Consider the following 121896-nt stretch of genomic DNA (forward strand, 5'->3'; position numbering starts at 1 on the left):
TCCCTCTGGACTGGCCAGTCTTTATTTCTCACTGTGCCCCCTGGAACTGGCGTTTGCCAGTTTGGTCAGAAGCTGAGCCACAGATCAGTCTGCTGTGATGACAGGAGGGAATAAAGCAGTTGGCCTGGGAGTGACGGGACATCCACGTGGAACAGGTTCAGCAACATCTAAGTGCAAACGTAGGGAAAGATACCTGGAAGGCGTAGCTTTCCTTCATTGAACTACCTCCCAGAGGAAAGGCAGGAGGAGAAGACAGCGACAAGGCAGGCTTGGACCCTAACCGATGTTTCCTCCGGCCAGATGCATGCATCCCTGTTTCCACTGTCCTACTAATTGGTAGGTCTCTGCTGTCATGGACTTGCGGGCATTGGAGCCTGGTCTGGTCTTGATTTAAGACAAGGAAGTAAGTCACAAATCTTTATGGGCAAAGATAATTGCAATGGGACATGTTTTTCCAAACCAGAGTCTTTTCCTCGGTGCCACTGGATTTAAGAGGTCTCCCTCTGGCCAGCCTCTTCCGCAGTTGTCTCCCCACACTGGGCATCTGTGTCCTCATCCTCTTGGTTTTTAATGCAGCCATCAGCTAGTCTTTGAGTTCCTTCTCTTCCACCTTCGGCTGGGTATTTCCTGAGGCTTGAAAGTTTTCCTGGAGTTCCCATTGTGGCTCAGCAGTAACGAACCTGACTGGTATCCGTGAGGACACAGGTTCGATCCCTGGCCCCGCTCAGTGGGTTAAGGATCCAGCATTGCCATGAGCTGTGGTGTAGGTTGCAGGCGTGGCTTGGATCTGGCATTGCTGTGACTGTGGTATAGGCCGATAGCTGTAGCTCTGATTCGACCCTAACCTGGGAACTTCCATAGGCCGTGAGTGTGGCCCTAAAAAGCGGGGGAAAAAAAAAAAAAAAAAGGAAGTTTTCCTTTAGAGCAACTCTCAAGTGTGTCCAGCTAAAAGATTTTGTACTTGTCCATCAAAGTCTAATTTTTCCAGTTCATACACTGATGAATGAAACAGGCTGTTGTTTCTACATATACTCACGTTGTGAACTGGCCTAAGGGTTCATGCATTACTTCTAAGTTCTTTTGATAGGTAATGGCAGCAGCTAAAGAAATTTAGAGTGGGAGGGAAATTTTAGGACGCTTTAGCTATTGTCTTATACCTCCCTGCCAGGTTATAAGGAGAGAGCATCTCAGACCGAATTCTTCCCATTACATGGACATTTATTCAACAAACGTTTATTGGCAAGAAGACACAAAACAGTTCGTGTAATCAGTTCTGTAGACGCAAATGAAGTCACAAGTCTGTCTCTGGGGACCACTGAACACTTCCTTTACTAGAAAGGTTTGGTCAAGACAGACATGACAGCTCCAGAAGCAGGATTCAGTTCTCGCGTTTGGACTCAAGACAGACACGACAGCTCCAGAAGCAGGATTCAGTTCTCGCATTTGGACTCAGGCCACTGGAAATATTCCAGGATCAGAGACTGAACATTAAGAGCAGTCAGTCTAAGAGTACAGGCTACAGCTTTGCAAGATTTTCATACCCTGGTCACGGAAGGGAAGGGCTGTCTCCAAGACGCTTTAGCCCACGCAAAACCCGAATGCTTTCCTTTTTCCGATGAGAGTTCTTTATTAAGGGCCATCGTACTAGTTAACAATCTACTATTTTCACCAGTAAAAGCAAGTCTACTATTACTATGTTATCCAGCAATTTCTGCTCTCTTTAGCCACCAGCCTGTACTGGCCTTAGGAAAATAATACAACATCAAAGGGGAGACATTGAATTGTTGGCTGGCTCCATCGATCTGGAGCTTAGGAGACTAGCATGGGGGCTTCAAGTTACCAACAAAAGAGGAAAAGGATGGAGCATGTGGGGAAAGCGGGCAGCCTGAGAAAAGAAAGTGTTGAACAGAGCTGCAAAGAAGCCCAATCTCTCTGGTCAGAGGAAGAGCAGTCTGCAAAGGACAAGGCATTTGGAAAAAAGTCAAGAGAGAGGAATGACGCTTCTAAAGCTTGTGGGACTGGCTCCAGGAAGGAAACTATGTTCGGAAACCTTGCCAAGTGGAAATGAGAATGTGGATGGGGGTGCACTTCTCAAAGTAGGGGAAGTGAAGACTGGGGTTGCGACTGGGAAGCTCAAGCAAGCAAATGAAGAGAATTGAGATCGGGGTCTGGGTGGGGTGGGGTGGGGCGAGGGGCAACGGGAGAAATAACTCAGAGGAGGCACCTGTGCAGCAGCAAAGGGGGTGCACGTGCTGCCTGGAGGAACAGAAGACCGGGCTGACCGTCAGACAGCACAGTAGCGCCCTCTTAGGATGTGTGCAGTCACAGCAAGCCGACAGCCGCGGTACAAGGTCTTGAAGAGCAAATCAGAGCCTGGGGCTTCCGTAAGAGTCTTCCCCCACGTCCCCCAGGGGAGACTTTAACCTCAAGGAGGTGAATGAGGGCCTAGAAGCAAAACTATGTATGGATTTGAAGGAAAGACCCCTAAATCTGATTTCCCCCTTCTTCTTTTCAAAATGGAATTTCTGGAGTTCCTGTGGTGGCACAGCAGAAATAAATCCAACTGGGAACCATGAGGTTGAGGGTTCAATCCCTGGTCTTGCTCAGTGGGTTAAGGATCCGGTGTTGCTATGAGCTGCAGTGTAGGTCACAGACGCAGCTTGGATCCTGCATTGCTGTGGCTGTGGCTGGAGTCTACAGCTCCAATTGGACCCCTACCCTGGGAACTTCCATAAAAATAAATTTAAAAAAAAGAAAAAAAGAAATATCTTTGAATTGACTAAATTTGACTCCCCCACCCCCACCCCAAATCATCTGTATTAACAAGCCCACACAGATTTAGCTTTCCTTTATGCTAGTACAGCCTATAAAAGGCCCTAAAATTTCTTTTAAAAAAGTGGAATTTCTTTGACTTGACTAAATTTGATTCCCCCACCCCCACCCTGAGTCATCTGTATTAACAAGCCCACACAGATTTAGGAGTTTTCCTTTATGCTAGTACAGCCTATAAAAGGCTAAGGAACAGTCTCCTAGCGACTTTCGAAAAAAAAAATAGAAAGAAAAAAAATTCTGTTGCAAACAATCCTCCTTGAATTTTGATGGCAACCCTAAAACTTTTCCTCTGGTAGCCAAAAATAATTACACTCAGTTACACTCAGGGGCGAAGAAATCCTTTTGTCTTCTGATTATAGAACAGATGTTTTACAGAAGCAGTTACCCCCATGCCACCAATAAAAAAAAAATAATAATAATCAGAATAATCTAACTGACTGATCTTTGATTTCAGAAAACAGCTGTGGGATTCTGTCAGAAAAAAAAAAATCTTATAAGGAAAAAAAAATAAGTTGTCATTTATATGAACCGAATGTATTTCAGAGCAGCTTTTCTGGATTTCCCAGGATTCTGAGATTCCAGGAGTTGGGAACAAGTGTCTGTCACTGCTGGTTTTGTAGAAGCAGGTATGGATGGGGGGACAACACAGGTTATTTTAACAGAAGAGGCATTTCATGAACACGCTTCTGCTGGATCTCAGGATCAATCTCAAGTGAGATCTGCCCTGTAAAGGTATTGACGGCTTTCAACAGGATCATTCTGACCCATCGTTCACTTAATACTCAACTCGGTTGAGCATCTGCATCCTTAGGCGTGGACCACTGCCCTGCTCAGAAATGTTCAGCGCTCTCCCTACTGCCTATGAACCAAGCATCAGTGCTTCGCCTGGGAGGTGGAATCTCTCCATGGATGCTCCTAAAATCCTTCTCCAGCCCCATATTCCTCTCCTCTGTGTTCCCATCAAGCTAGACCACTCGCCATTTCATCATCACCCTCAGCTTTCCCATGTCCACTCCCACCCACCTCAAGTGGACTTTCCCAGCTAGAGGTGGTCCCATTTTATACAAGGAATGAGTTTCTTTGACGGACACCTCTCAGGAGCTATTACCCTGTAGTAACACATCTACAATTTGGAGTATATATGCCCTGACCATATAAAGCTAGAAAGCAAATCTGTTCTTACCGATGTGCAGCCATCAGTTTTTCCAATTGCCCCATCATTTTGTCCAAGATACAGAATTTTTGTGAACCTAGGGTGTACGGTGCTGCCAGAAAGCACTCTGTTTTGTTTTTTCTCAACATTAGCGCTAATGTTTTGCAGAGGGCGTTTTTCTAAATTACGTGACAGTGTATCACAACCACCACTTATCGCCTTCAGAGCACTTCACCACCTCTAACGCCATTCCAAAGCTGCTGATTTTTTTCTCTATCAGGCTTAGCACCAGCAAATAACAGAAGTTTAGACGACATGGTTAGGTAACATATAAATGCTTTAAATTACTAATAATTGTGAACATTCGAATAAAAGCATAATCATTGCCACTGTCATTTATGCGTTTCTCAGACCAGTAAACAACAGTCTGATTTTTGGAATAATAACAATGACATGGATAGTGAGTATTTTATGTTACTAGCAAAAGAGGCATCGACATTTGCTAATCATTTAAACCCAGCTTCCTATCCACTCAGCTCACCATCTTAAAAATTATATAAGGAATTGTGGTTTTAATTGGGGAAATAAGAATAATTCCATATTTTGTGCAGTCCATGAGATTTTATTAAACATCTCTACATGCCACATTTTCAAATTCGTATAATTCAGGAATGGAATAACCATGCAGTTTTCTCCCACTAATTTCCTCCCTCCTTCTCCCAACAATTTCTACTGTCAAATCCTACTAAGGTTTAAGACCTCGATCAAATACTACCACTTCTTTTAAAAAATCTTTTCCTAATCCTCCCAAAATAATTTGACCTGCTTTTTGCTTAAATCCAGGAGCATTTGGAGCTATATTATAGTACTTTTTTTTTCTTGTCTTTTTAGGGCCACACCTGCAGCATATGGAGATTCCCAGGCTAGGGGTCCAATTGGAGCTGTAGCTTTTGGCAACAAGGGATCTTTAACCCACTGAGCGAGGTCAGAGATCGAACCAGAGTCCTCATGGATGCTAGTTGGGTTTGTTAACCACTGAGCCACGACGGCAATTCCTATAGTATTACTTTTGAGGAGATGTCTGCTTTTTATCTTTTTTTTCTTTTGTCTTTTTAGGGCCACATCCATGGCATATGGAAGTTTTCAGGCTAGGGGTTGAATCAATACAGCTGCCGCCCTACACCACAGCCACAGCAATGTCAGATCCGAGATGCATCTCTGACCTACACCATAGCTTGTGGCAACACCAGATCCTTAGCCCACTGAGTAGGCCAGGGATCAAACCCACATCCTCATGGATACTTTTGATAAAGACATCAGTCATACAGGAGCAAGGCCCTCCTCCAATGTGACCTCACCTTAGCTAATTACATCTTCATGGATCCTATTTCCAAATAATGTCACGTTCTGAGGTACAGGGGGGTTAGGACGTCAACCTAAGAATTGAGGGGGGTGGTGTCGGGGGAGAGACACAATTGAACTCATAAGAAGTACCCTTCCTTCCAGTTCAACTCATGAGAGGTACCCTTCCTTCCAGTTCAACTCATGAGAGGTACCCTCCCTTCCAGTTCAACTCATGAGAGGTATCCTTCCTTCCAGTTCAACTCATGAGAGGTACCCTTCCTTCCAGTTCAACTCATGAGAGGTACCCTTCCTTCCAATTCAACTCATGAGAGGTACCCTTCCCTGAAAGAGCCAAAGGAAAACACCTAGGACCATGTTCTGGGACTAAGGCCTGGTCCTGTGCATTAGCTGACCGTGACCCAGTCAAGAGACCAGGCTGGGTTCTTTAAGACTGGCCATGAAGGGGAGTTCCCTGGTGGTCTAGTGGTTAGGACTCAGTGCTTTCACTGCTGCAGGCTCGGGTTCGATCCCTGGTCTGGGAACCGAGATTCTACACCAAGCCACTGCACACTGCGGGCAATCAATCAGTAAAGAAGGACTCCTAGAACACGGGAACCAAGCATTTAAAAACAAAAAAAAGATTAGTCATTGAACCCCTGGGAGATTCTTCCCACCTTGGTCCCCTGGGTATAAGAACAAAACCTGCCCTGTCTTCCTCCAACATTTGTGTGGAGTAACACGTGGGTGTCACAATGTACGTTATGTTCAGGAGGAAATGATATACTCCTTGAAGAGAGAGGCTGTTGCATGAAGCTCTGCTCTCCTGTGCTCAGAGCCCAGCAAGGAATGCAGTTCAGTCCATCAGTGGAGTAAATTAATGAATAAAGAAAGTTTGTTATGAATTCAGAGAGGAATAGTGTAACTAGGTAATAAAGTACACCCGGAAAGACCATTATTTATGTAATTATTGCCCTGATAGAATATTTTGGGAGGTTTACACGACCACACCAGCCTTCAAGAAATAAACACGGCAGTCCAAGCAAAAGGGGAATAAACAATTACTCAACTTATCTCAGTTTTTAAAATACCATAGAATCCTACATTTCACACTTTTTTCCAGTGACTTAGCCAGCATCTATCATCTTCCCTCCTTTAAATTAGTTTAGGGCTTTTGTTAGCTACAAATATATTTTACAATGCATCCATTTGAAAGTGTTTATTTCCTTTTTGTTTGTTTGCTTGTTTGTTGTTGTTGTTTGGGGCCCGCACCCAAGGCATATGAAAGGTCCCTGGCCAGGGACTGAATCCAAGCCGCCGCTGTGACTTAGGCCACAGCTGCAGCAATGCCAGATCCTTACCCCACTGCCCTGGACCAGGGATCCCAGCCTGAGCCTCCATCGCGACCTGAGCTGCCACAGAGAAAATGTTGGATCCCTAAGCTGCTGTACCAGGAATTATTTGGGGAAATTATTTCCTTATCTACACATATAAAGTTACCTTTTCAGGTTTAACAGTTGTTTAGCATTTCAGTGAATGAATATCCCACAATTTAACAGATCCTCTACCAGCAGATGTTTGGGTGAGTTGATAGTTTGCATTATTTTCAACAGTGCTATCATCAATATCCTTGAACATTTTTCTTTGTGGTCTTAGATTATTTCTTCAGGTATAGCTTGGAAATGGAACTATGTGTGATCTGGGAGAGAAATGGTGGACCATATTTTATTACCAAATCCCCATTCATTCTTTCTTCCAATAAACATTGACTGAGCAACGGAGAGTTACTGAAATGTTTAAGTTCTGGAGATACAGTGGTGAACACGGCAGACGCTGACTTTGCCTTCATGGAGCACCCATGGGAACAGGGACAGATTCAAATGTATAAACAAGTAAGTGCGTAGATAAGAGAGATCATCTTAGCTAGGACTCAGTGCTTTTGAGGCAATAAATGAAGTTGTATAAAAAAGCAACTGGTAGGTGGGGGGAGAGGGTGGCGTGCATCAAGGTCAACCAGAGAAGCAGATACATATTACCAGATTTATTGCAAGGAACCAGCTTACGCGATGGTGGGGCCTGGCTAGGCAAGTCCAAAATCCATAGGGCGTTCTGTTGGGAGGAGCAGGGTAGGAACAGAAAGAGCTTTCCACAGGTGAGATTTCTTTTTCTTTATGGAGGCCTCAGCCCTGCCTTTGAGGCCTGTCAACCGATTGAATCAGATCCACCCACATTATCTAGGAAAGACTCCCTGTCTTTATATATCAACTGATTATGGGCTTTAATCACATCCACAGGATACTTTCCCAGCAAGGCCCAGATTAGTATCTGATTAAAGAACTAGAGATTGTAGCCTCGTTACATGAACACATCAAAAAGACCTTGGGAGATGCCACCGTGGCTCAGCGGTGACAAACCTGAGCAGTGACCATGGGGATGCGGGTTCCATCCCTGGCCTCGCTCAGTGGGTTAAAGATCCTGCACGGCTGTAGCTATGGTGTAGCCGGCAGCGCAGCTCTGACTCAACCCCCCCCCAGCCTGGGAACTTCCATATGCTGCCAATGTGACCCTAAAAAGCAAAAAAAAAAAAAAAAAAAAAGACCGCCACAGCATCCAGGATGAGATTCCGCAAAAGCAGCCTTTGAACGAAAACTTGCAGAAAGAGAGAGGCCCACAGGAGAAACAACAACGTAGGCTCTAATACTGGAAAGACCACAGCACACTTAAAGTACCACAGGGAGGCTCCTGGACCTGGACGATCATTAGGGAGGAGGAAGAAAGAGTAAAATTATACAGAGGATACCCAAGTACATGGCCTTTTAGGTCACGGAAAGATGTGTGGATGTTATTCTAACTGCAATAGGAAGCAGTAAAAGTTTTAACCAGCAGAGTAGCGCAAATGTACATAACTTAAAAAGATAATCGGTTGCTATGCAGCGAGTTCAATTAGAAGGGATCCAGGTGAGAGTGGATGATGGTACCACTGGATGGTAGGGGTGGAGATGGAAGAATGTGGATAGGTTAGGGAAATTTTTTTTTTTTTTGTCTTTTTGCTATTTCTTGGGCGGCTCCCACGGCATATGGAGGTTCCCAAGCTAGGGGTCCAGTCGGAGCTGCAGCCACCGGCCTACACCAGAGCCACAGCCACGCGGGATCCGAGCCGCGTCTGCAACCTACACCACAGCTCACGGCAACGCCGGATCGTGAACCCACTGAGCAAGGGCAGGGATCGAACCCACAACCTCATGGTTCCTAGTTGGATTTGTTAACCACTGCGCCACGACGGGAACTCCAAGGGAAATATTTTTGAGGTGTACCAAAACAGACATATGACTTAAGTATCAGGAGTCATACTCCCCTTTTCACTTACCAACAAAATCTTACTTTTTTTTTTTTTTCCAGGTAGGATTATGCCCTATAGCAACCTCATTGTCCCCAGCTATGCTAGAATTGACCAGGGACCTGTAAGATATTCTAGGAGAGCTCTTTGAAAGGACAGACTTGACTGCCTTGACTTTGTCATTCTGCCATCTTTCTGCCTTCTTCCTGCCTAAAACAGGAATGCAGTTTTAGGTACAGGTGCTATTTTGTAGTTAAACCAAGAAGACAAAAGCCACACACTCGGGGATGTGCGTTTGAGTGTATATCTGTACTGAGACCACAGTGCTTGTAGGCATATACACTGGCATTGAGAAATGGAATCTTTTATAAGTGAGCTAATTTGTTGAGTCTGGACTGGAGTTATCAGAAGTAAAAGTTTTAAGATGTCTCTTCTCCTCTCCTCTTGGCAAACAGAGCACCCACTAGTCTTTTTTTAGCAAGACCCAATTAAGCCTTGATGTAGAGACGGCAGGTTGAAGTATTATGATTCCATCCATCATGTTCATAATTCATGCATTTGCCTCTCTAAGGAATCAGATCAGAATCAACAAACTCCTGGCACTTTCTCAAATTTTGGTCTCTGTCAACTAGCTCTTAATGATTTCCAGAAGAAGCAGTGGAAAAAAGATGCAATGGTTCATTTGGGGTCAGCTTCCACAGCAGCAGACAGACTCTGGCATTGGACTCTTTCTTTAGAAGAGAGGGGAGTGGTGGGGGGGGGTGGGGGTGGGTAACGCATAACCTGGTTTATTCCGAAAAGATGCAAGAGACTCAACAGAGGTGTTTACCATCTAATGCTTTTGGATTTTCCTCTTTCTTTTTTAGCTTTGCTGGTTACCTTTGTTAGGAAGACACCTCTAGCTTGTTTCACTGAAGTAAATGTCAAAGTGGCCTTTGGAATAATAGGACTCAAGAGTTTGTGGCATCTCTTGTTAGGGAAGAAGGAAGAGTGGCCCCAGAGAATCATTTGCTGCACCAGATGTTTTGTTCTCACAGCTCTGGTGGCCCAAGGGTCATCAAATTTACAAATGAGAGATTAGCCTACAGGAACAACAAAGCCCTGGTTTTTTTTTTTAAAGGTGCAGATTCCAGGGCTAAACCTCAAACCAATAAACTTTAGGCGTGGGACCTAGAAACCTATATGTGATTCTGATAACCTCTGACCCCTTTCCACTCCTAAGAGTCCAGGATAATGTGTTTCTCCTGGAAGCAAACAAGACCAAGGTCGAAAGAAAAAGCCAAAGGCAAAGTCTGTTGAAAATGGCTAAAGTCAGAGCTCCGTGTAAAACCAAACAGTGTGGGGGAACTTGCAAGAGCAAAAGCTACCAGATTTGCCACCGGTTATTGGGGAAAGCAAGTCTATTCACGTGGTAACATTTCAGAGAGTGAGGTAAAGGAATCTTCCCATGGAGGAAAAACCAAAAAACAGCCATAAAGGCTGGAGTTATGAGTAGCAAAAGAAGAAATCAGAGTTAGAAGGGGACTCTTTCTTGCAAGAAAATTCATTTGATATTGGGGAAACCGCTCATCTGCATAAGAAATACTGACTTGGGCGTTCCTGTGGTGGCCTAGCAGTAATGAACCCGACTAGTATCCATGAGGATTCGGGTTCCATCTCTGGCCTCGCTCAGTGGGTTAAGGACTAGCACTACTGTGAGCTGTAGTGTAGGTTGAAGATGCTACTTGGATCCTGCAATGCTGTGGGCTGTGGCATAGGCTGGCAGCTGCAGATCCAATTTGACCCCTAGTCTGAGAACTTCCATATGTCTCAGGTGCAGCCTTAAAAAGACAAAAAGAAAAAAGAAATACTGACTTGGTGACAGCTGTATATCAGAATTAATTCTTTTTAGCCCAGACACAAAAGCATGAATATGTGGGCATGCTCACATACCTGGAATCAGAAATTCAATTTTGAAAAAAATCTATCCTCAGATAATACCAGAGCCAGTACTACAAAGATGCATGCAGAAAACCCAAAAAGTTCACTTCAGAATTGTTCGTAATGGCAGAAAAAAAAAAAAATGTATGCAACTACCAAGATATAGGAGCAACCTAAATATCCATCAACAGGTACATGGATAAAGACGATGTGGTGTACATATGTATGTATACAATGGAATACTACTCAGCCACTAAAAAGAATGAAATTTTGCCATTTGCAGCAACATGGATGGACTTGGAAGGTATTATGCTAAGTGAAATAAGTCAGACAGAAAAAGACAAGTACTGTATGATATCACTTATGTGTGGATTCTAAACAATACAAAAAAAAAACAGTGAACATAGCAAAAAAAGAAGCAGACTCATAAATAGAACAAACTAGTGGTTGCAGGGGGGGCACAATATAGGAATGGGAGGTACAAACCATTGGGTGTGAGTTAGGCTATATTGCACAACATGGGGAATATAATGAATATTTTGTAATAACTGTAAATGGAGTATAAGCTTTAAATATTGTACAAAAATTGAAAATCAAAAAATTCATCAAAAAATAATAATTTTTTATTATTAAAAAATTACTAAAATACTAAATTACTAAAATTACTAAATAATTTACAAAATTTAGAAATATCGGAAGGTAGAATTCTTGGTCTAAAGGCAAGAATATTTTTAAGTTCTTTATTTTTAAACAGACTATTTCCAAATACTCTGTACATTTTCTACACAGGCCTTAGCATAAAAATAATTAAACAACCCTATAATTATTCACGCAAGGATATTACCTTTCTGCTGCTGCTCTGTAAGCGACCCAATGGCAGCGCCCATGCCCTGCCTATGCCAGAAGGCCATCATGGAAGGAATGAATCTTCCCAAGCCTTGGTCAAACACCACATTCTAACGAAATAAATAACTTCAGCTATTTACCAAAGCGTGACACTCCTGAAAGGAGCCTGCTTCGTCTACTGAAGATGACATGAAACTAGGAATTAGATGACTTAGGTCGAAGTGCACCCATAACTCGTATCCTCTTCAGCAAGCCATTTCACGTCTCCGATCTCCAATTAGCACATTGCACCATGAGGATAATAACGTCTGTCCTTCAGAAGGACTCCTGGGAGGATAACCTAGAAGGTCCAGCTCAACGCAGACCTGCAGTATCCTCAAGACTGCGTGCTTTGTACAGTAAAGTGAAAATTGAAAGGTACTCGTGGCAGCTAATTGCTTCCTACAAGGCAGGGTTTCCTCAAGTTCTTAAACACACGGATTTACCCCGTGCCCGCACGGGTGTATCAGCAGAACCAGGAGTAACCTGAATGGGCAACTCATCCTGAGCTCTCCGGAAACAGGGTTGTGCTCCAGGTAAAGAACCAAATGCAAATCATGGACTTGGACAATAGACTTGTGGCTGCCTGGGGGTTGGGGCGGGGAGGGGGGGGGGGAGTGGGAGGGATCGGAGCTTGGCATTAAGGGATGCAAACTATTGCTCTTGGAATGGATTTACAATGAGATCCTGCTGCGTAGCATTGAGAACTATGTCTCGATACGTACATCACAACACAACAATGGGAGGAAAAAGTATGTCTATGTGTGTGTGACTTGGTCCCCGTGCTGTACAGTGGGAAAAAAAATAAAAATAAAAAAAAAGAACCAAAGGCTGGTGTTCTGTTTCAGTCTCAACCACGACGCTGGGGTTTTAACATACATCTCATCTTCGTGTCACTGCCTGAGGTTGTGTGGTGGATACTTTTAAGAGGGTAGGTCTAGAATCCTAAGATTCATCACTGTGTTCCTAAGGCAAAGTCGGGAACCCCTGGAATCCATTTCTATGCACCGTGACCTCACCCCCTGATCTAGAACTGGGGTGGCTTGCCCAGGCTGGTTTAACCAGAATATCTCTTCTGGAAACTTGCAAAAGGCCAGCCTTTCTGTTGACTGAAGCCCTTCCCTCTAACTCTGAAAGGATGGAGCAACTTTTCTCTTTACAGTGATTTAAAGAGGGATTGTTGCAATTCCACTAACCTCAGAGGGAAGACTGAAATCACAGCCTCTTATATATTTCTGGCTTTGGCTTTGATCTCTCTCTCTGTCTCTCACCCTCCCTCTCTCTCTCTCTTTCTGAGCAACCTCTTTGGAATCACACACACAAGAAAGGGGAGGGGTAGATAAATTCACAAAACATTCATACTTGTCATGAACAGTTTTCCCCCACTGCTGTGCAAGTTAAAAAAAAATAGCAGGCTTTTTCATCCACACTCCCCTCTCTTCCACCAGCTGTTGAAATTTTATAAGCCAATCAAACAAGCTTGTGGCTGGACCAAACAGCATGCAGAAGACACAGACAAATCGCATCCCAGGGCACAGTTCACGCGGATGCGGTAGAGATTGCGGTGTGGCTTTCTCTGTGCATGGAGGCAGGCTTTTTGTAGCAGCTAATGCAGGCAGCAGAAGCTGTGTGATCTGGGGCACTTCCGTCAATATGAGAAACAGTTTTGAAGACCTGTGACACCAATATGGAAAAGGCCTCAAACCACATTGAAAATAATGTCAAATACTGACTTTTACAGACAAGTTTATACAGGTATCTTCCCAAACTCCCCCTCTCCCCGTAAGTAGCTGAGAAGCCAGTCTGGAGGTTGGGGTGGGAGAATGAAAAAATCAGCAAGGGAAAAATAGAAGAGAAAGGAGAAATTAGTGTTCCTGGGTTTCTGGTGGCTTTCTTGCTCCTGGTTCCTTTTTTTTTTTTTTTTTCCTAAGTGACATGAAATACTGAAGCACCCTTAGGATAAATTCCCTGGTGTTTTGGAGGTTGTCTCTGGTGAGGTTCCAATATTTGTAACAAAAAAAGCCTAACTATCACTGAGAGATATTATTACACACACACACACACACACACACACACACACACACACACACCGCTTCTTGATGAGGAAAATAAGGGTTAATGAAAACAAGGTCAAAGACTTCTCCCAGGTTTATCTAACTCCAAAGCATGCATTCTTTCTTTCTGGAACTCTGTGTCTGAACCAACAGCAGCCTGAATCATCAGGGCATATTGGCTTGTTGCTTCCTTCTTCGTTCTGGGCAACAAGCTACTTATTGAGAGAATCTCAATCTTCCTTCCCTCCTATGCCTCCTAATCTCTTGGTCAGGACTAACATTCCATCCCCAGCCACAGCCCTGAAATCTCTAGGGCACAGTGGGTCAGGGAGACGGGAATCTGGGAAGGAAAGCTTTGTGTACATCTCTCAGATTCGAGGCTGGAAAGGATGCCTACTGTTTACTCCTGCATTATTTAAAGACTAGAAGGCAAGAGGCAAACTTAAGTCCTTCCAAAGGTCAACTCACTGACCTTCTCTCCCAATTTTCCCTATGCACAGGCTTGTCTGAAATCAAGGAAGTGAGCCCTGCCATTGAACAGAATCGATGCACTGGAATTTTCTTTACTTTTGCAAAAATTAGAGGAACAAAAATATGTGCCACCCAAAATCCTATCATCACAGCACTATCAGGGTTAAGAATTCGGTAGCATTTATCTTCCGTCCTTTTTCTTATGCTTCTGTTTCAAATAAAGCTGTTATGAAGAGCTCTATCTAATTTTGCAACATGCTTTAAAAAAAAAAATTAGTATTTTCCAGAGTTCTCTTGTAGAACAGGGGCTTAAGGATCCGGCATTGTCTCTGAAGCAGTTTTCGCATGCCTCAGGCGCAGCCAAAAAATTAAAATTAAAAAAAAAAATTTGAAAAGGCATTCCCGTGGTGGTTTTGTGGTTAATGAACCCGACTAGCATCCATGAGGACACGGGTTCCATCCCTGGCCTCCATCACTGGGTTGAGGATCCAGTGGCAGATGTGGCTCGGAACTGGTGTTGCTGTGGCTCTGGTGTAGGCCGGCAGGTGCAGCTCCAATTTGACCCCTTGCCTGGGAACCTCCATACGCCGTGGGTGCAGCCCTAAAAAGACAAAAAATGAAATGAAATAAAATAAAATAAACATCTTCCCTGTTGCTGCATATTTTTTACAGCCATGAATTTAAGAACAGACAAATGTGAATGATATGGCATAATTATGATGGGCATTTATAGGTTCTCTGCAAGCCTACCTTGTGGTTAGCCTTCTCTTCTCCAAGGTCAATATGCTTATTTGTAGAAGCTGAAGTGTTCCCTCTCCCCACTTCCAGGAAACCATTATAGGGAACAGGACACGGGTTCCATCCTTGGAACCTACGGTTCAGACACACGATGCTTACAGCCTTGGCTGGGGCAGGAGGAGAGGGAATGGAAAGAATTCCCGAGAATATATCAGGTGGCTGTTCTGACAGAGCTACAATCTCAGTGCGAGGTGTACAGAGGTTACAGCAAGCAGAGGTGACGCAGGCTTTCCAGCCTGGACTAGGGTTTATATATGGTTCAACCATGGGGAACCTTATAAGCACCTCTCCCCCACATCACTCTCAATTCTAATCAACCTTAACTGTAACAGTGATAATTTGGAAATAACCTTATTTCCTATTAAAATGTACCCTAAATCAGATTACCCTCCACAAAAAATAAAATAAAATAAAATAAAATGTACCCTAGAATTCCATGAGAAAGTAAATTCCATGTAAGCAGTGATTTTTAAAAAAAAAAAAAAAAAAGGATTCCTATCACTGTATTTCTATAGCCTGTTCTTGGTTTGTTTAGAAATGTATTTCTTAATAATTTTGTTGTTGATTTTCTTCTTTTAAAATCAATTTTATTTAGGTATGATTACAGGCAATAAAACCCACATGTTAATATATAGGAACTCAACAATGGAAAAGATTCTGAAAAAGAATATATTTGTATATGTATATAAACTGAATCCTGAATCACTTTGCTGTACACCTAAAACACTGTAAATCAATTATACTTTAATTTTGGTGTGTGTCTTTTTTAGGGCCTCACCCGTGGCATATGGAAGTTCCCAGGCTAGGGGTCGACTCAGAGCTGCAGCTGCCAGCCTAGGTCACAGCTACAGCAACACCAGATCCAAGCCACAGCTGCAACCTACACCACAGCTCACAGCAGTGCCAGATCCCCGACCCACCGAGCGAGGCCGGGGATCGAACCTGAGTCCTCATGGATACTAGTTGGGTTCATTACCCCTGAGCCACAACAGGAACTCCCTATACCTTAATTTTTTTTAAGGTAAATAAGGACTAAGGTTGTAATATGCAACTAGATGACCATAGCTGCCAATGCTGTATGCTGTAGAGGAAAGCTGTTGAGAGTACATATTAAGAGTTTTCATCACAAGGAGAAAATGTGGTTTTTTTTCTTCTTTCTTTCCCTTTTGTACTTCTATAAGATGATAGATGTTAGCTAAACTTGTTGTGGTCATCATTTCACAATATTTATAAATCAAACCATCATGCCATATGCTTTAAACGTACTCAGTGATGTGTGTCAATTATTTCTCAATAATTGGGGAAAAGTATATACAGTTAGTGAGTTTTGAAAAACATGCACACCTATGTAACCACCGCCAGGATTAAGATGTAAAACACTATTTTCACCCCAAAAAGTCCTCCGTCTCTACCTTCAGCCCTAGACAAGCACTAGGCTGTCACTATAGACTCGTTTTGCTTGCTGTGGAAGTTCATAGAGATAGAACCATGTACCATTTTCTCTACCTTCTTTCATTCATCCTAATGTTTTTGCAGCCATGTTATTCCATATATAAGTAGTGCTTGATTCTTTTTACTGCTGAGGCAGTTTTCCCCTGAACGGCCATCTCACAATTTCTCCATCACCTGATGAAGATCTGGCTTGTTTCCAGGTTTTTTGTGATTATAAATAAAATTGCAATAAACATTTGAAATACAATTCTTTTTGCTTGGAGTATGGTTTCATTTCTTTTGTGTACCTACCTATGAATGACATGTCTGGATCACAGGGTAAATGTATAAACTTTTTAAGAAATTGCCCAACTCTTTCCTAAAGTGTTTGTATGATTCTTCATTTTCAACAGTACTACATTAGGTCCTAGTTTCTCCACATCCTCACCAACACTTGCTGTTGTTAGCCTTTTGTTGTTGTTGTTGTTGCTGTTGTTGTTGTTGCTATTTCTTGGGCCGCTCCAGAGGCATATGGAGATTCCCAGGCTAGGGGTCGAATCGGAGCTGTAGCCACCGGCCTACGCCAGAGCCACAGCAACGCGGGATCCGAGCCGCGTCTGCAACCTACACCACAGCTCATGGCAACGCCGGATCGTGAACCCACTGAGCAAGGGCAGGGACCGAACCCTCAACCTCATGGTTCCTAGTCGGATTCGTTAACCACTGCACCATGACGGGAACTCCATGCCTTTTTAATTTTAGCTATCCTAGTGGTTTTAATTAGCATTTATCTTATGATGAATGATGCTCAACATCATGCCACTGCTTTTTTTTTTTTTTTTTGCCATTAAAACATCTTGCTTTGTGAAGTATCCATTCAAATCTTTTGCCTAATTTGTATTGGGCTATTGCTATTTTACTATTGATCTTTAAGAGTTCTTTATTCTTTTTTTTTTTTTTTGGCTTTTTGCCATTTCTTGGGCTGCACCCGCAGCATATGGAGGTTCCCAGGCTAGGGGTCTAATCGGAGCTGTAGCCACTGGCCTACGCCAGAGCCACAGCAACGCAGGGTCCGAGCCGAGTCTGCAACCTACACCACAGCTCACGGCAAGCCTGGGTTCTTAACCCACTGAGCAAGACCAGGGATCGAACCCGCAACCTCATGGTTCCTAGTCGGAGTCACTAACCACTGAGCCACGACGGGAACTCCAAGAGTTCTTTATTCTAGACACAAGTCATTTGTCATATTTTTTTGGCAAATATTTTCTCTGAGTCTATGGCTTGTCTTTTCATTTTCTTAACAGTGTTTTTTTAATTAAAAGTTTTTAATTTTGATGAAGTCCAGTATACTGATTTTTAGGATTAGAGTCTTTTTGTATCTTATCTAATAAATCTTTGCTTCCCCTGTGGCCACTAATTCTCCCAAAATTTTCTCCCACGAATTCTTCCAAAATTTTTATAGTTTTAGCTTTTATCTTTAGGTCTAAGATGCATTTTGGTTTTTTGTTTGTTTTGTTGTTGTTGTTGTTGTTGTTGTTGTTGCTTTTTAGGGCCACACCCATGTCATATGGAAGTTTGCAGGCTACGGATCAAATTGGAGCTACAGCTGCCAGCCTACGCCACAGCCAGCCACGTCTGCAACCTACACCACAGCTCGGGGCAATGCCAGATCCCTGACCCACTGAGTGAGGCCAGGGATCGAACGCACATCCTCATGAGTGATAGTGAGATTCATTTCCCCTGTACCACAATGGGAACTCTGCCTAAGATGTATTTTGAATGAATTTTTGTGTGTGACGTGAAGTACAAGTTGAAGTACACTTTTTGTATATGGATGTCTAGTTATTCCAGCACCATTTGTTGTCAGTTTTTAAAACTGAATTTTGTTTAGAAATCACTGATTTGCATTATTGAAATTTGATGATACTTGCTCTGTGTTCCCACATATAGACAATTGTTATCGTCTGCTTGAAATAAATGTGTATTTTTTAAGTTACTGGCTATAATATTCTCGACATGTCCTTAGATCAAAGCTGGTGGTTGTATTTTTCAAATTTTGTATATTGTTATTGGGTTTTTATCCACACATTTTATCAGTTACTGAGCCAAGTGTGATAAAAGACGTGTGATAAAAATCTTTCAATACAATTGTAGTTCTGTCAATTTTTGCCTTACACATTTTGATGCCATATTACTGAATGTAAACAAATTTATACATCTTATATTGTTTTTGTGAACCAAATTTTCTATCATTATGAAATGTCCACTTCATATCTACTAATATTCTTGCCATAAAATCAGCATCTTTTAATCTTTATATAGCTATGCTAAATTTCTTTTGGGTTAGAGTTTTCTTGGTACATTTTTTTTCATTCTTACTTTAATCTTTTCATATTCTTTTGTTTTTGATACAAAGAGATAATTAAGGTTAAATTAGGTCCCTTGTCACTAGCATATAGATGTGTTTCTTTGATTTTAAATTAACAATCTACGTACTTTCATTGAAGCAAGTAGTTCCATTTATATTGAATGTAAATATTGTTATATTTAAGGAGTTGCGTTGGGCTGCTAGGGCTACCCAAACAAAATACCACCATTATATTGGGTTATGTGCAACGTTAATAACCTCATTTAGCCTTAATTACCTCTGTAAAGGCCCTGTCTCCAAATACAGTCACATTCTTAGGTATTGGGGGGTTAGAATTTTTCTGAGAAACAATCTAGTCTGTCACATAGTAGATATACTATCAACTCGATATAATTACCATCTACCATGTACTTTCTCTCTGTTCCACCTAGTCTTTGTTCCTTTTTTGTCTTTTCTTACTTTGTTCCTGGTTAAACTTTTTCAAATTATTCTATCTTTCTTCTATTAGCATGGAAGTTGTACATGCGTTTCCCATTCTTTTAATGTTACTCAGAAATTAAAACATGCACCCTTGACTTATCAAAGCATGACGTTAATTGATGGCTTTACCCCCTTCCGGGCAATACAAAGACCTTAGAACATTTGAACCCCATTTACCCCTTTCCTATATATGTTCTTAATGTTCTTTATTTTAATTCTAACTATACTTTAATCTCCATAATATATTATTATTATTATTACTAATTGCCTATATAGTCAATATTAGTAAAAATATATTTACGTCCTCACCCAGATACAAAATTCCCTGGTTGATTATCCTCTTATGCTACTCTTGTGTGACTTATAGAACAGATGCATTCATCTTCCATTGAGACGGATGGAGACAGGACTAAAATTCCAAACTCTTCTTTGAAAAGAGGTAAAGCATTATGCTACTCCACAAGGATATAACTTGTGCCCTACCAAATGATACTGGTAATTTCTGCGATGTTTATGTTGTTGAAGAGTGGGCCAGGAAGATAAAAAAGCAAAGGTGGAGGAAAGGATGAGGGTACCATTACAGAAGAGAAAGAGAGCCATAGATGGGAACAGGGGCTCCATCAAGACATCCCAAGAGGATTAGCTGGGTGACATAAGAGCAACCAATCTGAGTTGGAACTCAGATATTGGCAGGTGGTTATCATTCTCAAGCTAAGGTCCCTGAATAAAAGGGATCCATAACATTGGAGCAGAGGCCCAGAAATCACATTTGTGACAGCAGATGGAGACTCTTCCATATTTATGAACTCTCCAGTGATAAGACTCAGAGCACAGTGAATTTTATCAGTCCCTGCTCATGGGCTTGTGAAAACCTGCCTCCAGCTTCGTAATTTGTGAATACCCAGCCTCAATTACTTAAAGGAACTGTGTGTTTAGGGTGAAAATACCCTCCCCTTTGCCGCCTCCAAACCATGTGTCTTGCTCTTTGGAAATGATGTCGACAGGTACAGCCTAACCTAGTCTTCCCACCACAACCGCTTGGGACTATGTTACAAGTGGCCACGCTTCAAATCTTGCATAAAAACCAGGGTCTTAGCTTGGCTAACTCTGCATGCTTCAAATAAAGTCTGTTAGAGCCATACTTTCCAGGGTAAAAGAAAGGACGGTAAGTGTACATCAGAGGCTTTGCCTGCTTTCAGACCTTACACATGGTTAAATAAAGGTCTTTGTGCCTCTTCGATTTTTGTCCAGCTTCATAAACAAGGCCCACACAAAGGACCTCCTTGATGATAACCAAAAGGGGGAAATATACAGAAATTTTTACAAAACCCAATTTGCATGAGATTATTACAAGGTAACTTTTATTCGGTGCTTGCCAAAGGCCAGGTATTCATTGTACGGAGGTCTTAGCATGCATTAGAGTACCTCATTCAAACATTTAAACAGTCCTACTTCAGACCATCATCCCTTAGCATCATGGGGGATGGGTTCCAGGAATCCCTGTGGGTACCAAAATTTGCGGATGCTCCGTCTCTCTCATAAAACACCACCCTACAGTGAGTACAGTTAGCCCGCCGGATCCGCAGGGTTTCGCATTCTCAGATTCATCCAACAGCAGATGGAAATCTCACAATTGAAAATCCTCGGATGGGTTGAATCTGCGGACATGAACCCGTGGATACAGAGCACCGACTGCACGTACGCCTATTATCCCCATTTTAAAAACGGGTGCAATGGAGTTCCATGCCGAGAGTCTACAGTGTGGGAAGTCCCAGAGCCAGGAGTTGAACACAGGCTTTCTCCCGCCAAAGCTGATGTCCCTAACTGCCACCCAGCCATAGTACATAGTAAAATGAACTCGCCACCAGTATTATCTCAATGAATTGAATTGAATTCACGAGTTTATCTTACCTTGCTACAAAGGCACATGGTTGGGCCATCAGTCGAAGCCCCTTTTTCAAAAGCATAGGCCAGCGAAGTTCTCAGGTGGGTTCTATTATTCTCCGTTCTTCTCCAGCTCTGTTTCTCCACCTCTCCAGACCCCACACTTCTTTGGTAGACAGGCAGAGAAGGGGACCTGGATCAAGAAAGACAAACATGAAAAGGAGCTTTTAGGAGAACTATAGTATCATGACAATGCCTACGTGGTGGAAAAAGTCAAAACACATTTAGATCTATGCAAATTACAGGGCAATTCATCTGGGGCATTAGATTTTGTAGCTGGGAATATATTTCAAATACTATTAACTTTTGTTCTCTCCTTTTGGTCCTTCTTCCATTTTTAACAGCAAAGCTACGCTATGCTTCTTGGTTCAGGGGAAGATGTAAAGGAGGAAGCAAAGGGAAAAAATAATATTTTCCTGGCTCTCATGTTTTAATTGTCTAGGATACTAGAGGCCGGGAAAGGGTTCTCAGCTGAAACAAAGTATTTCTCGGAAAACATCTTGAGTAAGAGTAAAGCCAGGTAGGAACCATTCAAACAGGAACAAGGATGTCTCTAAAGTGACACAGGTGGACCAACGAAAGAGGACCGAGTTGGGTGGCAGATGTCTCATCTAACACTCTTATAACTAGCTTACATTAAAGAGTAGATAAATCCATGGGGCATCTAGTCCTCCTGAATTTCAATATAATTCTCGAGTGGTGGGAGAGGAAACCAGATTAACTGAAATGAAATGTTTTCCACCCTAGTGAAATAAGGGTTTGAAAGAGAAGTTAGAGTGAATCTCAAAAATACGTCATAAGTTGTTTTTCCTGTATATTCGGGTTTCTGGGCTACGAGGCACACCTATGACAATTCACACAATTGAATGCAAAGCAGGCGAGCATTCCTGGCAGACTCCTGTCTCAAAGGGTATCTCAGGAAACGACGGAAAGGAAGAAGTTATAGGCTGCAAGTTTGGGAAATTTCTGGACAGCAAAAGGGACAGGCCATGCTTTACTGCCAAGTCAGCACGTATGAAAGGACAACTTGTCTCTTTATAAGCATCCCAGAGCAGGGATTTCAAACAATTTCGAAACACTTCTTCTGAGGGAAAGGGCCAAAATGTTACATAAAGTTAAAAGCCAATTAGCAGCCCAAAGCCCAAGACTAATGCTGAAGCTCTCCAAATGTATTAGGAACCCAGTTTCCCTGAAAAGTGAAGCCTACACCTTTGTGCTCTGTGGATTTGATGCCATTGCTTGCTTTTTTCATCAAGAGGAGCTAGAGAAACTTTGTTTTCAGCAACAAAAGAAGGAAGGGAGAAATCCATAGAAACACACGTGCTGAACCTGGCTCCCCTCCCATTGCCAAATATCCTGAGCTTGTATCAATTTCATGCACACTTTCAACACTGATTGATGCCTTGGAGACAGTGTGAGTAAGGAAAGAACAAGAGATGAGCCTCCTGCAATAACAAAAGGTTCTGGGATCTTTATACTCAAAGTGTGGTCCAGGAAGAGCATCACCTGGGAGCTTGTTAGACATGGATCTTGGGGAGTTTCCGTTTTGGTGCTGGGGAAACGAATCCACCTAGTATCCATGACGATGTGGGCTTGATCCCTGGCCTCACTCAGTGGGTTAAGCATCTGGTGTTGCCGTGAGCTGTGGTGTAGCTCGTAGATGCAACTCAGATCCCACATTACTGTGGCTGTGGCATAAGCTGGCAGCCGTGGCTCTGATTCGACCCCTAGCCTGGGAACTTCTATATGCCGTGGGTGAGGCCCTAAAAAGACAAAAAAAAAAAAAAAAGAAAAAGAAGAAGACGAAAGAAAGAAAAAAGAGAAAAAATAGATCTTGGGCTCCCCACCCAGGTGGAGCCCAGAGAAATTTTAGGGCAGTGAAAATACTCTGTTTATTATAATGACGGGTATATGTCATTATATATTTGTCCAAACCCATAGAGTATCTACATCAAGAATGAATCCAAAGGTAAACTAAGCATTTTGGACGATGATGATGCTGTGCTGACATAGGTTCCCCCATTGTGCAAATGCATTGCCCTGGTGGGAGATGCGGATAACAGGGGAGGCTTTGCCTGGGTGACAACAGGGGATATGTGCGAAATCTCTGTACCTTCCTCTCAGTTTTGTTTTAAACCTAAACCTCCCATGTATATATATATATATTTCGTATGTGTATTCTAAATGAGATCCTCACCTGCTCCAGCAGAAAGGATTCCTCATGGAGAGAGCTGTGTGAAATCCTGTAATAAGCCCAGAGAGGAATTCAAGCCCTGGAGTGAGTCTTGCCCTGCGTTCAATCTTGCCCTCTTTATTGGTAGTTCTCGAGAGCCTTAAGCAAAGTGCTCTCTGGGCCTCAGTTTCCTAATGTGTAAAATGGGGGCAATGATGATAAAAATGGAATTGCGTTTCCAGGGTGGTTGGAAGACTTAGATGAAACAGGAGTTCCCATCGTGGCTCAGTGGTTAACAAATCCAACTAGGAAGCGTAAGGTTGCAGGTTCGATCCCTGGCCTTGCTCAGTGGGTTAAGGATGCGGCGTTGCCGTGAGCTGTGGTGTAGGTCGCAGACATGGCTCGGATCTGGCATTGCTGTGGCTGTGGCGGAGGCCGGTGGCTACAGCTCCAATTAGACCCCTAGCCTGGGAATCTCCATATGCAGTGGGAGTGGCCGTAGAAAAGGGAAAAAGACAAAAAAAAAAAAAGTTAGATGAAACAAAATACATAAAACATTTAGAGTAGCACCTGGCACAGTGATTGCTCAATAAACACTGGCTTTTCCTATTTTTAATAAGAAGTGTATTATGTTTTGGATACCTAGCAAACATATGAAAACATCTTGGAAATTCCCTCAGTCTTCTTCCTTTTCAGCTGCAGAAGACACAGTAAATGATTTGAACTACTTTCTAACAGGTCCACGCTAAATGGTAGGCAGTATAGCCAATTCTAGGAAAGAATGACATAAATCACTGTTTTGTCATACTTTATTCTAGAAACATCTTCACTCTTTTTTTAAGCCATTCCCATAGACAACCTTTATGTATATTTTTATATAAACCAATTACAATGAATTTAAGTTTTTTTAGAAGCTGCCTCCTAAGCAATAAATAAGACCTAGGAAACCAGCAGTTTGATGTGCTAGTTGTCTTCCTCTTTCCTAATCCACATTAAAGTGAAACCATAGCTATGGAAATAAAAACACTCACACATGCATAAAAATGTTACTTAGAACCCCAGGAAGTCTCTTCATTCCTACATTAGCATTTTATTAGCTCTCAGCTGCGGTTCTAAGTGTTTTGACATTAAGTCTCTCCGCCCAAGTGATTTGAGCAAAATCTTTTGGCTTCCAGCTCCTCCAACGCCCCTGGGGACCAGAATCACCAATCGATTTGCCCAAGATGACACAGCCAGCCCAAGGCAGGAAGAGGAGAGCACAGCTTGGCTGCAGTACCGAAGGGTTATGCATCCTTGCTCTGTCCAACAGCACTGAGACAGCAGCTGGGTCTGCACCCCGATTTCAAACCTCCCTACCTGGCGAGTTTTGTCTTGTTCCTGTGATTGTTTAAAACCCCTTTTCTTTTCACATCAGTCTGATGGGTGGGTTCACACTACGGGGCTAGAAGTAATTTTGTCTAAAAGTCATGCCTCTCATTTTGCAGTTTTCCCATGTCCAACCAATTTCTCTGACTCCCTCATCAAAGGTTTTGTGTTGTTTTTTTTTTTTTCTTTTCCCACATGACCAAAGCAAAAGCTTGGATTTCCTGCCATCCTGCTTGTCACAAAGCATATTTCAAAGGCTGAACCTCCTTGGCCAGATTCCATTTGCCTTAAACATGTAAAGCGACTACAAAAGGAATATGTGAGTGAGCTCCCTGGAGTGACAGCCTCCAGCCCAATTATTTCTTTCCCATGTTCTTTTTTTTTCTCTCTCTCTCTCTGAGTTACCTAGTGATATTCTAGTGATTCTTGACAACATTAATTAACATGTGAGGAAGGAGAACAAATTAGCTGTGCGTCTCCGCTCTGCTTCATGGCGAGCATGATCACAGGCTTGGACACTGAATTATCAACACTCAGTTCAATTCAGGAAATATTTTTGAGGGTTCCAGGCTAGCCACAAGCGCTAAATGCTTCCAGCATGACAAGACGTAGATGTGACATCCTGCAGGCCTCACAAAGGAAGGATGTGTCTTTTCCACAGGGTCACCCAACAAAACAATTTTTCAACTGGTGTTTATCTAAATCATGCGTTCTCGGTGGGGGCAAACATTGGTTCTTGGAGGTGAAAATATCTTGGCTATGACAACGGTGTGTGGCCCTCCTAAGATCCACGCTACTCAACAAAACTCTATGCCCCAGAATTTAATCTCTCTCATCAGAAATTTAATCGATTTAAGTATTTAATTTAATAATTTATGTTTAATTTAATGTTTAACCAGCCCTACTAGTATCCATGAAGATGCCGGTTCGATCCCTGGCCTTGCTCAGTGGGTTAAGGATCCGGCAGTGCCGTGAGCTGTGGTGTAGGTCACAGACATGGCTCGGATCTGGCATTGCTGTGACTGTGGCGTAGGACAGCGGCTACAGCTCCTATTAGATCCCTAGCCTGGGAACTTCCATATGCGGTGGGCACAGCCCTAAAAAGACCAAAAAAAAAAAAAAAGAAAGAAAGAAAGAAAGAAAAAAGAAAAAGAAAACAGGTTGAGATACACTGAAAATGAAATGAAACTATATTTCAAATAGCCTTTTCCTTTGACCTAGCAATTCTGCTTCTATTATCCTTCTAGAGAAAAGTTTCTCCAAAGAAGCATGTACACACTGTCACTGACACACCACCTTCTTTAATAGTGGAGAAACCTAACTGTCCATCCATTGGAAATGGTTAAATAAACCACGGTGCATCCGTATTATGATAAGGTAGGTATCAGCTTAAAAGAATTAAGGGAGTTCCTATCGTGGTTCAGTGGTAATGAACCCGACTAGTATCTGTGAGGATAAGGATTTGATCCCTGGCCTTGTGGTGGGTTAAGGACAGTGTTGCTGTGAAAGAGGGGTCGGGGCTGCTGGGCTGGGCACCGTCCCCCAGAGCCCCTGCTACTCTGTGTGGGGCCAGTTAGCTTGGTTCATCCCAAGACCCCCGCGCCCCCCCTCCACCCCAGATATTCTCCACAGCATCACCCTGTCTGTTTCCTTCTCAGGGCTTCCCACACTCTTGCTTTGTTCTCACACTCTTGCTTTGTGCGGGTCACAGACGTGATTTGACCAGGAGTTAAAAATCTAGCTATGGAGAGGGAACCATGTCATATTATTGAGTAGAAAAAGCCATCTGAAGACTACAAAGGCATGATCACATTTGTACTAAAATGAAAACACAAGATCTGCGTGTTTTTAGATGCACATGTTATGTACGTAAATGCAAAAGAAAGCAAATGACGGGATACACACGAAAGTGATAAACCCAGGTTATCTCCGCAAGGAGGAATGGATTTAATGGAAGACGGGTGGTGGAAGAGGTCCAGAGGCTGTTTATTCATCTTTCTTTGTGGTTCGTTTTTGCATTTTTCACAAAAAAAATGAGTCATGAATAACTTGTAGAAATAATAATAGCACAACATTGTAAATCAACGATACTCTAATAAAAATACATTTTAAAAAAGAATAGTAAATAACTCATATTTATTTTTAAAAAAATGAAAACTCTAACTCCACCACCTGACAACTGCTTGGAAGAAAAGTTTAGTTACTGTATTTCTAATATAACTGGAAATCAAAGGTTCGTGGGCTCCAGTTGGATTAAACTTTTATCTTTTAAAAAAAATCAAATTGTAGAAAAATGACAAAAAGGTGTGCCAAGTCTTTGAGGCAAAAAAAGTCTATTAAGGCTTGAAGTAATAGAAGAAATAAAATAGTAAAGACATCAGGGTTCCCGGAGTTCCCATCATGGCTCAGCAGTTAATGAACCCAACTACTGTCCATGAGGATGAGGGTTCGATCCCTGGGCTCACTCAGTGGGTTAAGGATCCAGCGTTGCTGTGAGCTGTGGGGTTGGTTGCAGATGCGGCTTGGATCCCAAGTTGCTGTGGCTGTGGTGTAGGCTGGCAGCTATAGTTTCGATTCGACCCCTAGCCTGGGAACCTCCATATGCCGCAGATGAGGCCCTAAAAGACAATAAGACCAAAAAAAAGAAAAGAAAAAAAGATGTCCGAATTCCCACTGTGGTGGAGTAGGTTAAGGATCTGGTGTTATCTCTGCAGCAATATGGGTTTGATCCCCAGTCAGCAAAGTGGATTAAGGATCTGGCATTGCTGCCACTGTGGTGTAGGTCACAGGGGCTAGGATTTAATCCTGACCTGGGAACTTCCATATGCCGCAGGTATAGCCAAAAAAAAAGGTAAAGATCTCGATGTTACCCTGTCAAAATGAAACAAGGGTGAGCAATAGTTCTAGAAGGTGGTTTGGCAATACGTCTCAAAGTGTATATGAGCATATCTTTTAATCAACAGTCACAATTCCAGGAGTGACACCAGGATGTTTACTGCTGCCTACTTCACAATAGAAAAAAAGTTGGAAATCCCTTAAAAGTCCATTCACTGAGGAAAGATTAAGCAAAATCCGGCAGATACGTACGAAGGAACCCTTGGCGTTCATTCCCAGTGATGGTCTGTAATTTACTGAGATGGAGAGAAATCTCTCAGATAGTCCTGCGTGTCTAAAATTATGTCACAGAAGACACAAAGAGCATGGTCGGATGTGTATAAATATTTGCAGCCACTCTGGCTGCTGGCAGAGAGGGCTCAGTTCTCAGTGTGTACTCGCTCCTTAGGTTGGCTCGGGTGTCCTCTGTGCCAGCGTAGCTGGTTGCCCTCAGAGGGAGTGGTCTAGGCAGGTAAGGCGGATGTGGCAGTGTTTGAATGACCAAGCCTCAGGAGCCAGGCTCTGTCATTTCTGCTGTATCGTGTTACCCACCCCGGTCAGTCCTATTCAGTACAGAAGGTATGAAACCTATGCAAAGACAGGGAAACCAGGAGGCAGGGATCATTGGGAAGCCTTTTGAAGGCGGGCTACCCTGGTATATATTTTTCTAAGTTTCCATCAATCTTACAGGGTAAAATGGGGCAAAAGCAAGTCAATAAAGGCTATGGCACGGTGCCAAGGGTTCTACACGCATTATCATTTTTCCTCAAATCTCAAATGCCATCGACTAAAGAACATACTGCCATTTTCTATGCCTCCTAAGAGTAAATAAAATCCTGCCAATTAAATTATGACATGATGCTTTCTTATCCCTTTGAATTTTTACCGGCTATTTATTGAAAGAGCTGCTTTAGACTTTCAGTTAGTGACTGCTATCATATATCCCTTGTGTGTCTTAATGAGAAAGAAAATATAAGAGATTTTAAACGTTCAGAGTCTGAATGTTCTAAATCGTTTTTCAAATCAGAGCCGTCAATATCCACGTTTTTCCACATGAAATCGAGCTTCAGGCGACCGATGATTCTCCCCTAGGATTTTCTTTTAACACTGACACCTGTTCTGAAACTTTTGATGTTGGTACTTTCTTGATCATGCTGCAATCAATCACAACAACCTCTCGTTGCTTTGAAATTTCTTTCCTCTAGTCTGTGGAATGTCACAATTTCTCCTGCCTTCAATTACATAGCTTGGCATGGGAATCAAAAACTCCTCCAGGGATCCCGCTATGGTGCAGTGGGTTAGGACTCCAACTGCAGCAGCTCAGGTCACGGTGGAGGTATGGGTTTGATCCCCGGCCTGGTGCAATGGGTTAGGAGGGTCTGGTATTGCTGCAGCTGCAGTGTAGGTTGCAGCTAGAGCTCAGATTCAATCCCTGGCCCAGGAACTTCCATATGCCTCAGGTAATTCTTCCCACATGTGTTTCCCCAAAAAATAAATACATAAAACAGCCTTATGTATTCAGGAATCCCTTCTTTAGGTCTCATGAAGCAGTCATTGTTTTGCAGGTAAAAACATGGAACTGTGGTCCTTTCTCCAATGATGAATACCCGCTTCACAAATATCAAATGTATGCACCACCTGGAAATAACTGGAAGATGCATCCTTGATTTCACAGGTGTTAAAATAGGAACAATGTGCATCCTTGAGCTGATGACATATGACATACAATGTCCTATTTGAACTTCCCAACAGCCCTGTGAAAGAGTGACTGTTTTTGCAGACAAAGATGCTGAAGTGTAACTAGATGGAAGAGCTTGCCCAGGGCCGCCGCGCAATCAGTGAGACGGAACAGACACTTAACTCCAGGTTCAGCTGACTAACCAGAGCATGTGACCTCTGCACTTACTGGCATCTCAAGCCAGTGGAGTCATTTTGTCCCTAGCATCACTAGCAACATGGTCATCACCATTGCTCTTATCATTGTCATTGCCACGGCCATCTTTGCCATGGTCCTCATCATCACAGCTAGTACTTACTGAGCACGCATGTACCACGTGCTAGGCTCTGTGCTAAGGTTTATGTGGTTTCCCTCACAACTACCCTTGGGAACTTCCATACGCCACAGGCTCAGCATCTTAGGTTATACAACCAGTTAATGACTCAGCAATAACTCAAGCCCAAGAAGTCTGATTCAAAAGCACATGTTCTCAATAACTACACAATAGTGCCTCCCTACAAGAAGTATTATGAGTGAATTTGTTTTCACTGATTCACTCCACAAATATTTCCTGGACACATACCACATGCTATGTGTGACACCAAGTAAAATGGATAGAGCGAAGAATAAGAGAAAGATCGACGCTGCCTTCATGGAAATCGCAAGCTGGGTGGAACACCAATAAAAATGAGAACTATGAAGCCTGAGTGGAAAGATGGGGTTAGGAACTCACATTTACATCCTACCCTTCCCCAGACTCTGCTAAGAAGATAATGAAATTATAATGATGATAATTAACATTTATCACCATGTGTGAGATATTGATATGAACATTTTACAGGTATTACAACATTAAACTCTTACAGGGAAGAACAAATATGACTCCATATTGGATCTGTTCTTTTACTTTAGGCTTTGAGTTCTGTTGCTTTTGCTATTAAGTTAATCACTAGCAGAATGTTGCCTATTGCCTGAAATAAACAGGAGAGCCCATTCTCAAGGCTCTTGCCTTTAGAGGTATAACACTTTTCCATTCATAGAGAGAGAAACAGTTGCAGGACAGAGAATAACATTTGTCTAGTTAGAGGTTAACAGAACATCTTGACCTGACTTAGGTGGATAGCTGCAAGAACAAAGGATTCCTACACCAAGAAGTTTGCAATAACCAACCACACCCCCCTCCCCTTTTAGTGTATTCTAACTCAGGTAAGATGGTTCTTTGGGACACTAGTCCACCATCTCCTCAATCTGCTGTCTTTCCAAATAAAGTCTCTATTCCTTGTCCCAACAATTGTCTCTCCAGCCATTGGCCTGTGGTGCAGTGGGCAATACAATCTTGGACTTGGTAACAAAACCTTGTAACATTTTGTTTTACAGATGAAAAGTCTAAGACATAGAGAGGTCAAGTAACTTGTCCGAAGTCATATAATTAGTTTGTGACAAAGCCAGTGTAAGAATCCAGAGCTTGTGGCTTCTATGCACCTGTTTACATAGTAAAGGAATAAAAATATCCTCAAGGACAGTGACTTCAGGAGAAGAGATATCTATGAATAGGAGAGATCGAGAGAATTTTAAAGAGTGGAAAGCAAGACAGAGGGAGTAGCTTATTTAGGAGGGCAGATAACGCCATGAATAAAAGCAGAGGCTTGAGAAAATAACTGCTTCTGCCCACGGTCAGCCTCATAGTGACACATAAACTGGGGACGTCTGACATCACAGGGTGTGGAAGGGGGACATACGGGGTCATCCTGGAAGTCAGGGCGGCAGTCAACATTTATAACCATCAACACCTTTACCTGCTCTTACACACAGAATGCCAGGGGCCAGGAACTCACCCTCTACCCCCAGGAGAGGGTAGCAGGGAAACTTACCAACTTCTGGTGTCTCCTTCCCAAGTGGAGATGGGACACACTCTTGGCCTCTCCCAGATTCTCACTTGCTCCTCCCATGGGGAAGAATGGTTAATGTGGGAAGAACTTAACAGGCTTCGTTCAGCTCCCCTCTTTGTTTTGGGGAGTCTGTCCAGGGCGGAGCATGTTTCCTTCTGCTCCTCCCTGATAGAAGTCTCACCTGCAGAGGAGCCCTGCCTGGGTCAAGCACTGCCCATGACTGGGTATAGAAGTCTACAAATTCTGGGGTTCAATTCACAGGCCCACTTGGCTCTCACCCTAAGCTACATCCCTACCTGAGTTTTCAATATTAAATAAAAGTGGTGTTTTCACCTCTCGACCTCTTGTCTGCCTCACTTTTTTTTTTCTTGCCTTATTTCTCAATTTGCTTAGAACTTAGGTTAATTAAGGAAAAAAGAGACATAAGGAAGGAAGGAAGGGAGGGAGGGAAAGCACGGGAAACAGAGAATCCAGGAATTCTTGGAGTGATATGAGGAGATAATATATCCATAAAACAAGGATTTATTAATCAAGGAGCAAAGAAGAGTTGCCAACAAGTAAAGACAATTTTTTTATTTTTTATTTATTTATGTTTTGTCTTTTTAGGGCCACACGCATGGCATATCGAGGTTCCCAGGCTAGGGGTCTAATCAGAGCTACAGCTGCTGGCCTACACCACAGCCACAGCAAAGCCAGATCCTTAACCCACTGAGTGAGGCCAGGGATCGAACCTGCATCCTCATGGATGCTAATCAGGTTTGCTAACTGCTGAGCCAAGACGGGAACTCCTTATTATTTTATTTTATTTTGGAAGGCAAATTTTTTAAATAAAAATGTCTCGTGATAAACTTGAAGATAGAGTTCATCCTGGTTTCTCTCCCAGAAAGAGAACAAAGAGAGATAAAGAGATGAAAAATATTGGGTGAGGGGAGAGAGATATGAGAGAAAGGATCAATCCAGAAGGTCTAACAGCCAAACAATAGGAACAGGAGCCCTAGTTCCAAAACAGGAAACAGCAGGAAGAAAATATATAAACACAGGGAGAAAGGAACCTCTAGTTTGAAAGAGCGTTCTAGGAGCCCAGCCTCAGAAGCAAAAAGAGACCCACATCAAAGGCAAGTCATCACAGAATTTTACAAATCAAGGATAAAGGGCCACGAAAGGCTTAGCTCCAACAGTGCCCCTCCCCAGCCCCATAAGGCTCTGTTAAGTCACACTTTGAGGTTAAGACAGCGAACTTTCAAAATCTTCACACCTTCAAACGCCTTGATTTTCTGCCATGTCTTTTTTTTTTTTTTTTTTTTTAGCAATTCCTGACCCTGAATAAAGGCAACCACCCATTTTCTTTGTTCCTCCTCCCAGACTGTCGAATATTGCTGGAGGAAATTCTAAAACCATGCCAACTGATTCTGCTACAAACCCTGGAGTCACAGCCTCAGCTGAGTACTTTCTATGGCTTATCATGCCCAGCGAACAATGATTCTCAGCCCGGCACAGCGGCAAGAAAACAACTGGATGCGAGTATATATTCATGCGTTTTTTATATACTGATTTATTGTGTGTGTGTGTATATATATATTAGGTACATATATAGATACAGTTTGTGAAGTATATTACACTACATAATATGTAAAATATAGGGTGTTCCCTTTGGATGCAATAGGTTAAGAATCTGGCATTGTCACTACCTGGCTCAGGTTCGATCCCCGACCTGAGAACTTCCACATGCCATGGGCACAGCTAAGAAATAGAAAAATATTAAACATTAAAGGTATATAATATTATGTATTGAATAATTACTTATTACAAACCATATATTATATATTACATAATATATATAATTTAAAAGATTGTGTGTGTGTGTGTTTATACACATATAAACTTGGGTAGCGATAAGGACTCTAAAATTCAGACAAGTTGCTTAATCTCACTACATTCCTCCACGAACGAGATTTCTTCACAAAATGTCACCCTTTCAGCTTAGTTGTTACAGGCACCCTTTTGCTGAGACAATTCTTACTCATTAATTGATGTTAATTAACATGAGTTAAAGTCTTGGTTCAAACCTCCTTTCGCCCCAAAGGCTTCCTTTGAGCCTCCTACTCCAATGTATTCTCCAAGTCCATGATTTTCCAGAAAAGTCCAGAAAAGGAAATCATGGACTTGGAGAATAGACTTGGGGTTGCCAAGGGGGAGGGGGAGGGAGTGGGATGGATGGGGGGCTTGGGGTTAATAGATGCAAACTATTGTCTTTGGGATGGATATGCAATGAGATCCTGCTGTGTAGCACTGGGAACTATGTCTAGTCACTTATGATGGAGCCTGATAATGTGAGAAAAACGAATGTATACATGTATGTGCAGCTGGGTCACCAAGCTGTACAGTAGAAAAGTGACAGAACACTGTAAATCAGCTACAATGGAAAAAAATAAAAATCATTACTTAAAAAGACAAAAACAAAAACAACTGTTCACTCCCCTGCTCAGAAACTTTCTGTGGCTCTTTCTGTCCAGGCTAATAAAGACCAAATTCCTTACTGAAGCTTGTGAAGGCTCGACTTTGGCCCCTACCAATGTCGGGTTCTTCCATTTCCCACACCCTGTACTGAACACCACCTGCCGGACACTCTTGCATCTCTGTATTTCTACCCATGTCTCGTGCTATTTTTTCCTCTGTTATGCTAGATCATAAATTCCTTGAACCCTAGGACATGCACTATGTATCTTTATAGTCCCTCCTGCTCCTGCACCCAATACACTGCCTTGTTTGGGGTGGGGTACTTAACATGAAATCCAGGGGTGGGGGGACCATCATTAGAGTTATTATCCTCAGGATGCTTCCCCCCCCCCCCCAGTGACTCCACCCCAGAGCCAGAGAACATGACATCGGATGCATGAGTTTGGCAAAAGGATCTGAGTTTGCTCAACTCCGCAGCCCCCATTCTTTCTCAGAGGAAACAGCCATCTAGAGTAACCTGTATTCCCACTAAATCCTCATTTCTTCTTGGCCCTCCAGAAAGTTTACTGGGGCAGGATCCGTCCAGCAAAGAAGGCCTCCAGTTAGGGGATGGAATGCAAGTTTGATCCAAAGGCGTGTAAACAAACCAACTGGCCAGGTTAACCCCTGCCCTCCAATATAGTGCTTGTGTGAGTAAGAAAAGTGATATTTTTATCTCCATCTGTCTGATTCTTACATCAACTTTTCAACTCTTTCCTATTAAGGCAGGTTCAAAGGGTGTTAAATTTGGGGTCATCTCAAAACCCAGTGTCTCGTACAGACAAATGTGTGTCCTATATGTGTCCTTGATTTAACTGACTTGAATTCTGTCCCAGAGACTTATTTTCAGCTTTCTCATCCTGAGCAAGATTGAGCAAACAAAGCCTTACTTTATAAATAGTACAAACAGTAACATGGCATCTTTCAACTGAGGAAATTGAAACATTTGGGGTTTGAGAAACATCATTTGTTATTTCACAAACAGCAGGCGGTTGGGAAAAGCCAAAAATGGATTTTCCATGTCAAGTTTCTCTTCATCCATAAATCCTTCCCTTTTCAGGGAAATTTATAGGTTTCTGGCTTCCTTTTCCCTTCGGTCATCAAATTTAATTTCCCAGGAGGTTTTTTTTTTTTTTTCTTTTTTTAGTTTCTGCTCTAAGTGCGTAAGATTTTCCCGATTCTTGGTCTTCCAGATCTTCTCCTCTCTCCTCAATCCATCACCTCTAACCTATCGCTTCCCTCCATCTCTCTTCTCCGCTTTTATTCTTCGGTAAATTCTAGGAATGACCTGACCTCTTGCTCCTCTTAAGATTCATTTTGAACTTTTGCAGTTCTTTGGTCATCATCTTAAAAAGATCCCCCACCGTCTTTCATCCTTCCCTCCAGCCTTGGGTCATAGCCTCCTCTCCCTCCCCAAAGTGAGGTTTTCACATCTACCCTCCACGGAGCGCAGGAGACCCACGTTTCTCCATTTCTTTTACATCCTTTCTCTTTCATTTTCCCCACTGACTCCTTCCCACCTACCTTCAGACACACCCGGATCTCTTCGTTTGGAAACACCTCCCACTCTTCACTCTGTTTTGTTGCCCACCTCTCGCCGCCTTCCACCCACGATCAAAACTCCAATGCCATCCTTCCACGGGTTCTACCTCTATTTCCACATCACTGAATTGCTCCCTAACTCCATGACCTTCTGCCTTCAACCCAAGCGTTCAATGGAAAGAACTGCTCTTCAAGTTCATGGACAATGACTTCATTGTCACATTCCTGCGTCTTTGCTCAGTCCTCGTTCTTGTTGACGTCTTGGCTTCATTCAACACGGAGGACCATTTCTGAGCCCTCTTGTCAGGTTAAGGGGGCCACCTGACCCACACCACCAGCTGATGTACCTGTCCTTTTGCCTGAGCCTCATGTTCTTCCTCTCGAAGTTGTGCTTCAGGCCTGGGTCTTGAGGAACTTTAGAGCGAGGCTTCAGAGGGGCCACTCTCATTTCCCCTTACGACTAGCACGAGGCGTTCAGGCCACTCATGGCAAACCATTCCCATTTGACAGTGACTGTAAGGATGGGCACGTGGCCCTTTTCTGACCCATGACAAGGGGAAGACCTCTAAGAGGGCTGGGGAAATAGTTTACTTCCTGCAAGAGAGGCACTCAAGGGGAAAAGCATTTCTTTCCGTTCATCCCTTTTTCCTTCTGATGGCACCCCATGAGTCCTTGAAGGATGGAGTCATGCCATCTCGTCACCAAGAGGGGAGGTGAAGAGAAGAGAAAAGAAGCCAAGACGGTCCCCTGACATCAAGGAACATCCAAGCTAATGTTGCAACTTCCCATATGCTTGCACAACAATAGGTCTAGAGGTAGGTAATCAACTGTGGACGGTATTGCTTGTAGCCAAATACACTGACGCATTCTTTCAAAACTCTCTACCTCATCCATTCTCACAGAATGTACTATGATAGCTACGCAGACCTCATCAAAAGCCTTGTCTCCAAATGTCTCTCCCAGCTCCAGATACCCCAAGTACTATATGTTTCCATTCACACCTGAGCTTAAAACAACCTGCTCAAATCCAAACTCATCACTTTCCCCCTAGAGTCAACCCAGTCTTCTGTCATCTGCATAAAGATTAAGAAACCCTTTGAGCTTTATTAGAAGAACATGAGTTTCAACCTAGCTAGAGTTCCCAGTGGGAGGCATTGTGCAGGCAGATAAGACAGCATTGAAGATTTATGTCTTTGTGAGGCTTATTTCTGTCTGGGTCTGCTAGGTCTTTCACAGTGGATGTGAGTATAAAACCATGGATGAACCACAGGCTACACAGGAGGAAGTGGCCAAAGATAAAGCCGAAACGAGAGTGGTCATCGGGTCATGAGAGATGCCTTCCTAAAGAGTTTGGCCTTTACAGTGTAGATGGCATAAGATTTTAACAAAGTGATCAGATTTACCTTTTGCAGAGATAGCTAAAAGCAACCGGTGTGAAGAACGGATCACAAGGTGGAAGCCTGAGATCACCAGAGCTTTTAAGTCAGTTAACAGAGCCAGGCAGTGGTGGCCAAGATCACTTCTTAGCTAAGGCAGCCCTGCCCATGACTGAGCAAAGCATGATGCAAAATCCCCACCAAAACAGGATGCCTCTAGTAGGCACTCTTGGCTCCAGAGCTCCCCACTGGGATGGATGAGATGATCAGATCTGCCCCGCAGTCCTCTGCCCAGTACATCTCCTGCACTCAGCATCTGCTCCCCAGAGGACTCAACTAATGCCGATTCCATGAATTAACAACTATTACTCAGTTTGGTTAAATAAGCATTTACTAAGCATTAAGGTAAGAGAAAAGAGGTCCAACCAAAACTACAAAATACAGGCATTCTTACTCAAAGCAATTCACTTTCTAATTAATGTACTCAGTTTCCCCCTGGTTCTTTATCTCCGTTAACCCAGAATATAACCCATATTCCATCAGTAGTCCCTCCAAAATATCACCCATTTCTATTGTCTAACTTTCCTCTTAAACTTTACCTTGCAATCAAATATTACATAGGAAAAATAAACAAGGACGAATTAACAAATCATGAGTAAGAGAATTCATTCAAGCCCCTTTGTGTATGCCACAACTGATTATTTTCCAGATTCAGCTATATCGTGGCATAAACCACAATCATTCAACACCTAACTCCATATGGCAAAAGCTCTGAATAGTAAGATGACCTTATAAGGCATGTGTTAAATCTGTCCCCAGAACGTAATGGCCAGGAGTATTGCCAATAGAATTAATTGAAAAGATTCTCGTTTCTGAGAATCTAACCATTTATTTCACAAAGACAATGGTTCATTTTCTCTTTCTTCCTTTTATGTCAATCATCATTTATCCCAGATTAATCTTCCAAGAAAAGCACACAGAGCTACAAATATCTTGGCATTTCCTTCTTCTTTTTTTTTTGTCTTTTTGTCTTTTTTGTTGTTGTTGTTGTTGTTGTTGCTATTTCTTGGGCCACTCCTGCGGCATATGGAGGTTCCCAGGCTAGGGGTTGAATCGGAGCTGTAGCCACCGGCCTACGCCAGAGCCACAGCAATGCAGGATCCGAGCCGCGTCTGCAACCTACACCACAGCTCACGGCAACGCCGGATCATTAACCCACTGAGCAAGGGCAGGGACTGAACCCGCAACCTCATGGTTCCTAGTCGGATTCATTAACCACTGCGCCACGACGGGAACTCCGGCATTTCCTGCTTATAAGAAAAGCAGCAAAGCAAATAAAAGTCTGTTTTCCAGGATTCTAGAGAGCCAGTACTGTATTACCGGTATCCTACTGCAACTTTCTAACGTTTTCCTTCAGGGGTCAGCAAACTACCACCAAGAGATCTAGTCTGGCCCATCACTTGTTTTTGTAAATAAAGTTTTATTGGAACATGTAGATTCTGTTTGTTTACATATCATCTCTGGTTTCTTTCCTACTGCAATGACAGAGGTGACTCATTGTTCCAAAGACTATCTAGCCTACAAAGCCTGAAACGTAAAATAATAAAATAATTATGATTTGCCCCTTACAACAACAACAACAAATTTGCTAACCCCTGCCCTAGTTTAAAAATATGGTATTTTCTCATATTTCATTATGATTCATTCCTAACATTTTAATCAATCTATAAACATGTAAACATCACTGTCAGTAAGTGTCAATCTGAAACCAACAATGATTTTTAAAGATTGTAATGGATGGTCTCCTTTTCTTTGGATTAATAGGTGATTGTTATTTTTTTAATGAACCTAAATTTTAAAAATCTAACACCCAGAAGACATTTAGAATCTTGAGCATAGCACTTGATCTCCATCCATGTTTTAGGCTAGCTTTCAACTTCAAGCTTTAAAACAAAACAAACCAAAAAGATGAATTCCCAAACGAGACTGGAAATAAAACTATAGCTTTAAGAAAAATCAAAAGGCAATTATGCCCTAGCTGCCATCTTTTCCTTTCTTTCCTTTTTGGAAAGATTGCCTCTCTAAATAAAAGAAGATGTCAGCTTTTGAAAATGCCTTTTCCCCAGATCTTTGACGTCGCAGACCTTATTTTAATGGAGCAACATCTTCCTAGGAATTCATCAGTGAATCATAGCATGAGAATGAGGAGGAAAAGGAGGAGGAGGAGGCCCGTACTGAAAGAAAGTGATGCAGGAAGATTCCAGACTTGATCTACCTCTCTAGATGGTGAGGGCTTCACAGACCACAACTCAGATACCCAGAAAGTTAAGTGTGGACTTCTGGTTCCCAGCCTCCCTATGTCCAGCCTTGAGCTGGGAGCTCTTTAGGTTTGCCCTGGAGCATAAATAAACACAGTCTCCGTGTGATGACTTTGCCCTTCCTCCTAAGCTTCTTTATCCTCCTCTTTCCTTCTCTAAGTGGATACAGTTGTTTGGGGTTTTTGTAAAATGTGGCTTCAACCATATCTTCAAGATGATGAAATCAGCATTTCCCAATGTAGTCCCTCATTTGTCATCTGCCAAGTACTTTTTTATTTTCCTTTTACGTCAAAACTCATACAAAGATCTTTGCACGGAAATCATAAAAAATACTGGTAAGCAAGAAAAGAAAAAGAAAAAATCTGATTATTCATAAATCCTAGCACCTAAGGAAGCCACTGGAACATGTTGCCATATATTTGGTCACACATGGTGGATCGAATGTACTCACCCACTTTTCCCAAAGATATATCAACTCCGTCCTATTAATGTGACCTGATTTGGAGAATGGTTCTTTGCAAATGTAATCACTATTAAGGATCTCAAAATGAGATCATTCTGGATTATCTGATAGACCCTAAATCCCACGACTCTCGCTCTCATAAGGACCGGAGAAAGTACATGAAGACAGAAGCAGAGTGATTCTGCCACATGCCAAGCTGGAAAAGACAAAGAAAGCTTTTCAGAGCCTGCAGAGGGAGCATAGCCCTTGCTTTCAGATTTCCGGGGTCCAGAATTGCGAGAGAATAAAAATCTGTTGTTTTAAGCTGCCAAGTATAAGACAATTTGTTAACAGCAGCTCTAGGAAGCTAATACATGTGTTCAGTAAATATTTATTGAACAACAACTTAACTTGATGTTGTACGAAGAACTTGAAGAATAAGACACCAAACCTCTCCAAGTCTTTTGCTGTGCATACATAGAAATACATGTACAAATGTATTTGTAATAGATCATAATGCAAAAGTTGTTATTAACACATCTTCTTACCCAGTAATATAAAAATCCTATTTTTTTTTTCTTTTTTGGCCGCCCTGCAGCTTATGGAATTCCCAGGCCAGGGATCAGATCCAAGCTACAGTTGTGACCTGGGCCACAGCAGTGGCAACATCAGAACCTTAACCCACTCAGCCAGGCTGGAGATTGAACTTGTGTCCCAGCACTGCAGAGATGCCACCAATCCCACTGTGTCACAGTGGGATCTCCAAACATCTTTTCATGATAATAAATAAATACAGCATTATCTTATAGATGAACCACTATTTTGCTCAAGCAGTTCTCAAATTTTGAACATTGAGCTTCTTTCCATCTTTTTCCTATACCACAATAATTCTTTATCTAAATACTTACATACGCTTTTAATAGTTTGCTTACATTTTTAAAAATGGAATTTAGAGGTCAAAGTGTGTGCCAGTTGTCCATTTCTTACCTCTCGGATCCAAATCTATCCTTCTCCCAGCTTTGTGACACTGGACCCTATCAACCCTTCTCCTCTACCAGCTGGCACAATGAGGGGTTTTGTCAATAGAGGGCGCTAGAGAAACACTGCAAGGCAGTAGTGGCAGGAAGACACTGTCCTTCTTCTGGGTCCCAGCGCCCCCATATTTTTATGCAGCACAGAAGCCCATCAGCCCTCACAGACCAGCTTCAATCACACTCTCAGGCCACAGGAACCCACCCACCCTGTAACTCTTTCCCCAGATGCCATGGGCATGGCCTCAGATTTCCAGCTCACCTTCCCAAAGATACATCTACAGATCAACACGGTGTGCCGTGGGGAGAGTTTCTTCACCACCAGTGGCTGAGTTTTCCAGTGGTGGACATATGATCTCCAAAAAGATCTAAAATCTCAGCCTTGGATCAGGGGTGGGAGAACCCTTCTTGTCCTTAATTCCTTCACTGTCCACTTTTCCTCAGCCCAGATGCAATAGCTTCTCTTCTGCATGTGCTACACATCCTTTCAAGGTGCCTTATCGCTTTACTAGCTAACCATCCTTTTGATTACATCCTTCCTGTTCAGATAACCAATGTGCCATCCATCGCCTAACCGAGCCTGGCTGCGATAAAGTCGAAATGCATTTGCCTCACCAAATTCACTTCCAGAACAGGTGCTCCCATGTCCAATGCCTTTCCCAAGCTCTAACCAATCCTCGATAGTTTCATTCATTTTTACCAATGAAAATATGATAAGAAAGTATCTCTTTTTTTTGTCTTTTGTCTTTTTTTGTTGTTGTTGTTATTGTTGTTGTTGTTGCTATTTCTTGGGCCGCTCCCGCGGCATATGGAGGTTCCCAGGCTAGGGGTTGAATCGGAGCTGTAGCCACCGGCCTACGCCAGAGCCACAGCAAAGCGGGATCCCAGCCGCGTCTGCAACCTACACCACAGCTCACGGCAACGCCGGATCGTTAACCCACTGAGCAAGGGCAGGGACCGAACCCGAAACCCCATGGTTCCTAGTCGGATTCGTTAACCACTGCGCCACGATGGGAACTCCCAAGAAAGTATCTCTTGTCTCTTGTTTTCATTTGCATTTCTCTGATTACTAGGAAGGTGGAGGAAGAACTATTTGAGTATGTCCTGTATTGAAACGGGTCATTGAACCAATAATATTGCCTCCTGGGAAGGGAATGAGGTCAAGGAGAGGGAGAAGGAAGGGGGACTTACAATGATTCCTCTAAAATCTTGTATATTGTCCAAATATTATACACAGGGAAAATATTCATGGATTATTTATATAATTAGCATATATATGTTACTGTCATGTTACTGTATATGTATATTACTATATATCATGTTATATATACATGTTACTATATGTATATAGTACGTATACTATATAATATATATATTACTGTCATGTTACTGTATATATATGTTACTATATGTTATATATATGTGTGTTACTATATGTATATAGTCCATATACTATATGCATATAATATATTATGTATATAAAATGAGAGTAACATGCTTTAGAAACCTCTCTCTGACTCCCTGCAGCTGGTACTAGTCAGAGTTGTTATTGTGTTTAGCAGAGCTAAGTAACCAGCTTTGGAAATGGCTTATCTAGACCTGGAACCACAGGCTCTGGTCCTCATCTCTCTACAGCTGCCTCAACACCAAGAGGAAATGAGGACTCAGCATGTGTCCTGGCTGGTAGGAGCAGGGGTAAAAGCCTGGGCTGGACCCTAAGTTCAGATTTTCACTTCAAAGGATGTGATCACCATACATCTTGGGAAGAACAAAGTGAGACTACAGAGACTAATATAGGGTCCACATGCCTTTCCTAACCGTGGGGTGAGCCCAGTTGGAGGTTTTGAAATGTGCGACTTAGTTCAACCCAGGGAGGAGAGGGAATGATTAGCTTAAGCCCAGTGATGGGCAGTAGTGATCTGTTTCCAAAATAACTAGTCACCTTTCACACCGTTCATCCTTACTTCCCAGTTAAGAAACAAAAACAGCATGAAAACAGTTAAGGGAATTGTACTTATCACAATTGATCATTGCATAATTCTCTGATGGGGCTAACATATTATAATATTGTATTACAGATATTTGAAATCCTCCTTTTGGGGAGGAAAGATCCTTTAATTACCCAGCCAGCTGACAGACCTCTGAGCCTGGCAGGAAATGGAGAGGGAATGGCAGGCAGCAGAACAGACCCCAGCATCCCACATGTGGAAGGGCCTGAGATGGGATGGGATAAAGAGGAGAGAAGGACGGGGTGGAGTTTGTGGGGGTGAGAGAGGGAGGGGAAGCAAGAGAGAAGGTGGGACCCTCCAGCATGGACTCTGAAGACAGACTCCTGTAATAAGGATGCTTAGAAAGGTATCCTTATCATCATACACCTCAGGAATGTAATTCTCAAGTCTCCACTCCTTCGAAAGTTCCTGAGTCAAGTCAGGTTTTATTTTCAAAGCTTTTCGGAGTCATTGCCATTTATTTCAGCTGTATTGATGTTCTGAGATTGAACTTTGAGCCAGAACAAGATATTTATTTGTGTTACATTTGTTTAATGTCTGTCTCACCCACTAGCTGTGAATTCGCATAATAGGTTAGGGGTTGCTAGACAACGGTTGAAATGCTGAAAGACATGGCTTTCTAAAGACCCCCAAAATCCCAACTTCTCACCTTCCAAAAATAGCGGTGCTCTCAAGGTCGTAAAAACGGAACCAGAGATAACACATCTGGTGGTATTCAGTGGGCATAAAAACTCACATAATATGCACAAGAGTGCCGCTTAAAAGAATTACATGATCTGAAAGTAGCTACACAGAAGTTTATGGATTTCTTCCAATTCAAAATGGAATTTAATATTTTACAGCTGATTTAAGTCAAGATTGTTCTTATACAGTTCTTTGCCCTCTATCATGTATCTCCTTTTGAAAGAAATGATGTAAATTTCCTTTATTTTTAAAATTTTATTTGATAGCCACACCCATGGCATAGGTAGGTTCCTGGGCCAGGGATCAAACCTAAGCCACAGCTGCAACCTGCGCCACAGCTGCAGCAATGTGGGATCTTTAAACCCACTGCACGGGACCAGGGATCGAACCTGCTCCTCCGCAGCAACTTTCAGTCAGATGCTTGACCCACTGTGCTACAGCAGGAACTCCAGAAATAGCATAAATTTCCTGACCGAGGATTTTCATTAACCTGCTTAATCTTAACATCAAAGCCCAGCCCTTTGGTTCAACTATCTCTTTAAGAAGATAGAATTCCCCAGGACATGCGGCTACCAGCAAAATCAAGTCAAGTTTTTAATGAACTATTGTAAGTATACAAACAAGCACAGAGACTAAGACGACCAACATCCATAGACTCACCACCCACCTTTTTCAGATCTAAACCCACTGTAATGTACACTTTAGATCTTTTTTTCTGAGAAATAAATCATTACCAATATTATTGAAGCTCCATGCATAATCTTCCAAAATGCCATTTCTCTCACTTCAACTCCATATGTAACCACTGCGCTGAGTTTGGCATTCATCCTTTCATACACATTCTCCTCAATCTATATTTACCCATAAATAACATCAAGAGTTGCTTTGCCAGTTTTGACGTTTATCTAAATAACATCCTTTTTACTGTATACACACATGCACACGCCCACACGTATCTAGATCATATATAAATATTCAGAAGCTTTCTCCACCTAAAGATGTACCTATGTTCAGAAAATACAGTCATGCTTCCTTTATTTTAACTGTTATTTCCCGCTGTATAATCCTGCCACATTCATAGTGGTTTGATTGCCTCCCTCTTCTCGCACTGATCGCTGAGCCAGCAGGTAAAGGTATATGGTCCTCAGGCAGAAACAAAAACTCTTAGGGACTCAGATATCTGCATAGTTTGCATACTTATTTCATTATTGATCTCTTATCTATCGCTATTTCATAGGTCCATTAAGACTCCTAAGGTTTAGGGTATTCTAATGAAATATAATAGTTAACATGTATCTGGGGGCAGATTGTATAAGACCAGATTTTTATTTTAAAGCCTTCTTTTTTTTTGCCTTTTAGGGCCACACTTGTGGCATTTGGAGGTTCCCAGGCTAGGGGTCGAATCGGAGCTGCAGCTGCCAGCCTACGCCACAGCCACAGCAACATGGGATCCCTGACCCACTAAGCGAGGCCAGGGATCAAACCCACACCCTCATGGTTACTAGTTGGATTCGTTTGCACTGCGCCACAGCAGGAACTCCCTAAATGCTTTTTTTCAAACCACTTCCCCTATACATTAGCACACATGGACTCCCCCTGCACATCCAAACATCATTTATCCTATAGGAATGTGTTAATTTCAGCTTCTAGGCAAGGAGGAAAAGGCAGGGGGACGCATGTTGGCCTTGGACTCATGGAGTTAGCATCTAGGGTGGAAAACCAATTGCACAAACAAGAAACAACGAGTCGTGTTTTAAGCAACAGGAACGGGGCATGATAAAAATAAGTATAACCTTCACAGATTGAAGAGCTCTTGTGTTTAAATATTGACTCTGCTGTTTTCATGATTTAATTCCTGGAAGAAGAAGGTTTGATATTTAGCTAGACTGAAAAGAAACACACGTGCCCTTCGAGTCTGTTCCTCTCAATACCTGCCATGCACAGATTCCCTCATCTGCTCAGTGTACTCTGTCTTCATTTCTCATGGGTCCAGGCAGATCTGGTTTCTCTAATAGTCATAAAGGATGCTTGAAGGGAGGAGCTGCATCTTAAATTTCTTCTGTGTCTCCTACAGGGCCCCAAACTATTATTTTCTTCCATCCAGCAGTGAAGCCCTTACAGTGTGTCAGGCGCTATGTGAGATGCTACAGTTACAGAGGGAGCCTCTGATCCCTGCCTTCGATGATTTCCCTTCATTCACTCAGCAAAAATTTCTTGCGCATTTCCCTAGTGATAGGCCCTGTCCTCAGAGCTCCCGGGACACAGGTAAGTAACACTTTCCTTCTGCACTTTAAGAGGTTAGGCTCTGGTAAGGAAGGCACACATGCACACTGGATTAGGTTGCAAGGGTTGCTGTAACAAAGCACCACAAGCTGGGTGGCTTAAATGTACCAACTCATAGTCTTGGAGGCCAGAGTCTAAGATTAAGGTGTCAGCAGGGTTGGTTTCCTCTGAGGGATATGACGGAAAATCTGTTCCGTGCCTCCTGCCTAATTTCTGGTGGTTTGCTAACAATCCTTGGAATTCTCCGGCATATAGAAATAGCACCCTGGCCTCTGCCTTCATGTTCACATGGAATTCTCCTTCTGTGCACATCCCTGCGTCCAAATGTCCCCTTTTTATAAGGACACCAGTCATACCGAATTAAGGGCCCACGCTGCTCTGGTATGACCTCATCTTAACTAATAACACCTGCCATGCCCCTATTTCCAAATAAAGTCACATTCTGAGGTATTCAGAGTTAGGATTTAAACATATAAATGGGGGGAGGGATTCAACCCATAACACATATAAGCAACTACACACATCGTGATGGAGGCTTGAATAGAAATGCATGCAAACAGCTGTCAGGATATATGCAAACACACATGTACGGTCTTCATAGGCATCAAGCCCAGCATTGGAGAAAATAAGACAAGTGGCCAGAGTTTGGGCAGACCATGGACATTCTCCAGGTGGGGAAATGAAAAGGAGCTTTTGATTAAAGGCATGTCTGTGAAAGCAGGAAGCACCTGGGGGACTTCAGGAAGTATCACGCAGTGAAGAATGGGAGTCATATAAAGAAGACAGAAGCCAAACAGTAAAGAGTTGCATCACAGTGAATGGCTGAATCCAGAGGCCACACGAGAAGCTATGGAGGATTTTCAACACACAGCTTTCTGAATGCTGGAAAGGTCACTCTGGCAAGAGTTTTAATTACACCAGAACACAGGATGGGCACTGAAACGGGGCCACATTGGAAGCAGAGAGGACATCTAGGAGCCTAATTGCAAGAAATCAAGCAAGAAATGATGCGCCCCTAGATATATTCAAGAGCAGTAGAAATGGAAAGAGAGACAACTTTGCAAGGGGAGGCTTGAAAGAGGACGATGGGTCCTGGTAAAGAGCAGTTAGTGATAACATGGGTGACTTGAGGGGATGTAGATGAGGCTGGCGAGGATGCCAGGGGCCAAGGCACAGGGAGTGGGGGCAGGAGCAGAAGGGAAAGGCTCACTTCTGGGAGGGGGGAGGAGAGAGGCAGACAAACCTTGAGGACAGTGACATCTGACTGGCCTCTAGCATTTCCGCCCTCCCATCCCAACCTAATTCATATGTAGTATCTGACTTCCACATGCAGTTTTGCCCTTGACCTTTAGAGGGCAGGGAAAGCGTGTTGAGATAAGCTCTACTTGAATTAGGAATATTGTTTCCTGAATTGAGTTCAGACAAGAGTCTAGTGAGAGAGCAGGACCCCACGGGGGGGGGGGGGGGGGGCAGAGTTGAAGTCATAAGACTCATGATGGCATCCTTTGCCAGCCCAGAAATGCACACCGGCGTGCCTCACAGTTGCTGCAGATACAACACTGACGTCTGGCTTCTTCATCTACGGGACACCACACCTACTTAGACACGTCCAAAGCTGCAGTGTTTCTTAGAAACTGGAGACCACTTAGAATTTCATTTCAGACAAAAAGAAGGTGGTTCAGGAAACCCTAAAAACCCCACCAGCCTCCCCAGCAGAGTGAAGCAGCTGGCATTAGTATTATCTTGACTCCCCGCCTGGACCAGGCATTCAGGTCACTATGTTGTGTTGCTGACAATGGCCCCCTTTTTGGTATCTTCCTTTATCATAATTTTATACACTTGTCCCGCTCACACGCGGTCTCCAACCGACCACAGTGTACAACAGGAACCAAGGAGTAATCCTATTTCTAGCCAACACTTATCTCACACTTACTTACAATGTGCTGGGGGCAGTTCGAAGCAAGTTAAATACTTTAAGTCACTTAAGCTACGCAATAGCCCTCTATGGTTGGTTCTATTATTATCTTCATTTCCAGACGACCAGGATGGCAGAGGCCAAAAGAATCTCCCACTGGACCACAGTGGGAAGAACTCTGGTCTGAACCCACAAGTCAGAGTGTGTGTGAGGGTTCTAGATTCCAGCAGCAGAAGAAAGGTAGTTACGGAGCAAGCTTCATGAACACAGGAAGCTTTGCTACCTGGGCAGGCAGCTCATGGCAAAGATGCTTTTTCCTCAACACCTAGAGGATCAAGCTGCCTCCTCCGTCAGATTAGCACTTCTCCATCCCACCAGGTCATTAAACAGAGGGACCAGGCACTCAGGGCTGCCTCTCCCTCCTCCCCTCTCCCTCAAAAGGAAGAGGGTGGGGGAGTACGAATTACCTCACGGGAAATCTGGAGAAAGCCGAGCACATGTCCTTCAGTGATTCATTTGGGTGGACCACTTTCACACCAAGCTAAATGCAACAGTTCAGCGTGGGGTCATTGGAAGGCCCCTCCCTCCTTCACTGGGAGAAAAATTTCTTCTTTGGGAGAATGTCAGCACAGTGGGGACCAAACCCCATCCAAACAGGAAGTCACCAAGATTCTAGGTAAAACGGGTGCCTTCTTTTTAAAGGTCAAACTTTTTCATTGGCTAAGTGGGTGTTTGCTGAGCGCCTACTAGGTGCCAAGCACAGGACATGCAGTCCTTAGGGGTTTAAGAGGTGCTGTGTGGGAAGATGCAAACACACACACACACACACACACACACACACACACACACACAAACATCTGGCAAATCCTGCAGGAGAAAGGCTTTCAGGGAGTTGTCTTTTTTTTTTCCCGTGAAATCAGAGGTATCACACTCACACACACCCCTGGAGTCTCCCAAGGTGTCTGGCCTGAACCCTGAGCGGGGCCAGCGGGAGGCCTGGGGCGAGGGGGGAAGGGCGCGAGCAGCGGGTTGGGCGACAAGGTGGAAGGGCAGAGCCGGAAGAGGGATCGGAGTTGGCAGGCCGGCCGCGCCAGAGGCAGGTGCCAGCGGAGAGTGGGCGGAGGTGCGGGCGCCCGGCCGGGCGGGGGAGGCCCGGCGTCACCCCTGCCTCTAGGAGTCGGGCGCGCACGCCAGCTCGCCTGGAGGAGCCGGGGGCACGGGCGTCCCCGCCGCCCGCAGGAGGAGCCGCGGGAACAGTCGCCGCAGCCGCGGAGCCACAGCATCCTCCAAAGAGACGCCCCAGGCTCCGCAGCTGCTCTGCTCCTCCAGGAGGCAAGCGCCGCCGCCCGCTCCCGGCGCTCCGGCCGCCTGTCCCCTCGCCCTGCCGCCCGCGGGGTGCAGCCGGCATCCGCGCCCGCGATCCTCCACCTGCCGCGGGCTCCGGGGCAATCCGACGCTGGGGAGAGAAGGTGCGAGAAACAGCGACCGGGGAGACACCGTCCCCGGGTGGCCACTCCGCGCGGAAAAGGCACGCCCGCGCGCTCTGCGCGGGGTCCCCAAGTTCAAGGGCGACACCCCTCTCCGGGAGGCTCCCCCGCCCGGGGAAACCGCGGCCGGCCCGCGGGACCCCAGCGCTTCCCGGGTCCTCAGAGACGCCCGCGCGCCCCGGCGGGGCCATGCCCGGACTGCGCCGGGACCGCCTGCTGACCCTGCTGCTGCTGGGCGCGCTGCTCTCCGCCGACCTCTACTTCCACCTCTGGCCCCAGGTGCGGCGCCAGCTGCGGCCCAGGGAGCGCCCGCCCGGCTGCCCGTGCGCCGGCCGCGCCGCCTCCCCGGCCCCGGCCCCCGCCGCGGCCCCCTCGGCCCCCAGCCCCGCGGCGCACAACTTTTCCCGGGCCCGGCCCCGGACTGAGCAGGACCGCGGCGGCCGCAGCGTCCCCCGCTCCAAGCTGCGGGCCCTCTTCGCCCACCCGCTGTACAACGTACCCGAGGAGCCGCCGCTCCTCGGCCCCGAGGACTCGCTCCTGGCCAGCCAGGAGGCGCTGCGGTATTACCGGAGGAAGGTGGCCCGCTGGAACAGGTGAGGACCCCGCCCGCCGCCCCGGCCCCGGCCCCGGCCCCGCGGCGCTTCCCCAGCCCTCCAGCTCCCGCACTGGGTTCTAAGGGTGCTCCGCACCCGGCCCCCATCCGTGGCTGCGGACCCTAGAGTTCAGCCCCAGCACAGGTCGCCCAGAAAAACTTTCTCGGCAGCAGCGCAGCGAAGACATGCTCTCAGCCCCTCCCCCTGAGCTCTCTCTTTTCCCCACTTCTGTTCTCCGGGCTATTTCCACCGCCCCCCTCTTTCTCCTTGTCCTGATGTGGAAAGCCGCTGCTCGCTTCTGGTTTTCCAGAAAGAGGTTCCCAAACAGAGCAGCGTCACAGCCGGTTCGAATTCAGGACTTACCTCTAGACCTGGGTACCTTCCAGAAACCAAGGCTATACTCCCTGAAACCCAGCTTTTTCCCTTTGCTTATTCCTCTGCCCGGGGTCAGAGATCGCAAGAGGTCAGCCCCGGGCAGAGAGTAAACCCGTCAGTTTCCTGCCATGGTTGCCAGTCTCTGTTCTATATTTAAAAGGTGCCTTGTCCTTTTCTGGTCAGTGTTACAACCTGAAGGCCGTTTTTATTATAGCAGCGATTTGGGCTGATGTGGATCTGAGGTGTGAGGCTTTCACAAAGGAGGTAAAAAAATGCTACCCGGGAATTTTCTAAACCCAAGGCAAAATCTAGAGGGGGGAAAAAAGAGGCCAAACACATATACTCAGGATAAGATTAAGAAGGATGTTTTTTATAAAAGGGGGGAGGAGGGAGAGTGTCGGAGGGGGTGGAATGGTCAGTAGGGAGGGTCCCCAGCTAATGACCGAAGGCCTTCATATTTGAGTTAAGATGGTTTTGAAGGACAGACTCCTCTGAAGATCATTCAGATCCAGAGACCACTTCTGGACCACACCCACCACTTTTCTAATACAAGAGATTTCAAAATGAGGTGTCATGGACTGGTTGTATAGTCCCTTCAGAGGATGGGTAGACCAAACATCTCTGGAAATTTAACTGTTTGCTCCTTCTTCTGTAGTGCTGAGAATGACTGGGAATGGGGGGGGGGGTGGAGGGGGGCCTTCAGAAAGTAAAAAGAGAAGAAATTGAGAGTTATGGGCTGTGGTGCATTTTAATTGCAACTCTTTGGCTGATGATTTTATATTAGAAAGAAAGTGATTCTTGATTCCATTGCTAATTGGATGCAATAAAAAGGCAGTGTGAGATTGCTTCGCAGACACTGTCATTTTCAATATTACCTTTATTTCATCAATGCCGTGGGAGTCTGCATCAGTGAACTAGGAAATTTTGCTCTTAGAAAATTATCGACACATCTGTCGAGGATTTGCAGAGGGACTATGGGGAAAGTGGCTCACGTATTCCCATTTCTGTGGCCTTAAACTTCCCTGTGTGACTTTTGTCCTGAAGGAAAGCCAAAGGGAATATGTTGGCAGAAAAGCAAAAATCTTTCTCACCCATCTGTCCTGCTATTGATTTGGAGCTTGGTTTCTACACCATTATATGTCAGAAAAATACATGTGCCAACCAGGAACGGTCTTGGTTGTTTCACACGATTGAGGGCTGGCGACCTTGCTGAATTCGGATATAACAGAGCAGTTTCGTGTGATCAGTTGACTGTGACAGTTGTCATGTTTACTCCTCACTTCCCTTTCATACTTGAGATCTCGAGTTTTGGTCAGCTTTCCCGGGAGGGGGCGCTGTACTTGTGAGTGTTGACCCTGGACCCCAGAGGCAGCGAACACCCCATCTTCACCCAAACTGCATTGCAAACCTCAAGGCAAGGCTGTTAATACATGGATGTGGGTTACTTACAGCAGGGTTGAAAATAGAACATGGAAGACTGATTAGCCAGGGCAATTTTGAATCACACTCAGAGTTTCGGTGTGAGAGATCGTTGCCCATTACGATGCCCTGACGCCGTGAGGACATGGGAGAGCACCTGCCACAGTGCGCAGGGCTAAGGAAGCTTCCAGGTTTTAGTGCAGACAGAACAAACAGCAAAGGGAAAAACAGGGAATGACCTTGCAAAGTGTTTATCTCTTGCACAGACAAGCCCTCCCCCCGCCTGGTTTGTAGCCACAACCCAGCCAATATTTAAAAACCAGGGATTTATAAGACATACGTGGATGCCCTCATGCCAGTCATTACTTAACATTAACTGCTACCCCAGATCATTGTATCCGCAAACCATCTGCCACCCCAGAAGTGCAGGTAATAAAATCGCCGAATCAGCGTTCCTCACCACTTGCCCAGAGAAGCCCATTAGTCTGAGTGAGTGATTAAGTAATAGTATGAAATCAGAAAGTGTCTTTTTATAACTTGAGCTCATTACCAGTCAGAGATAGGACACAGCCCGTCTTTTCCCCCTGGGTGGGTTCCTTTTTGGTTTCAGTGGAAGACGGAGTTTCTGTACTGTTTTGAATGTTTCAGGTTCTCGATCAATATTTGTTAATAGGATGTCAATATTTAGTTAAGTCAAAATGATGCAAAAGGGAGTTCTCGTCGTGGCTCAGCAGAAATGAATCTGACTGGTAGCCATGAGGACGCAGGTTTGATCCCTGGCCTCACTCAGTGGGTTAAGGATCCAGCATTGCTGTGAGCTGTGGTGTAGGTCACCAATGCAGCAGGGATCTGGCATTGCTGTGGATGTGGTGTAGTCCGTCAGCTGCAGCTCCGATTCCACCCCTAGCCTGGAAACCTCCATATGCCACAGGTGCAGCCCTAAACACACACACACACACACACACACATGATGCAAAACACACATGTGGATGGGATGGGCCCTCCTCGTGCTGACAACTCCAGCTTTCTACAAACCTCTTCACCAGCTGTTCTTCTTTCCCTCTCTTTCCCCCTCAAGATGTAACTAAGTGTGGCACAGTCCAAGTTAAAAATGCAATCAGGGAAAGTGTTTCTGTCGGGTCAGCCACTGATTACAGCGAGCAGTCCAGCGCCAGCCTCCATCGGGCGTGGTGACACATTTGGCACCCGTCTTGAATAGTGAGGAGGAGCAGGCACAGGGAGCGGGTCTTCCCTATTTCAGGTCTTAAACCAACACGCAGAGGAAGCCTTTTCTTTTCAAAGTAATGATGGAAGGAGGGGCTTATCTGCAGCCCAGGTTCCCCTTTTGCTGCTACCCTTACATCTTAGAGGCGGAGCTCAGGGTTCCTTCCCTGCCCAGAAGCTGCCCAAGCCAGACGACATCTGTTCTTTGATATGTCAGAGCTGGTTAGTGTGGCCTGGCCGTTTGTCCACATGTCTTTGGTTGGTTCCTCTGTAACCCTCTGGTCTTACAGTCAGGGTCAAACAGGGTCATGCCTCCCTGCTGTAGAAACTTCGGCAGCTACAGCACAGATGCAAGTTCTTTAGCCTCTGCTTTTCTTTACTGGCCTCTCCCTCAAGTACCAAGAAGGTTATATTTTCCTGTAATTACCGATTCAGCATTTCTCAAACGTGTGTGTGTGTGTGTGTGTGTGTGTGTGTGTGTGTGTGTTTTCCCCTCCATCAGAAGCTCCTGGCTTTCCCTCCCCTCCTGCCTACTTGCCGTCACTGAAGAAAGCCTGGCCCTGAGTCTCTCTTTGAAAATCACAGCAAAGAGACTGTGCGGCTTTGCAAAAATGACAGTTGTTTAAGAGGAGTAAATTGGCTCCAGTGTTTCTGGAGAAGCTTTGAGAAGATCCAGAAGCCAAAACAGATAGAGGGGAGTGGGGAGAGAGAGCCAGGGGTGATGAAAAAGAATTCAGCTGAACAAGAGAATGGTCTAATCTTGAAATTTTTGGAGGACAAGCTCCTTCCTACCGTGGCATCTGAGGAATGAAGGATAAAATCTCCTTATTCCCACCCTCTCCTTTTTATCTCTTTCCTGCTTATCTCGAGCTGGCCCCAGATCATTTGGAGCACAGATTTATTGGGACCAGGCAGTTCAACTAGCAGAGTGGATAAAAGTCCAGGTTCTTACTCATGGATGCTGGCCATTTGTCTTTCACTCAGAGTCAGCAGGACCCTGGCCCATTGTCTGATTCTTCCGCCAATGATGCCAGGCTAAGAAAGGAAACGGCTTCCTTGGATCTGGAAAGGGACCTCAACCACAACCTGTAAATGGTCAGCCGAGGGAGTGGGAATCTGGACTTCCATTTCTCTTCTCTCCCAATTAGAGCCTTGCTTGGCTGGTTTGGGGAAAAGCTATTATTTTAGTGGTTTCCAAATCCCAGGACTTGTAACTGGAGGAAACCTCTCCACTCCTCTCAGAGTTAAAAGCTCCAAGCAGATGGTTTCTGAAAGGGCCAATCCAGAGGCCATTTACAGACTCCTTCTCCTTCATTCCAAAGCCCAGTCCTTGCTGCCATGACCGCAGCAAAGGCCTAAATCAGGGAGGATACCCGTGCGTTCATCCCAGGAGGACAGACACGTCCTGTTTCCAGTTACATCCAAATAAGCCCCTGGGCCAAAACCCAGACAGTGTTTATCAGCTGTTCCATTGCTCCCAACCCCTGACACCCTCCTTTCATCCCAACCAAGTGCTTATCCATCTGGGACTTCAACTGGCTAGTTCTTTGCATGCAAATCTCCCTCCCTGACGGCATGCTTGGTCTGTGCCTGGTCCACCCATCCCTTGCGAACTCAAGCCTCACAATTTCTCTGGATGTAGGTGCAGGATTCCAGGATGCACCCCCTGGGGGCCAGGGCCGGATGTACACACACCTCCTCATTATCCAATCCAATGCTGGTCGAGGTACTGCCCTAAAGGGATTTGACGGACGTAATTAAAGTCCCAGATGGGTTAACCTTGGGCTAGGGGAGTCATCCACGTTTGCAGGTCCCAATCACACAAGCCCTTTAAGAGCAGTGTTTTCTCCAGCTGGTTGAAGAAGAGGAAGTCAGACACTCCAAGTATGGTAGGGTTGGGGGTACCATCACCGACTTGAAGATGGAGGGGGCCTTCTGGCAGGAGAGGCGAGTGACCTTCCGGATCTGAGATGGGCCCCCGGCCGCAAGCCAACCAGGAAACAGGGACCTCGGTCCTACAACCCCAAGGAAGTGAATTCTGCCAACAACAGGAATGAGGCATGGAAGCAGATTCTTCTTCAAACCCTCCGGACGAGAACGAAACCTGGCCAACGACGTAACTTCAACCTTGCAAAGCCTGTGCTAAGCTGGATTTCTGACCTCTAGCTCCAGGAGCTCCTGGATGGGTGTTATTCAGAGCCGCTAGGTTGGTGGTAGTCTGTTACACAGCATAGAAAACACATTCGGCACTGCTTTTTGCTTCATATTATAGAGAAAATGGGATGGGAGGTGGTTATAACTGGTCTTCCGAAGGCAGGCAGCTAGCAAACCTAGAATCCAAGCTCTCTAATCATCAGCTCCACCGTGGTGCATCGCATCCTTGGATGTCCACGGGTCCTTGCTTTTCCTCTTCTGAAAAGGCTTCGTCCACCACCTCCACCCACTCTGACCAGATGTCTCCTCTCCGTGTCATTAGTTGTTAGAACTGTGCACTGTCCAGCTTCATGGCAGCTGAGATTCAGGTGAGCATGAATGGCTGCTTGCTCCCGGCATGAAGCTCCCTCAGTTGGCACATGGTCACACAAATACGCCGGTTTTGTAGTTTCCCAGAGGGGACAGCCAGAGCAAATATCTGAGGAACCAATAATTGGGGACTGATGATATCAGGATTTGGGGGCTGTTAGTCAATGGCCTATTACCTACTGGGGGGGGGGGGAGAAAGCCTTGAACAGAACCAACCTAAACTGTAAAGTCACCCCACTTATAACCCATCCACCCCCCCCCCATAGAAGTCTAAGGCAAAGCCAATCCGCCGAGACCTTCAGAAATTGGGGTTTGGGATGTTCTTTCTATCGCAGTAGTGTAAATAAAATCAATTGCCAAAAAAATTAAAAAGCCCTGAAGGAAAGTTGAGAAGGTGTCATTTGCCAAGAAGAGAGAATTTCTGAGAAAGAGCAGCCAAGAAGTCATGCATTAAAGAAAAGCAGGAAACCCAGAGAGAGCCTGACTTAGCCAAATCCCTGCCCACCCCTGGGTAGGTGCTGACCTGTGTTTTTCTTGTGATTATTCATTAAACTGGAGGCTGATGAGAGCCTGTGGATCCTGCTGAAGCAGGCTTTTGCATGGCTCAAAGCTGAGTGGGGATACCAGTTTAACAGCTGCTGCGTTAGTGGAGCAGAAGTTCCTAGGAAGAAAGAGCATCTGGGTACCTGTTATTCTAGGCAGGCACACACATATATGCCTAGTGAAAGCCATAGTATGGGGGGAAGAAAGGGTTTAGTGGTTTTTATGGCCTGTCACTTGGCAGGATGTCCTATGGTTGAAATGTGAAATCAGAACTGAGTTTGAGTGCCTTGGAGATGCCAGCATCCAGGACTTTCGGTCCCTGGAGGCTGACCTTGGAAGCCAAGAACCGGAGACAGCCAGTGTAATTTGGCTTGAGCAAGAAGCAGAGTGAAGAACCAGAAAAAGGCCTATTTTATTAGATTCCTTAGTAACACAGATAACTTTGCAAAGTGGAATAGAAACGGGGACTAGAAAACAGTGGAAAGCTGTGGTTCCTAAGACGCCAAGAACCTGTAATAAAATTCAGCAAAATATGGAGAGTAAAAGAGAAACTTAAGGAGTGGTTGGCACAGGGGCACAAGAGCTGAGACACTGGACCATAAAAACAAGGTGGCCTGGGAAGAGAGAAGGTTTTAGAAAACTTGGAAAAGGTGGATGGGTTAGAAAAGAGCTCTGCTGGCGGAAGAAAATCAGAGCTGTTCAGCCCTGGGAAGTCAAGTTCAGCTCTCAGAAAACTTGCCTTCAACTGTCTACACCCGGGTCAAGCTCTGTAGGTTGTGGGTAAATAGTTTTGATGATGCTCCCCAAAACGGAGTCTGTACCAAGGGACAGACCGTCTCTCCTGGCCAATGCAAGTGTCCCATAGGGTCTCGGTTTCATCAGTTTTAAATGGGATTTTTATATTTCTGATCCATTTTCTTCAGTGGCTGAATAGTTACAAATCCTGCGGGGAAGGCGTATGTACTGACACTCACAGCTCGGCTCTTGTCTTTTCACGCTGAGTTAAAAATTCTGCACAACCAGCCATTGCTTCTTTATGCCTTCTGTGCTCCTCTGAGCACTGAAAGATATTAGAGAAAGTCAGATTGACCGGTCACAATTTCATAATCAAATTAAGACGCTTATCAACCACTGCTTCATCGCAGTTTTTTGTTTGTTTGTTTGTTTTTTTAAACTGAGGTCAGAGGATCTTACTAAGTTCAACTTCCCTTAAGTTTGATGCATACTTTGCATTCTGTGCATATATTTATTTTCATAGGAAAGAGTACATTATGTGTGCAAAGTGTTGCCAATGCTCTTTGGTCAGATACTTTGATTTCAAGGGACAGAAACCCAACTCCCATCAGCGCAAGCAAGAAAGGAAATGGAGAAAATCAAGGAACCAGAACTCAGTCATCTGTCTCTACTCTCCCTATGCTTAGTTTATCTGCCTGTCTTAATCCTTCCCGACAGCCCTGGGCCCAGAAGGAGAAAAGGGCTTCTCGGATTTCCCAAAAAGAAAGATTCTGCGTCAAGATGCGGATTGGTCAAGTCTGGGAATACAGCTAGACTGTACAGGATTATGACTGGTCCAGTTTCGAGGCCCACGCCCACGCCTCAACCAATCACTGATGCTGGGGCGGGGCGGAGTCATTGGAAACTCTCTGTGGAACTCTTCATTCAAGCTACGTGGCTCCTGTTGGGAAGAGCAGTTCCCCCAAACCCGGCTGGGTGCCCAGACCTCAAGTGACCTAGAAGAGCTTCTGTGACCAGAGTGATGCTAGAAAGTTTCCCAATTTATGCCTGCTGCAGTCTAACTCCTGTAATCCCTATTCTGGAGTTCTACTGTGGTTTTTTAAAAACAAGTTCATTCATAACTGTCTTAATATCAGTAGAACTTTTACACCAACCATTAAAATTCTGGCAAGAGGATAGGAGTCTTTATTTGTTTGGGCTTTCTCTTAAATCGACCATGCTCTCTTCATGGAGGCGGAAAGAGGAAATCGATGTGGGCCCATTAATGGGCTCCTGTCTCTTTCTCCTGTCAGCTCCACTGAGAGCCAAGATACCTGTGTGTTCACCCTCAAGGGAAGCACGTGCCTTCTTTAGGCTCACTTAGGTTCTTCCTTTGGAAATGAAAAGGGTGAGTCTGTGGTCCCTGAAGACTCCTGCAGCTGTTTTCCAAGCCTCGCCCATCCTCAACCAGGACTGATTCTTCCAAGTCCGTCACAGTGAAACTATGGACAAGCATTCTTCAAGTGGGTTTCATGAGTGTCCACGGTTCCTGGAGGTGTTTCCCAGGCTCTGCAAATGATGGATTACATTCGGAAAGCATATACTTTGAGGTGATTTTGACGCCATATGAGAAAACCGCTCATTTGCGCTCGTAGGACATTGAGATCAATGTCAGTGATAACTTGTGTAGACAGATGGCTTCTCCTCCCACTTTTGTTTCATCGAGGAGTATCCTGAGATTGGAAGGTGAGCTGCTAAAGACTGTTTCCTGTCCCAACTACTTATGTATTTATCAGGACTGTTTATACTCTGCTTTCAAATTAATTCGCAGAAATTAATTGGGTACTGAAATAAGACTATTCCTGTCCTCTAATCCTCTTGATTTTAAGTGCTAGATCTCATAATCCTATTACCCCTCTTGTTCTTATTAACTTTTAAAAATGATTTTTCATATTTGACCATGTAGATTTGATTTTATAGCAATAAACTATTTTATACACTGGGGAGTCTGTGTAAGATTTCTATTGGAAAAATACTTGAAAACCACTGATTTATATACAGTGATAGAGTGGACTTCTTTTCTTCTTTTCTCAAAAATTGATGTGTCTAAAACCCAAGCTTCCTGCTCCCCTTGCCCCCATTCTCAGTTATTATCACTAATGAGAGCAGTCTTTGCTCTCTGAGAACTATCCCCCCTCCATGGCTTGGCCAGTGCTTATGATCCGTTGAGCATTAGAGAGTTCCCATCATGGCGCAGCAGAAACAAATCCGACTGGGAACCTTGAGGTTGCAGGTTCGATCCCTGGCCTCACTCAGTGGGTTAAGGATCCGGCGTTGCCATGAGCTATGGTGTAGGTCGCAGACACAGCTCAGATCTGGTGTTGCTGTGGCTCTGGGGTAGGCTGGCGGCTATAGCTCTGATTAGACCCCTAGCCTGGAAACCTCCATATGCCTCGGGAGCAGCCCTAAAAGGACAAACAACCAAAAAAAAAAAAAAAAGAGAGAGAGAGGGAGAGAGAGCTCTTTTAGGCCCTGTGGACTCTTTGCTTTGGTTTCCTAACAGGTCACTCTGAACCCTAGTGGTAAATGTTCATATGGTTAACACCATGGATATGCAGAGTCCTTTCAAGTTCCCGAAGCTCCCTTAAACAGTCTGTAATTAGTTCATTACTGAAAAAATGTGGTCTTTACTGCCAGTAAGAGGTTGACCTGCATATTCCCATGGAAAGACGTCCAGTCGGTCTGTATTTTATTATAAAGCAGCAGCCCCTGGCATCCCCCCAGGGTGGTGAGGCTTCAGTTGTCCAGTGAACTCCATGTACAACCCCTGATGAAAAAACTTGTCAGGAGCCACAAGTGCTGCTTGTCATGAGACCCTCAGAGGCCAGACCTCTCAGATAACATGCCACTGAAATGGACAAGAACTCCCTGGGTGCCATATTCCATGGCCTCAAAGCAACACAGGGGAGGGAGTTCCCGTCGTGGCTCGGTGGTTAACGAATCCAACCAGGAACGATGAGGTTGCCAGTTCGATCCCTGGCCTTGCTCAGTGGGTTAAGGATCTGGCATTGCCGTGAGCTATGGTGTAGGTCGCAGCCGTGGCTCAGATCCTGAGTTGCTGTGGCTGTGGTGTAGGCCGGCGGCTATAGCTCTGATTAGACCCCTAGCCTGGGAACTTCCATATGCTGTGGGAACAGCCCTAGAAATGGCAAAAAGACAAAAAAAAAAAAAGCAACACGGGAAAATCCAGGCTCCACACTTAATGACAATCGCAATCATTCTGTGATTATATCATAATGCTGAGGAACTAAGATGTTTTAGTGTTATTTGCTGTCAGAAAATTAAGTATTCCATCAAGGATGGCTTTTATACCACAGACTTTTCTGCCTCAGTGGCTTGGACTCCTTGTCAGAGAACCTTTTAGGAGCTGCAGGGCAACAGCTGGGTGCCTGAGACATCCCACTTCTAGGAAGCTGGAAGTCTATAGTCTTTAAGCCATCAGATCTCTGGGCATTTCCTGACCAGGTTCTGAAAAGGGAATTCAGTCACTGTGTTTGTTTCCTAGGGCTGCGGTGACAAATTGCCGCTGCTTAAAGTCCCTGCTGGGGGCTCAAAGCAAGGTAAATTTATTCTTTCAGGGCGCTGGAGGCTGAAATCAGAAATCGAGGTGTGGCAGAGGGCAGCACGCCCTCTAGAGGCTACACTTGAGAATGCATCCTGTGCCTCTTCCAACTCGTAAGGGCTGCCAGCATCCCTTGGCTTATGGCTGCATCACTCTAGTCTCTGCCTCCTTAATCATGTCACCTCCTCTTCTGTCTCTGTGTGTCTCTGTCTTCTGCTCCCCTCCCTGTGTCTCTCTCCTATAAGGACACATGTCATTGGGTTTAGGACTCACCTGGATAATCCAAGACAATCTCGTCTCCAGATCCCTAGTTACCGCTGCACACACTCTTTTTCCGAATAAAGTCACATTCACAGGTTTTGGAGATTAGGTCACAGACATATCTTTTGGGGAAGCTCCATGCAGCCACTACACTACAGTCTCCTTACAAATACAAAGGCCATACAGTTGCCATTTTATTTTTTAATAGAAAGATCGTTTTGTCATTCCCATAAAAGATTAACATAAAAGATTTATTTAGGCGTTCCCTTCGTGGCTCAGTGGAAACGAATCCAACTAGGAACCATGAGGTTGCAGGTTCAATCCCTGGCCTCACTCAGTGGGTTGAGGATCTGGCGTTGCCGTGAGCTGTGGTGTGGGTCGCAGACAAGGCTCGGGTCTGGCGTTGCTGTGGCTGGCAGCTACAGCTCCGATTAGACCCCTAGCCTGGGAACCTCCATATGCCGCTTGTGTGGCCCTAAAAAAGGACGAAAGGCAAAAAAAAAAAGGATTTATTTATATAAAAGGAGTATTTTATCATTTACACAACAGCTTTTTTTTTCTCTCTGCTATAGCTTGGGATACACGAGGAATGACAGTGCATTTAGGATGAAACCCCTGGCAGTGCCTGCAGGGTGGCTTGTCAAGGTTGTCATTCAGGACAGAGAAATAGATCTGGTAATTAACTGAACTTGAGGTAGGAACAAAGGCTCTTTATGAAGGTCAGGGAGTCCAAAGGGATAGGTGAGTGAACCCAAGCTGCCGACTCTGTCCAGAGAGGAGCTGAAGGGCTGAGGGCAGGCTGGATTCTCCACAAGACAGTGCTTTGGGATCTGCTATGACAGGTGAGCTGACAGCTAATCAATACATCAGAACTGTATGTGACTGCAAAATATTGGGCTAGAAAAGTACTAAAATAGATTATAAGCTGATGCCCACCTTAGGTGAAAAGGACCATCAATACAGCAACCCTTGGGTGGCTAATCTGAGCATTGGCACTTACCAATGGCCCCTCAGGGTTAAACTCATTGCAAAATGTACACCCCAGTTACCTGAGTGAGGTGGCGTTCCGTTCTGTTATTAGCTGTAGATCCACTGAGAGGTCTGGGGAGGTCGGCTGAAAATGATGAGCTTGGATTTATAGCAACTGATCTGCAGCCCTTCTTTCTGGCAGGGGCAGAGCTAGCGGTCTGTTTAGGCTTCATATAATTGGTTGACAGTAAAACCACTTTATCTGCATGTATGAAAAGTGCTTCTTCCTCGCTTTCCTGTCAGGGGGCGCTGTGCCTACCTCACTCCCAAGTACTTACTCATTAAGGTATAAATAAACAAGAAGATGGGCCAGGACACTTGCCCCCTCCCCAGAGATGATCAGCAGACTCTTTCTTATCCTTCAGGTCAACTTGCAAAACTGCCCATACAGAGAAATCTTTCCTGTCCCTCCAACCTAAAAGGGTCCCTCCTTTACCAGCTCTGCTTTATTTTCACCAGAGCCCTTGACATGACTTAATACTCTTTTATTGATCAATATGCTTAGCGTATATCCTCCCTAGATTGAAAGCTTTTTAAGGATGTATTGAATGGAATGGATGTAGCCACACCCTGATCCTTAGAACGTGACACCAGTTATCCTATCTGGGGGAAAAAAATCTCTTTGCAGAATCTCTTTGTAATGAAGTTGAATCATGAGATGTGGGCGATCAGGCTGGACTATCTGGGTGTGCCCTAAATCCTATGACAGGTGTCCTTATGAAAGAAAAGCAGAGTGAGATGAGACACAGACACAAAAGGAGGAGACGCTGTGACCCAGAAGGCAGAGACAGGAGGGATGTGGTCACAAGCCAAGGAATGCCAGCAGCCCCTGGAGCTGGAAGAAGCAAAGCATTCATTCTCCCACGGAGCCCCGCAGAAGGAGCACGGCCTTGCTGGCACCGTGATTTCCAACTGGTGGACTCCAGGACTCCAAAAATCAATTTCTGTAAAGCCACCGTGTTCAAGGTCATTTGTGAGGGCAGCTGTGGGAAACGAACAGGACGAATACTAGTTTGCTTCTTTGGCAGTGTCATCCCAGTGTCCAAAGTGGTGCTTGTTCTTAACAGGTGTTGAATAAATGTTTGGTAATTGAATGACTAGAAGAGGACTTCAGAGGCTCTGTGGTTAGGCAGTTGTGGGTTTAAATCCTGAGTCTGCTCTGTAAGCATTGAGAGATCTGAGGCTCATTTCCTCCAGCCTCAGTTTCCTGCTCTGTAAAGTAGGTGGTAACGCCTACCCTAAGGGGCTCCAAGAGGGCAGAGTGAGGTTACGGGTGTCACATACGGAGAAGGGGGCCTGGCTCTACAGCCCTGGGTCCCCAGTAGGTCCAGGATCACTGGCTGGTTATTCTTTGATGTTCCGTATGGATTATTTGATACCCATCAATAGCCACTCTTATTCATTAATGTTTGATGCCTGCCTAGATGGAAGAGGAGGAGGAGGAAGCAGCATTCACAGTTCCCAGATGCCGGGGAGAAACACCCGTGCAGCCCCCAGCCTGCCTGGCCTAATTATACCGGCTGCTTCCAGAGAGAAAAGACACTATTGATCTCTGCACAGTCACTTCGACGTCAAATACCTAGAGCGTGCTTCAGGGAGAAAAGCAGACCTGGGCCAGTCTCCAGTTAGACTCCCTATTTCAGAAATTACACACACCCCTGAATTGACGGAAGCCTGCCTTCCCCTCCCCTCCCCCTCCCCTTCCCTTCCTTGCAAGCATTTATCAGCCAGTTAAACAGGCTGATCTCCGCTCCCGGAGACCCTTTCCCCTTGTGACCTTGCCTCTGGTGAGTGGGTGGCGTGGACCACGGCTGACCCTCTCGCTCAGCACCAAGCCTGCAGGAGGAGGCGCCATCTCCTTGAATCCTCCGAACAACCCCATCGGAGAGGCTCTGCAATGACTACCCCGTCTTCGGATGAGCGCTGAGCTCAGACAAGCTCCGTTACACAGGAAACTCGGTTGCAAAGGCAGAGGTTCAACCTTCCCGTTCACTTGGCCTCCTGTCTTAGATCGGGACCAGGAAATGAATCCAAGGTGCGATTTGAGGGCTGGAAGCATAGTGGGCGGTGCTCTCAGAGTCCCAACCCTTTGAGGCCCGGGACGGGACGGGCCAAGCAGAGCTGCTTCCATCCTGCTGCTCTGGAGGGGTAGGCTGCTGTGACCTTTCTGGAGAGGAAACTGTCCATAAGCCTCAAAAGCGTTTAAAATAGCCCAATCATCCTTATACACTGTAGACCTTTTTTTTTTAATTTTTATACTAAAAAAAAAAATGTTGTGTTTTTATAGTCAGAGGGTTAAAACATGATTGGTAGAATCTCTCACCCGTATTCTGATTTCAGGCTTGGGTTTAATCATGACTCTGCCACTTCTTGCAGGGCGACTTTGGGCAGTTGCTTTGTGCTGCCTTTATCTGGCTCCCACATCTTTAAAATAGCGGTTGCAGCAATAATACTTTATTTATAAGGAGTTTCTGTGAGGCGTTTCAATTAGTTAAAATTGCAAAGCGCAGAATTCTCATTGTGGCTCAGGCAGTTAAGGACCCGACATGGTCTCTGTGAGGTTGCGGGTTCGATCCCTGGTCTCACTCAGTAGGTTAAGGATCCAGTGTTGCTGCAAGGTGTGGTGTAGCTCGCAGATGTGCCTCGGAGGTAGTGTTGCTGTGACTGAGGTGTTGGCCTCAGGTGTAGCTCCGATTTGACCCCTATCCTGAGAACTTCCATATGCTGCGGGTGCACATGTAAAAAGAAAAAATTTACAAAGTGCTTAAATCATGCTTGGCGCAGTGTAAGTGCTATAGGTGAGCGTGAACTATTTTCCTTATTATTATTCAGACTGTAGAGCCTTTGGGGGGGTCACGTTCCTCTTCCATCTGATTTCTGTTCACAGGGACCAAGGTCCACCTGGTTCCCACACCTATGGTGTCCCCCTTTGCCTTCTGGTCCCCCTCATGCCATCCACGCCAGCTCAGAAGCCCTTATCTCCGGGTAGGTCCTAGCTGCTGAGCCAGAGCTGTGACTCAGAGGTCAGGATGGGCTTGGGGACCCAGTTAACCCCAGAGGGAAAAGGAGTGGTCTGTTGCGACACAGCTCCCGAGGAGGAGGAGGAAGTGATCGTATTTCAAACGGAAAGGAAGAGGTTTGTGTCGGGAAATAAGCCCATGTGGCAAAAATCTCACTGAAAACTTGGTACAGTTATTACTTTCCCAACAGGAAACAGATAAGCAGGTTCTGTGTTTCCATCTCCACCCACCACTGCCATCCTGATTTTTAAGGAGTTTCCACCACCTTTCTAAATAAGTCCTTGACAAAGCCTCACGTTCTCTGCAGCCCCTGGGGAAGAGCAGAAAAGACTGAGATCAGAAGCCCTGGCTCTTAGCTTCTGCTTTTCCCCTTACCTGGTGTTACTTCCACCAAGTAGACCTTCATTTCCTCCTTGGTGAACTGGAAGGATGATCTGGTCACCAGGTTGGAGGGGGCTAGAGTGAGACAATACAGGGAAAGGGACCCCTCCAAATACATTTGTGATGCAAATAGGAAGAGTAGTAGGTAGAGAGAGCTGTTGTGGCTCCGTGGGTTATGAACCTGACATAGTGTGCATGAGGATGCGGGTTCAATCCCCGGCCTTGCTCAATGGGTTAGTGATCCCTCATTGCGGCACACTTCAGCGTAGATTGCAGATACACCTCAGATCTGGTGTTGCTGTGGCTGTGGTGTAGCTGCAGCTCCAATTCAACTCCTAGTCTGGGAATTTCCATATGCTGCAGGTGTTGCCCTAAAAAGAAAACAAAGAGTATGAAATAAAAAGATGCATCCTAAGTTAAATAAGTGCTACAAGGCTATGGCAGAGGCCCCAAAATCCATGTGTTCCCCCAGGGTGTCCCAGCCCCCTGGCAGTTAGTTCTAGCCCATGAGATGTGCGTTAAAATCATCTACATCAGAGTTCCTGTCATGGTGCAGGGGAAACAAATTTGGTTAGGAACCATGAGGTTGCAGGTTCAATCCCTGGCTTCACTCAGTGGGTTAAGGATCTGGCATTGCTGTGAGCTGTGGTGTGGGTTGCAGACATGGCTCGGATCTGGCATTGCTGTGGCTGTGTTGTAGGCCCATAGCTGTAGCTCTGATTAGACCCCTAGCCTGGGAACCTCCATATACTGCAGGCAAGGCCCTAAAAAAAGTAAATAAATAAATAAATAAATAAAATATATCATCTACATCACTTCCCAGCCAGAGCATTCAAGAACCAGTACTTAACCCTCAAGTTCCCGCCTTTTCTAGCCCTGCTGACTCTGAAGGCCCCATCCTGGGATCTTGATGTGTCTATCAAGGTGATTCCTGAGTCACTCTGTGGAGCAGAATCCCTGCTGACCTTCATTAGACAAGTAGCATGAGTGAGAAATAAACCTTTCCTGTGTTAAACCACCAAGATGGCAGGACCAAAATTGTTACTCTTTAGAACCTGACTCTGCTCTACATATTCAAGGGTAAAAAAGGATTTATTTCTCTCTCTAGAATCACAGCAAATGGGACTCTAAGCCCCCCTTCCTACTAGGTTGGTTGGAAATTCAAGCTCAGTTATCACTGGAATTCCTTTCCCCAAGTCCCCTAGTGTTGGGGCATGTCCTCAGGGTCTTAGGTAATGGAACATTTAGGGAAGACTCTCCAGGCCAGCTGGTCTCATGCTGGAGGGTGGCAGTGTTGCTTCTAGGCCAAGCTCAAGCACAGCATTATTTTCTGAGATGGGTTTGTGGTGCCTAAAATGCACCTTCCCAGGCGTGCATGCATTCCTCAAAATCTATGCTTCTGTCAGCACCTCCCACTATCTGGCCCACCTCCATCCCTTTCTTGCCTATCTCTTCCCCAAGTTTAGGCTTTACAAAAAACAAAAAAAAAATTTAAACCAGAGGAGGAAGGGGGAAGCCTGTCTCAACTTCTACGTGATGCTGAATCACAAACATTCTCTAAGACAAGGAAACACAAGGTCTGGCCACCTTGGGTAAAATTCCACAAGAACAAAAAACACATTAATATCTCAATAAATTATCCTTCCCCACGGGTGACTTCTCATGCTGAGGAGGAAAAGAGGCCAAACTCTGCAGTTATCCTCTCAGTGTGTAAATCAGATGGAAAAAATCGTATCATGCAAATTAGCACCGGTGCACAGGCCAAGGGCTTGAAAGAATTTAATCTGTGGGGAAGCCACAAGGAAACTTGTCTATGAACCATGAAAATATGTGCCCCCAGCCTAAACACCCTGCAGTCAGCCCCTTGTCCTTCAGATGCCCATGTCTGTGTGACAGGGAGCAAGGCGAGGCTCAAACACTTTTTTTTTGGGGGGGGGGGGTCTTTTTGCCTTTCCTAGGGCCTGTCCTGCAGCATATGGAGATTCCCAGGCTAGGGGTCGAATCAGAGCTGCAGCCACCAGCCTACACCAGAGCCGCAGTAACGTGGGATCCGAGCCGTGTCTGCAACCTACACCACAGCTCATGGCAACACCAGATCTTTAACCCACTAAGCAAGGCCAGGGATCGAACCTGCAACCTCATGGTTCCTAGTCAGATTCGTTAACCACTGAGCTACGACGGGAACTCCAAGGCTCAAACACTTTTGAAGAAGAGCATATTCTGGTCACCCTTAGATTATGAAAGGATGCAGTGTCTGGATTTGTCAGACTCCTCCTTTTTCTTAGTCCACTCTGAGTCCTGTCTTTAGACCGAATTTCTGTTTTCTGTGCTCAGGACAATGGTGGAGGAGAAAGAGGACCCATAACCATCCAGTGTCACTGCCATTTGTTAACCGTGCGTGTGAGAAACATATTTATTTACTTTAGAGTGTACAGCTGGAGGATGAAAAGAGCCCAAGCTATGACATTTCGGCGGTTCAATATTGCATCTTTCGCAAGTAAAGCGTGTGTTGGTATTTTATCAACGTGCTCGTTAGGTTGGTCTAAGCCCGACAGCTAAATCACTGCTGACTCCCATTTTTCGTTAAACAATTAAATAACGTTTAAAGTTTTTGCTGTGCAGAAGACATAGGAGGAGTGTAGGAGACCCTGAGGAAGGCTTTTATGCTGTCTATGGAAAGTATTAAATTGTCCAGAGTCCAGAATCCATCAGAGCAATTTTCAGGTCATTATCAGAGGATTAAGTGCTTTATTTGCTCATGATTCTGTGGCTCCAGCCCAGGGTTTCTCAGCCTCAGCACTCCTGGCATTTGGGGCAGATAATTTTCTGTTGTGCTAACTCAACAGAAAATTAAATAAAATAGTATTCAATGACGCCATACATTATAGAATGTTTAGCAGCATCCCTGAGGACTTCCCCAACCAACTATGATGCAAAAATGTCTAAATATAGCCAACCCTGAGAGGTGAAACTGCCTTTAGTTGGGAATCTCCAGTCTACACCGTGGAGGCGGTATTCTTTGGAAAAATATAGCTCCCGGCTCTGGGACCTGGGAGTCATCACATCATGGTGAAATTGAGGTGAAGTGTTAACATTTAATGTTTCCCAAAATGTGTTAGGAATAAGCCAGAAGAGGTCATCGTGTGCTATGTAAAGAAAGGGTTTAGGAAGTGCACTCTGAACGGGAGGCCTGACTGCAGGACTTCTCAGAGCCTTTACTGTCTTTATGGAACTGTGACTCTCCCAGAAAAGTTAGAGTTTGCAGCTCTTTCTGATTTCAATTTGCGTGGAGCAGGTGAGGTTTGTCAGTCTTTTGGGTGCTAAGCTCTGTGCCCCAGACCAAATCTGGGAAACTCAGCCCCACCAGGAGGTATCTGCTAGTTCCCTGTCTCGACCCAGAGGTCCCTTAAACCAGGAATTGCTCCTGCCATCTTCCCCAGGGAGTCCAAGCTACTCTCATCTTCGGCAATAGGTCTGGAAATCATTGCCAGAGTAGAGATGCAGGTTTCTCACTGAGGTCATAGTCCCAGCTCTGGGAATGTCCCTCTTAGTGCCATAGGCATCTGTCTCACTCTGTTAGGTCATCTAGAATCAGTAAGGTCTATTTACAGTAGCAAAGACATGGAGATAACCTATGTCTCCATCAACGTAGAAAGGAATAAAGAAGATGTGGTATAGATATAGAATGGAATACTACTCAGCCATTAAAAAGAATGACATTTTGCAGCAACATGGATGGGCTTGGAGGGCATTATGCCAAGTGAAAAAAAGTCAAACAAAGAAAGACAAATACCTTATGATACCGCTTATATGTGGAATCTAAAAAATGCAACAGGGTGTTCCCGCTGTGGAAATGAATCTGACTAGCATCCATGAGGACGCAGGTTTGATCCCTGGCCTCACTCAGTGGGTTAAGGATCCAGCATTGCCGTGAGCTGTGGTGTAGGTCAAAGATGTGGCTCAGATCTGGCATTGCTGTGGCTGTCATATAGGTCAGCAGCTGTAGCTCTGATTCAACCCCTAGCCTGGGAACTTCCATATGCTGCAGGTGTGGCCCTAAAAAAAAAAAAAAAATTTAAAAAAGGAGTCCCCATTGTGGCTCAGCAGTTTAAGGACCCGACATTGTCTCTGTGAGGATGCAGGTTAGATCCCTGGCCTGGCTCAGGCCGCACAATAAATAAATAAATAGAAAAGGCGAGAACAAAATCAACAAGGGCTGAGCAAAATGGGCAAATCTGGCCACTTTGTTAAGATCAAGAAAAAAAAAAAAAGAAAGGTCACCTTTTGGGTCGTAAGGACCTAGGATTCCTCATTTTTAGCTCGGGTTTCTGTGTCAGTTAAGTCAGTCCCCAGCTACCCCTAATTAACGTCTTCCATGAGACCATCCCCAAGTGTCCGTCGATGCTTGCCCCATCCAGATGGAGCTCCTGCTTGCATCTCGCGCCTGTGGGTCCCAGGGGAGGAGCCTGGGGGGTCAGAGGGGAGCCTGGGCTCAGCGCTTCCTTGTGAGCCGTGAGAGGGCAGTGCATGGACCACAGGGTGAAAGGCAGAGAAGGTGGGGATGAGGCGCTTGACCTCAGAGGCCAGTTGGCCAGGTTCACACAGCGGCTCTGCAGCTGCCGCTCACCAGCCAGGTGACCTTGAGCTAGCTCAAGCAGTTCCCCAACTCCCCCAGGCAGTCTCCTCATCTGTAAGACAAGGCCAACCGCGTTCCTGCCTCACAGGTTGCATGTAAAGGGCTGTGAGCCAGTGCGTGTGGCGTGTGTACAGGAGGTGCTGGCAGGAGCCTGTGTCCGTGGGAGGACTCCAAGGGAGAGCACATGGCAGGCAAAGCCAGAGATGGGTGAGGAGCCGGCCGGACAGCCGGAGAGGAGGCGCTGGCCGAGCTCCCAATTGCCACCTGTCACTGGAGTTCCCATGTGTTCATAGCAGCTTGTTTTACCGGCCAGCCAGGTCCATTGAAAGGGTTCAGTAGGCGGCATTCCAGAACTTGGGATGGGATGGAGACGCCTGTCAGCTCCCCCAGGGACAGCTCCTGGGAGGGGAAGTTGGTTCCTTGGGGCGCGGCCCTTGGACTTGGTCTCAGGAGCAGCTGTGGTTCATCAGCTCCATCAGCGGCTTGGCTGCAGTGGCTGCTTGGACTTGCTTCCTAGCGCTGCTGTCACAGATCCCCACGCACTGGGTGGCTTGTCCCAACAGAAGTCTATTCCCTTACGTTTTGGGAGGGCAGAAGTCCGAAATCCACATGGAGGCTCTAGGGGAAAATTCGTTCCTTGCTTCCTTCAGCCTCTGGTGGCTCCAGGCCACCCTGCTCCAGTGTCAAACTCTGGGCCACACTGCCTGCTCCCCTGCTCTCTGTCTCCCACCCCGAGGGTCTGTCTTCTGAGAATATTTGTGATGACATTGGGGGCCCACCCAGATAAGGCAGGGTCATCACCCCATCCCCAGATCCCTAACCTAATCATCCCCGCAAGTCCCTTTGGTCAGAGAAGGGAACATTCACAGGTCCCAGGATTAGGATATGTGTGTCCTAGCCATCACCCAGCCTGCCCCAGGGCCATCCCAGGGAACCCAGCCGTGAGCGCTTGTCTCATCCTAGCGGGCAGAACTCAGAGAAGCGGGAAGTGATGCATCAGCGCAAATAATCCTTCCCAGCCCTCCATCCCTCCCCACCTGCATGAGGCCTGGAGCCCCCGATATAAACGGAATCTCAGAGGTCACAGTGATAACTCACTAAGCAACTATTAATTCATCCTCACTAAGACTCCCATAAGGCAGTACATTTATTATCCCTATTTTTCAGAGGCACAGAGAGGTCAAATAACCTGCCCTAGGTCACACAGCTGTGGGTGGCAGAGCCAGGACTGTGCGCGAGAGACCTGCCTCTCTTACCCTCCCTTCTCTCAGGTGCGTCACTAATGGTGACTCTGATTTACAGAGACAGCACCATTGTCACCTGTCACCTACCCCTAACCATCAAGCTGTAGCCCGAAATCCAACCAAAGCGGATATTCCTTCAGGGCTGAAGGCCAGACTCCCAGGGGTGCATGCATTTCTGTCCCGGGAAATGAGATGAGGAGGTGAGGAGGGACTGGGGACCCCCTTGGGGTCTGAGAGGTGGCTGGCAGTTGCGGCTCATAGTGTCTGGGATCTCCCCTGGACCTCCAGGCACAGAGGGAAACAGATGGGGAGGCAGAGGAGGAGACAGGGATGAAACGGGGGCTGTGCGCTTGGAGCACCTAGGATGGCGCAGCGGGCAGACGTCTGTTGGCACCCTGTGCCTGTTTATAAAAAGCCACAGGATTTTGATGGCGAGCCCCCCGGTCTGCTGAGTGTATTTGAGGAGAGTGGGCTGTTCTAGGTAATTCAGTAGTGAGAACCTGCAGCCTGAAGGGACACAAAGCTCTCAGAAATAAAGTCCATTCACGTGGGAACCAGAAAAACCAGGTCCCTTCTTGGCCTCAGTCCCTCCAGCCAGTACTGCTGTTCTGAGTTATCCTCAGGTGCCGGCTGGGAGAATCCAGAAGGTCCTCTACCAAGGAGACCAGGTGTGTGGTTGCCAAGGGGGAGGGGGCTGGGAAAGGGATGGAGTGGGAGGTGGGGGCTAGCAGACGTAAGCTGTTATATATGGGATGATAAACAAGGCCTACTGTATAGCACAGGGAACTATATTCAATGTCTGATGATAAACCATAATGGAAAAGAATATTTTTAAAAGACTGTGTGTGTATGTATATATATATATATATATGTATAACAGAATCACTCTGCTGTACTACAGAAATGAACACAACTGTAAATCAACTCATTTCAATTTAAAAAATAAATTAATTTTTTAGAAAGGTGGTCCTTTAGATAAAGCCCCTGGCTTCCCTAAAATAATGTGCCTGACAGTGAGGTTCATACCAGGTACCCAGGAAATAGTTCCGGGTTGTGAATTGCATGATTGCTTTTCAGAGGTGGCTTTTCCCATGAAGCTGACAAAGCTTCAGCCCAGGGCTTCTTTCTCCCTCTGTGGGTGCTGGAAGCTGAAGAATGAGGTGGGCTTGGGGTGGGGAGCCAGCTAAGAGGGGAGGCAGGCGGCAATCCAGGTGTATTTCTAGGTTGAAGTATGAAATCTCAGGGTTTTGAAAAAGCTATCTGGATCTTCAAGGCACTAGGAATTTGTTGGTAGCTTTTCTCATTCCAAAGTAATAGTCCTTCTCGTGCCTAATTTTGTACTCAGTTTTGTACTTTTTTCTTAGAAATGGTCTTCCAAATTGTATAGGGGACAGGTCCCACTAAACCTGGATCCTTCTTGCTCACAGGAGACATGGGACAAGACAAAGGAGGATTTTTCCAAACTCATCCCCACCGGGATCCAAACGACTCAGGAAAAAGTTCTTTCTAAGACCAGTGTCAAGGATAAGAATATCGAAGCAGACATATGCATCAAGCAGATGCACAGATTTAGTTCGAAAGCCAAGTCCCTTAGGGACTCGCTGTAATGCTTTTGTAATTTTCTTTATGGCAGGGTGCTTTTGGAAATTCATAAAGTGAGTAAGATGATAAATAAGTAAATAGGTAACCTTATGAGTACCATTCTAACAGAGATAGAATTCTAGTGCAATTCCCGTGCTCAAGAGATTCCCCCCCACCCCCGCCCCACCGCCAAGTTTTGATACTGGTTGGTGTTTTGGCGTCTGATGGAGTTTTTGCAGAAGGAGAAGTGTTCAGGCATCTAAGGATCAGTTATTTATAGCACATTTACTGCATGGAGAGCACTTTGTCAAATGCTGAGGAAGATGCCAAAGAAATCTTAGGCAGGTTTTTAAGAAATGTAGAGCTTCGTTGGGAAGAAAACACGAGGCTATGAAATCTTTCACTGTTGCTCCATCTCTCTCCCGATGCTCGAGCGCAATGACCACTAAACTAGTTTCCAACAGAGAACTGTGTCTGCGTGCCTGACAGCCCTATTCCCAGCTGCCTCCAACTGTTCAGGACCCCAGGGGCAGGTGGCCAGGGCACCACGAACCTCCAAGATCATCCATCCTAAGCCAGGTGGTGGGGTCCAGGGTGCCCCATCATACCTCCCCATCTGGCGCAGCATCTCCTAGAAATGCCCAGGAATGAACAGCTCCAGAAAATGAGCAGGGGGTCCACCAATTAGACACTAATGAATGGATTATCACCAAATTCCTTCCCAAGGGTGAGCTCTTACAGCAGAGAGCATGCCGTTTCTCCTGACAGCTTCATAACCAGTGACCGTAGCAAAATACAAATTTGAAGGCATGCTGTTTAAATAGCTGTGCTCAAGAGGGCTTGGCATCCTCGCTTTTGGCAGAGAACTGGTGTCCAGATGCCAAAGAGACTAGTTATTTCAGCCGAAAGGACGGAAGTTAATTCCCCAGCATCAGTCCAGTCTGTGCTGACGCAGGAGAACTGGAAAATTGAAGAGATGATACAGTTAGAAATCAGGAAGGATGGCAGGCAGGATTTCTAGAAACTTCAGCGTGATAGCAAACATACGCTATGCAAAAAGCATGCCCGTCAACTCCTCTTGAGTGAGCCTGAGATTCCCATTAAGCGTCTTTCCAGAAAAAGACAGAGAGGTTCTTACAGAGCTGCGCCCTCACTGTGGGTGAGATAAGGAGCACATTCATTCACGCCACAAAGATTTATTGAGTCTCTGTTACTTATGGCAAGAACAATAGAAGAAATAGAAATAGCACAATAGAAGAAATAGAAGGAGTGAGAGAGATGAGTGTTTGCAGCTGGAGAATTGGAAAGGCTTCAGAGGAGACGGTCCCTGAGAGTCTGGCCCTGAAGATGGAGACGTAGAAGACCTGCCAAAGGAAGACGAGCATGAGGTAGGGAGGAGAGGCTGGGAGCTTAGGAAGGAGGGTTCTGGTGGGAAAAGACTAGAAAGCATCAGAAGGCTCTAGGAGGAGGAGATGCTAGAGTCAGGAGTTTGGAGCAGATTCCACGGGCAGCGAGCACAGAGCGGAGGATTTTGCAGGAGGAAGACATATGCTTAGAGCTGTGCTTTCGAGATACTTTTGGCAGGGATCAGGGCCCAGAGTGGAGAGGGGGCCGAATGAATGTGAATACCACATGTGAACCTCCATTAGGAGATTATTCTGGGCTCCAGGTCAGGGGTGAGGGGTAAGTGGGCACAGGCAGCAAGAGGGAAAAAAAAAAAAAGGGAAAATTTTAGAGGTTGTGGAGGTGAAAGGACAGGTTTTAAAAAGGCTTTGGAAGGTGCAGGAGTCAAAGAGATTTGCATTTTGCAGCCGGGTAACCTTAGGAGTGAACAGTTTGCTCCTTAGTTTCGGAGAAGAGTTGATGCAGGCCTCGAGGTCCCCTCCTGAGACAGCCCCGGCCTCTCCACTTTCGGCCCCCGGGGAGTACTAGTGGGTGATATTTGCATGGCCTGGGGCCAAAATTCTCCCCCAAGGGCCTGACCCACAAGAACGCTGTAAATAGAATGGTAGTATCTACACCTTGTAACCAAGTGAGGGGAGGGGGTCAGTCCTGTCACTTCTGTTTCTACCAGACTAGTGGAAGAGCGGTATGGAGGTGGTTTTTCAGACTCAAAGCCCCGGGGTCAGTGACTAGGGGCGTGGGGGCCCCCCCACGCCTCTGCGAGCCTCCCTCATCCTCCCTGGACCCTCTGAGTCACAGCTGGCTCCCCGCCCCTCCAGCTGTGTTCACAGCACCTGGCTCATTAGCGCCACGCCCCAGGGGCTCTGCCCTCAGGATCCCAGGAGGGACTGGGGACGCCGGGGTCCACATCCTGCACACGGCCCAGAAGAAGACCCCACTTAACCCGCTGGGAGCAGCTGAGGTGTCCAGCTCCAGGCTTCCCACCCCTCCCCGACGCTCCCACCCCCCCGCTCCATGTCCCAAGACCTACCTGAACCTTCAAAAGATGGAGAAAGCATTTTTCCCCAGTGCCTCAAAGATAACGTGACTACCGCTTACTGAGCACCCGGCGAGGCTGAAGACAAGCTTTGGCGTGATCCCCAGGTCCTTTGGCTGATCCGCCACCTCGCAGACGTGCCCAGGCGAGAGAAGGACAGCGTCCAGGGCAGCGGTATGACCTGGGTGTCGCTCTCCTGCTTACGCGGTGTCCCGAGGGATTTTGCTCTGCCTTGCAGAGCTGGTGGTTTTTGAACACTTACTATGTAGCGGACCGCTAGTCTTTATCAGCAGTGATAATATTTAAAAGTAGCACCTACTCTGCTGTTGGAAGTTTCTATACGTAATTCTTTTTTTTAGTTGTAGTATAGGGAGTTCCCGTCGTGGTGCAGTGGTTAACGAATCCGACTAGGAACCATGAGGTTGCAGGTTCGATCCCTGGCCTTGCTCAGTGGGTTAACGATCCAGCGTTGCCGTGAGCTGTGGTATAGGTCGCAGACGTGGCTCGGATCCCTGCGTTGCTGTGGCTCTGGCATAGGCTGGCAGCTACAGCTCTGATTTGACCCCTAGCCTGGGAACCTCCATATGCCGCAAGAGCAGCTCAAGAAATGGCAAAAAGACAAAAAAAAATAAAAATAAAAAAAAATAATTGCAGTATAGTTGCTTTACAATATTGTGTCAATTTCTGCTGTACGGCAAAGTGGTTCAGTTATACATACATATATACGTATACACATACATTCTTTTTAAATATTCTTTTCCATTATGGTTTGTCATAGGACATGGAATATGCATAGGACATTGCACATATGTGCTACACAGTAAGATCTTCTTGGTCGCCCCTCTGTGTATTAGAACTTATAGCAACTACCCCCAACCTCCCATTCGATCCTTCCTCACGGCAACCACCAAACTCTTAAATTCTTCAGACATAGAGTAAGGTAGGCGTCAGTATCCCCATTTTCTGCAGTTCATTAACCAAGACTCAGGAGGCTTGAACTACTTTTTTAAGGCCATGGTGTCCTCAGTCTTTTCATTTGCCCGTTGGAGATTTGGAGGATACGTACCTCGTGGGGTGGTTGTAGGTTCACCTGAGATACCGTGTGTGTGGCCGTGGCACCTAGCCCGGTTCTCAAGGTCATCCCGCTGGTACGAGGCAGGACCGGGTCTTTGTGACACAGAACTCTGTTTTTCTATGACTGCCCTCCCAGTTCGTTTTTGCTCAGCTTCAGCATCTTTGTTAACGTCTGCCTTCTTTGGCATGCTCGCCTCAGCCCTGTAAGGGATAGAGCTTTATCATTGCCATCCGTGTCACCCAAACCAGGCCTTGCGGTTTGCTTTCGTGCTGTTTATTCTCTATGTGGGAGAGTCAAGGAAATGTTTGTGCTGGAGGTGGGGGCATTCGAGGTGGTCCTTGTAGGCGTTCTCCAGGTGAAGACGCCCCTGCAATGGACTGAGGTCTTGCAGGCATGCCAAGGAAGAGATTTAAGGTGGGTTAAAAAAAAAACAAAAAACTTTCCTTTAGTCTGGCAATAAACAAAGGCTTAATTAGCCATTGCATGATCATGAAGATTATTGAGAAAGGCCCTATCACGTTGACTCTCATAGAGGATGAGATTGGGTTTTTTATGTCCCTGGTAATGGTGGACATGGGGAGCCGGCTTCACGGTCCTGCTTGGAGCCCGGGAGGTGGATGAGATGGTCCAGCTCCATCCGCCCATGGTGTGCGTGGCTGTGCAGAGGGGGAGCTGACACCCTCACCCCAAACCAGCGCCGGCATGCGACCCATCAGGCGTGAGATCTTTCAAAGGACAAGTGATGGAAACCCACCCAAACCAGCTGCAGGAAGCGGACCTGTCGCGTTCAGGGAACGGGGATGTGCCAGCCTGATGGCTGCATCCAGTACGCAGACGATGCCATGCAACCGCCTTGTACCCACTGGTCTTGTCGCTCATCTTTCGGTTCTGTTTCCTCAGCAGTGACCATGTCAGGCAGGCTTTCTGGCCACTGGTGGCTCTTCCCTACTGTCTCCCGAAAGCTGAGAATCGCAGAGAAAGAGCCCTTCTCCAGCAGCCCCTGCAAAGTCTTCGGTCCTTCTTAAACTGGCACCGCTGGAGTCGCTTGTACACGCCCGAATTCACCACAGAGGCCAAGACAACGGCCCATTCTGATGGGAAACTGTCCCGAAGAACAAGGAGGGTTTGTTCACCAGGTCAATGGGGGCTGGAAAAAAAAAAGTGACCAAGAGGAGCATGAGATGGGGAGAGAAGGGGAGGCTTGAGGGAGGAATATGCAAAAGGCAGATTGTGACCCTGGCTCTGGCCAGCTGACCAGAGAGCCACGTGTCCCACCTAACAGTAAATGTGAACATTTTAAAGAGCAATCCATCCTCTTGCTGAAGTTACACTCCATTTGCCACATCTGTTTTTCTATTCGGGTGCTGCAGCCCTGACTTTTGTTGTAGCTGGAACCCATCAGCCATCAGCTCCACTTCAGAAAACGCCACCTCTTGCCCAGCCCTGCTTCCAAACCCAGCCCAGCCAGAATAATTGTCTCTCTTTCCCCTCACTTCTTGTCTGTGCTGCTCTAGTTTGAGGTGATAAACCCAGCTCAGGACTTTGCAACCTTCCCATCAGACTCCCAAGAGAGTCGAACAGTCCCGGATGTTAGCCTCAGTGTGGCCTTGGGAACTAGACAGGCCCGCCTAGCTCTTCAAATAAAAATATATGTTGGGGGAGTTCCCTGGTGGTGCAGTGGGTAAAGGATCTGGCATTGTCACTGCAGCAGCTGCAGTCACTGCTACAGTGTGGATTCGATCCCTGGCCCGGGAATTTCCATGTGCCTCGGGCATAGCCCCCAAAATTAATTCATTCAGTTCAATTAAAACAAACATTCATAAAGTAAGGGGAAGGAGGCAGGAGGCCTGCAGACCTGGTAAACTGCTAGGGCTGAAGCAGTTTAACATGAGGCACTTCATATGATGACCCCAATAGTTCAAGTCTTCCCCACCCCCAGCGGGAGGGCTGCCTGCCCAGAACCCTGACCTGGGGCAGGTCCTTGCCATTTTTCTCTCTTCTGCTCTCAGAGAACAGTCTTCAAATACTCGTGTTCTCTTGCCCTGCCTTTTCTCCCCTGTGCCTATGCCCTTCCCCAGAGCAAAGTGGGTAGGGAGGGTGCCTTCATATTATCCTGCATCGACCCAGATCACATCTGCATTTGCACCGGGCCAAGAACACCAATTGGCCGCTATTTTGTTGCTGTTGTTATTGTTTTCCCAACTTTATTGATGCATAAGGGACACAAACTGTGTGTAAGTTTCAGGTGTACCACAAAGGGATTCAGATATATATATATATACACACACACACATTATATATATGTGTGTGTGTATATACATTATACACGTATATGTGTGTGTGTATCCATATGTTTTCAGATTCTTTTCCCATATAGGTTATTACGGAAAATCAAGTACAGTTCCCTGTGCTATACAGTAGGTCCTTGTTGATTATCAATTTTATATATAGTAGTGTGTGTCTATACTGATTAACTGCAGTCACCACACTGTACATTAGACCCCCCAGAATTGATTAATCTTGCATAACTAAAGCTTCGTACCCTTTAATCAACATCCCCCGCCCCTCGCCCTCCCTCCAGCCCCTGGCAACCACTCATCTAGTCTCTGCTTCTACAAGTTTGATTATTTTAGATCCACGTATAAGTGACACACGGTATTTGTCTCTCTGTGTCTGGCTTGTTTCTCTTAGCATAATGTCCTCTGGGTTCGTTCAGTTTGTGGCAAATGGCAGGCGTTCCTTCTTTTTGAAAGCTGAATAATATTCTATTGTGTGTGTATGGATACACCACAGCTTCTTTACCCTTTCATCTGTTAACAGACACAGAGGTTGCTATTGTGAATAACGCAACAATGAACATGACAGTGCAAACATTTCTTCAAGAGACTGGTTTTGGGGTTCCCATTGTAGCTCAGTGGTTAACGAACCCGACTAGGATCAGTGAGGACGCAGGTTTGGTCCCTGGCCTTGCTTACTGAGTATCTGGATTTCTGTGAGCTGTGGTGTAGGGCACAGACAAGGTTCGGATCCCAAGTTGCTGTGCAGCTACAGCTCCAATTCAACCCCCAGCCTGGGAACCTCCATATATCTCGGTTTCAGCCCTAAAAAGACAAAAAAAAAAAAAGATACTGGTTTCATTTCCTTTGGATATATACCCAGCCCCGTAGGATATTTTTTCATCAAAATAAACATGTTTTTTAAGAAAGGAGATTACACATTTTGGTCAAAATCTGGCTTTCTAGCCTCTCTTGAAAACTAGATGATTTCCTGATGAAATGTAAGTTTCATGAGGACAACTTTGTTTCATTCGCAGCCTGAGCTCCAGAGGTCGATCAGGGCCTAGCAGTCAGTGAACATTTGCTGAATGAATGAACTGTCCCCCTTCAGATCGGAGCTGTGTTCTCCAATGTCCCACACTCTGCACTATTGCTTATTGCCTTCAGCCTTCATTCTTCCCTTATTTCTGCTGCCTGCCTGGTTTCCTTAGGCATTTAAAATCCACAGTCCCTCTCACCATGATAGTTCTGCAGCCTGGTATTCTTTTGAGCAACCCTGGAGAACTCAGAAATGTGAGTTCCATCCTGAAGCTGATTAAACGCTTCAATAAGAAAATTTATATAAGTCGTAGTCTAGACTTAAGGAAAAAATATTACTTAAGGCCAATTTTTAAAATAACATAGGCTTCAAATGAGACGTTTAACTTTTCAGCCTCCCAGAAGCACTATCAGTTTTTTACCGCTGTGTAACCAATTGCCATATATTAGACTTGAAACAACATCCAGTGTGTCCTGTGGGTGAGAAGTCTGGCATGCTGTGACTCGTTCTCCGGTGTCAGAAATAAGAAGGAAACAGATCAGCATAACCAAGATCACAAGTGGATTCACACTCGTGGCCTCTCGAGGGTTTCGCAAGACTGAAATCCACGTGTCAGCCGGCCGGGCTGCATTCTCCCTGAAGCTCAGGGGTCTGCTCACAAGCTTACCCCTGTGTCAACGGAAAATTCAGCTCCTTGCAGTTGCAGGACTGCGGCCCCCACTTCCTTGCTGGCTGTCAGCCAGGAGCCACTCTCAGCATCTTATGCAACAACCCAATCTTTGCACAGCACCCACCGCCCCATCTTCAGAGCCAGCAGTGGCGCATCAGATCCTTCTAAGGCTCTGAATTGTTCTGCTTCTCCTTCTGCTCCCAGCTAGAAGACTCTGCTTTTAAGAGTCGTGTGACTACCTTAGGCCTTGCTGGTTAATTTCCTCATCTCAGGTCAACTGTGCCAGGCAACATAAAATACTGGGAGTGATAGTTCATGTTCACAGGTTCTAGGAATGAGGGTATGGAATTTTGAAGGCCAGCCTTAGAATTCTGCCCATCACTGACACTCGTATTTTCTCAGAGATATGTGATGTGGTTTCCCCCACATGTATTCATTACCTGGCTACACTAATAGAAAGAAGTCACCTACAAGGGGGCTGGTAGTTACCCTCTTCTGCTCTGCATTGGGCAATTCATGTTGAGCAATTACACGTCATTGTGGGAGTCAGAAACAAGCGGGAAATGGATCCTCCAGAATCGGGAATGGATTCACACTGTGGCCTGGGAAGGCGGTGAAGGGAAAGCAGAAACTCAACCTGAAGATGGAAACTGCAGTCCCATGACAACTACATTGAAACGTTTGAAAGGTACAGTGTAAGAAAGGAATCTGTTCTGCATAAACCCCGGGGATAGAGCCAAGGCTTGTTAATGGAAGCTCTAGAAAGATTTTGGCTCCGTATGGGAAAGTGCTTTCTAACAGAGCTGGCCTGACTGATTGGGCTAGTCTGGGTAGCGTCCACCCCCCTCATTGGAGCTGATCAAGCATAAACAGGAGGGGGAGCAAGTGGGATGGACTAGGACTAGGATTGTGGGGTTAGTAGATGCCACCTATTACATTTAGAACGGATGGGCAGTGGGGTCCTGCTGTACAGCACAGGGACCTGTGTCCATCCTCTTGGGATAGAACAGGAGGGGGCATGATAGGAGAAAAAGAATGTGAATATATGTATGGTTGGGTCACTTTGCTGCACAGCAGAAATTGGCACAACATTGCAAATCAACTATACTTTAATTTAAAAAAATTTAAGAATAAAATAGGCAACTCCTTGATAGGAATGTTATAAGTGATACAAGAGGTTGGATTCAGGAGTTCCCATCGTGGCTGAGTGGTAACAAACCCAACTAGCAGCCATGAGGACACAGGTTTGATCCCTGGCCTCGCTCAGTGGGTTAAGGATCTGGCGTTGCCATGAGCTGTGGTATAGGTCACAGACATGGCTCGGATCCTGTGGTGCTGTGGCTGTGGCGTAGGCCAGCAGGTGCAGCTTTGAGTTGACCCCTAGCCTGGGAACTTAGGGTTCGGCCCTAAAAAGGCAAAAAAAAAAAAAGAAGAAGAAGCCGGGTTCAGTGGCATTTCGGATCCCTTCCAAGCCCAGGTTCCTTACCCAACAGCCTTGGCTTCCTTTACAGATGCTTCTTTGGCCCAAACCTTCCTTTTGTGTCGCCTCAACCTGGTTGGCATGTCCTTGTCCTCAGTCATGATGTTGAGTGTCCCAGTTTGGAATTCATCTTCTCCAAATCTCTCTTTGCAGTTGGATCTTTTCATAACTAAGGCTTGAGTAATAGAAAATAGGAAACGGCAGTTGACAGGGAGGGAGAAATGGTTGCCCCGGGAAGATCCATCAGATTGAGCCAGTTTCTCTGGGAATGATCATGGGAATAAGAATCTGGAAAGATGAGTAGCCAGGTGGGCCCTAATCCACTAGGATTGGTGTTCTTATAAGCAAAAGAGGAGGCATCAGGGATGTGTACCCAAGAGAACAGACCGTGGGTGGAGACAAGAGAGAAGGTGCCACCTGCAAGCTAAGGATAGAGGCCCCAGTAAAAAATAAACCTGGTGACACCTTAATCTTAGACCTTAATAAATTCCTTTTGTTTGAGCCACCAGTCTATGGTATTTTGTTTGTTCAGCAGGAGCTGATGGAGACAATAGGTCAGGGATTTTCATTTATTAGCCAAGTAACACAAGGCCTGGGACATGCAAAAGCTTTTGCAATGCTTCAAGACCTGAACAAAGAAAATGTATTGGCTCAAAAATGAAAAACAGGGAGTTTCCCACTGTGACTCAGCAGAAACAAACCCAAATGATATCCATGAGGGTGAAGGTTTGATCCTTGGCCTCAATCAGTGGGTTAAGGATCTGGCATTGCCATGAGCTGTGGTCTTAGTCACAGACATGGCTATAGGGTTGAGTGTTGCAGTGGCTGTGGCTGTGGCTGGCAGCTGCAGCTCTGATTCAACCCCTAGCCTAGGAACTTCCATATGCTTCAGGTGTGACCCTAAAAAGAGAAGGAAAAAAAAAAACACCCTCCCAAATCAAAATGAATTAATATTTCATTAAATGTCTACAGAACAATGAGCCAGTGTTGACTTGGTTATATTCCTAGAGACTTTATTCCACAGATTCAAAATGATAACAGAAAATTTTCAAAAGGGAGAGCAAAAAAAATATATTGAATGTGGGGTGGATCTTAATATGTTAATATATTTGACGTCATGTAAGTTGAAGGTCTCCAAAAGTAGGGCACCCAGAGGCCACCGGGGCCCTGGAGCAGGTACCAAGAACACTGGGACCAAAAGCTGCCACACATCCCTTCTTTCACATCCCTTTATAAAACTGAGCCTCTTTCTCAAGACAGATGACGTTCACCCAAGATAGTGTTATTTGAATGTATTCACACAAGGTAAGGTGCGTGACCCCCTAGTTCCGCGCTGGACCAGAGCGCACTTCCCAAACTCTTCCACTAGGGGCAGTGCAGAGGAAAAAAATAAATTCAAAAATAAAACCAGGGCCATTCACTCCACAGAGTCTGGGGAGGTGAAGTCCGAGGTGACCAAGTAACATTTTCTTGGACAACTAGTGTTTTACATTAAAAATAACTGTTTCAAACTATTACATTTAGAATGGGTAAGCAATGAGGTCCTACTGTAGAGCACAGGGCACTATATCCAGTCTCTCGAGACAGATGATGATGGAAGACAATATAAGAAAGGGAATATATGGAGTTCCCATCGTGGCTCAGTGGTTAACGAATCCGACTAGGAATCATGAGGTTGTGGGTTCAATCCCTGGCCTTGCTCAGTGGGTTAAGGATCTGGCGTTGCCGTGAACCTGTGGTGTAGGTCACAGACGCAGCTCGGATCTGGCATTGCTGTGGCTGTGGCCGTAGCTGGCGGCTGCAGCTCTGATTAGACCCCAGCCTGGGAACCTCCATATGCCACGGGAGCAGCCCTAGAAAAGGCAAAAAAAAAAAAAAAGAAAAGAAAGGGAATGTAAATATATATATATGACTGAGTCATTTTGCTCTACAGCAGAAATTGGCACAACATTGTACTTTAATTAAAAAAAAAAAGGAAAAAAATCAGTGAGTATAGGTTGAGATTAGATTTGCCTAAGAATAAAAGATTTAAAAAGAAAAAAAAATGACTGTTTCATTTTTCTCCCCCCAACATGCCTATATTTATTTTAATATATATTTTTTTCTTTTTATGGCCACACCTTTGGCCTATGGAGGTTCCCAGGTCAGGGGTCAAATCCGAGATGCAGCTCCCAGCCTATACCACAGCCACAGCAACTCAGGATCCTAGCCGCATCTGCGACCTAGACCACAGCTCGTGGCAATGTGGGATCCTTAAGCCACTGAGCAAGGCCAGGGATTGAACCCGCATCCTCATAGATACTAGTTGGGTTCATTATTGCTTAGCCACAAAGGGAACTCCTGAAAGTAATTTTTAAAACTATTCACCAGTGAGGAGATTGGACACGGCAAGAGTATTGACCACATCTGTGCTGTTACTCACCCCATCCCAGACCTCCCAGGTAGGTGTCACAGTCTGAGACCTATGATGCAATGAACACCCAAACTCTGCCCCTATCCTCACACCTGCCCTCACAATCACCATAGCCTAACTTGGCTTGCTTTCCACATCAGAAGGCTTCCAGCTTTTCACTCCACCATCTCGTTATTCAACCTTCCTCTCTAATCCTTTGATGTCCCTGTCCCTTGCCTGCCTCTCATAGTGTTCATGTTGTCCCCTGTCCAAGAACACACTTCAATCCAAACGCCACCTTTCGGAATCCAGCTGAAATCCACTTTCTCCCATTGGAGTCTTCCTCATATAATCTGACTACTTCATCATATAATCATCTTTCTCTTCTCCAAATTGCTGAGACATTTTCATTGGAACATATGTCTAGCAGTTGATTCACAATTGCCATATATTTTGCTCTGATTATTCCAAAGACATACAACTTGTACCCCAAACTAGACTCTGAGCCTCTATGTGGCCGTGGAATTTTGTTTGTTTGTTTGTTTTTACTTTTTTTTTACCCCTGCTGAAGATTCCTGAGCCGGACAAACAGTACATGGCAAATTAATTCTTCTTTTCTTATGTGACATATTAATTAATCTCAGTCAGCTTCCCGTTCTATTTAAAGATCCTGACCCTCCTGCTTTTCATTCTTACCAGTTCCCTTCTCTCTCCGATCTCCTGACTCCGGAGGTCAGGAAATATTGGGAAATACAAGCTAGGGACGTTTTCACGGGCAGGTGCCCAGAGAAGCCCAGGACCACTCCCTGAGATCTCAGATAACACGAGGCACCTCATTTTGCTCTTAACTGTGTGTGCTTTTCCTTCACAGTGTTTGTCATGGTTTGTGGTTAGGTATCTGTGCACGTGTGTGTGGCATCGTGTAACTGCCTGTCTGGCTCACTAGATTGTAAGCTCTCAGAGGGCAAAGAGGGCATGTGGCTGTGTTGCCCCCTGTGGTATCCTAGGCACAGCATCAAGCCTGGTTCATGTGAGGTATTTCATACTCTCCTTGAAAGAATGAACGGAGAGTCTGAACAAGGCGCTCTGGCAGGTCCCTCTGTTCCTGTTCCCCCAACTTAAGAAATACTCTTCCTTCTCTTTCAGACGACACAAGATATATAAAGAGCAGCTGAACCTCACTTCCCTGGACCCCCCAGTGCAGTTCCGACTGGAGGCCAGCTGGGTCCAGTTCCACCTGGGAATCAACCGCCATGGACTCTACTCCCGGTCCAGTCCTGTCGTCAGCAAACTTCTCCACGACATGAGGCATTTTCCCACCATCAGTGCTGGTGAGGGTCCCAGGACCAGGCGGGATGGGTTAATCTGACACCCAACAGAATAAGAAGAAAAACATAGGCATTGGTCTTTTCCCCTTTGAAGGAGATTTTAATCACGATCTCATCACGACCCCACAAGGGAGGCATAAGGAGGTGTTCTGTAGCTTAAGGAAAGGGGGTGCTGCCATTTATCGAGTGCTTCTTCAGAACCAGGCAACCCTTTCTTATACAGTGACCCGAGCCATCATCATTGCCATTTTACAGATGGGAAAACTGAGACTCCAAGGGTTTAAGCAACTGGCCGAGGAGCCAATGGTGGCCTGCTGTCTCTAGGTTTCTGCTCTTGAGCACTACGAGAGTCTAAGGGACACACAGAGTGATTCGTAGACACCAACCTAGCATCGATTTCCCAACCAGAGGCTGCTGGAGTGTCCACTGAAAGGCTAGAGGGCATGGGTCCTGGATGGAGCAGCGTGGGAGCCTGCAGACCAGAATGGGGCTCGGGGAGATCCCCTATTGAAGGGTCCAGGGCCCCAGGCTGCCTCACAGCCTCTCCTGGTATCCGAACCCCAGTTAAGGGCTTTCCCAGGAGCCGGGCTAGACCTTCTCCTTGCTCTTCTCCTCCTCAGATTACAGTCAGGACGAGAAAGCCTTGCTTGGAGCCTGTGACTGCACCCAGAGTAAGTACTCTGGCCCCGCCCAGCCCCGCCCCGTCCCCGCACGGAGCCCGCCCATGCCCCGCCCCTTGGCCCCCGCCTCCACCCACCCCCTCACCATCCCTACCCTGCAATCCCCAGTACCTGCATCGACGTGAAGGTCCCGTTGGCCACTCCGTGGGGATCCTGGTCTCCTGGAGGAGAATTGAAAAGCATGACTCCCTCTGCCTAGTCAGTGGGAACCCAACGTTTCTCCCCACCACCTACCTGCACAAAAGAAAAGTCGTTTAAGGGGAGCTCTTGTGTGGGACCCGGCTGCTGCGCGTGGGGTCGCGCGTGGGGTCCCACGGCCCAGCATCATTGGCACCATCGAGGCGCTCCTTAGAAATGTAGAATCCCAGTCCCCACCTTGATTTTCTGAATCAGCAGCTGGATTTTAACAAAATCCTCAAGACGTTGGAGCACGTCTTCAGATTTAAGAAGCAGTGGTACAGGAGGTGTTCTCAGCTCTGCAGCAGGTTAGAGCAGGTTAGAGTCACATGGGGAGCTTTAAAAAGTGCTGCGGCCTTGGCCACCACCTCAGGAGGTTTGAATTCAATTGCCTAGGGTGAGGCTCAGCCATTGGCATTTTAAAAACCCTCCAGGCGATTCTCCCAAAACCAAGGTTGAGACCCACTGGGGTAAAAGATTAACAGAATAAAATAGCTATAGCACAGTCCCCGCCCAGGGTGCTGTGACTTGGACACCGAGTCTGTCCCTCGGCCCCTGCCAGTCACTGCCAGCTATGAGTGGCCTCAGCCATTTGCCTTAGCATACTGAACACAGGTCAGAAATTTTGTGTGTCAGGACTTGTTGAAAGACGCAAGCTTGTAGGGCCTGGGGTTTCCCTTTTCTTTGGTTTAGCTCCTGCCTTTTGCCGTTTTATAGAAGGCAAAGGCGAGCGAGGCATTGTGCCAGCTTTCACATGGCTCACGGCAGGGCCAGGACAGGGCCAGGCCAGTGAGGGGCCCGGGACACATGTCGGGAGGCAACACTCCCTGTCAGGGTCGCCCAAAGAGCAGGTGTCCAGTTTTAAATAGGAAGAGGTATCAATGAACGAGTCTAATGTGATGTCACGTAGTCAGAATCTCTAAGGCGCGGTTGAAGCACAGCGAGGAGTGGTTCGTTCTTAGGAAAACATCCTTTGGGATTTTCAGGGCGTGTCCCTTGGAGAAACCTGCATTGTTTGCCCCTTTCCCCTAATAGCACAAAAGGTATTATCTTGAGCCCCTGGACACATCCTCCAGGGCCCGACACGATGGAATGTACACTGTGGGCTTTGAAAGGAAAGCCTCGACTTTAGGGTCTCAAGTAAGAGCCAAGAGAAGACATGAGCTGGGTTTATTGAATGAACCCAGGGTCAGAGCCCCCGGCTTGGGCCCAGAAGCCTCGTTAACTCCCCCTTCTCCCCCTACAGTCGTGAAACCCAGTGGGGTCCACCTCAAACTGGTCCTGAGGTTCTCGGACTTCGGGAAGGCCATGTTCAAACCCATGAGGTAAGGGACTTGCCTTCCTCCCGCCATCCACGCCCAGCTGCGCCTGCGCGGGGGAGTCGTGCCCAAACATTAATAAAGCGGTCTAAAGTCTTTAAGCCAGTCCTTTACAGACTCTCTCTCGGGCGATCTGCCCAGGCGTGTAACGGCTTGGTTGATAATAATTACAAATGGTAAGAGCCAGGTCTTTGCTGGTAAGGCTACATATTTGGCATGAATTGTGTCTCTGGATTATGTACCATGAGTCAGGTCCTGTGTCTACAGATGAGGAACTGAGGCTGGGGGAGGTCAGCTCGCTGCTGCCTCCCAGCGGCAAGCAGTGGAGCCGGGATTCAAATGCAGGCTGCTGGATCGCTAAATTAACACTCTACCGCATGGTCGAGCCTCACTTTCGTCCAAGGTGGGACCCTCAAAAAGTATCCTAGTATCTTCATAATACTGTTTGTTCTGATTGAAAAACTAGACAATGAAGAAAGGCTACTCGGAAGTCAATTGCGCTTTTTTTTTTTTTTGTCTTTATAGGTCTGCACCTACCGCATATGAAAGTTCCCAGGCTAAGGAGTAGAATCGGAGCTGCACCTGCCAGTCTACACCGCAGCCACAGCAACGAAGGATCTGAGCCACATCTGTGACCTACACCACAGCTCACAACAACGCCAGATCCTTAACCCACGGAGCAAGGCCAGGGATGGAACCCCCGTCCTCATGGGTACTGGTCGGACTCTTTACCCCTAAGCCACGACAGGAACGCCATCAATCACAATTCTAAGTTCTATTTTATTCATAACAACAGCAACTATAGGCCCTTAACATTTTGTAGTGTATACACATGGGTGAAATAATACGTGTTCAGTCTTTGGACAGAGATGAGTGTGCATATGGATTCCTGGCCCCCACACGGTCTATGGCCCATAGGTGTGCGTGTCCTGAATCAGGAATGGTCCCCTGGAGATGACACACCCCAGGGAAAATGACCCGGGAAGGGTTCCTGTTACCCGAGTCATGCTTTCTGCCAGAATGCACTGGCTTCTGGTGGAATCCCATCAGGGTGACTTAGGTTCCAAACCTCCCATCAACAGAGACGCCTATTGAAAGCCCAGCAGGTGGCTCTGGTGGTGGAGTGAGCACTGCTGGATAAGGCATCTTAGTCTCTGCACTGTGGCAAAAGCACTTATCAAATACTAAGCGCTTATACACTTAGGCTTGTAAAGTACTGAGGAGAGCTTTGTAAGACATCAGCTGCACATTGGAATGACTCGAAGAGCCTTACAAAAAACCCCGATGCCCCAGTCCCACCCTCAGAGTCCAGTAGGACTGGTCTCGGGGCTCGCTTGTGATCTCAATGCCCAGTCAGTCTTAAAACCACTGCTGTGGATGGAGTTCCCGTCGTGGCTCAGTGGTTAACGAATCTGACTAGGAACCATGAGGTTGTGGGTCCGATCCCTGGCCTTGCTCAGGGGGTTGAGGATCCGGCATTGACGTGAGCTGTGGTGTAGGTCATAGATGCGGCTCGGATCCCACGTTGCTGTGGCTCTGGCGGAGGCTGGCGGCTGCAGCTCCAATTGGACCCCTAGCCTGGGAACCTCCATATGCCGCGGGAGCAGCCCTAGAAAAGGCATAAAGACCAAAAAAAAAAAAAAAAAAAACCCCACTGCCATGGAGTTCCCTGGTGGCTCAAGGGGTTAAGGATCCAGTGCTGTCAAGGGTGCAAGCACAAAAAAAAGAAAAAAGAAAACCCACTGCCACAGAAGGAGATCCTCCATTTTTCCATGGGAAAATCCAAAACCTGAGTTCATTGGTCAATTTAAATATATACCTTTTCAGGGGTTCCCATTGTGGTTCAGCAGGTTAAGAACTGACTAGTATCCATGAGGATGCCAGTTCAATCGCTGACCTCGCTCATTGTTAAGCGCCAGCATTGCTGTAAGCTGCAGTGTAGGCCGCAGATGCAGCTCAGGTCCCGAGTTGCTGTGGTTGTGGCGTAGGCCTGGAGCTACAGCTCCAATTCAACCCCTAGGCTGGGAACTTCCATATGCCAGGAGTACGGCCCTAAAAAGACACCTCCTCCCCCAAAAAATACATATATATAACTTCTCAGAGATGTACATGAAATGAGGGTGTGTCTGCCTATTTAATTTACCGATGGGGAAAAAACCTCATCATATGAAACAACACGGAGATCTGGAAATACTGCTTTGTTTCCCCCCGTCTCACATGTCACTTGCCCCCAGTTTTTGCCATTGGTCCTGATCATCAGTAGAGTCAAGTTTAGGGTCAATGTTAAACCAGTGTTGGAGTTCCTGTCATGGCGCAGTGGTTAACAAATCCGACTAGGAACCATGAGGTTGCGGGTTCGATCCCTGCCCTTGCTCAGTGGGTTAAGGATCCGGCGTTGCCGTGAGCTGTGGTGTGGGTCGCAGATGCAGCTCAGATCCTGCGTTGCTGTGGCTCTGGCGTAGGCCAGCAGCTACAGCTCCGATTAGACCCCTAGCCCGGGAACCTCTGTATGCAGCGGGAGTGGCCCTAGAAAAGACAAAAAGACCAAAAAAAAAAGTTAAACCAGTGTTAAATTCTACCCCCATCGCTACCACTGTTTTTAACCAGTTGAGTCAGATAATAAAACCAGCAGTTGAACGAATCTGTCCCAAACAAAATTAAGAAATTGAGAGGCCAGCCCCTGTCATTTGAGACTCTGCGAGAACTAAAATACAGAAAGACTCCCTTTTCTGAGGGACCGTTTGGGGAGGGGATCTCATCTTATATTCAGGCATATATAAGACTAAAAACAAAACCAAACAAACTTGTGTTCCTTTTAAAAGAGAAACAGTGGTGAACACATGTGGCCATCAGCCCAGGTTCCAGAAGCAGTCATGGGATCCTCTGGGCGTCACTCAGCAGAACACAGAGCCACCAGCGAACTGGGGCCGTTAGAGTTTTAAACGATTGTCATGGTTAGTCATGCACGTCTAATGTGTACTCAGAACTGAGCACCACTTAGAGGAAGCGGAAGGAACACTGATGTAGGAACACGAGAGGTTAAAGAGAAGCATAAAAATAATGATAAGTCTGCAGAGTCACCACATTATCACCAGATGCGTGAATTGCATTCTCTGAGCAAAATTCGTATATGGCACAGTAGCACGTCTGTAATTTTTAAAAACTGGAAGCGAAGCTCCCTTTGGGGAAGGAAAAGCTGCTCACAATCTGTCTGGCTTGCAAGAAAGCAGGAGAAGGAACAGCCTAAAACCTCTTGGTCTTGTCAATTACAAACAAAAGGAAAAACTGCTCAAATGAACCTTTTGTTTTCCTGAGTACAATGCAGAAGCTTCCAACATCGGGTCACAGAAGTCATTTTACCTGTGCTCATGCCATAACACAGAGTTTAATCTGTATTTTATAAAATTTAGTCCCACGCCAAACTATCATTTTAAAATGTATTTCTTGAGAAAGCATGCATTTCTATAAATAATATGAAAAGCATGTGTCCCTTTTTAAAAAAGAAAAGTGGCAACTTATCTTTGGGTAGCATAAATTATGACCATGATTAAAGATGATACTGTTTTTGGTCTTGCCTGCAGCATGCATAAATTCCCAGGCCAGGGATCAAACCGGTACCATAGCAGCCACCTGAGCCATCGTGGTGGCAACACCGGTTCCTTAACCACCAAGCCACCAGGGAACTCCAGAGATTGTATTTTTAATGTAATAATACAGTCTATACAACAAGAAATACACCATGCTTCTCGTGCTTTGGGAAGTACTAATGTAAAGGAAAAATGATTTTCAAATTTAAAATCACTTCTAAACACGCCACATGAAAATGAGGAAATGACGTTTTAGAAAATTCTAAAGGCCATCCGAGAGTCTGTGTATTCTTATGTATAGAATTCAGGGATTAAAACATGATTAGGGGGCTCACTGGGTTAAGAATCTGGTGCCGTCACTGTTTGTGCCTCTGATTACAGTTGTGGCGGGGATTCGATCCCTGGCCTGGGAACTTCCATGTACTGACAAAAAAAAAAAAGGAGATTAGGACACCTGGACAGCCCTTGCTGGCCTGGACATTCAGCATGCTGATGAGGAAGAGCAGTTCAGGCCTGGGCACGGAAGCCTGTCCTCCCAATGTGGCCGCACCTCTCTTTTAAGAGAGGCCCCGCTTTCGGCAGCCCCTTGCTGAGGTTTCCAGGACTGGCTGGGGTGTTTTGCAAAGCACACATCATCACTGTTCAAATCATGGGTGCTTCTTATTTACAGAGTCCCACAACAGTGCGTTTCTTTCCACTGTCATTTGCTTTTGCAGCCACAGTGCAGCCCCACGCAGTGGGTTATAAAATGATTCCAGGGTCATCCGTCTTCCGAGGATGATGAGCATCAAGACAAGTAACCTGGGGCTAGAAGCCAGGATGCCCTTAGTTGTTTGAAGTCAAACAATTTTTTTTAATTATTGGGAGGCACCTCTCTGAACAGACACACTCAGCCGGCCCATCCCAAGCAGACACGATGATGCTTTTCAGGAAGCCATTAGAGATCTTAAAATGTACATAAATAAATAGCCTCTACATCAGCCTCCCTCAACTCTCTGGCAGGGCCACCCTCATGACCCAGCTGAGGCTCCTCCAGGGGACAGTCGATTCACCCCCACCACGCGAGCATGCAGAGCGTCTCTGCTTTTCAAATGTCAGTCATACTAAATTGCATCTCTAGGGCACTTTCCCTTTCATAAAGTCCTGTCTCGTACCCCACCTCCCTTAATCCTTGGCATCTGAGTTTATACTACCTCTGGTCTGTTAGCCAGTCCCCTGTCTTTTGTAGAAAACGGTATTTCTTTCCCCTCAATTACTGGGTTTTTAAAAGAATCAGCCACTGTCACCAAAGCTGCTTGAGTGGGAGGCTTGACCTTGGTGCTGCCTACAGGACAGTGACTTTGCCACAAACCTGGCTCCTCCTGCCAGGCAAGCCTTCTCCAAGCCCAGGGAGCCTCGGCCTTTCCTGATGTGTCATTCCTTCAGCTGTGGGTCCATTAAAAGCATGAAAGCACGTTTTCCTTTCCACCTGGTCACGTTCACCAGCTCCCGTCTCAGGCTCCCAGCTGAAGCCTGAGTGCGGGACGTGATGCCTTCTTTCCTTCCAGACAGCAGCGGGATGAAGAGACACCCGAGGACTTCTTCTATTTCATCGACTTTCAGAGACACAACGCTGAGATTGCAGCTTTCCACCTGGACAGGTAGGGTCTGGCCTGGACAGGTAGGAGATGATGCTGACTGCAGAGGGCAGTCCCAGAGGGTACACGGGGAGCCCCGCAGGGGGCCCTGCCTGGCTTTCCTGTGTGATCGTCTCCATGAACCCCAGTGATATGTCTTCACACCCAGCATGTCCCATCTAACCCCACGGATTGAAAAGCACAAGGTCTTTTAACATAACTAAAAGAATGACTTAGAAGGAAAACTAACCCTGCCGGGATGCTTGAGCTGCCGATTGAACATGACGTTTCCCTTTGCTCTAGTTTCCCAATTTGAAACAGAAAGAATGTGCCCACTCCCATTTCTCTGAAGAGTCTCAAGGTGAGACTTAAGACTTAAAAAAAAAAAAAAAAAAAGACTCAGGAGTTCCCGTCATGGCTCGGTGGTTAATAAATCCGACTAGGAACCATGAGGTTGCAGGTTCAATCTCTGGCCTTGCTCAGTGGGTTGGGGATCTGGCATTGCTGTGAGCTGTGGTGTAGGTCGCAGACACAGCTTGGATCTGGCATTGCTGTGACTGTGGTGTAGGCTGGCAGCTACAGCTCTGATTGGACCCCTAGCCTGGGAACCTCCACATGGAACGCAGGTGCGCCCCTAGAAAAGACAAAGACAAGAAAGAAAAAAAAGACTTAAAAAAAAAAAGGTGAGACCTCAAAGGGGACTTAAAAGGTGAAGGCACAGTCCTAAACTTCCTAGCTCCTCCGGTTTGCCCGTCATTGCTGCCAAGGTGTGGTCTATGCACTGACGGCCTGGGCACCCCCAGGAGCTTTTAACACATGTGGAATCTCAGTCCCACCCCGCACCCGGTGACTCAGAGCCTGCATTTGAACAAATCCCAATGACGCATGTGCACACTGAAGCACGAGACGCTCTGACCTAGGACACAGTTTGGATGGTGGGAGGTTCACCCAGGAGGCTGGATGAGATAAAGATTCCTTTCCCACCCCTTCTCCCAGCCGCTTAGATGTGGGCTTGCCTTGGGCACTGGCAGCTCAGCCCTGCAGAGACCCCACCCCCCCACCTCAGCTGGGTCCGTTCAGGAAGCTCCATTGGTTTCTAATGGGCGACCAGCCCTCAGCTCTGAACAGGGCTCCCTCTCTTCCAGGATTCTGGACTTCCGACGGGTGCCACCAACAGTGGGGAGACTAGTTAATGTCACCAAGGAAATCCTAGAGGTCACCAAGAATGAAATCCTGCAGAGTGTCTTCTTTGTCTCTCCAGGTAGGGTCCGGGCCAAAGCAACATTCTGGGGTCTAGGAAGGTGGTGGGCCAGAGTGGTCTGCCTCCTGCCGGGACCACCCTCCATCACTGGGTGGGTAGGGCTGCCACCAGACACTCTTAGGCTGGCACACCCGAGCACTCCATGAGATAACGGGGGGTGGGAGATGGTTTACATGAAAGACTAACTAGCCTGTGTGGCCACTGGACTCTAGTGCCGGCCCCCCGGGAACCAGATGCCATCCATTCAAACAAAGACCTTTCATCACCCCTTTCCGTCGTAGGGGTGCAATTCAGTGAGGCTGGGTCCCACACTTTCTCTGCTCTGAGACATTTGAACATTGGTACCCAGGATGCTCTGTTTAGTTGCCTTCACAAGCCCCTACATCTGGAAGAGGCAATCTTTTCTTTTTGTCCTGCCTTTTCCCGAGCCCTGAGTGCAGGGTCTCCCCTCCCTCCCAGTGGCTGTCTTGGGGGCAGGAAGATGGCGTGCCCCCTCCTGTCACTGCTCTCTTGTCCTCCACCCTCCAGCCAGCAATGTCTGCTTCTTTGCCAAGTGCCCGTACATGTGCAAGACGGAGTACGCGGTCTGCGGCAACCCGCACCTGCTGGAGGGCTCCCTCTCCGCCTTCCTGCCATCTCTCAACCTGGCCCCCCGGCTGTCTGTGCCCAACCCCTGGATCCGCTCCTACTCGCTGGCAGGAAAAGAGGAGTGAGTTGGCCCCCTGGCCACAAGGCCAGCCCACGGCCCTGAGAGTGGCCATGGGCCCTGTGCCCAGGACTTGCCGCTAGGCCGGCTTTGGGGTCCCTGAAGCTGCCTCAGCCCTCCTTTGCCTCATCTCATGTGGATCCTGGGTGTCTGTTCCGTCCCTTTAGTTCATGCATTTCAGTCATAAAGAGCCCCCTGCGTACCAGCTCTAGGTGCTGGGAGAGGACACAGAAACCAAAGACACAGGCTCTTCTTGCAAGAAGCTCCACGGTCCAGGGGAGGTTTGGTCAGACAGTAGCCAGATCATGAAAACGTGGCGGACACCTGCTGTCCTGCAGAGTCGCACACAGGGAGCCCGCAGGAGGGACCCGGGGTCCCTGCCCCGGGAAGCCAGGCGGACCTCATGCCAGTTCCCTGGGGCCTAGCGCACTCGCTGGCCCAGAGGAGTCCTCCGCTAATCCTAGTCCACCCAGGGGTTCGTCCACCCAGACACCCTAGTCGTGGAGGGAAGGGAAGTATCCAGGCGGGAACTTCGGGGGGATCTGGCAGATCCTAAGGGACTCGTGAAGGCTGAGGAAGAGCCCACCAAATGAAAGGGACCTGGGGGCTCTCCGTGCAGAGGGACTCATGCGACCGAGCAATAGCAGAGAATGGCTTGCCCGGAACAGCTCAGGAGGCTGCGGGGAGGGGCTGCAGGGGAGGCAGGCGAGGGACGAGGAGGGGGCAGCCTCCCCCCTCTGCCCGTCCATCCGGCGCCCAGAAGAGCAGACGTAGGATGGGGCCCAGAACCTTCTCAGCACATGGAGCCTGTAGCTCCCGTGTATCTTTGCCCAGGGTCCTCCTGGATGTACCCGGCCACCACGTGCAGGCTAAGGAGCTGCCACCAGCCCCAGGCAGGACCAGGGAGGCAGGGGTGAGGGTCCCCCGACCCCCTGCCATTGTCATGGCTTTTCCAGCTCCGGGCCTCCTTCTGCCCCTCAGGTGGGAGGTCAATCCACTTTACTGCGACACAGTGAAGCAGGTCTACCCGCACAACAGCAGCAACCGGCTTCTCAACATCATCGACATGGCCATCTTCGACTTCCTGACAGGTGCGTGTCCGCGCGGGGAGCCCCGCAGAAGCGGGCTCTGCGGTCGGGCTGGGGCTCTGGGACCCCCGGCCGCCAGCTACAGCCTGGCCCACGCGGCAGAAGAGCCTCACGCCGTCCACAGGCTCAGCCGTGGCAGAGGCCCCAGGGGACAGAACAGGCTCCCTCTCTGGAGGGGACATGGCTCCAAGGGCAGGCACACAGGCCTCGGACTGGAAGTTATCTGTTCCCTTCACCCTCCGAGTGAGCAGACCCGGGGTGGGGGGTCAGGTGCACAGTGAGAGTGTAGCGGCAGGAGGGCCTAGCAAAGGGACTGCCAAGCCTCTCAGGGACCAGGGGAAGCTCGGGACAAAGACAGGTGTGAAGGCAGCTGCCCCCACGCCTCCACCTAAAGTGGGACAGCAGCCACCCCAGCTCGCGCCCTCCGGGAGGCTCACTCCTCTGCGTTTCTAACGGCGGCAGCTGAGGCGCTGGGGCGAGGAAGGCAAAGCATCCCCAAGGAGCATTAAGAGATCAGCCAGGGGCCGCAGTGGCTGGGAAACGCCTCAGGTTGGCAAACAGCCCACATCAGGGTTGGTTGGTTTGGCGTCCTTCCCGCTCTGCACTTTCACCAGGAACCCTGGGGAAATGACAGCTCGAGGCCTGGGTTCAGGCTCCAGCCTCTGAACAGCCAGCAGGCCCACGCCTCGGGAGAACTCAGAGGTCAGGAGCCGACGACGTCCCCTGGCCTCCGGGCCCTGGCTCCACTGTCTCCCTCCTCCACAGGCAACATGGACCGGCACCACTACGAGATGTTCACCAAATTTGGGGATGATGGGTTCCTTATTCACCTCGACAACGCCAGAGGGTAAGCGCACCTCCTCTCCCGGCCGTACCCCGGCTCAGGGGGTGCCGGGGCCCCGAGAATGAGGAGCCTCTGCTGTAGTGTCCCCTGCCCCCTGGCCCTCCTTGTTCCGCTCCCTCCGCTCTTGATCTTTGCTGAGTACCACGTGGTTCTCCTCCAGCCTAAGTGCGCTTGTGAAAGAGACGGATGTTTTCTGTAATTTTCACTCCGAGGTTCACTCCGGGAGGCAAGCACATGACTCACCCTCAGGGTCTGGCCTTGGCCCTCCGCGGTGTGGGAATAAACGCATGAATGACGGCTTGGTTTTAACATCTTTGGACAGAGGCTTTTGGGACGTGATTGAGAAGGGCTGGCGAGGCGGCTGCGTGATCCCTGCATCTTTATCCCCAGCTGTGATTCAAGAAAAGGCAGCGGTGGAGGAGGAGGAGGAGATGTGAAGGGGGGAGGAAAGTGCTCGCCCCCCATGAAAGCCTGTTTCTCCTTCCAGGTTCGGACGACACTCCCAGGACGAAATCTCCATCCTCTCACCGCTCTCCCAGTGCTGCCGGTGAGCTTTCAGTTCAGGGACAGGTCACAGTTGTGACACTTTGTCCTGCTGGCAACCAAGCTCCCAAGGTCTTAGGCAGTTTTCATTGGTCCAGGGCATGGGTGGGTAGGATGACAGCAATTAACCTCGTTTCTTATCCTACAACTACCGGATTTTCCCCAGCACACCTCACACCCTTTCATCTCTCAGCACGGGGTGACTTCGCATGTCATCTTTCAGACCTTTCCTCGCCAGCTTTAATCTTTAACCCACTCTGATAACCACGCACTCGTGCAGAGCCTCAGTCTCTGATGTGACTCATCGGCCCTCTGCTTTGCCTGGCACGCGCCTAAGTTCATGTATATTCCCACTTGACCGCTGTCTCGGCAAAGTCCTGACTGAAGTCCCATCAAATCACACCAGATTAAAAGGATGTGCTCGGCCCTCCATCTGGCCAGCGCTTCTCCAGAGATCCTCTAACCCGCTTCCATGCCTCTCTCGTGTTTCAGCCAGGCTGGTAGAAACTGTCTACTTGCTTAGCTGCAGCATCTATGGCTCGTCAGGAACATGGGGTTCACACGGAGCAAAACTGTCTCCATTTCCAGCTGGAAAACTCAAGAGCAGGGCCTGAAGTGACTTTCTTCACTTCCTGGGTTACCTTAAATGTCCCTCCCTCTCTTCGCCTCTCTCTGAGGAGGTCTGGCTAGGAGTTATGACAAAAGTTGGACAGTCAAGCTGCTTACACGTCAGAGTCCAAGTCAGAGTCCTACATAAAAAGAAGTTACAATCCTAAAGTCGAGATTGGGCCTACCCTACTTCCATCCCTGATTCTAGAATGTGACACAGAAAAATATTACAAAGTTGAACAGAAAAATAACTTGGAGCCCAACAGTATCTACAGCTTTTGAGGTGACAAACGTTTTCATCATTTCACCTACTGGAAATTTCTCTCATTAGCTTTAAATCGCCTTGAAAAGGCAATATACAGCGCTTCTGTTTTGATTCCCTTAGGAATATCAGGTGCCTGGGTCCAGCCTCACTAGGGTGCAGCATTACAGTTGTTAAGAAGAGTACAAACGGCTCAGCAGGACCAAAAGGCCACTGGACTAAAAGGCCACTGGCAAAGGACTGCAAAATACTGGATGTCACCTTTTGATCATTCCCTTTTCACCTGGTTTTCATAAAATGTGCCTGAGAAGACACTGGGGGAGAAGGCTCTCAGAACGTCAGCACTCACAGCCGCTTGCGGGGAAAGAAGTAAGTTCACAGAGCTTTTTTCTTTACATTTACTTATATGTTCCTGTGACTTTGTCCTTCCAGCATAAAAAGGAAGACACTTCTGCACCTGCAGCTGCTGGCCCAGGCCGACTACAGACTCAGCGACGTGATGCGGGAGTCGCTGCTGGAGGACCAGCTCACCCCCGTGCTCACAGAGCCCCACCTCCTGGCCCTGGATCGCAGGCTCCAGACCATCCTCAGGACAGTGGAGCGGTGCATAGAGGCCCACGGAGAGCAGAGCGTCGTAGCCGGCGGCCCCGAGGAACAGCCAGCCCCGGACTCTGGCCGGGCCAACCTGACAAGCTAGGGGCTGGACGAGTCGGACTTCAGACACTACACCTGGAGCCCGCGGGGGACTCTTGAGGGTGGGCCACTGCTTCCTCATGGCCCCCATGCAGGCTGGGGGTCCTAGGGCAGGAGCTCATGAAGCAGACAGGGCACTGGGATGATTCTAAAAGAGCAAAAGTGGGATCCACTGGACTTTCCTCCTCGGTGCACTGCCTTGGCTTCCTGTTTCCCAGGAAGCTCTGCCTCATCGAGGCCATGGACCACCTGCAGAGCCCACTGGGAAATCTGGATACGGGTCCAGCCAGGCAGCCTAGTTCCCAGGAGAGAAAATTAACAAATAAAACTAAAGGACATCAGATGGACACCTCCAGATCTTTATTCCGTTTACAAGAACTAATTCCCATCCAGATAAAACATCTGGCATCAACACACACACCCACCCCTAATATGGTAACTTCTAAACTGGTTCAAAGTAGACTTCACACTTTCTATTCATATTCCAATCATGGTGCCCCAATCTGAATACAATAATCCCGACTGACTAGCCAGTCTTAAAGTGATTTCTCAGAAACATTACGAGAGATAAAAATAACATAGGGATTTGCTCAGAAAATCAAAAAAGGGATGTTTCAGTCTGAAGAGTAAACATCAACTGAAAGAACATCAAGTACATCAGAATTAGCATCCAGGAAAAACAAGGGTGGTCTTGAAGGGGGGGCTGCCTAAGAATGGGTTCAGCGGGTGCACTAAGCCTGGACCAAGGCAGGAGAAAAGCCAGGGCTGACCACAACCCACCAACCACAATCCCCTTTCCCTTAAGACCCAGGAATTGTCCCCCACTTGTCCCCAAGAGAAGCAGGGGCTATCTGGAGAAGTCTGACATGCTAGCTGTCCCTCACCTCAGCTGCTGATTCAAAAAGGACTAAATCAAGTTTACTCCACAAGCCTCCCTAGAAAGCGGGTCTCTCAGGGATTTCCTGTCTTATCGGCCTGCTCCCTGCTGACCTGCTAATGTGTGAACAGGAGGCTTTGTTTCTCATTCCATAATCCATGTTTGTCTGAAAACACACATAATAGGAATGCATTCACATTAATCAACAAGTAAAAATGGCTAATTTCACCAGATCGACGTTTTTAATAAAGGCCAGAGGCTCAAATACTAGTATAAGTGGGGTTGGAAGCAGCTGTCACTAATGTGGGTATCAGGTCAAGAACTAGAGATGTCACCCAAGACGTCTGCAACGTGCCCAGAGAGAGCCCAAAGGGACATATTATAAAAATACTTCTGACCCCCCCATCAGTCCATTGCCCGGAACCTGTGTCTATGAGGGTAACCTCGCTACCACTCACGGAGCTCTTACACGTGTGAAAATCAACACACAGGTGTCTGGTCCTCCCGGACATACAGATACAATCTCCTACCTCCAATGTACCTCCAAGAAAACTAAGGCTAAAATCACACCCACTTAATGATTCCAAACTATTCCAAGGCATTCTTTCCCCTGTAACACAAAAACCCAACAGTACCTCTCTTAACCTTTTATGAAGTTGTATTTGTTTGCTTTAAAAAAAAAAAACTTAGAGGAAACTTAATCTCAGAGACTTGCATTACTGCATTACTGAGGTGTCCTCCCTGCAGCTCAGGGTTTCCCGCTTCATAAACTCTTTCCCTCCTTCAAGCCAATATTTATTTCTCTTTGGAGGGAGGACCAGGTAATTACACATAGAGAAACAAGAAAGATGCCGGCAGAGGTGTTCAAAGAACAGCACAAAATGGTGTGAAATTCCAAACTGCAGGGCCTCCGGAAGGTAAGTCCAGCTCCATCTCAAACCCAGCCTCTTGTGTGACAACATAGTCTGTTGTTTCTGCTGCTTTCAAATGGCTGATAATAAAAACGTTGGCATCCTTTTCAAACTGAGAGTAACAGAATGGACTTGGACCACAGTATGTCCGGTTCTGAGATTCCTTAGTATTCACCCATCTTACACATTCCATTATTTTTCACTAATACCAAAATTAAGAATCTACCATTTGTCAAAAATTTCATAAAACAAGACTCCAGTCTTAGAACTCTCCAGCGCTTCCAACATATTCATTTTGGACCTTTATTCAACTTTCCATGGCATAAAAGACTGTCTCCATGTGAAAACTTTTCACGTTTTCCTGTCAGTACTGCCGACAGCAAACTCAGAAGGAAAGGAAACGGGACAGAACTGGAACTGCTGGAGAAGGGGGTTGAGAGGAATCCATTTAGCCTTCCCCAGAGTCAGGAGGACAAACGGAGTTGGAAGACTATACAAAGTATGGTTGACTGTCTTATCTGTGGTAGTTTTACAGTCCGTTAAATCAGCAAAGACAGTGAAGTAGCAGAGGCAGCCATCTGCCCCTGGAAGAAATACAGGGTTGAGGTTCTTGTGAGCCCTGGTTACGTGTTTTGTCAACCAACTAATACATACGCTTGTTCTATGTGTTACGGTGTGTTAAAGACGCCTTCTTTAACATCTATCACTGCTTCATTAACCCTGGCCAAGGGCACTGTAACTCCAGCCTGAGAGAACCTAGTCGCCGCACTTATTTTCTCTAAAGACACATCACAGGTTTCCTGCCCTTAGGAACTCCTAGCCAGGACTTCAGCCCTCCACCTTGGGGGCCGCTGTAAAGAGAGAGAGAAATCACCAACAGAAAGTACAAAAGCACAAAAAGGCGGCACTAGGCAGACCCCCCTCCCCCGCCGCCACCCCCCAAAAAAGAGTAATCTGATCATAGCACGAAAGCTGGAACTAGAAGGCAGGGTGTCGCTGTGTCTGACCTCAGTGGGGCACACACATGTTGGGAGCCTCTCTTCGCCACTCAGCTCAAGACCAGGAGTGACTCTGAAAACACTGCGAGTATTGATTTGGGGGTTATAAATAAACTTTAGCACATAGGCAAATTTGCAAAATTCGCAAATACAGCATCTGTGGATAATGATGTCAACTTCAACTCATTTTGAGGTTAACAAAGATGGCAACAAAAGCTCTCCACCTAGTGGTGACTTTGAAAACCACAAAGCTACTTAGGCTAAATTGGCAGAAATTTCACAAAATAAAAAAGTATACTCATTGGTGGTTCTGGTTTTAGGTAGTCAGGATGAAGTCACAGCTCTGAACCTATGTCAGTACACAAATTTTCACTTTGTATGTGCACAATAATACCGATTTCTATGTGAAATTCCATAGGGTCAGAAGGGAGAAATTTAAGATTCTTCCTTTCATATTCTCCTCTCCACAATCTTTACTGTTGACTACGACGATGGCCACTTTGGGGCCACATTAAAATAGTGGTCTAGACATTGCTTCTCCATGCTGTCTTAGCCCATCTAGAAATACACCAGGGCCTCACAAAAATACAAAAAGCATTCAGGGGAGTTCCCATTGTGGCTCAGCGGAAACGAACCTTACTGGTATCCATGAGGACACACGTTCGATCCCTCACCTCGCTCAGTGGGTGAAGGATCTGGCGTTGCCATGAGCTGTGGTGCAGCGTAGCAGACATAGCTCAGATCGCACGCTGCCGTAGCTGTGATGTTAAGCCAGCAGCAGCTGCTGCTCTGATTTGACCTCTAGCCTGGAAAGTCCATAAGCTGTAGGTGTGGCCCTGAAAACAAAACAAAACAAAAAAGCGTTCAGCTATTCATTTGTGCTTAGAGCTAAAGCAGTATTAAGAAAACATACCACTTTGGAGTTCCTGTTGTGGCACAGCAGAAACGAATGTGACTAGGATCCATGAGGTTGCAGGTTCAATCCCTGGCCTCGCTCAGTGGGTTAAGGAGCCGGCATTCCGTGAGCTGTGGTGTAAGTCGCAGATGTGGCCTGGATTTGGCATGGCTGTGGCTGTGGCAGAGGCCAGCAACTATAGCTCCAATTTGACCCCTAGCCTGGGAACTTCCACATGCCATGAGTGCAGCCCTAAAAAAAAGCAAAAAGAAAAAGACAAAGATTAAAAAAAAAAAGGATTTTGTGTGAGCCAGTATTTTAGAGGGAAAATTAAACTACAACCAGTATAGTCAACCCAGGAAATTTTCTTTAGTTGTATCCTGTGATGCAAAATGTTCCAAGACCAGGATTACTGTATGTGGACAAAGCGCCTGTGTTACAAAACAGAACATCTTCAACGATGTTCCAGACAAGACAACATTATCTCCATCTTCACTGAAGGACATAAAAAAATTACTTCAAATATGTTAATGAGTTCAATTTAATCACCCCATGCCTCAGAGATCTGAGGATTAGAAATGACTTTATACACATGATATAGAAGCATACCTAAGTATATGAATGTATCTATTACATTTAAATCAAAGTGTATGCTGACCTAGAAGTGATTATTTCCCCATTAAGGCTGGGAAAGTTCCAAGGCCAGAGAACCAGTCTGGTTTCAATAAAAAGGAAATCTTTGGCTTTTGATTTAATCTTTTCTTTCCATTGCTCGGCAAACACGTTTGCTACATCTCAATTACCCTTTAAGTAAGGCTTTTTAGGTTCATTCTTTGACAAACTGAATTAGAAAACACTGAAAACAAACATACTACTCTTTCAAAACACTAACCCCCTAATTCACTGTGAATTTTCATTCTTGCCCACCAGATTAGGAGTTTCTGGGGGAGAGAGGAAGGAGAAGAAAGGAGAAAGGAAAGAAAAACTGATTCGTTAAAGAATTAAATTATTTAATCTTTTTTATTACTTGGCCTACCATTAAGACAATCTATAACAAAAAGAATAGAGTATATTAGCACACACAGTATAATCAGACTAGTAACCAGGAAACAATACAAAATGGTCCTTTGGCCATCTATACTTTCTAAAGTAGATCTCAGAAATTCATTTACCAAGCCCAGAAATAATGACTTCTAAAGCCCTGCCTATCAACTGAGACAAATGGTGCCAATCCTGATTTCTCACATATAGTCAGATTGCACAAAGATAAAGCTTTAAATGTGATCACTTTTAAATTTAGTCTTAAATTTTCTTAGATTAAAAACTACAAAAGGGAGTAAACAGCAAGCCAAATGATTTAAGGGCAAAAATCATTTAGAAAGCATTACATGTATCTAAATATACAGGAACATGATTATATACATATATGAAACTGTGCAAATTTATGGCATTCTAAGTAATTCAGTTAAGTACAGTTTTGGCATTTAAACAAAGATCAAATCAAGCTTTAAGCTAATAGGGACATAATTTTTATTTTTAATCTTTTAAATATAAAAAGGCAGCTAAACACAAAATACAGATCAGAAAAATCCTCATTTAATATAGATTACTTTGAAAAATAAAAATTTTATAATAAGGTGGCTTTCTATCCCACATCAAAATGGAAATTAAACCTCTTTCTCTGATTTATACTTCAAACTTAGTAACAACCTAAAAACTGTTCCAATCTATGGGAAAAAAAATCTACCATGACCAATTTAAATAACCTGGAAAAGATAAGGAGAGAGGATTAATAATCAGAGCCAGTTATACACAAATGGAAAAAAATGCTTGCAGTCACTCCCAAATATAACCCTACATATGCTATAAATCACAATGCAAATAAAAGTGCCTACATTATGGAACTGTGAAATTTTGTTTAAAAAAATTACAATAATAAAAACAAAACAGGTATCATTGGTGCACATGGAATAATGTAACAACACGTAAGGTTGATAAGGCTGGAAAATACTGAAATACAGTTAAGACTCAAAACACAAGTGGACACAAAAATGTTTGCCAGAGAAATAAAACGCTGGATGGGAAAGCAGAACTTCTTCAGCTGGATGGCCTTTTAGACCCACAAACACAAGACACATCCTACCCCACCCCAACCCACTATCAATTCTAGTTGATATAAAAGGAGGGGAAAAGCTTAAACCAAAGTAAAAAAACTTCCCAAATCTTATGCCCCAATGAATTTAGTGGCATAAAGTTCCCAACACTGAACTCTGTCCAGCTGCCACTCCTCCCATTAGCAATACCACCTCCATTTTCCTGTTAGGACATTTAGTCTATCTGTTCCCAGCAAATCCAATCTCCTGGAATCAGTGTTTAACGAGCACAAAAGATTATTATCCTGGAGTCAACTGAAGGATGTACATTAACCAAAAGCTTTAACAACCAAGAATACAGACCTCAAGTTCTTTTTCTCAATTCAGCAACTGATGATCAGTATTTGGCACTAGCTGGATAAATGAAGGTCTAATCAGAATTTATGAGCTGAGGCAGATGTATAGTAAAGTCACAATCCAGGATTTGCAGCCTATGATTTGGTGTCAAACTCAAAAAGCAGGTATAGATAGCCACACCTAAACATACTTCAGATTGCGAGGAAACATTAATAACAAATATAAACAAAATCAGGCATATTAGCTTGATAAATAAAAGTTCCTATTAAAAAGAAAAAAGAACTGAACAGATATCCATCTGATCATTAGCAGAAAAGGGCATTTTTTCCACCCTTAAACTAGCTCAAATACAGGCAAATGTCTTTCTACAACACTAAGATTTTTCTCTATCTGTTATTCCTAATCCTCAGAGCTTAATGAGAAATCATTTATTTTATAAAGAAACACAGCATATATGGCCACAGTCTAAAATATGCTTATGATAACAGGAAAATTACGTCACTTACAAAAAAAATCTTGCACTGTTACATCATTACTCTATGGTAAATCACTTGGCACAGGGATCTGCCCTGACCAAGAAGCATGGCACGCACTGCCCAGGTTGAATACTAACACTGCACAAAGAGAAGCAGTAACAGCAAAGTCTCCATAGAATTCTTTCTATTTATTTAACTGTGTATGAGCACTCAGTTAATGCTCCAAAATAAAAACGATGCAATAAAAGCAACTTTTAATATAAACTGACAAGAAGCTGCGATGCCAGTGGCCACGTGGTGCTGCAAAGAGGGACCAGAAAGCAGTCTGCATGAGTGAAGCATGGACTGGGGAGAAAAGAAGAGAGAGGCACAGGAGGCAGATTTCAGACAGACAGTGACACAAAACTGTTGTACTGCTGGATGTTTCGTTTGAGGATATCTGAGCACGGGCCAAGAACACGTTCAAATCTAGGTCGGTCCAGCTTAACGCACTTCAACGGGCCACGAGCAACCACAGTGGCAGCGCGAGGACGATTCATCAGTAGTGCGATTTCGCCTGGAGAAGGGAAAAGGATGGGGTCAAGAGTAGGCTAACTTCCAAGGAAAACATTTTCTTAGAGGCGTACTTCCGATGAAAAAGGAAAAACCAGTATTTATTTCTCTTAATAACTTGGCACAGGCCCCACCACATCTGCACTTAAGAAAAAAAAGGAAACGGACAGATACGAGACAATCAATACGTTAATTATTAACTGAGTAGAGGTCAGAATCTCACACTGCTTCTCTGAGAGCCAAAAAACTAAAATAAAAAATAAAATTCAGGAGAAGAAAAAAGATTATGAAAAACGGACAGCTCATTGAGAAGTGACTTAAAAGAAACTATGCATTTACTGTGAGGAAATCCACATACCAAAATAATCAGAAGGCCCCAATCTTCCCACTTCAACAAACTCTTCGTTTTCTGAACGACGCTGTAGTACAGCAGCTGAACCCTATAATAAAACCACCAAGAAGCAAAATATATTAACACTTTCAAATCCAGGGTGGTATTTTAAACATTGCATGCAATTTTAGCTACTTTGCAGGGGGGAAAAAAAAGATTCGGCAGTTATATCAAATCCTCTAAGCTCATGTGATAAAAGATGGCTCAAGAGTCACTGCATGGGCTTGACTCCTATTTTCCCAGCAGTCCCTGCGAGGGGGTGCTTCTCACCATGCCAAGGAACTTAAAACGGTTCAAGCTCAGGTTAGCAAACTGTAGGAGGCCAAATCCAAGCTCACTGCCTTTTTTAATAAGTAAAATTTTATAAGAATGACCTACTAATTCATTACATATCGTCTATGGCTCCTTCCCACTATGAGAGAGCTGTGCAGAGTTAAGTCTGTGACTGCAGCTCACAAAAGCCTAAATTATTTACCACTTGGCCTTTTACCAAAAGAGTTCTTTGAGCCCTGGTTGAAATAATACCCATTAGCTTCTACTGAGCCACATCCACAGAAAATCTGCCTTGTAGATCTCCTTGGTTGGCAAGAATACCTGCTATACATTTCCATGGACTGTGAAGATATAAAACATAATAACCTTTAGAATTTAAATACTGGCCTTTGATCCTTGATTGCCAAATAGCCCAAATGCATGATTTTAACAATGTTGCAGGACACTCGCTATGCTAAATGGTTGGGTTTTGTTTGGCTTGTATGAGGAGGATTAATTTGAGGTCAGAATTTAGCTATTACTTCATGAATAGTCAGAATTCTGACTCAAACTCATTTAAAATGTGGTTGCTTGGCAGAAAACCAAGCAACACCATTTCAAAGTGAATGATAATTTTTAAACAAAACTGTCAGATGATCTGAAAAACTGAAGCAATAAATCATTATCAGTATTCCCTTTATCCTCTCTCATGAAGAATCCCTTACCTCTAAAATAATGAAGAACTCGTCCCCTGGTTCTCCCTGCACCACAATCTTCTGTCCATCTTCAAACTGGACTGGTTCCAACGCATCAGCAACAGTAAGACGTTCCCACTTGTCCAGAGATTCTAAGAGGCAGAAAATCAAAAGAATTTCTCTACATTATTTGGTAATGCTAAAAATTTCAAAACAAAAAGTATAGTCAACCCAACAGCCATGCCCATTTAATACTCTAGGAGTGACTCAGATTAAACATGGTGCCTGTCTTCAACTACCTCTAGTCTCAACAAGATCTTCGTATTACTTAGAGATAACCCTCAAAGCCTTCCTCCAGGGGCCCAGTGGCCAGGTTAATTTACACCAACTACATCGAATGCTGAAAAAATAAAAAGCATGTAATCATTAAGTATTCCTAAAGACTGCCATCCATCTAAATATCAAACCTACAATTACAGGACCTAAAAGTAACAGTTCCAGAGATTCACAGAAATAACTCATCTATTTAAATCCTCAGTTCAATTTATTTACAAAGCCAACAAGAATAACTGGAAAATAACTTTCTTCCCCAAAGGCCAACTAATACCCAAGACACTAAGCCAATGCAACCATTTCAGAGAAAGGACAAACAAGGGCAAAAAAGTCAATTCACTTTAACGAAGCAATGGTTGAGGACTATTCCCTTATAAAAAGTGCCATTCCCCCCACCCCATGAAGAACGGCTTATAATAATGTCTCTAAGTCCACATAATGAAATACATAAAATTATCTCCCATTACCCGGCTTTCCTTTAAATTTCCCCACACTTTTAGCATTTGTATCAGAGAAAGCCAGCAAATGACATCTAATCTTTCTAAAGAGGAAATGAATTCTTGGAAATATTCACTTTGCTGAACCAATAAACTCAATGATGGAGCAGCAGAGACAGAAGTCAAAAGGGGACTAACTGTGAAGTGAATGTCCAGTCAGGAAGAGGAGACTTTCAGCCTTTCTGTCGCTCTGGAATGAGCAGCACTTATTTCCATCTAAGAGGTTTGTCATATACTAGCAAATTAAACATACTTCAAAATTACTTTCTCACTTGGCCAAACTTTAACTCTGCAATCCATGTGCTTTTCATTACTATTAACATCAACAAATAAAGAGTCCTTAACTGGAGTAACCTTTATGAAATACAATCAGTTATCCTTCTCAAGCATTACTAACACTTCAATTTAACAATTCTCCATGCAATCTGCCGGCACTCACCTAAAATAGACACTTTACTAAGAAACTCCTCATACATCTTCCGCTTTCTCAGCGTGCTGCCCTATAAATGAAAAATGTTAAGAAAGTCGTATCTTTAAAATGTGTAAATCATACACTGCTGTAGAGTAAGAAATACTGTTTCAAGTAAATTAACAAGAACAGAGAAGTCAAAGCTTGCTGCTGCTGCTTCTTGATACATGATTGTTCTCTTTATGTTGAAGATGGTCAGTTTTGTTCAGTTCAATAAAAAGTCAGTAACTTGCTTCTAAAATGAACACCAGGTATACGTCCAAAGAACACACTAATTAGCGAAATGTCAAAACAAGCAAATGATCAGTAGCCCCCCCCCCAAAAAAAACCAACTAATATATGTAACTATAGCTGAATATATTTCCAACCCAGGGTCCTTTTGCACAACCCCAATCCACCACAGAGGGTAGGAAATAAATTCATTACCCTATAAACAAGAGCCCCCACCCTCACCCAAAAAAAAAAAAAAAGTGCCATAACCCCAAACTAAACCAAAATATCTTAGCTGCAAGGTTTGTTCAATATATCTGGGAGAAAGAAAAGGCGGAAACATACAGTTCCTCTACAATAAACACTCCTTACACAGTAAACTGCCTTGGCAATTTTTAAGTTTCTGCACTTATAAATGCATACATGTTTTTATATATTATTTACTTTATATTTATTATGTATTATATATTTATTGGGATATCTCCACCCTCCCAAAACAGAAAACTTTCTAGGTACATCCAACTGCATACTGCCAAAGAGCCATGTAAGTCCTACACAAATTTAAGAAAGTCATTTATGATGACTAATGCTATTAGCTGAGTCTTAAACATGCAAGCTACTCCATAAATTTGTCACAAAGTTCTCAAAAAGTCTAATTAGATCACCAGAATGTTCCAATGGTTTTATTACTTTGTTTATTCCTTTTCAGTGCTAGGAGGCATCATTTGCATCACTGATAACCTCATTTCAGTTTAGAGAAGCTTAAATACCTTTATACACTCAGAAGCAGCACTTGTAGGCCCTCTGTAATGTGTAAAGATTAGGTAAGTGAAGTTGCACTGATTGACATACGGAGAGATTTCCAAACATAAGCTGACCACTGTATTCGTTTCCCATGTTATTTCCGGCTGGTTTTGTTCTAAATGATCACTGCCGCAAATGGTACGATGAATAATGCCAAGTTTGGCTTAATGCAAAGCATTCGATCATTGAAAGTAAAAAATACTCTCATTTTAATGTGGTGGTATTATTATTTATTTTTCCTTTAGGGCCACACCTGCGGCACATGGAAGTTCCCAAGCTAGGGATCGAATGGGAGCTGCAGGCCTACGCCACGGCCACAGCAATGCCAGATCCAAGCCATGCCTGTGACTGACACCATGGCTCACAGCAAGGCCAGATCCTTAACCCACTGAGCTGAGCTGAGCCAGGGATGGAACCCGCAGCCTCATAGATACTAGTTGGCCACTGAGCCACAACGGGAACTCCAGGTATTATTTAAACATTAGTTACAGAGACTGGATTGTGAGTCACACTCCCAAAACCATGATGTCTTACCATAAGGATTCTTCTGTAGCTGTCTCGGTCAATACCCCACAATTTCACATTTGTCTTTGCCTTGACAGTGGCTGCTCTAGGTGTACCATAAATCAGAGCAAGTTCTCCAAAGCTCCCTCCTTCCCCAACACTGGTTGCCCACTCATTGTTGACATAGACCTAAAATACAAACACACTGGGTTTTGCTTTTTTTTTACATACACAAACACGCTAAGTATTAAAAACCTACAAGCCTTTTTAAGACATCACAATCCTGAGCTTTGTTTTAAAAAATAGAATATGTTAATTTTTTGCTACACAGAACAAGACAGTTGACTTCTGACAATGAGTTAAATAAATTCAGAGTGTCTCTGTACCTGGCTCAATCATCTGATAAGAAAAAGGTACAACCAAAGCAAAAGAATGAACTAAGCATTAATAATTGTACATATTTACAGAACACTGTGCCAGGCACTGTGCTAAGCATTTTATGTGCAGGAGGCACTGAGTTTTCCACTAACCTTATGGGAGCAACCAGACTTAAAATCAAGAAAGACATACCAAGTCTCCCAGCTAATGGCCAGTCTAGACTCTCCCTTAAACTTGTCTGACTCCACTGCATGCACACGTGCCTTAACCACTAATCTAGCAGAAGTTCTGAACTGCTTATCTAGCTAAAGAAATTACCTTTAGAAAGTCTGTGTCATTAAATTATTTGGCAAAAGGAATTTAAACATATAAGGGTGTAAAAGCCCTTCAAAAACTCTTAGAAGCAATAAATAACAAGTTGATTTTTAAGATCATCAATGTATTTTTACTACTATTAAATCTTACATCCATCTCTCCTTGATCAATCACATAGAAGTTATCCCCTTCATCACCTAAAAGTGAGGAGAGTAAAAAAGATAGAAGTATGTTATCAATCAAAGAAGTACAAATCAAAACCATTGAATTAATATAATGAATTTATTTTACTGAGGTGCTGTGAAAAGGAGTATATTACCAATTAATACAACACAATCTTACAGGTAAAAAAACCCATTAATATTTTTTAAAAGTCATAAAAGTGATAACGTTTTTAGTCATCTCATGGTGAAGAATGCCTCTGAAAAATAACTTAAAAAAAGCAACCCACGTGTGTGTATAAAGATATTAACTACTATGCCATCTATAATAAGACAAGAAAACAACTAAAATAGTAAATAACAAAATATCAGATTGTCACTAAACAAGAAAATTTATGGATTATGAAAACCCTTGAAAATATCAATAGTAAAAAAGAGAGGAAAAAAGAGGGGACACCCAAAATATGAGATTCTTGTTTACAGAGGTGGACAAAGAGGTAAGAATCAGTAGAAGGTAGAGAACTTTATAAAGAGATGGGCTAAATGATGATGAATTTAAGTATTTTGCTGATTTCCTACGTTTACTTTTTAAGTGGTTAATAATTAATATAAAGGACATACGAAATATGTGTGGTTCTGGAATTCCATACAAAGTAAAAATGCATGCTTTTCCTTTAATAGTTACTATTTAAAAAACGGCATCAGATTCTAGGGAAGTATTAGTCCCTTAGGCACAGTGTGCCTTTTAGCTCAGAAGAGCTTAATTAAAAAAATAAATAGGAAAACCCAATAGAATAAAAGAAGGAAAATAGTAGGCTTAAAGAGGAAAACACATTTTAATAATGATACTGCATGCCATTAAGAGCAATAACTCTTACCTTGCTGAATAACAGTCTCTCCAGCAATAAAGGAAACCGGAAACATGGCATCAAAAATATCACTGCAAGGGCAGAAGGCCTCGGGTTACATTTCATGTGCCTCTTCTATGGATTTCAAATATTAACCTTAGGGAGTTCCCGTCGTGGCGCAGTGGTTAACGAATCCGACTAGGAACCATGAGGTTGCGGGTTCAGTCCCTGCCCTTGCTCAGTGGGTTAACGATCCGGCGTTGCCGTGAGCTGTGGTGTAGGTTGCAGACGCGGCTCGGATCCCGCGTTGCTGTGGCTCTGGCGTAGGCCGGTGGCTACAGCTGCGATTGGACCCCTAGCCTGGGAACCTCCATATGCCGCGGGAGCGGCCCAAGAAATAGCAACAACAACAACAAAAAAGACAAAAGACAAAAAATAAAAAATAAAATATTAACCTTAGAATTAAAGCTCCCACAGAGTTCCATTTGTGGCTCAGTGGAAATGAATCCAACTAGTATCCATGAGGATTTGGGTTCACTCCCTGGCCTTGCTCAGTGGGTTAAGGATCTGGCACTGCCTCAAGTTGTGATGCAGGTCGAAAACACAGCTCGGAGGCTGTGTTGCTACGGCTGTGTTGTAGGCTGGCAGCTGCAGCTCCAATTCAACCCCTAGCCTGGGAACTTCCATATGCCATGAGTGTAGCCCTAAAAAGCAAAGCTCCCAGATTTTCAGTCATCAAGAGAATGATTATTAGGAGCCTTAAAACTTGCAACAATGATAAGACTGGTTTGGGATTGCAGCTGTACTGGAAAAACAAAGAACCTATACCTACCTTCTCTCATTATCATCAAGATGTGAAAACAGTACATTCTTTTCAATGGCTTTAGCTAAAGCAGCCATTGTCTTATAATCTTTTGGTATAACCTAAGAAAGAACAGAAAGTAAAATGATAATCCCACAAACCAAAACCACTTCACATCTGCAACCCACATTTCAATTAAATTCAAGCTACCTTACGGCATTGAAACAAGACTGCTTTGAGTTAAATATTTTCAACATAACATTCTTACACTATTTTTGATCCAGAGTACCCAACAAATATCGACCAATTCATCCCCTTTGCCTACAACTAGGCCTGTATTTAAAGATAGGCATTTGGATCCTAGTCAACAACTAAAGAAACAAAACAGAAACTCCTTGCCCAAGGTCATTATTGAGGCAAAAATAAGCATTTTATGACAATCATTTTTTAAACTATGACCACATATTAGTTTCACAACCTTTTGCCAGCACAATTCCCTTCCCCTTCAGGCTAACGGGACAACTCAAAATAGGAGACTGGCTCTAAGGAAGAGCCAACTGATATGAATGAAACTTACAGGCTAACAGGTTAAAAGCCATAACATAACTTGTAGGATGTCAGAAAAATAACACCACAATTCAAGAGAGAAAAGGAACGCTGCCTGCTCTTCTACTACAAAACATGTAAAAGAAAATCCCCTAAATGCAATTATTCACTGTTTTATAATTACCATTACATTGTTTCCTAGGATGGCATGTATTATAGAAAGCTGTTCCCAGGGCCCAGGAACTACACAGGGCCTGTCTGTGTTTCACTATTTGAAATACCATATGTATTCATCACAGGAAACTGGAGGACTACCTCATGGGTCCCCAAAAATTTCCTCAACGTTAAGCTATCAAACTACCTTTCTAACATATGATGCAGCATCTTCCTCCGTATAGACCTCAGCACTGATAGCACCTCGTCGCCTCCGGCCCTTTACCACTGGGTTAGGTGGAGGAGGAGAGATTTCATCCTCCCTCGAGTCTGCACGGGCACTTGCTTTCTGCAGATTCTGGATCTGTTTTGCCTCCTCCTGAAAAAAAATCATCAGTTTATAAAATGACACCATTTAGCATATAAAGCTGGTATTCTCATATTCCAATGACAGTCCTTCTCAGTTGCTTCCAATCTTTCCTTCTATACAGGCATGAAAGTTAAGGGGGAAAGGCCAATTACAAATGGGAAAAAATGGAGAGCTGTTTTGAAAAGAAATACTCTGGGGAGTTCCCGCTGTGGTACAGTGGGTTAAGGATCCAGCATTGCCACAGCTGTGCTGCAGGTCAAAGCTGCAGCTCAGATTCAACCCCTGGCCAGGGAACTTCCATATGCTGTGAGTATGCCCACAAAAGAAAAAAAAGAAGTACTCTGAAAGGACTATGCTGTTTCTCAGCTGATAACAGATGCCACCTACATTCACTAAAAAACAAAGCCATTGGAACAAGGGCACATAACATGCAAGTAAAAAACATATACCCTTGTTAATAACATATCAATAATGATGTATAATGCCCTCAATAGTAATAAACTATAAAACGAAATCCTGGGAAATTAGTGTGAGACCCCTGCCCCACCACACCCAAGAATGTCACCTAGGAATAACCACTCGGGCACAGCAATGTGACGTAACAATGTCTATAGTATTGCTTATTGCATCAACTCAATATGTATCCTCTGGATCTGCCAAGCCGAGTCTACACTAGGCCAGGGGAATGTAAAACCCAATAGGTGAGAATTCTGAGTCTGTAGAACACATATTCTAGCTGGAGTCTCAGATACAAACCAATAATGACATGTGATGGTAACCGAGAATGAAACTAAGATCAGATATAACAATACTTCTCCTTCAAAAGCTCAAAGTGTTCTTTATTGTCAGGGTTGACATTTGAAGTTAAAACAAATGAAAACAAGTTTACTGGCTTTAAAAAAACTTGGCTGCAGTAAAGAATGAGTTATGCCTGACGTAAAACCAGCAAGAAAAAAGCCAAGAATGGTTATCTATTACTTTCTCACTCATTTGACTCATTCTCCACTATTTTTCTAAACCATCTTTCAAACACTAAATGAACTCAGCATTTACTAATTTTTTCTGAACATTTTTTATAAAAAAAGAAATTAAAATGTCGACTCTTTCTCCTGCATTGTACTCAGCTCTGCATTTTGCATCAAACAAATAAAAGAATAAATAAATACAGCAAGAAAAGTCTAGAATGATAACCATCAAGGTATTAATAGGGTTTACTTCTATTAGTAGACTCATACCTGCTTTTTATTTTTTTTATTTTTGGGGGAGGGAGTTGTCTTTATTTTTCTCCTATCTCCAGATTTTCTAATTTTCATTTAAAAACACAATGAGAAGAGCCTATAACAAAAATAACTTCAATATATTTGCATACTAAGTTACAAATCCACTTACCTGTTGACCAAATAATCCAATAATTCTACTACCAGGAATTTTTTCTAAAATATGCAAGTAAGTGAAATGTCAGATATACAAAGTTACTCATTAGATCATTGTTTCCAAAACAACAAAATGGTCATCCATACGGTGCTTAAGTAAACTGCAGTAGACCTATACAACGGAATACCATGCACACACTGGATAGAATATGATGGATATGAATTTGTAAATGCCCACATATTATCTATGGAACACTGGCTGCATGCCAAGAAGACAAATGGAGTTAGAAAAAGACCTTTTACTGTTGTACTCTTCTGTACCTGCAGCATTTTGAACCATGCACAAATATATAACCAATTTATTATTTAAAAATACATTTTTAAAGAAAACTCACTCATTTTCATTCTCGTAATTCCAATAGCAGGTAAGGTTTTCCCATTCCATATTAACAGAGAACTTTAAAACTCAAGTCTCCCCAAAGCGTAAAGTTCAAGAGTACAATTTAAATGCAAATTCTATCCCCAAACTTGTCACTGATATTTCACAAAAATTTCATGAAAAATTTCACAAGCAACATCTCATTTGGAACTATCTTCTATCTAAGTGAATTTTTAACATAATTTTGAAGTACCAGAAGCATTTTAACAGTTTCATGGATCTCTGTCTTTAAAGCAATCACACATAACCTGACCCTGATGACTCAGTACCATTACTGAGATCATCAATTTCGATTACGTATCATGACATATTTTTATATCCTTTTTCTTGCTGTTTTCATTCTTGGTCAGTCTCCTCCTGCCTCAGTTCTCTCACTCATTAAAACAAAAGAGCTCCTCCCAGTCCACCTACTTGTCATTAGGTTCGAGAGTTTCAAGTTCAGATTCTGTTCCCACCAACCTACTTAATATGTTTTCAACAATTACTATTTGTTCCCTCCCTGCCATTCCATTCTTCCTTGTAGTGAGGTAAATGTCCCATCCCACTGACTTGGGGTGGTGTGTGGCTTGTTCTTCCGGCCATGGAACATATGTGGACCTCTCATACCATGTCCCACTTGTGAGGTTTGGTCCTGGCCCCTCTGACTTGAGAACAACGTACTTTGTGAAGAGGCTGCTCCTTCCACTCAACCCCAGAACAAAACAAGCAGAGCTAAGAGAAGATGCCCTGAGCCTGGAAGAGCTGCAAAGGACCAAGAAATTAAGACTTCTGTAGTAAACCACTGAAATTTGAGGGTCGTATGGTGCTGCAACAAAAGCTACTACCCTGTATGATCATAGCCAAGTTATTTGATTTCTCTTAGTTTTACCTACTACCTCTGTAAAATGGTGATAATCACCAGCCTCACACATCTGAAATAATGAGTATGTATGTACGTACGTACAAATGTGAAGTGCTCACACAGTGCCTGACACGTAGGAGACACTCCATGGTCAGGTTATTAAAATGCTTCTAATCTATCAGACAGGCAAGGTTCATACATACATACATACACACACACACACACACACACACACACACACACACACAAGGGGATTCAAATTACAATTAACAGTCTACAATAAAAGTAGACACTTTCAGTGAACCAACTGTACGAGTTTTTGGTACATTCCTTATTGCTCAGTTGAGGGTACCAGAAACATGATTCCTGGTGAACGTGGGGAAGAAGGTGACAAGAGTGTGACTATATTTTCAGATATACAACCTAACACCTAATGCCCAGAACAATGACCTGTTGCAAAGCTGAAAACCTAGTTACTTGCAAGTCCAGAGAACCATATATAACGCTGGCTAAAAAAATGTAGGCAAGTGAACAAAGATCCTTGAATTACAGGAAAAAGTGTGTTAAGCTATGACTCATTAAGAAGCCAACACACATTAAATCTAAAAAAGCCATGTGCAAAGAAACTACTTTTATGATCATGTCTTGTTTTCTCCTTGTTTAGTGCCTAAACGGGGCTATGAAAGTACAGCTCTGAAATGAGCACCACGCACTCAACACTCCCTATAAAAAGACACACACCTAATGTCTCACCAACTTCATCCCCTCATTGGATGGTTTCTACTCATGTCCAAAGAGGGATCACCTTTCAGTGACCCATTTCATAGCTAGATCTCCAGGAACGCACTTTACTTCAAGACAGGGAAGGTCCAAAGCAGCCTGGGTCCATGGCATTTCACTATAGGAAACTGCTTAAATAAGAGAAAACCAGAATTTCTACCATAATTTCGAGACAGCAAGGGGACATTCATAAGGACTAGTTAGTTTTTTGTCATTTTTAATTATTCTAATCATGATACTAGACACCAATTTTAACAAACAGCTTTTCAAGAAAAAAGCAGAAAATGCCTGATCAGAGCCATCCAAACATTTTTAAACCTTAGTAAAACAGATTCTTTTACTAACAAATTATGCTGACTGAGAAACTGTCCAAACCAACAGGGCATATTACCTCAGTACAAGTGGATAATTAATAATCATATACCTAAAAAAATGCCTCTCAACCGGTTCATAATCATTATGAACCACATCAAAACTTCAATACACATAAGAAAACCTGTAAATTTACCAATGAATTTCAAAAGTAAATCAATCTACTCAAAACATTTAACGATCCAAACTTTCTCATTCATCATTTTTTGAGGGAAGGGAACTGAAGTACTGGCCTTGGTGAAAAATGATCATTTTGCTTAGAAAAGCACATACTATACATGCACAGGTCCCACTGACATACGTGCAATGAGGATGAACAACAAAGACTAAAAACTGATCTCATTTTTTTCTCAAGAGGAAACAAGTGCATATCAAAACTGTAAACAAAGCAAAGCTTGGACAATCATCAGTCTTGACATCTCTGCTCTCTAGTGGGTTCAGCTGAAACATATTAATAAGTAAAACACACTTTCACTAATTCAGAGTTTCTGATATATCAGTCACAAGCTAGACTCAAATGCTCCATTACAGTGATTTCAAAAGGTGGGCTAAAGCTTTTACGTTCACTTGCTTTGTTGAAGAGAAAAAGCATCAAGTACTTTCAAGTACTGTAGAATTTCTCGCTTTATACAACTGCTATACTACTTCTGATCCATGTATCCAGTTATTTTATTTATATCAGTTTTATATATTAATTAAAACAGTTACAAGGAACTCTGTAGGAAACTCTGTTAGCCAAGTAAACTTAGTACACAGTGTGTTTTGATAAATTCTGATTACAAAGTTAAAAATTACTAAAACATATTGACTGCATTTCTCTTCTAAAGTTCTATTTTAGATTATCAGTATAAACTATTATTTGGTCAGAACATCTTTTCTTCCAAAAGATACAAACACATGACATTCTGCAGCACTACATTTAAAAATTGTCAGGGTCAGCTCCTCCTCTCCCCCCATTTATTTTTACCTTCTCCAACCTCTCGAAGTATTCCCTGAGGAATGCCATGGGTCTCTCGGGCCGCGCAGTGCACAACTGCACGATAGAATCCTTGAGCAGGGCCTGAATGTTGTGCTTCTGGACGTAGAGCTCACATTCCCGGAGGCTACGCTCCTCCTCACTGGCGGTGCTGCCAGACGCCATGGTTCCCTACAGGAAAAACACACAGATGCTTTGTGAAAAACCCTTCATAAAGAGCAAACCCCAGTTTGGCCTTTGACTTAACAAATTCACTAGGCAACTGATTCACAGCGCACTTTTTTTCCTAGGTGGTTTTTTTGTTTGTGTTTAAACTGGGAGGTGAGAGCTAGGGAGTAAAACACGAAGAGAAACAGCATTCTCTCAAAGAAGTGTTTCATTTAGGTCCTGCTGCACAGGATCTTGGCTCCGCAGGCAGCAACAGTAAAAGGCTCAGCTCCCAGGAGGAAGTAGGAGCCACTATCCCCTGCAGAGGCGGGGTGCTGAGGAGTCAAGCCCTTAAGGGAATTTCATTCAGTTCTCCTCCTGCAAAAGAAATCATGATGACGTGGGAAGTGTGTAAATGGTAAACAGGACAGAGAATTACAAGGGCACACGAGGCAGCTCTAAGCGAAAGCAAGTAAGCACAACGAAGAACATCTGACATGCACTATACGTAAACCCATATCCCAGGGGGGTGTCCTAATATTACTCAGCACACCACTGGAGCAAAGGCTCTAATGAGCCAACTACCACCAACGTAATCAAAAAATTTTTAAACACAAAAGAAATCCCAGATGAGTTTTAAAAGCAATCTTTCATTCCAGACTCTTTTTTACCAGATTCCAGACCCAGATGACAACACACTTACTGGTAAGAGGGAAAAATCCTTACTAGAACACACACACACCAAGTAAACGATAAAAGATTTGGACTGGAAAATATCAAAACATTTTCGTCTGGACAGGAAAATGTTAAAACATGCTAAGTCTTAAACTCACATGAAGATTCAATAAATAAATTGCATTTAGAGAATTTTAGAAGGTTCATCAAACTACCTTGATGTAAAGTAAAATAAACAGAATTATAATGGGCAGCTATTCCTACCCTGGAATTAAAAGTTATAACTACAGAGTCATAACACTGTTTTCCTTCCAACCTAATTATCAAGGAACTAAGATTAGAAGAAAAAGCAGATCCCCTCCACTCTGCAACTGAATTCAATACCAATCAGTCTTTTCCAAATATAATGCACACAAAACCACTGAGATGAAACTCTGTTTAAAAGGAAAAAGAAACACCAGAGTAAAGAGCTAAAGGGCTAAACTGTTACTCATTTTGTTTTGACAACTTTCATCATAAAGGTCAATAACAGTAGACTAATTAACAGACCATGAGAAAGTCTGTAGCTCCCTGAGGAGCACATAAACTACAAGTCACAGAAAAAGAACCATGATACTTGAGAAATAAACACTCCAAAACAACAAAAATGTTCCGTGACTCTAGGATAGATTTATACCAGCCACTTTTCCAGCTCAGACAACCAGACTGAGAATCCACTTCAGTAGAATTTTTTGCATTTGAAAAAATACTGAAAACCCCCAAGAACAATGATAAATCACATCTTTTTACGCTTCAAAACATTCAGGCATGTTTCAGGAATATCAATACATGTATTCATGTATTCATTTAACCAGACAAATCACTCAGATCAAGTCTGTAGTAGAAATGAGAGAATTGGGTCTAAGAGGTGAAATGGGTTTTTTGTTCGCAATGTATTAAAAAGACCAAAAAGACGACACTGGAAATAAGATCACATATTAACAAAAATGTCCCAGGATTTATGCCGTCTCCGTGTGAAGCCCTGAATATCCAGAATTTATGGTCTTAATACTTTTAATTGAATACAACCTACATTAATTCTGTACTTGTACTTAATTTTAAGAGCCTAACAATTTAGCTTTAGCTTCCCTCGCCACCCAATTATTGCACTGCTTTAAAACGTACACTGCATCGTCTCTACTCATCAGAACACACTCAGATTCTTTCTTTTCAAAATTCGGTTGTGATAAAACTCAGCTTCAAAACGATTACGTGCGAGGAAATATTGATAACGCTCTGAGAAACTTGCTGATTCAGACCGCAGACCCTCAGACCAGCCAGGAACACCTCCTTGGGGTCATCCCGAGGGAGTGTTAGCTTTCCTTCCTCTGAGAAAAACACCAACCTCCTAGGAACCTCTCAAGTAGTTAAGTCTTTTGGCACCGCGTCTGCACCGAGCTGGAGGGGTTAATAGGTACCGCATATTTTTCGAGAGGAAGGACAGGAAAAGTGCCCTTCTCTTATGCCACAGTCATGGCCACAAAATGAAGAGGCCGATCCTTCATCCTACGCTAGTCGGAAGGCCACAGTGGTGGCAAGGAGATCTCGGGGGGGGGGGGGGGGGGGGGAAGCGAGGGGGGGGAATCGGGAAAGGGAGGGAGATGAAAGGGGACAAAAGGAAATTTAGGAGCCAGGCCAGCATCATCGAGGGGGCGGTAATCCCAGAAAGAAGAAAAGCGATTGCTGGAGATGACAAGGAAGAGAACGGGGAAGAGGAAAACAAGAGCTGCCTAGTCTCAAGACAGGCCAGAAACGGTGGGGGGGACGCGCGGGGGCGGGGGGGGACGACGGCGGATTCCGGGGAAATCAAGCCGTTGTCCTTCAGGAAATGGGGGAGGGCGAGCGCGAAGGCCGCGGCGCGCGGGGGCGGAGGCGGCGGGGGCGCGATGGCCGCCGAGGCCCGGGGGCCCGAAGGCCGCGGAGTGGGGGAGTGAGCGGGAGCAGGGTGGCTGGGAAGCCCTGCTCCGGAGCAGACGCCCGGGAGGCCTTGGAGGTGCAGACTCCCGGCCGGGGGCGCGGCCCCGGGCGCGAGGCCCGCGGGGAGGCGCCCGCCGGGGAGGGGCAGGGGGTGCGGCCGTCCCCCTGCAGGTCGCTCCCCGTGACGCCATCTTGGATCGGTCCAGCGCCCCCAAACGGGCGGCGGGGCGGCGAAGCTGGCCGCACTAAGGCCCTCCGCCGACCCCACTCACCTGGGGACAGACGGCGGTGGGCACGGGATTACCGGTGTGAGGTGACGGCTTGCTGAGCTCCCTCAGCGTTTCCCTCCCAGCCCGGCTGCACACAGCGATAGCGGCTCCGCGGCGACTCCACCGGAAACGGCTGGCCACAGCCAATCAACGCCCGGCTGCTGACGTCAATGCGCCTCGCTCTGGCCAGAGCCGTTGCCTTGGCAACCTTAAAGGTGCAGCGGGCTCCGTTCCGCCCCCGCCGCTCCTTGAAGGACCCTCGCCTTTCCTCTCTAGGAGCGTTCCTTTTCTGCTTTTTTGTCTTACATCGTCCCTCCTCTGCACCCTTTCCCCACGCTTGCCTTTTGTCTCTTCCCCACTCTCTCTAGCCTGGGGCTCTCCTCCTCTGTTCACCTGCCGCCCCTTACCTGTTCCTCTCCGGACGCCTCAGGTCCCCTTTATTTTCTGCTCTTCGCTCCTTCTCTGAGCGACTGTCGGGAGCTCCCCTCTCCTCCTCCTCTTCTCTCTTCTCCTCCCACCTTCACTCCTACCTCCCTCGCCGCCTCGGCCTTTTCTCCCTCCCCTCAACCCCCTTCCCCCACCCAGTCCAGCCCACTTAGGGAGTCTCGGATGACAGGTGGGCGACTCCGCCCAGTGGCCCCTGCCGGAGGGGGACGTTGGGCGGGGGAGGGGAGATTCCAGCCGTTTCCAGGCCCGGGAGGAGGCGGCCGCCCCCGGCGGATCCGCAGCAGCTGCGCCACTGGCCAAACGCGGGCGGATGCCTAGATGCGCACGCCCCGCCGCGCATCCTGTGCTCCTCCAGCACCGCGCGGGCCTCCGGCCTCCGGCCCGCCATCCGGTCCAGGAAATCTGAGCCCCGCCAACTGTCTGCTTGGCAGATAGAACTGCTCTCCCCTCCCGGGGTGCTGTCGTCAGTGGAGGCCACCCAGGCCCCATGGGCACAAAATGCTGGAAAGGACTTTGTCAAGGTCCAAGAGAGGCCTGAGTCTTTCTAGAACCTGAAATGCCCCCCATCCTCGCACCTGACCTCGCACGGTGAGAAGTACAAAAGTGCAGATGGGCACAAACCCTCCATGACCACACAAGAAATCTCAACTGCCCGCAAAAACTGCATTAATCAGGGATGAAGGAGGAAGAAGTGGGGGAACGGCTTCTTTGCTGCTTCGGCCATTTTTTTTTCCATCACTGAATCTGTCCGTGGAAAAAGGGGGTGCAGGGGACAGTTTCAGACGTATAAAATCGCCAAATGAATAAAGGAGGCCCTTGGAACACGTGTATCCTCGTGTCTGGCTGGTACCTGTTGTACTCTTGGGCTA

At 45.4% G+C, this 121896-nt stretch overlaps 2 protein-coding genes across 4 annotated transcripts; one reads left to right on the top strand and one right to left on the bottom strand.

Moving 5' to 3' along the window:
* The first annotated feature begins 48236 nt into the window (after positions 1-48236).
* Positions 48237-98206, top strand: FAM20A (FAM20A golgi associated secretory pathway pseudokinase). 2 transcript variants are annotated; one of them, XM_047757461.1, is made up of 11 exons: positions 48237-49208; positions 84299-84483; positions 85101-85151; positions 86584-86662; positions 91791-91883; positions 93005-93120; positions 93649-93829; positions 94808-94917; positions 95680-95761; positions 96246-96305; positions 97605-98206. In XM_047757461.1, exons 1-11 carry the CDS (start codon positions 48805-48807, stop codon positions 97867-97869), a joined length of 1626 nt encoding a protein of 541 aa, XP_047613417.1. In that variant the 5' UTR covers positions 48237-48804; the 3' UTR covers positions 97870-98206. The 2 variants fall into 2 exon arrangements, with proteins under 2 accessions (XP_047613417.1, XP_047613418.1); XM_047757462.1 differs by lacking the exon at positions 48237-49208 and adding an exon at positions 72761-73168.
* A 4341-nt stretch (positions 98207-102547) lies between these two features.
* Positions 102548-121120, bottom strand: PRKAR1A (protein kinase cAMP-dependent type I regulatory subunit alpha). Of its 2 annotated transcripts, none has more exons than XM_047757157.1 (11): positions 120988-121120; positions 117525-117704; positions 112591-112761; positions 111714-111805; positions 110912-110973; positions 110023-110069; positions 109210-109368; positions 107632-107692; positions 106393-106514; positions 105383-105464; positions 102548-105028 (listed from the first exon to the last, which is right to left on the bottom strand). In XM_047757157.1, exons 2-11 carry the CDS (start codon positions 117696-117698, stop codon positions 104856-104858), a joined length of 1143 nt encoding a protein of 380 aa, XP_047613113.1. In that variant the 5' UTR covers positions 117699-117704; positions 120988-121120; the 3' UTR covers positions 102548-104855. The 2 variants fall into 2 exon arrangements, with proteins under 2 accessions (XP_047613113.1, XP_047613112.1); XM_047757156.1 differs by lacking the exon at positions 120988-121120 and adding an exon at positions 120584-120740.
* Positions 121121-121896: the final 776 nt, after the last annotated feature.

The sequence above is a fragment of the Phacochoerus africanus genome, chromosome 14, assembly GCF_016906955.1.
Source record: "Phacochoerus africanus isolate WHEZ1 chromosome 14, ROS_Pafr_v1, whole genome shotgun sequence".
NCBI classification, from domain to species: domain Eukaryota; kingdom Metazoa; phylum Chordata; class Mammalia; order Artiodactyla; family Suidae; genus Phacochoerus; species Phacochoerus africanus.

What these genes read in the sequence shown, in the direction of transcription:
- FAM20A (XM_047757461.1), top strand. Translation starts at nt 48,805, where the DNA reads ATGCCCGGACTGCGCCGGGACCGCCTGCTGACCCTGCTGCTGCTGGGC. An exon ending in GCAGCTTTCCACCTGGACAG is followed by an intron (nt 91,884 to 93,004) that starts GTAGGGTCTGGC and finishes CCTCTCTTCCAG; the next exon opens with GATTCTGGACTTCCGACGGG. An exon ending in CCGCTCTCCCAGTGCTGCCG is followed by an intron (nt 96,306 to 97,604) that starts GTGAGCTTTCAG and finishes TTGTCCTTCCAG; the next exon opens with CATAAAAAGGAAGACACTTC.
- PRKAR1A (XM_047757157.1), bottom strand. Translation starts at nt 117,698, where the DNA reads ATGGCGTCTGGCAGCACCGCCAGTGAGGAGGAGCGTAGCCTCCGGGAA. An exon ending in ACTTCGAGAGGTTGGAGAAG is followed by an intron (nt 112,762 to 117,524) that starts GTAAAAATAAAT and finishes ATTTTTTTTCAG; the next exon opens with GAGGAGGCAAAACAGATCCA. An exon ending in GCTACAGAAGAATCCTTATG is followed by an intron (nt 107,693 to 109,209) that starts GTAAGACATCAT and finishes TTTCATTTATAG; the next exon opens with GGCAGCACGCTGAGAAAGCG.